The 144,179-nt window shown below is 47.6% G+C and overlaps 3 protein-coding genes and 4 non-coding genes across 8 annotated transcripts in view; 2 read left to right on the top strand and 5 right to left on the bottom strand.

The window, feature by feature from the left end:
* Positions 1–7,647, top strand: part of LOC149361578 (3-alpha-hydroxysteroid sulfotransferase-like) — a 167,380-nt gene extending 159,733 nt beyond the window's left edge. The window contains exon 2 of the transcript XR_016288967.1: positions 6,880–7,647. The gene's annotated coding sequence lies outside the window, so the exon portion shown is untranslated. The remainder of the gene's footprint in view (positions 1–6,879) is intronic.
* Positions 7,648–18,296: 10,649 nt separating this feature from the next.
* TRNAA-CGC (transfer RNA alanine (anticodon CGC)) lies at positions 18,297–18,368 on the bottom strand. Its single transcript has one exon. It is a non-coding gene; the product is annotated as a tRNA-Ala (tRNA).
* A 1,319-nt stretch (positions 18,369–19,687) lies between these two features.
* On the bottom strand, positions 19,688–19,759 carry TRNAA-CGC (transfer RNA alanine (anticodon CGC)). Its single transcript has one exon. It is a non-coding gene; the product is annotated as a tRNA-Ala (tRNA).
* Positions 19,760–28,576: 8,817 nt separating this feature from the next.
* Positions 28,577–28,648, bottom strand: TRNAA-CGC (transfer RNA alanine (anticodon CGC)). The gene has a single exon. It is a non-coding gene; the product is annotated as a tRNA-Ala (tRNA).
* An 8,579-nt stretch (positions 28,649–37,227) lies between these two features.
* On the bottom strand, positions 37,228–37,299 carry TRNAA-CGC (transfer RNA alanine (anticodon CGC)). The gene has a single exon. It is a non-coding gene; the product is annotated as a tRNA-Ala (tRNA).
* Positions 37,300–85,966: 48,667 nt separating this feature from the next.
* On the bottom strand, positions 85,967–103,896 carry LOC149361573 (3-alpha-hydroxysteroid sulfotransferase-like). Its single transcript, XM_089568114.1, has 2 exons — positions 103,737–103,896; positions 85,967–86,959 (listed from the first exon to the last, which is right to left on the bottom strand). The coding sequence occupies exons 1-2, from the start codon at positions 103,857–103,859 to the stop codon at positions 85,967–85,969; spliced, it is 1,116 nt and encodes a 371-aa protein (XP_089424240.1). The 5' UTR covers positions 103,860–103,896.
* A 15,851-nt stretch (positions 103,897–119,747) lies between these two features.
* LOC149361572 (3-alpha-hydroxysteroid sulfotransferase-like) lies at positions 119,748–133,084 on the top strand. Of its 2 annotated transcripts, XM_089569533.1 has the most exons (3): positions 119,748–119,805; positions 127,739–127,804; positions 131,935–133,084. In XM_089569533.1, the coding sequence occupies exon 3, from the start codon at positions 131,996–131,998 to the stop codon at positions 132,944–132,946; it is 951 nt and encodes a 316-aa protein (XP_089425659.1). In that variant the 5' UTR covers positions 119,748–119,805; positions 127,739–127,804; positions 131,935–131,995; the 3' UTR covers positions 132,947–133,084. The 2 variants fall into 2 exon arrangements, with proteins under 2 accessions (XP_089425659.1, XP_089425658.1); XM_089569532.1 differs by lacking the exon at positions 127,739–127,804 and having other exon boundaries at positions 119,753–119,805.
* The last annotated feature ends 11,095 nt before the right edge of the window (positions 133,085–144,179 follow it).

Genomic DNA, 144,179 nt, shown 5'->3' with positions numbered 1-144,179 from the left:
CACATGCAGCGATGATGTATATGTCGAGCGAAAGCATGAAAGATTTCTAAGTGCGCTTTCAGATTGCTTGCAGAGGAAAGCACAAGAGTCTGGCCATGCTCAGCTGCTACCTTTGCTTCTTGCTTGTTGAGTTCTGCAGTGAGTGCTACGTAATGACAGGAGGTGTCTGCATCGACTCATGTTTAACATCTGTCTGTGCGACCTCCATCTTGCACGACATGACAGGCAACTCCAACTCCATAATGCCCTTCATGCACCGAGTGTCAGTGTGTTCTGTCAGCTTCCTGGTCCTGTGTTTTCTATTCTTAAATTAATAACTGCCTTCATTCCCCACTCCATGAAGCCTGAATGTGCTACACTGGGTTGCTCCACATGTCATGCAGTAACCTGGCCATTTGTTTCATACATCGGAGGCACTCACGTCGCAAGCCATGCTTACTATATTCAGCAGATAAGTGTACATTGGTATTTCATGCAAGAATATCTAAGTGCTACTCAATTTCTGCTCAAATTTTCAGATACACACTCTTATTCAGATTAAAAACATAATTTGGCTACTGTGCTCTCGTGAGGCCACGTCTCCAGTTTGCATCAGTAGCTTGGATTAGTGCCTGTGTGACCTCTCGCAATGGAATCCAAAATGTTCAGCAGAAGATTGTACGCATCCTTTGTGATAGATATATTGAGCGCCGTCGTTTCTAAGACTACGACTTTCTTCTAGCAGGACTTGGCATGTCTACTCTTTATGACAGGTGACTCACGCGTGACATGCATTTTCTACATAAACTTGTGCTCGGCTTTATTGAGTGTGAGCAGTTATTGATGTCACTGCAATCTCGTGTGCCTCAGGGAAAAACCACCAAATGCTATGATAGATTTCATCCTGACATGCATGCCATTTCACCAATGACTCATTTCCAAATAATACAATTCAACTTTTTATAACACAAATATTTTCCTAATTTTCTGTTTTCATTGTTCATTTCATTATGCTTGTTTTTCTTTACTATTATCATCATCGTATTTGTGATCATTTTTCTGTATTATGTCTGTTCACATCATGGTGTTTGTATTGACTTAGTGTGCACTCGTTTAGGCCAACTGGCTGTTCAGGCACATTTAAAATATCTACCTATCTATTTAAGCAGAAGCACAGCACCAAGGTACTCTCCAACTGTTTGAAGCACTGTGCGCAAGTTCTCGTGCCGACATGAATACAGGTACTTTGGAATGCACACTGTCCAAGTCTTCATCATGCCATGCCGCTCCAACCCTCTGGTAGCAAAATTTTCCTCTAAAAAACAGAGCAATTTTGTTTATGTTAGACTAGTAATAATAAATTTTACTATATACTAGGTACTTCTCATCATTCTACCCTAGACTAAACCACATCAATGATCATCATGCTTTGAATATTGTTGTATATGATCACAAAATGTGGTGCAATTAACATGTTAGAAATTCTGATCAAAATAAATGTGACAAAGTATTGTTTAAAAAAATCTGGGCACAAGGAAGAAGGAAGCTAGCCAGATAGCCTGGATGAATGTTTTCAGTTTCATGCAAGCATCAGTACCCTTGCACACAAAATGTACAATTTAGTGGGTTTCACCTTTCAGAATGGAATTTCGTGCTGCAAACATCTAGCTATGCGAAAAAAAATTTAACCTTCCATTCCAGACCAAGGAAAGAAAATTCCTTTGGTTTTTTTTTTCACAAGCCTCTACAAGTGAATCTAATCGGCAAGTACGCGAACGTACCAGCACGAGACAATGACAAGAAAGAAGACAAAACAGGCGCTGACTCGCAACTGAAGGTTATTGAAGTGAACAGGGAGTACATAGAAAAGCCAAACAACACCACAAGCCACACAGTTACAGGTAAGCTATACCACAACATGAGTAAAAGATCACCCTTAACTTTCTTCACATCTAGATAGTCCAACTCGTTGCATATTAACGCTATGGACAGCACACTCACAGATTTGTCACCGAGTCAGAAGATGTGTCTAGCCTCGATAATTTTCCGGTTAATCTGCTCCGAATGTATCGCCAAAATGAGTGTTGCCAAAAGGAATGGCTAGCAGCCTTCCCATTCCTTGCGATGTACAGATAAGTTAGAACCCCTACCAATATCCCAATACCTCTTGTGCTCCCGTAGTCTTACATTCACACACCTTCGAGTTTGACAAACATAAACCCAACCCCAAGATAACGGTATCCGATACACCACAAACATTTTACAAGGCACAAATGCTTTTCCCGGACCAAATTCACAAAATTGTTCTTAACTATCTTACAGATTGTAGACAACTTATTGGGGGCCAAGAGCACCGTTTTTGCGTCATACCTTCTGACCACATTTTTCAAATTGTGCGACAATCTACGTATGTACAGTAACACAGTCGATCTTTTGGCATCCCGATGGCTGACCCCGGCCGTATACTGCCAATCCCTGTGAAGGGGTTTTAGCTTTAACATGCTAAAGGGAAGAATGGCGCAGCATCAAGTAATAAGGACAGCAGGACAGCAAGCACACGCACACGTGCCAACCTTGCAGCAGATACAGAATCCAAGAGCGCATGCTTGACAATCATCACTGACAGTCAAGGAACTGAGAAAACACTGATTTGAACATTCAAGATTGAATGAGTCCGATCCTTGACTGCCAACTCTGAATGTCAAGCACACGCTCTTGGATTCTGTATCCGCTTCAAGGTTGGCACTAATGTGTGTGTGCTCTCCTGATGTTCCCATTACATGATTATGTGCCATTCTTACCTTTAGCATGTCTGACCAACTTGATCAATCTTATATGCTCAGCTTTAACAATTTATCACACACTCCTGCAATAGCATGGTTAGGGAATAATGCTTTCGTAAGTCTTAAAATCTGCTCTTAAAGACCACTTGTCATGCTGTGAAAGCATCACTTCATCAATACCGAGCCTAGCCTAGATGACACAATGCTATCTTTCACTTTCACTGGTTCAGCCAATAGTGAAGTAGCTGCTTAACACTCCTGGGTGAATATCGGCAGCATACATGGCATGTGCAGAACATCAAGGTAAAGCCCAGAAACCGCAGCTCTTTTTGATGGGACATTTCCTCCAAGAAAAATCTAAGACAAAGAAAGGCCTTGCTCCTTAAACAGCTTGACAATATGTACAGGTCCCACACTATCGCAACCTTTTGTAAAAGACCAGAAAATCATACGTAGTGAAAGTTTTTTCCCCCAGCCCATGCAAGTTCTTGGAAATCACTCCGTCCACCCTGCTTAAGAGAATATTACTTAGCACAGGGTCATTCAATCGATACATACAGGGTCTGTTCTGAAAGTAGTAGGACTCATTTTTTTTAATACAATTTATTCATTAGAATAGTACAAACGGTTAGAATTTTTCAAAGTAGCACCCTTCCGCACCTACACGCTGCTGCTAATGAGTTTTCCAGTTTTCGTACGCCTCCAGGAACGCCTGGACTGGAATGCTGTTTAGCTCCCTCGTCACGGCCTGTTGAACCGCCTCTACCGATCCGTGATGTTTCCCCTTGAGCGGCGATTTTATTCTAGGGAATACAAAAAATTCTGGCGGGGCCAAGTCGGGGCTGTAGGAGGGCTGAGGCAGCGTTGCCGGCTTGTGCTGGGCAAAAATTCGGGGTCCCCATTCACATGATGAAGAAGATCCTGGCAGACCGCTTTCTAGTTGGCCTTTTGCTCCACTGACAACACTCCCGATACCAACTTCGCGCACACTTTCCTCATGGCTAAGTTTTGCGTCACGATCTAAAAAACTTGGGTTTGAGGAATGCAGAAGTCATCAGCAATCATTCTGATACTCATCCTACGGTCACTGTTCGGTAAATGCTTCACTCGCTGCACATTTTCGTTGGTCTTGCTGATCGAAGGGCGTCCGGAGCGGTCGTCTTCCACTCTTTTTTTTACCTTCTCGGAACAGCTTGTCCCAATCAAAAAACACCTGATCTACCCATGGCAGCGTCACCGTAGCCCTCCTTAATCATGTCGAGAGTCTCTTTGCCAATTTTACCTAGATTTACACAAAATTTGATTGCGTATCGCTGATCCAGTAAGCGCTCCATGATTCTGCGTGAGGAGACGTTCCGACAGGGGTTCACATTACAAGCGACCTGCTCTCTTGAACGGCCGAGAGCCGACTGCCGGTTTTCCAAAGCATTCACAATATCCACCTTCAACGATACTGCATGCGCAGACCGTCTCTCGTAGGCCAGTTCGCCCAGGAAAAATACAGTCCTACTACTTTCAGAACAGACCCTGTATGCTAGACTTTGAACATATGCTGCACTGCCATACTCCACAAACATGCTCTTCAAATAAAAGGAGGTAAGTCTAAAAAGAAAAGACTGTTACACACCTGTTGCTAAACACGAGCTCATCATTGTCCTCCGATATACACATTCACAAGCTTTTCATGAGGTCCTCATACGGGATGGAATAAGATAGTTCTACATCGACACTAACCGCTAGACAATCCGCTGGATTGCCATTCTTCAGATATTCAACCACGCTGCGAATTGAGTACAAGAAACGGACCTTCAAGACGAGAAGTAAACTGATGCTTTTGCAAATAACCTGACAAAAATTTGCAAGAACCCTTTTCTGAAATTTATCTGAAGAGCATGCAAATGAATAGCATTTATTTTAAGAGCATGGTTGCAGAGTATTGTAGTGTGGTATGTGTTCAAAAATTGTGTATATGTAGTGGTTCGAAGATTGGCCTTTTGCTGAGATATTTTAAGCAGGGTGGATAGAATGATCGTCAAAAACTTGCATGGACTGCGGGAAAAAATCTTTTCCTATGTTGATGATTTTCTGGTCTTTTACAAAGGTTCTGATAGTTTGGGACCTGAACATATTTTCAAGTTGTTTAATTAGCAAGGCTTTTGTCTTAGATTTACCTTGGAGCAAATGTCGCCCCAAAAAGATCTGCGGTTTCTAGACCTTACCTTGATCATCTGCACACACCATGTGCGCTGGTGATATTCACCCAGTAGTGTTAAGCTGCTACTTGGATACAGGTTGGCTATTCCAAGCTAGTGAAAGATAGCACTGCACTGTCAAGCCCGGGCTCAGAATTGATGAAGTCATGCTTTCACAACATGACGACTAGTTTCCAAGAGCACATTTTAGGTTAATGAACGCAGGATTTACTAACCATGTTACTGCAAGAGCATATAATAAATTGTTAAAGAAACCGAAAGCTTTTCACGGCGACCGGCGCAATCACGCCGGGGCCAGCCAGCGAGATGCCAAAAGACCGGTTGTGTTACCGTACGTACATAGATTGTTGCACAATTCGAAAAATGCGGCCAGAAAGTATGATAGAAAAGCGATTTTCTTGGCCCCTAATAAGTTGTTTAAGATATGTGAAATTGTTAAGAATAATTCTGTGAATGTGGCTCGAGAAAAGTAAACATGTGGACAGATATGTATATGTACCTTTTAAAATGAACATGATATCAGATACTGTATCTTGTGGTCAGGTCTATATAGGTCAAAGTGTAAGGTGTGTCAATGCAAGATTACAGGGGCACAAGAGGGTAGGGGTTCTAACTTGGCTGTATATTGCGAGGGATGTGAAGGCTGCTACCCTTTCCTTTTGGCAGCATGCATTTTTGCAGTAAATTCAGAGAAGATTAAATGGGAGATTATTGAGGCTAGACACACCTTACGACTCGGTGACGAGTGTGCAAGCGCGTTTCCTATCACGTTAACACACAACGAGTTGGACTATCTCGATCAGGGGAATGTTCAGGGCAATTTTTGACTCATGTTGTCATGTACGCTTATTTGTCATTGTGTGGTTTTAGTGTTGCTTGGCTTCTTCATGTATTCCCTATTGACTTCAATAAACTTTGGTCGGGACTCAGCGACTGTGATGTCTCCATTCTCGTCTTGTCTTTCCCACTGGTAGATTCGCCATGATGGCTCACCTCTGCAGAAATACAAGACGACGTTTTCCTCTCCACACTTGAGGTTCAGTACATAATAAGGCCAACGCTAGTCATCTGAAAAGAAACGTTCATGGCTCCATTAACACCGCCTCCTGCTTACAAGGCACAGAGCGGCACTCATTGTAGATTCCACCTGCAATACAGAAAGCAAAGTTTTAGTTTGAGTGGACTAAACTAGGAAAGAAGCACAAAATACCTACAGCCAAATGGCCGAACTGAAAGAAATAGAGGGTAGTGTAACAGGCCATACTGAGCATGCGCGAGGACGGCGCACAGCTGGTGCGCCGCCGCCGTCGCTGCGCGGGTGACTCGGGCTGTGGTATGCTCCGACGTAACGCGCGCGCGCGGCACTTCCACGTCACGTTGGCCAAAGCGAGACCATCTATACTCCGACGCTGCTTGACCACCGACGTCATCGGCGGCTTCGGCGCGCTGTGACGGTGCTGGCGTCGAAATGGACATGTGCTTATTCTGCGCCGGGCGCGTCGAAGCCGCGACCTGAAAATCCACCGCGCGCGTCGTCTGCTGAGCGCGTAGCCGCTATTTGTATGCAGCAGGCCGGACGAATGGATTTGTGTGCATGCGCGCCGCTTGTCGCCGAGCGCTGTCTCGCGTTGCCGCGGCTGCAGTACAGGGGGCCGAATTTCAGCCCGGAGCAGCCCCGCCAACGTGACGTGTCCAACCACAACCGCCGCGCTTTCGCGCGCCGAGAACGTCGGAGTATCACATAGCCATCACAGAGGTGCCCCCGCCGTGCTCGCCAGTTGCGCATGCGCTGTAACGGCGCATTGCTAGCGTGCCCGGGCCTCTCCATCCCTCTCTCTTCGTTGCTTTCGCAATCCTCCAGGTTAAACCAGAGCTAAACCATTGCCATTTTTTTTATTTTTCAGTTACGATGACCGGTACGTCTGGGACGTGCCCACAAGTGGACGCACAGCCGTGAACGTTTGGGGTGTGGTCAGCCACCAGGGCCTGGGACCCATTCACAGAATTCCAGGCCTTATGACAGCGGACTCCTACGTGGACACATTCGAGCTGTGCTCATGCCCTACGTGCTGGTTGGGCACTTCCCGGAGGGATTCTTCTGGTCTCACCACGATCGCGCCCCATGCACACTGCACGAGTTTCACAGGAGTTCCTAGATCGCCAAGCGATCATGCAGCTTGAGTGGCCCAGCCGTAGCCTCGATCTAAGCATAACTGAAAATGTTTGGGGCATGAAGAAATTGAACCTTTCGAAGCTCTTGGATTCGAGTTGCACAACGGCGGATCAGTTCTGGATCGCCCTAAAAGAACACTGGGAGCTCTTGCGGGCTAGTAGAGGTGCGGTTAATGCGCTTTACAATTCGCTGCCTGAGCGAATGGACGCAGTGAAGAGCACACATGGCGGGAATACGCGCTACTAGATGGTCAGTTAGGCAGAATTATCTTTGTACCATGTTTTATTTTCTTTATTTTTTCCTCTTTTTGCTTCCGACAAGTTCTCCATCCTTTATTTCTCGTTGAAACCAGGACTGGTTTGTTCCTATCTTTTTAGGGAACAGCGCAAGCACAGGACGGGCGCTGTTCCCTGTTAATAATGTTCAACCAACTAGGCTGCAACAGCACCCTCTGGTTCCTATTTTGTGCTTGTGCTCAAACTCGGCTCGTTTTGGTTTTGTTGGCGCTTCTCGCTAATAACCAGAGATTAAAATCTTAGTTTCAATTGCATCGACGTGCCTTTTTTGCTCATGACACGAGCAGCTCGTACGCACCCGCACTAGATCTCCAGTGCAGCGTGGGCGAAACTGGAAGCCGGACACTAACCTGTCAGATCACAGCGATGCACTCTGTCCTAGAATATGAGAAATGAAGAGCGTGCGCAACGATGCCACCGAATTTGAAAATTTATTCTCCAATCCTTACAAACGCCACAAACCCACGTTTGCTCTGCTTTTCCGAATCTTTATTTCTGTCACCGGCTTTGAGGCCGACCTGGAAAAGCGCTCGAGCGGTCTGAAGCCGCCACTTGAACGCTTTTTGAAGATAAGCAAACCGTAACGTGTTTTCCGCGCCCGCGGCCAGAAGGGAAAAGTCGCGATACAGTCAAGTGAGCGCACTCACCGCGCAGGCTCGATACAAGTCAAAGAACAAGGTGAGTAGTCAAATCGAGCTGCGCTCCAGCTATCGTCATCCACGGCAACCATACCGAGATATTATCTCTGCAACAGAGCGCAACACTTCGCGGCGCTGGCGTCAGTCCAAGCCGGTCCCGGCCACGCTTTCCGTTGTTCGTGTTAAGCGTGCTGACGACTGTACATACGACACTGACGTGGTCAGTCATCAGGAGTCTGGCGTCCTCAGATCAAAATTCCTTTTGCATACACATTCGCTCTAGTCTTGAGATTCACTCGGGAGGCTCCGCAGCGGCTTGCTGGATGGCAAGAAACCAGTCCATTCTTTCCCGAAAGTAAATCCGGGCAGGTGGTGCATCTGTACCACAATGATAGCCTGCCTTTCTTGAACTCCATATACAGTGGAGACGCAAGAGCATTATGAGATCAAATGGTACCTCACCGTCATTATCAGTGCCGAAATAACGAATTCCCTGCGCGTCAAGTAGTAGCTCTTTCTTTATGGTCCTTTGTAAAATATCCCAAAAATAAACCCCTTCCCAGCAATGCAAAAGCAGTTAGTTCCGCACGTTAAAAAGAAATCCTTTCCCTCTAAAAACTTTTAACCTGTAGCGCCTCGGTGTGTAAATATAAAATAAAAGGTTTTTACTTCTGGTGGCGCCTGCATTTTCTCCACCCTTTTTAAAACACCTCTGCCTGGGCCTCCCCTGCACACGGCCCTGTACAAGGGCACTTGGAAAACTATGTCGCACAAAGCTCGGTACAGTTTCTTCCGTTTCACAGTTGACACAAAATCATTTGAGAACCGCGTGGAAAGGAATCTTGCACTCGCTGCGATTTCCCGGCACAAACCACTGATCCTATCGTAAACCTCAGCAGGTGCGACTACGTACTCCGGCAGCAGGTGCCGCAACCTAACTTGGCATACGGTGCGCAAGAAAGGTTCTCTTGTGTCGCGAAGAAACAAAAAAACGATTGCTCAGCTGCCGCAAAAACAAATGGCCCAATCCCAGCCCTCCGTCTTGTACCCGTCGGAACAGGTTGGTACGGCTGCGGCGCTCCCATTCGGACGAACAGATAAAGCGGCAAAAATCCTGTGTACCTTTTATATGGTAACCGTGAACAGTGCAACACCTGCTTTACATACCAGAGCCTGCTGATAAAGAACAAGTTGCAAACAGTTGCTCTGGCAAAAAACGACCAGGTTGTTCCTTTCCACTTATCCGCACTCTCCCATAGCTCTTTGACCTGTCCTTTCCAATACTGTTCACTGTCTCGGTAAGCATCGAGCGGAACGCCCAAGTACTTATCTGGTGTCGTTGTCCAAGGAACACCGGCGAACCGCTGAGGCGTAGATGGCCACCTTCAATGCCAAAACCCGAGGCGCTTCGACCAATTATCCCCGCTCCATGTAACTTGGCTGAATTCGCGTACACATTTAACAGCCTCGCTTATGCCTCTCTCTTCAACCACAAACACAACAATGTCATCTGCGTACGCCAGGACCTTTACTTCAGCTGCTTGTAAACTGAATCCATTAATGCTCCTGTTTTTCAGTACTTTCAAACAAAGTTTTTCTACATAAATACAAAATGAAAGGGGGCTAAGGGGGCAGCCCTGGCGCACCGAACATTGCACGCTAATGGGGGCCCCCAAACTCTTGTTAACAATCAATCCTGTCGTGCAGTTCCGGTATGCCAGGGCCCCACCCTCGCGGATAACAGAACCGACATTCACGTGGCCTAATACACCAAACAAAAGTTCATGGGTGACGCAGTCAAATGCCGTTTCTTGATCGATTTGGAGAATAGTGTCACGTTTTAGTGACGGCAGTCCAGCGTTCAGGAAGACAGCAACAAAGACTTTAAACCGAAGCTCTTTATTTGGGCTGACTTGCGCCCTCAAAAGAACTGAATCACTCGGCGGCGGCGTAAGCAACAGGCGTGCTCGGCGGTCGTCGAACTACGAATTTCCGCCGCTCGCGGCATCGCTCAATTTAAAGGCGGCAAGGAAACTTCCAGATAACAGGACAAGATCATCTACAGTAATCTAGAAAAACCTAGATGCAGCCCTTCATGGCTGCGATCAATCGAGATTAGTCTGGTCGCTTCTCGCGCCACGAACAAAAGTGATAACAACCCTTTCCTGCAGCCTTGAGCGTGAACGAACAAACACTACAATGATACGTGGCATTACCCCCCTTCCAAAGAAGCATCGTCTCGATGCTTTAAAATGAAAATAAACACGGAGAATGAAACTTCGAGTCCTTCAGCGTTCATAATATGGCTTCAGGCGTACGACATGTACGACTTCCGGGCGTGGGCGGCGTCGCTGAGATGCTGTCGTGCCGTCGGGGATGACTTCGTAGTCGAGGTCGCCGATGCGACGGAGAACCTTGTACGGGCCAAAGTAGCGTCGCAGCAACTTTTCACTCAATCCACGGCGGCGAACTGGCGTCCATATCCAAACACGATCACCTGGCTTGTAATGCGTGTCTCGTCGGCGCAGATTGTAGCGTCGGGCGTCGGTGTGCTGCTGGTCTTGAATGCGAAGCCGCGCAAGTCTTCGGGCTTCCTCGGCGCGATGAAGGTAGGCGGCGACGTCGAGGTTGTCTTCGTCGGAAACGTGCGGGAGCATTGCGTCGAGTGTTGTCGTGGGCTTCCTGCCGTATACCAGCTGGAATGGGGTAAACCTGGTTGTCTCCTGGACGGCAGTATTATAAGCGAAGATCACGTAGGGCAGAATGGAGTCCCACGTCTTGTGTTCGGCGTCGATGTACATGGAGAGCATGTCTGCGATGGTCTTGTTCAGACGCTCTGTGAGTCCGTTGGTTTGTGGATGATAGGCAGTGGTTCTCCGATGGCTTGTCTGGCTGTAGTTTAAAATGGCTTGCGTCAGCTCCGCTGTAAACGCCGTTCCTCTGTCTGTGATGAGCACTTCCGGGGCGCCGTGTCGCAGGAGAATTTGTTCGACAAAAAATTTTGCGACTTCTGTTGCGGTACCATTAGGCAACGCTTTTGCTTCTGCGTAGCGGGTCATGTAGTCGGTGGCCACGATGATCCACTTGTTTCCTGATGAAGAGGTCGGAAAGGGGCCGAGGAGGTCCATCCCTATTTGCTGAAAGGGCTTAGTTGGCGGTGGTATGGGGTTCAGGAGTCCGGCTGGTCTAGTCGGAGGCGTTTTGCGTCGCTGACACTCACGGCACGTTTTCACGTAATGGGAAACGTCGGTAGCTAGCCGTGGCCAATAGTACTTCTCCTGGATGCGGTGCAACGTGCGAGCAATCCCGAGATGTCCTGCAGTCGGCTCATCATGGCATGCCTGCATAATTTCTTGCCTGAGATTTTTGGGCACGACAAGAAGATGCACTGTCCTGTTCGGCGCGAAGTTCTTCTTCAGGAGGACATTATTGTGAAGGACGAAGGACGACAGTTGCCGCTTGAACCCTCGGGGAGGCGATGCGGTCTTGCCTTTCAGATAATCAACTAGGCTTTGCAAGTCAGGATCCGAGTGCTGCTGCTGCGCGAAACTGCTGGCGCTTACCGGTCCTAAGAATGCGTCGTCGTCTTCCTCTTCGGGTGCTGCGTCGACAGGAGCTCGTGACAAGCAGTCTGCATCGGAATGCTTGCGGCCAGATTTGTAGACTACAGTTATGTCGAATTCTTGAAGACGCAGGCTCCAACGAGCAAGGCGGCCGGAGGGATCTTTCAAATTGGCCAGCCAGCACAGAGCATGGTGATCGCTCACAACCTTGAATGGTCGTCCGTATAGGTAGGGGCGAAATTTGGACGTGGCCCAAATAATGGCGAGACATTCTTTCTCTGTCGTCGAATAGTTGGCTTCGGCTCTCGACAGTGAACGGCTAGCGTACGCGATAACTTTCTCATGTCTGCCATTTTTCTGAACGAGGACCGCTCCTAAGCCCACCCCGCTTGCATCGGTATGAACTTCGGTTTCGGCATTTTCATCAAAGTGCCCGAGCACAGGAGGGGACTGTAAGCGGCGCTTCAGCTCGTTGAAAGCTTCCTCTTGTGGCCTTTCCCATTTAAAAGGCACGTCAGCCTTGGTAAGTTGAGTCAAAGGTTCAGCGATGCGCGCAAAGTTCTTGACGAATCGTCGGTAATAAGCGCACAATCCAAGGAATCTGCGTATAGCCTTCTTGTCATTAGGCTGTGGAAACTCTGCGATCGCAGCCGTCTTCTGGGGGTCTGGGCGAACTCCATCCTTGCTTACGACGTGACCAAGGAACAGCAGTTCCTCGTAGGCGAAGTGGCACTTCTCTGGTTTCAGTGTCAGGCCTGAAGACTTGATCGTTTCCAGCACTATCCGAAGCCTTCTGAGGTGGTCTTCAAAGCTTGAGGAGAAGACAACAACGTCATCTAAGTAGACTAGGCAAATCTGCCACTTCAAGCCTGCGAGCACCGTATCCATTACTCGCTGGAACGTCGCTGGGGCAGAGCAGAGGCCGAATGGCATCACCTTGAACTCGAAGAGTCCGTCTGGCGTGATGAACGCAGTCTTCTCGCGATCTCTTTCGTCGACTTCAATTTGCCAGTAGCCGCTCTTCAGGTCCATCGATGAGAAGTACTTAGCGTGGCACAGCCGGTCCAGTGTATCGTCGATGCGGGGGAGGGGGTAGACATCCTTCTTCGTAATGTTGTTCAGGCGGCGGTAATCGACGCAAAAGCGAAGGTTGCCGTCTTTCTTTTTCACTAGAACGACCGGTGCTGCCCAGGGGCTCCTCGATGGCTGTATGACGTCGTCACGAAGCATTTCCTCAACTTGCTTGCGGATAGCTTGGCGTTCTAGCGGCGATACGCGGTAGGGGCTCTGTCGCAGTGGTCGTGCGTGTTCGTCTGTGACAATGCGGTGCTTGGCAAGCCGGGTTCGTCGCACATTCGATGCTGATGAGAAGCAATCGGTGTACCTTTGAAGAAGACTGCGTATTTGGTCTTGTCTGCTTCGGGGTAATGCCGGGTTGATGTCGAACGTGGGTTGATGGCCTTGGTGAGATGGTTCTGCGGGTTGGTCGGGTAGGGCAAATACGCCTCTGATGTCTGCCAGCTCGTCGAGGAAAGCGATCGTCGTACCTTTGTTTAGATGCCGGTATTCTTCCGTGAAGTTGGTTAGCAACACCTGGGCTTGGCCATTTCGGATTTCGGCGACTCCCCTCGCGACGCCCAATCCTCGATCCAGGAGTAACTGGGTGTTCCCCTCGATAACGCCTTCGGCATTTTCGATGTCTCCAGTACCTATGCCGACGAGAACACTTGATCGGGGCGGCACGCTCAATGCTTCATCGAGGACGTTTAAGGCAACGTGATGAGTCGCGCTCGTCGCAGCAGGTATGGCTTTTTCCGTGGAAAGCTTGATCGACTTAGATCGAAGGTCGATGATCGCTCGATGTTCATTCAGGAAGTCCATTCCCAAAATCACGTCTCGCGAGCATTGCTGTAGGATCAGGAAGGTTGTCGCATAGGTTCTCCCGTTTACACTAACTCTCGCGGTGCAGCGTCCTGACGGCGTAATCAGGTTGCCACCTGCGGTGCGGATCAGCGGGCCATCCCAAGTTGTTGTTACCTTCCTGAGTCGGACAGCGAGTGGGCCACTCATGACAGAGTAGTCAGCTCCAGTGTCGACCAAGGCAGTAACCGCGTGACCGTCGACCGTAACTTCAAGGTCACTTGTTCGCGTTCTCGTATTGTACGTTGTCTTCGGTGTCCGATCTCGGCTTCGTCGAGTAGTAAGGCTGCGGTGGGCGTACTCCGACGTTACTTCACTGGGCAGCGGTAAAAGTTTCAAGTCTGGCCGCGTTGTCGTTGTCGTCGTTGTCGGTGCTGTCGTCGGTGTTGTCGTCGTTGTTGTCGTCGGTGTTGTCGTCGGTGTTGTCGTCGTAGTTGTCGTCGTAGCTGAGGCATGGACTTGGGTTTTCGTCGATGGAGGATCTTTGTGCTTGCGCTCGGAAGCAACCTCACCTCCAGAGGCTGCTTTATTCAGTTTAACCTTCGGGGGCTGGGGGAGCGTCCACGCACTGCGTAGCCAAAGCGCGGAGACGAAGGCGACGGGGAACGTGATAGGCGGCTGGGCGGTGAGCATTCTTCCCGGCGCAAAAACTCCTCGATTTCGGCTGGTCGCTGCCCTGGTCGGGGTCGTGGAGCGTCGTAAGAGAACCCTCGGATGCCCAGTCGTCTGTATGGGCAGTGCCGGAGGACGTGACCGGCTTCGCCACAGTGGAAGCATAGTGGGCGGCGCTGGTCGGGAGTTCTCCACTCGTCGCATTTCCTCGGCTGCGCGCGTCGCTCGTAGGACGGGCGGGTTGGGGCGAGTGGGCGGCGGACCAACGCAGCTGGCTGAGGGCGATAGGGGCTTGAGTCCTGGCGTCGAGGGGCAGGGCGGCGCACAGCTGCGGCGTAAGTCATCGCTGGGGGCTGCAGTGGCTTCGTGGGTGTCGGCGTCACACCCAAGGCCTGTTGAACCTCGTCCCGGATGACGTCAGTGAGCGATGAAAGTTGCGGCTGCGTTCCCGTTGGCAGCAATCGTTGGAGCTCTTCTCGCACAACTTGACGGATAACCTCCCGCAAGTTATCGTTGTTAACGGTGTCCAGGCAGTTTGCTGAGAAGACGCGCTGCTGGCGGTCATATTGGCGGGCTCGGGCGTCAAGGGTTTTTTCCATTGTGGATGCCTCTTCTACGAATTCCGTGACGGTTTTCGGTGGGTTGCGGACGAGGCCGGCAAAGAGTTGTTCTTTAACTCCTCGCATAAGCAACTTCACCTTCTCTTCTTCCTTCATGTTCATGTCGGCACGCCGGAAGAGACGCTTCATCTCCTCAGTATACACTGCAACGGTCTCGTTTGGGTGTTGTATGCGAGACTGTAGCAGCTGCTGGGCTCTCTCCTTTCGCACGACGTTTGTGAAGGTCTTCAGAAGCTGTTCCTTGAAGGTTGCCCAATTCGCGAGGCTGGCTTCCTCATTCTCAAACCAGACTCTTGCTGGTCCCTCCAGGGCAAAGAAGACGTACTTAAATTTCATGGCATCGTCCCAGTTGTTAAAGACAGCCACTCGGTCGAACTGCTCCAGCCATTCTTCGGGGTCGGCGCCAGGCGAGGCGTCGAAGGTTGGTGGCACCCGGGGCTGCTGGAGAATGATTGGCGTCATCGTCTGGGGCAAGCTCATGGTAGATGTTGCTGCTGGTTTTCGCTTCCGAGTAGGGTCCGGCAGAATCCCGAACTCAGGTTCGTCCCCTTGCAGGCGTCGGCTTGCGCGGTGGACTGGACTCAGGTCCTGCGGTAGATGACTCAAAGGGCTGGCGTCACGACTTGTAGGGGGTGTCCGGAACATGGGAGGCTACCCAGCACCTCCACCAGATGTCACGTTTTAGTGACGGCAGTCCAGCGTTCAGGAAGACAGCAACAAAGACTTTAAACCGAAGCTCTTTATTTGGGCTGACTTGCGCCCTCAAAAGAACTGAATCACTCGGCGGCGGCGTAAGCAACAGGCGTGCTCGGCGGTCGTCGAACTACGAATTTCCGCCGCTCGCGGCATCGCTCAATTTAAAGGCGGCAAGGAAACTTCCAGATAACAGGACAAGATCATCTACAGTAATCTAGAAAAACCTAGATGCAGCCCTTCATGGCTGCGATCAATCGAGATTAGTCTGGTCGCTTCTCGCGCCACGAACAAAAGTGATAACAACCCTTTCCTGCAGCCTTGAGCGTGAACGAACAAACACTACAATGATACGTGGCAATAGCTACCTGACCATTAGTGTCATCACAGCATTCTAAGACACTGTGCGTTACGTGAATATTGGAAAAAATGGATCGCCCTTTAATTTCGCACGTGTCACGGGGGCCAACCAAGTAATGAATCACGGTCTGCAACCTTCGCGCCAAAACCTTTATGAAAATTTTGCACTCGACGTTAGTCAGTGCTATTGGTCGGTGTGCTGTAACCAGACGTAATCTATGTCGTCCGTTTTGGGAACCAGCACAGTGGACGATACATAGGACAGTGGCAGTGCTTTTACTTTAAAGGCTTCATTAGAGATTACATTCAAGACCGGGGAAATTACATGTTTAAATTCTTTGTAGAATGCCGCGCTGAACCCGTCCGGTCAAGTCGACTTACCTAGGGTTTAAAGTGTCGATTGCTTCGTCCACTTCGCTTCAGTGATGTCCTGCTCCGATCTCTTTTGTTTCGCCGTCAAGACGCGGTATCACAGCTAGGAACACCTCCTTAATGTGATAATCTACCAGATGCGATGCGAAGAGCACCGGATAATGCTCAAAAAAGGCTGCTTTGATGTGATCGATCTTCGTTGTTAAAACACCTCTCCATTCGATTTCGTTAATGGGGTTTCTTTCGGCGCGGGTTTTTTCTAAACCAAGCGCTCGTGTCGTTGGCACTTCCCCTGCAGCTGTCTCTCCTGCGTTTGCCCTCACCAGCGCTCCCCGATCACATTTTTCTTCGATTAGCTCTAGCTTTTGTTTGGTTTTTCTTATGTCCTCTATCCATTTACGAGGCGCTCGGCATTCTTGTTTTAGCATCTTCTGAAGCAGTGCCTTTAGCTCTGTTTCCTGTTGTTTCGCCTCATGATGTATAGACGTAGTTCTTTCTATTGCTTTTACTTTCAAAGTTTCTTTAGTGAGCTCCCACTGCTGCCATATAATCATGTTTCTACTTGGTTCTATTTTTGATATTTCTTCTTTTAAAGTTTGGTTATAAAATGCGTCTACATTTCCCACGAAAAACTATTCCGCTTCTTAACGATCCTTATACTCCATTGAAACAAACAATGGTCAGAAAATTATACCGCATAACTGATACCGGCATAACCTTACTGGCGCGGCTCGATGAGACGATAAAACAATGCTTGGAACAGCCTATCACGCTGCAAGAAGTGAACAGTGCAAATGAAAACCCAAATCCCGGGAAGTCGCCGGGGCCAGAAGGGATTAGCGCACCCTTTCACAAAACATGTAAGACTGCGGTCGCCAGTTTTCCAAGTGGTCTTTCACGAAGCGTATGAACTCAAAGCGCTGCCTCCATCCTTTGCTTCAACCCACACAGTTTTAATTCCAAAGACAGAGGACATGAATAAGCTACGTAGTGTCAAATCGTACCGACCAATAAGTCTCACCAATGTTGATTACAAGATTTTGACGAAAGTACTACCTAAAAGACTACAAACCGTGATGAAGGAAATTGTGGGAGACCACCAAACATGCACAGAAAAAGCAGTTCCATTTTCACTATTATTCACGTCGCTCGTAGTATCCTAGAATGTTGCGATTCTGCACGAGATGGAGTAGCAAAGCTCCATATTGATTTTTAGATGGCTTTAGATAAAGTGCCCAATGATGTTCTTCTCTGTATACTAGACCATGTTGATGTCAGGTATGTTATTAAAGAGGGAGTGGGAATGGCTTATGATGCCTGCACAACCCGGCTGATAGTAAACAAATCCGTGGGAGAGAGAATTGAAGTACAGCGATCAGTACGCCAGGGCTGCCCCTTCTCTTCCCTCCTAGTTTGTATTCAGAATCATTTTGACTAAGCATCTTGAATCATGGGCAAATACGAGGTTTCAAACTAGAACAAGCAGTAGTGAAAGTGCTGATGATGTCGCGGTTTTTTCTACAGATTACAACACACAAGTTGTAGAAACAGGAAGAAATTTTTGTGTTGGAGGCGGAAGCTCAGTTAACTAGGTAAAATGCTTGGGATTCTGGCATGGCGACTGGCCTGTGAACTCTGGCACTTTCGCCAGTGTTAGCTTTGTCATGACCCCCGTCAGTTACCTCGGAGCTCCACTTGGATTCTATAGAGACAGCGATCCATGCTGGAGAAATCAATCGACGGAACTGCAGGAGGAAGTTGAGAAATGCAAAGGGTGGAACTGGTCAATATTTTCTAGAGCCCCCTGTACACCTCGTGCGCCCATTTTTATTGCAATCATACCTTTTGCACGTACGATCGGCATTTCACGACAAACAAGGCTTCTTCGCATGGCATCACGGCACTGTCACTATCAGAGATTGCTCTGTTGCCCTCAGCAGCGGCGCAACTTTCATTCCCAACAGTCGTAAGCTACCTACAAACGAGAGCGAACATTTCAGCACTAATCGGCGTGGATCCGTTCCGTATATGTTTGAATCAGAGAATAAAAAAAAATGAAAATGCTTCAGAGCATTGGAGGTGCCAAGGTTTGAACCCGGGGCCTCTCAAATGCGAAGCGAGCGCTCTACCACTGAGCTACACCCCCTTTTTTTTTTTTTTTTCTTGCCGGAAAACAATACATGCGCAGGCATAAAAAGTCGCTAGCCAGACTTTGGCTAAGGCGACGGATTAAAACATTTTCATTTCGATCAATTTGTCCATAACTGCCACCCAGTCCGGTGGCTGAGGTTGACTGCGGAGAACATCTCTCAGAGAAACTACACTTTCTATAAAGTTTTCCCTGACTGGTTTCACATTTGCGTCTGCGTGCTTAGCCGCCATCCTAGTTTTCCAGATGCTGTGGAGGCCCAGTAGCATAAACATATCGTATGGCACTTCGCCACTTTCTATAGGCAGGAACCGGATGCCATATGGAGTAACAGGTAGCTCTTTTTTTAAAGTTCTTTGCAAGATATGCCAGTGGAAAACCGGGTCCCAGCAGTCGATAAAGACATGTTCGATGGTCTCGGGTTTTTTGCACAGTGTGCAGTCGACGTTCTATGGTACGAAAATGCCTTTATCGTTTAGCCATGTTTTCACCGGGAGGGTACCCGAGTGTAATTTAAAGAAAAAGGATTTGACGTTCGGTCTTACCGGCATCTTCTTAACTCGATTTAGCACATCTTTGCCTGGGCCTCCGCAGTAAAAGGATCGGTATAAGGGTACAGGTATAAAGATATCTAACAAATCCTTGTACATTTTTTTCCTGGGTACAGCAGCCAGATATTCAGTCGAAAAATGAGAGCTCAAAATGTGAAAGGCAGCCACAACTTCACGTAAAAACCCAGTTACAGCACGATTCGTGGCTGGGAAACTGGACACAACAAATTCCGGTAACACATTTCCTAAGCGCACCTGCAACATTGTGCGCAACAAAGGATCGGTTTGATCACATAGAAACAAAAATCTTGAGACAACTTGTTTCAGAAACAAGTTGGAAAGTCCAAGGCCACCTCTTTTGACCGGTAGGAACAAATTAGCTCGACTAGTTCGCTCCCAAAAAAGGGCGGACGTGGTGTGCAGGGGGTGTAGCTCAAGATAGATCGCAAAGAGCTCTCGCCTCTGCTCTTTGCGATCTATCTTGAGCTACACCCCCTGTACACCACGTCCGCCCTTTTTTCTTCCAATCATACCTTTTGCAGGTACGTGCTGCATTCCCACGACAAACAAGGTTTCTTTGCATCGCATCACGGCACTATCACTGTCTGAGATTTCCCTGTTGCCCTCATCCGCCGCGAAACTTTTATTCCCGACAGCCGTAAGCTACCTACGTACGAGAGCGAACATTTCAGCACTAATCGGCGTGGATTCGTTCCGTATATGTTTGAATCAGAGAATTAAAAAAATGAAAACGCTGCAGAGCATTGGAGGTGCCGGGGTTTGAACCCGGGGTCTCTCACATGCGAAGCGAGCGCTCAACCACTGAGCTACACCCCTTTTTTTTCTTTATTGCCTGTTTTGACAACGATAACAAACAAACACACAAACAAACCGCTAAAACACGTGAACCGGCCTATGGTCAACGTGGTTGTTTAAAACTTCTTGAGGGCTGCAAGTTCATCCAGCACGCCAAGCCATTCGGGTAGCTCCGATTGGGCTCGGTAACATTCCCGCACACGCACAACACTTTCAATGAAATTTTCTCTTACAGGTCGAATGTTTACATCGGCATTTCTCACTGACATCCTGGTTTTCCATATGCTGTGGAGGCCCAGTAGCATGATGAGATCATAAGGAATATCTCGGTCAACTTCTACCGCTAAGAACCGGATTCCATACGGCCTGATTGGCAGGTCTTTCTTTATTGTTCTTTGTAGAATGTCCCAATGGAATACCGGATCCCAACATTCTATAAACACATGCTCGACTGTCTCAGGCTTTTTGCAGAGCATACAGTTAACCGTCCATGGCACAAAAATGCCCTTTTGTTCTAGCCAGGTTTTAACTGGCAGAGTGTTAGTATGGAGTTTGAAGAAAAAACTTTTCACGTTAGGATTTACTGGCATACGTTTCACTCTTTTCAGAACATCTTGCCCTGGGCCTCCGCAACCAAGCTGTCGATACACTGGTGCAGGCAGCATGACATCCAACAAATCTTTATACAGTTTCTTTCTCGACACATAACTTAAATAATCTGAAGAAAAGCGCACTTTCAGCATGTTAAAAGCCGTGACAACTTCGCGCCAAAATCCTCTTACGGCTGTCGTTCTTTTATCAGAACAGGACACCAAAAAATCAGGCAAAGCATTGCGCAGGCGCACTTGCACAAAAGTACACAAAAAGGGATCATTCTGGTCCCGCAGAAAAATAAAACGCGACACAATCTGTCTGATAAACAAATGCACAAGCTCCACTCCCCCTTTTCGAACCGAAAGAAATAGATTTGTCCGACTCGTACGTTCCCATGTGCTTCCCCACACGAAAACAGCAAAGATTCGATGTATTTTTTTATGGTTACGCGCGACATGAGTAATGCCTGCAAGACATACCACACTTTTGCAACCAAGAAAAGGTTGCAAACAGTTGCTCGTGTGAACATAGATAGGTTCCGGCCGTTCCATGCTTGCGTTTTCCTTCTGAGATTCTCTATTTCCCTATTCCAGTATTCCTCATTGTCATTGTATTGGTCAAGTGGTACACGCAAGTACTTTGAGGGCAGCGCTGTCCATCGCACATTGGCAAACACTTCAGGCTTTTGATCGCACTCCCCGTGCCAGAATCCAGATGATTTCTCCCAGTTAACACGGCACCCCGTTTTAGCGCAGAAATCAGCCGCAACTCTAACAGTTTCTTGAACGCTTTCTTTGTCTACAAAAAATAGCGACATCATCTGCGTACGCAAGCATTTTTACCTCCGTTGCTTCCAGCGCGAAACCGCGTATCCTTTCGTTCTGTACCATGCTCAAGCATAACGGCTCTAGGTATAAAGCAAAAAGCAACGGGGATAATGGACAGCCCTGCCTCACAGACGATTTCACTGGCACTCTTTCGGTGAGATTCTTATTTATAATAATTCGCACTGCACAATGAGTGTAGGCCATTTTGACTCCCTCTGTAATAACACTTCCTATGTTCACAAATTCTAGGAGATTAAAAAGCACTTCATGGCACACTCGATCAAAAGCTTTTGCTAGGTCGAGCTGCATCATCGCAACTCGTCCGTCAAAAGTATCGCAACACTCCAAAACATTTCTCGCCACATGTATATTGGTCGTAATACTTCGTCCTTGTATTCCACAAGTTTTGTGGGGTCCCACTAGGTCTTTATTGACGCTCTGTGTCTTTCTCGCTAAAACTTTCATAAGGATTTTGTAATCTACATTGGTGAGGCTTATCGGCCGATAAGACCCCACCAAAAGCAGCCTTGCTGAGTCCTCATACTTTGGAATCAATACAACGTGGGCAGCTTTGAAAGATGGCGGCAATTGTTTTGTTTCATAGGCTTCTTCGATTACTCTATGCAGGACCTGACTTAGTTCATCTTTAAAGGCTTTATAGAAAGCTGCACCCAGGCCGTCGGGCCCTGGGGACTTCCCGGCATTTAACTGGTCAATTGCTTTCTCTATTTCTGTTATACTGATTGGAGCTTCAAGTCGTTCCTTCTCACTCTCATCTAATTTGGGCATTAATCGCAAATAGTCACGTTCAAAGCCGTCCTTCTTCACTTGCTCCTGTCCTAGCAAAGCTTGATATTGCTCAAAAAACGCGCGTTTTATATTCTCTGGATCAGTGGTTTCTTCATTTCTGTACATTATTTTTTGTATTTCTTTTTTCGAGGCATAGCTCTTTTCATCGCTCAGTGACCGCTTAGTGGGCGCCTCACCCATCCATAATCGCTCAGTGCGTGCCCGCACAACGGCCCCTCGGTACTTATCTTCATTGGCCTGCTCTAGCTTTCTTTTAACTTCCTTCATCTGGTTCATGCATAAACCAGGCTGCGCAGATTCTATGTTCAGCAATAGTTTCAACTGGCTGTGCAATTCCTTTTCTCTCTGTTTTTCTTCGCGTTTTAGTATGCTTGCTCTCTCAATAGCTTTCATTTTTACGTCATTTTTGAAACCTTCCCACCTTTCCAACCAGCTTTCAGCTCCAGACACATGCAATGACTTCAGTAAATTATTTACTCGCAAACGAAGCTGTTGTCGTCCAGAAGTTTGGCATTAAATTTCCATAAATCCCAATTAAATCTCACCTCCTTTAATTTTGATCCTAAGGTGAAGGAAACCATGCAGTGGTCAGAGAAGAATACTGAAATGACTTCGTAGTTTTCGCAGAGCGGCGCCAGATGCACCGATATGTATATGCGATCGAGCCTGGCATGGCTTTCACCCTGGAAATGAGTAAACTGTGCCTGACTGCCGGGTGATAACATGCAGCCAACATCAATTAAGTCGTACTCCTCTACGAGCTCATCCAGAACCTGCACACTTTGATCCTTTAGAGTACGGACTTTAGCTCGGTCCTCTGGCCTGCAAACGCAATTGAAGTCTCCCATAAATATAACATGTCGCTCTGTTTTCAAATACTGCTCGAGGTTTTCAAAAAAATTTCTGCGGTCGGTTTCTTTGTTAGGCGCATAAAGACACACAACACGCCACAATAAATCACAGAATGAAAAATCCAGGATAACAAAACGGCCACTTTCGCAAGCAATGACTTGTTCCTCCAAAATCCCAGTACTGCTACGTACAAAGAGCGCGCATCCCGCCGATGTTCCAACCGCATGAGCTATACAAACATTGAAATGAGTTCTAAAGGGCTGCACCATGCGGCCCGTTTGGTCCTCGCTGGTGACCTTCGTTTCTTGGACAGCAACGATGTCCAGCTCGTTTTCGATAAGTAGCCTACTAACCTGGCACTGCCTTCGCCTTCTTGCCAAGCCCCGAACATTCAATGTTGCTACACGGAGGGATTTTTTAAAGTTTGCTGCCATATTTACACTAGGTCACAAGGACCGCACGGAGCTTACCTCGACAATCTGAGGTACGCCGCTGGTGTTGAAAACCGCGGCACTCGACGTTTCCGCCCCCGCAGCAAGATAGTAGTCCTCGTCGTTGTTTTGGCCCTTGATACAGCTCCATGATGCACGCTAATTGCAGTTTCGTGGGCAGGAACAAGACTGGCCCCCGCTGCTACGAGGGCTCCGTGCCGCCCCCTCTGCGGTCGGGCGGAATGTTCGGCTTGGGCTTGAAACTCGGCCGCCGAGTAGCAGACGTCTTGGGAGGCGGTTCCACGTCGGCGCTGTCGCCCGCGACGACTGTTTCCTCGTGCACTCTTTTTCCTGGCAGTGCACTTGTGGTGTCCATGGTTTGCTCACCATCCCACCAGCCCCCCGTCGACACTACTTCCAACTCGTTGCCGGAGTCTTCTTTCGCAGTCCCCGCCCCCGAGGGGGTGGTGTTGCCTTGATCTTGTTGGTCGCCTTTGCTGACGGCGCCTTGAGTGTCCTCGGTGGCTTCAACCTTGTCGCCCGTTGGAGATTGCACGGGCACATTCCCAGCCCCTCTGGAAGCCTCTTCAGCGTCTTCGTCATCCATAACGAGCTCGGTCACATCGTTCTTTTTCGGCTGACCGGTGATGGTTGCGTAGGTTTTAACGCAGTCCGTATCGTTGTGACCAAAGCGCCGGCATCGGGAACAGCGCGAGACTTTGCAATCACGCCGTATATGGCCCTTACTGTTGCAGCGCAAACACAAGGGTGCCCAGTTCGGTACCACAACCAAGGCCAGCTCACTGCCCACACGCACCTGATGGGGCAGGTCTTCCACACTGACACCGGCCTTCAACTTCAGGGCGACGAGGCGCGTCGTCGACGACCTGTCGGTAATGCCGTAGATACGCCACTTCTCCCTGGTCACTTCAGTTACCTTGCCATAATTTGCCAGCCCAGCCCGCACATCATCGTCGCTGACTCTATGAAGGAGCCAGTGAAGCTTGAGCCTGACATCTTGGTTGTTCGGGTTTATAACCAGACACCGCCGCTCCTTCACCAGCATGTCACCTTTAGCGAGCATGCTCTTCACCGCTTCCGCTGTCTTGAATGTTACCACCCATACATGGTTCATTTGGTACGCCCCCAGGGCGATAACATCTGGGAGTGCTCCCAGATTAGCAAGGGTGCTTCTGAAATCTTCGACGCGGAAAGGCCGCGCTCTCACATCGCCGTGCAAAAAGTGGCCAGGAAACGCTTTCGCCTTGCAGCACTTTAGAGAGCCAAAGAGCCCCCTGAATTTTTTTAAGCATGAAATGCTTTTAGCTCCCGTTGTCGGCATTGTGGTGACGTCACGCCGAGACCGAGAGCCATCATCCGGGCACTGAAATCCACTCCGCGATCATCCGGGCACCGTACGAGACTTAACGAGATTCAACGAGACTCTCTAAGCCCTCCTACGGGACCGGCATACAAGCGCCGGTTGCTCTCCAAACGAGTCACAAAAAATAACTGCTGCCAGTGTCTTCTCAATGTTTATCAAGATATCAGTCGAGCTGTGCATTTGATAATGCACGGAATTATAATTTCCGCTTTCTAATAACGCGTGGAAAAAGCACATACATGGCACAATAAACTTCTTTGTCATACGTGATCTTTTAGGGGCTTTGAGAGAAGGCCGCTTAGAGAAAGAGAGGAGCTCCAGGGCGAGAAAAGCTTTCGGCGGAAAACTTTCGCTCCCTCCCCAAGGATGGCGCTGCGGTCCCACACTCACGCATGTAAAAGACCGGCCGCTTGGCCTTCAAGCCCTTTCCTCCTCTGGCAGGCAGATGTATACACGCTCGCGGAGTATTCGAACGCGCTGCATATACATTCTTAGGCCTGCGTCTTGTCGTGTCCGCGAACGCTTCTGCATCGTCCTGGATTTCAATGCCGCCACCGTCACAGCTGCTTAAGCCGAGCAATGGAGCCTGTGTTAGGCCCGTAAACATTTCATGCTTACTCTACTCTCGGTTACGGGAGAGGCGCAATTTTTTTGTGTTTCGCATCCATCGAAATGCGGCTGCCGCGTCGCATGAGAATTAAAATTGTTTTTGTGAACCAAAATGGCGCAGTATCGGTCTCACATCTCGGTGGACACCCGAACCGCGCTGTAAGGGAAGGGTTAAAGGAGGGAGTGAAAGAAGAAAGGACGAAAGAGGTGCCGTAGTGGTGAACTCCGGAATAATTTAGACCACCTGGGGATCTTTAATGTGATCGCACGCCGGGCATTACAGTTTGTTCTGCATAGAACGCAGGTGCACTTTGATGCACGCGCCAAAGCTCCCAGCCGGGCATGGTAACAACGGAACATTGAAACCAGGGTTGTCGGTTATTCACCGGATCTATTGCTTGAAATTCGGTTCAGCAAACAACCACGGCAGGAAAACCTATCTTGCGGAGACAAACTGCATATGGGACCGACAGAAGGAAAGCAGTTTCCTGCCGTTATCACGCGTAACACGAGCAAGGGCTCTCATGTTGCAAGCAGTTATTGCGCATTTAAACGCTGCTCATCTCGGAGAAGATTCGGTTGATGAATGTATACGTAATGACCGCACATTGTACCCAGATTTTTAAGCAATGTTACCTGAGTACATCGCTAGAATGAAATCCCGCAGTAGCCAGCTTAGTTGTGAAGACGAATGCATGGTAATATATGTAAATGCAAACTGTTATAAAGGAAAGTGAACGCCCATTGAGTGTCGCACTTCTAGTGAATATAGTTAGTGTTGAGTATGGAAACAACTTTATTACATGGCACACACAAAAATTCAGGGGGCACTTTGACTGTCTAAAGTGGGTAGAGGCGGAAGCGTTTTCCGCACCACCTTCGCTGTTTCTGTGGCACCGGTGGCGTCACATATAATTGAGTACTAATTACTAAGTGATGACAAATCACTAATTAATGGTTAATTACTGATTAATGCCTGAATACAAATTAACTGCTAATTAATGACGCTTAAGCTTCGCCTTTAGGATTGGAATGCGACAGCGCGTTCGCTGCCAGGGAGTCCACGGAACACCACCCGTTCAGCGCGATGCCTTGCCCTTTGAACGCAACGCTTTTTGAGGAAAGGAAATGGCGCAGTAATTCGCTGTCATCTCGGAGGACACCTGAACCGCACCGTAGAGGAAGGGAGGAAGTGGGAGTGAAAGAAGATAGATAAAGAGGAGCCGTAATGAAGAAAATGAAAATTGTATTTGGAGAAAGGAAATTACGGATTAACTGTCTCCCAAAATTCAGGGGGGCACTTTTTTGACCTAAAGTGTGGTCACTGATGCCCCTAAGAGTGGAACGCGACAGCGTCTTGCAACGCTGCCAGGGAGTCCATAGAACGCCATCGCCCATTCGGTTCTACGCCTCGCTCGTCGGTAAATTGGTTTTTGACGAAAGGAAATGTATCTGTCTCTCATTTGTCGGCGGACACCTAAACCTCGCCGGAAGGGAATGGAGGAGAATGAGAGTGAGTGAAGACACCGTATTCACTAGACGCGCCTTTGTTCATTCCAAACCATCGAGCTGGCATGGCGGAGTGGATAGCATGCTCGTCTCTCACGCCGAAGACCGGGGTTCGATTCCTCAGCTCGACCAATTTCTTAATCGGTTTTATTTATTTATATGGCCTGACTAGTAAAGCTAATTAGGCTAATTGGGCAATTAAGCAATTAACTAAGCTCAGTCCCACTTACTTGGAGCATCACTAATACGATCCCTTCAATTGGTTGCATGGTTACTAGCCAAAGAACAATTGGCCCCGTTTGAAATTCGCGCACTGTGACGTCACGACCGTTTCCACCAATTGAAAAGCGTGACATTTTCTGTCGACAACTGCTGCTTACAACGATGAGACATTAAAGGCTTCCGCCTTAAAAAATGGCTGAGGCTTAGCTAAGGTTAAGCCTAGTCAGATGCGAAGCATATTAAGGCGGAAGCCTTTAATGCCTCATCGTTGTAAGCAGGAGCTGTCGAAAGAACTGTCACGCTTTTCAGTTGGTCGAAACGGTCGTGACGTCACAGTGCGCGAATTTCAAACAGGGCCAATTGTACTTGGGTTACTAACCATCCAACTAATTAAAGGGATCGTATAGTGATGCTCCAAGTAAGTTTGACTGAGTTTAGTTAATTGGTTACTTAACGAATTAGTCCAATTAACCTTTCTAGTCAGACCAGATAAAAAAATATCTGCCTCTCCCGTAACCGAGAGTAGAGTAAGCATGAAATGTTTACGGGCCTAATGTCTTCTCGGTGGACACCCGAACCCCAGAGTACAGGAAGGGAGGAACGCCACCACCCGTTCAGCGCGATGCCTTGCCATTTGAACGGAAGGTTTTTTGAGGAAAGGAAATGGCGCAGTAATTCTCTGCCATCTCGGAGGACACCCGAACCGCACCGTAATGGAAGGGAGGAACGCCACCACCCGTTCGGCGCGATGCCTTGCCCTTTGAACGCAGCGCTTCTCCCCCGGATCACGTATGACAACGAAGTGTAACATGGGATTTATGTGCTTTTTGCACGCGTTACTAGAGATCGGAAATTATAATTCCGTGCATTATCAAACCCACAGCTCCACTGATATCTTGATAAACATTGAGAAGGCACTGGCAGCAGTTATTTTTTGTCTCGTTTCGAGACCAACCGGCGCTTGCATGCCGGTCGCGTAGGAGGGCTTAGAGAGTCTCGTTAAATCTCGTTAAGTCTCGTACGGTGCCCGGATGTTCTCCTTTTAGTGCCCGGATGAGTGGATTTCAGTGCCCGGATGATGGCTTTCGGTCTCGGCGTGACGTCACCACACTGCCGACAACGGCAGCTAAAAGCATTTCATGCTTAAAAATTGTGTTCAAAACAATCTGACCTGATGGCAGTTGCGGCAGTATCACTTGATAATCCTGGTCAGCAGTGTCCAAAATCCTGTTACCGCGGCCCGACTGGGCCGCTGAACCCGCTCCGACGGAGCCCATCGAGACACGTCCGTTCGCTTCTGCGTCCGGAAGTAGAATCCGAGCTACACCCCCTGTGCACCACTTCCGCCCATTCTTCCTCCAATCATACCTTTTGCGGGTACGTGCTGCATTCCCACGACAAACAAGGTTTCTTTGCATCGCATCACGGCACTGTCACTGTCGGAGATTTCTCTGTTGCCCTCATCTGCCGCGCAACTTTTATTCCCGACAGCCGTAAGCTACCTACGTACGAGAGCGAACATTACAGCACTAATCGGCGTGGATCCATTCCGTATATGTTTGAATCAGAGAATAAAAAAAATGAAAATGCTTTAGAGCATTGGAGATGCCGGGGTTTGAAGCCGGGGCCTCTCACATGCGACGCGAGCGCTCTACCACCGAGCCACACCCCCCCCCCCCCCCTTTTTTTTCTTCAACATGGTATTTATTACAGTGATGTAATGTTCTATGTACATGAACTATATACAAGCCATTATGAACACAGTGTTAAACAATACATATTGAAAACACCATGCACTAGAAAAGGGGCAATGCAGAGCACACCACTAATAGTGATTGCCACTCCGGTTCGTACTCAGTCTGGGCATACACGTCTCTTAGATGAACAACCATTCGACTTAAGTGATCCTTTGAAGACACAACAGGTTCATAGTGTCTGTCCATCATGCGGGTTTTCCAGAGGCTGTGCAGTCCAGTCAGAAAGAACATGTCCAGGGGTTCATCAACAAATGGCAGAGCATTGAGATAGCGAACAGAATGTGGAGTCAGATGACTTCTTTTTTTGAATGTGCGTTGCAGGATATCCCAGAAGAGTACTGCATCTTTGGAACTGGTGAAACAATGCTCAATTGTTTCTGGTTCATCAGAAAGGTGGCAATTAACGGTAGACACAAAGATGCCCTTTTTCGCTAACCATGTTCTAACGGGCAACGTATCGGTGTCTAACTTAAAGAAAAAGGTCTTTGTACACGGCGAGACTGGCATCTTACGTACTCGTTTGAGTACGTCATGCCCAGGTAAACCAAAATACAGAGAGCGGTACATGGGCGGAGGGAAGAGCATACTAATAAAATCCTTATACAACTTTTTCCTCGACACTAAAAAAAAGGAACTCAGGAGAAAAACGAACAAGTAGGAAACGGACAGCCAAATACACCTCTTGCATTATGCCCCACAAACACGGACGGTCACAAACATTGGAAGACACAATGAGGTTGGGTAAAATATGAACTAAATTTGTTTGCAGGAATCAACGTATTATTGGGTGTGTAGTGTCACGGAGAAAAAATGGCTGAGGCTTAGCTAAGGTTAAGCCTAGTCAGATGCGAAGCATATTGATGGCTAGGCTTGGTAATACATGGTTTTCCTTGGTTGAATACTTGGTCATTTTAATACAACCACTAGAAGCCTTCGTCGTGGGGGAAGACAACGGCATGGCTACAGCGGAACGCCGACTAACCCCGCGACGCGCGTTGGGTGAGCGCCTGGATTGCCACGGAAGCCGCGTCCGCCTGCCCGGTGGAGCAAGCGTTTCACCTACACCGAGTGTGAACGCGCGTTCGAAATGCGCGGGAGTGTGTCGTCACCATACCACGTGATTTACACGGCGTGCAACCGCAGCGACGGCACAAGTTGGAGCCCCGTCTCTCATCTGTCGTGACGTCATTGTGTCACGTGGTGTGACGTCACCATACCGCGTGGTCTGCACGGCGTGCAACCGCAGCGACAGCACAAGTTGGAGCCCCGTCTCTCATCTGTCGTGACGTCATTGTGTCATGTGGTGTGACGTCACCATACCACGTGGTCTGCACGGCGGGCAACCGCAGCGACGGCACGACTTGAAGCCCCGTCTCTCATCTGTCGTGACGTCATTGTGTCACGTGGTGTGCACGGCGTGTAACCGTCACGAAGGGCTTGGGTTACCTATTGTAATATGCTTCGCATAAAACATGAAACGTGACACTATCTGTCGGACATACAGGTGAACTAGACCAAGGCCACCAGCGCTTACAGGCCGAAAAATGTTATCACGCCTCATGGATTCAAAAGACGAATCCCACACAAAAGTAGCGAAAACCCTGTGAAAACGCTCGATAGGAAGTCTTGCGCAATGAATAATTTGCAGTACATAATATATTTTAGTGGCAAGAAACACATTACAGGCGGTCGCCCTGCCAAAAATTGAGAGGTCATGGGGGACAAACGCTTGAGCATAGCGCTGAAGAGTGGACACGCAGTCTTTCCAATAATGTGCGCTATGTTTACAGGCACTCAAAGGGACGCCAAGGTACTTTGGTGGCCTGCATGTCCATGTTATACCAGCATATTCAGCAGGTGTCGTACCCCAGCTACTAAACCAAAGACCGCAACTCTTAGAGCGATTAATCCGACTTCCTGACACCGAACCAAAGTCCTCCGTTAAACGAATAACCTCATCGATGCTTGCTTTATCAGTACAAAAAAATTACCGACGATTACGTTACTTCCTAATGCGAAATTTGAGCGCAGCAAATAAGCTGTTTCACCTTTTCGATAGATTGAGGCAAAGAAATCGAGCAACACATGTATGCGCTATCACAGAATTTTTTTTTATTTTTCACACGTATTCCTTTAACAAAGACTCCACTAACAGTTCTTGACAGTCATGAAGGAAGCTTTGTGGTCGGAGAAATAGAGTGATATATGTTCGAATTGGTACACCAATGCTTGATTCTCAAAGACGAGATCTATACAAGTGCCTCGCGAGGTTGTCACAGCCGTGGGACGCGTTACGAGCGAGAGGAACGGGATGTTCTCCCGCATAAGTGTTAGGAAATTGCTGTTTGTCTTTATGTCAACATTAAAGTCCCCCACTACTAACATCGGTGTGGATCGATGGACGGTTAATGCGAGTTGCAGGAAGTGCACGACGTCTTTCGTGAGTGCGGTAGGGGCGAAGTAGGCAGCTACTACCAGCAAGCCGTTGGGCAACTTTGCGGCGCACAGTTCGCCAACTTCATGTGACGTGCCAAACATTTCGACTGGTATTGCAGAGAGACCTGTGCGCAAGTAGATAGCGACTCCCGCCGCTCTGTTGTGGTCTCTGCGAGCACCACAGCAGTATAGGAAATCTATGATTTCGAGAGGCTCTTCGGGATCCATCCAGGTTTCAGCAAAGCAAAGTACAGAGGAATGGCGCAGAATGTGATCGTGGTGTACGTCCTTGGCATGTGCGGCAAGGGAGCGTACGTTAAGAATGTGGTTGTGAATGATGAATCAAGTGCTGCCAGCGAATGACGCGTCCATTGCCTGTCTGCGTGTGTTACTGATGTGTGGTTAACATGTTAAGCTTCGCCTGTAAGAGTGGAACGCGACAGCGTCTTGCAACGCTGCCAGGGAGTCCACAGAACGCCATCGCCAATTCGGCTGTACGCCTTGCTGGACGGTAAATTTATTTTTTTTTGAGGAAAGGAAATGTATCTCTCTCGCATATCTGGGTGGACACCTGCACCTCCCCGTAAGGGAAAGGGGAAAGATGGGAGTGAACGAAGACGCCGTATTAGCTAGACGCGCCTTTGTTCATTCCAAACCATTCAGCTGGCATTACGGAGTGGCTAGCGTGCTCGTATCGCACTCCGGAGACCCTGGTTCGATTCCCCAACTCGACCAATTTCGTTCTCGGTTTTATTGATTTATGCGGTCTAACTAGAAAGGTTAATTAGGCTATTTCATATTTATATTATTGTATTTCCATCCATCGTGTTCTGTCATTAACCTGTCAATTGTTGGAACTGTCTAGGATGTTCGACACAACGTATATGAAACGAGCAACGTCTTACTGAGTGGGGAAGTGCGTGGTATGTGGAGGGTATGCGGCTTCGTACTTATCTGTTTTTTTCAGCAGCGTCTCCTTCCGCGGACGCTGTTGTCGCTGCGGCGCGCGTCTTTCTTTTCTTTTCTTCTGACCTCTTCATTCTCCTCCATATTAATTAGGCTAACTGATTAATTAAGCAATTAACTAAACTCAGTCCAACTTAGTTGCAGCATCACTATACGATCCCTTTCATTGGTTGCATGGTTACTAGCCAAAGTACAATTGGCCCCATTTGAAATTCGCGCACTGTGACGTCACGAGCATTTCGACCAATTGAAAAGCGTGACATTGGGGGCGGAGCTGGTTACGAGGCCGACGCCGACGACGACGCGAAACCCAGGAACGGACGCCAAAGAGCTGCGCTCTAAAAAACGCAAGGTCATCTGCATAAGCCAATACCTTCAGTTCATGGCCCATTATTCGGAAACCATTGATAACTCTACTGTTTATAACACTTATGCAAAGTGGCTCCAAGTATAATGCGAACAGGAGCGGAGACAGTGGGCACCCTTGTTTCACCGAAGACTGAATTGGGACTGGTTGCGAGAGACAGCCATTAAAAATCAAGCTAATGGTACAGGATTTGTAACAAAGGCGTATGCCAGTAGAAAGTATTGAACCGAGATTGACGTTATTTAAAAGTGCAAAAATAAATGAATGGCACACTCGATCAAATGCCTTTGCCAGGTCAATTTGCAGCATTGCTAATTGTTCTTGAGCGTCACTGCAATACTGCAACACCGTACGCGCTACATGTACGTTAGAGTGTATTGATCGTCCCCGCAAGCCACATGTTTGATGAGGCCCAATCAAAGTAGACATTGCAAGCTGCAGCCGATTTGACAGTACTTTAGCAAAAATCTTATAATCTACATTAGAAAGCGTGATTGGTCTGTAGCCATCTACAAATCGAAGTTTTTCCTTATCCTCAGTCCTTCGTATAAAGACAATATGACTTTTCGTAAATGACTGAGGCAGAAATTCAACATCAATACTTGTCTCCAAAATTTGGAGCAGGACAGGGGCTAGAACGGATTTAAATGCCTTGTAAAATTCTCCTGAGAGGCCGTAAGGCCCCGGGGTTTTCGAAAGCGGCAATTGATGAATTGCATCTTGCAATTCACCCAAGCTTAAAGAGCCACTTATTGCCTTGCACTCATCCTCATTGAGTGGGTTAATCATGGACACCAATGGCGCTATATGATCATCATCAGCAGTGCTGGACGTGGCAGCAAACAGAGAGCTATAGTGGTTTTCAAACTCGGTAACTATGACATCTGTACTTGTGACCAGGGCACCACCACAGTAGAGCTCAGAAATTCGCTTGGCAGCCACATGACGACGCTCATCTAGCAAGGCCTGTGTAGTAGGCTCCTCAGAGTGCAGAGCACGGTTGCTGCGGGATCGTACACGGGCCGCACGATAGCGTTCTGCATCAAACTTCTGAAGGTTGCACTTAAGAGCACCAATTTCCTCTGTGTACAAGCCAGGAGCCTCACATTCAAGCGCATGCAGATTATAAAGACTCTGAAGTAACCGTTTCTCCTCACCGTGCTTAAGATAAGACTTCACGGAGCCGATCTCAATAGCTATGCTACGAACTTCTAGCTTAAACATCTCCCAAGCTGCAAATAATGGGACATCCATGAACAAGCAAGATTCCAAAGCTGTCATCCCTCGCTGCTGAAAATGCTCATCATTTAGAAGCTCGGAATTAAGCTTCCACAGTTCCTACTGCGGCTGAAATTTGGGACGGGCGCATTCTCCAATCCGCGCAATGACCATAGCATGATCTCAGAAAGAAACAGGCTTGACATCACACGAAATGTGCCGTTTAAGGAGATCTACGGAAACGTAAATGCGATCAAGGCGTGAATGTGAGGCTCCTCTGATGTATGTGAAGGCGGATGACAATCCGGCATCAATTAAACCTGCGTTTTCGGTAATAGACAATAATATACCAGAGCTCTTATCGGCGTTTTGGTTAGGACCTGTGCGATCGCGTGGGTCGCACGCACAGTTGAAGTCACCCATGAAAACGATATAACGATCACATTCTAGGAGAGTTGCAATTGCATGAAAAAAAACTGCTTGTTGCACCGGATTATTTGAAGCATACACATTGATAACCCTCCACGACTCGCCATGCAGTCGAAAGTCACAACATATGAGACGCCCTTCTATGTCAACCTGGTACTTAAAGTCAGAAATAGGTAGACTCTTCTTTAAGAAAAGAAAGCAACCTGCCGAAAGACCCACTGAGTGCGACACACAGACGTTCTAATCTGTTAGGAAAGGTCGCAGGGCTATATCTGTATCCACTTCACTTTCTATCTTAGTTTCTTGAATAGCGACAATGTCTAGCCGATTGCCCCAAACCAATCGGCGTAACTGTACCTGTTTCTGCCTTGAACGGAGTCCACATACAAGGTCTGTTCTGAAAGTAGTAGGACTGGTTTTTTCCTGGGCGAACGGGCGGACGACAGGTGGTCTGCGCGTGCAGGATCGTTGAAGGGGGATATTGGGAATGCTGCGGAAAATCGGCAGTCGGCTCTCGGCCGTTGAAGAGAGGAGGTCGAATGTACTGTGAACCCCTGTCGAAACGTCTCGTCACGCAGAATCATCGAGCGTTTACTGGATCAGCGATACGCGATCAAATTTTGAGTAAATCTTGTAAAACTGGCAAAGAGACTCACAACATGATTAAGAGGCCTACAGCGACGTTTCCATGGGTAGATCGGGTGTTTTTTGAGTGGCACAAACTTTTCCGAGAAGGTAAGCAAAGAGTGGAGGAAAACGGCCTCTCCAGGCGCCCTTCGCCCAGCAGGACCAACGAAAATGTGTAGCGAGTGAGACATTTACTTAACACTGATCGTAGAATAAATATCAGAATGATTGCTGATGACTTGAGCATTCCTCAAACCCAAGTTTTTGAGAGCGTGAGGGAAGGTTATCCATGAGGAAAACGTGCGCGAAGTTGGTGCCGGGAGTGTTGTCAGAGGAGGAAAAGGCCAACTGGTAGGATCTTCTTCATCATGTGAATGAGGACCCCGAATTTTTGCCCAGCACATGGCGGCAACGCTGCCTCAGCCCCCCTACAGCCTCGACTTGGCCCTGCCAGACTTTTTTCTATTCCCGAGAATAAAATCGACGCTCAAGGGGGAACATCACGCATCGGTAGAGGTGGTTCAACAGGCCGTGACGAGGGAGCTAAACAGCATTCCGGTCCAGACGTTCCTGGAGAGGTACGAAAACCGTAAAACTCATTGGCATCAACGTGTAGGTGCGGAAGAGTGCTACCTTAAAAAATTATAATCGTTTGTACTATTCTCTTGAATAAATTTTGTTTAAAAAAATGAGTCCTACTACTTTCAGAACAGACAATGTATGTTCAGTGTTGCGACAGTCAACTGCTGGTTAGACGCCATGATGGCTAACTTGAGCTTCAATCAGGCATCCACGATATCTGGGGGCATCACTCCGGAAGCTGAGACCTCGCTAGAGTTGACGCCCTTTCTCCTTGATCTGGAGCGCCGAGGAGGTTTCTTATTCTTTGACTTTCGACGGCGGGACTTGTGCTTGGCGGGGACACTGTCCTCCTCAGAGGCGGCAGAACTCGGAGACACAGCGCGCTTCGAGGCCACACTTAAAATTTGCTCATCGGCATCACAGCTGCCGTCGGGGAGTGAAGTGCCAGGTTGGCACTCTGTTACCTGTGTGGCACATCCGGCAGGAGCCTCAGAAGATGTAGCAGTGCAGGCACTCGGTGCCGGAGCCACACCGTCGTCCTTGTCTTCCTCTGGCCCACGCACAGCACAGGCACGTGCGCCAAGAGCGCCATCACTGACACTGCATATAGCTGGAGCCTGCTCCGCCAGGCATCGACGCTCATCATCTGCTGACAGCTGCTCCATCTCTGAAGGCTGGGTAGGCTCATGCTGCACAGCAGGAACGGGGCCAGACAGCGGGTCCGTAGTCGCTGAGTCAATGGGTGCAACGGCTGGCGTGCCACCAGCAGCGTCCAAAACTTCTGTTGCGTCCAACAAGTGCTCCTGCAATGCGTCGTCCATGGCGCGGGGGCCACCGCGTAGCTTATTAGCATACGACACTACGCACTCCTCTGTAGTATGGCCGAAACGCCGACAATCATCACACCGAGGAGTGCGGCAATGACGGCGTATATGGCCAACCTTGTGGCAACGGAGAGACAGTGGTGGCCTTCCTGGCACTAAAACCAGACATTGTACACCGCAAAATTGTCAAAATGTGAGGCACGTCATTGACAGTGACGCCATCAGCAAGAGTCAGGGCAACGTCTCGATTCAAGGTGCGCATGCCATCCATTTCTCTAACCCTGCAGTGCTCCACGGTGATGGACGTATTCGTTCCACAAGCGCGAAGGATGTCCCGAATGTAAAAATTTTCAAGATGTTCTGGGAGCCAAAGTATCTTCAGCTTTACTGTCCTCGTTTCCGGGTCAATCACTAGACAACGGCGGTTTTTCACTTGTAACTCCTGAGTGCTCACGAGCTTAGCTTTCGCTAACGCTGTCTTGCATGTTATCATCCATGCGTGAGACATCTGAAACTGTCCGATAGAGCTGATGTCACAGAGGTCAATGACACCCCGTAAGGCATCTCTAAAGTCCTGGGCACGATAGGGACGGACAGCAAGGTCCGCATGCAGAAATACGGAGTTAAGAACCAGCTTACCAGCGGGAAGACGGGGAAGAACAGTACGGTAAGTATTACTGGCAGCAGAAGCCGCAACAGTACCTCGGCCTAGGGCCGATTTATCCATTTCTGCGGAGAGCATCAAAAACGCGACCGTTCGGTGAGCTACACCCCCTGTACACCTCGTGCGCCTATTTTTCCTCCAATCATACCATTTGCTGGTACGTGCTGCATTCCCACGACAAACAAGTTTTCTTTGCATGGCATCACGGCACTGTCACTGTCGGAGATTGCCCTGTTGCCCTCATTCGCCGCGCAACTTTTATTCCCGACAGCCCTAAGCTAGCTACGTACGAGAGCGAACATTTCAGCACTAATCGGCATGGATACGTTCCGTATATGTTTGAATCGGAGAATAAAAAAAAAATGAAAATGTTTAGAGCATCGGAGGTGCCGGAGTTTGAACCCGGGGCCTCTCACATGCGAAGCGAGCGCTCTACCACTGAGCTACACCCCCTGTTCTTTTTCCTTTATTACCGGCTTGGCGAAAAGCAAGATCAATGTACATGGAATGTTAAAATAAGTCCTCCGACATTGGGTGGATCGTTCATTAAAAGTGCTTCAAGTTTGCAAGTTCATCCTTTAAAGCAATCCATTCTGGGGGGTCATTTTGGGACTTGAGTTCATCTCTGACATATAAAATGCTCTCAATAAAGTACTGCCTCGCAGGGCGAGTATCGATGTCTGCATTGCGGACTGCCATACGCTCTTTCCACAGTCTGTGCAGGCCCAGTAGCATGACCATATCTAGGGGTATGCTACCAAGATTTTGGACAGGTAGAAGCCGGATGCCGCGAGGTGACGACGAGAGGTCTTTTTTCAAGGTTCTTTGAAGGATGTCCCACAGGAATATCGCATCCCAACACTCGAGGAAGATATGTTCTGTGGTCTCTGTCTTTCTGCACAATAACAGTTTGTAGACCAAGGAACAAAGATTCCCTTTGCTTTAAGCCATTTTACCAGCAGTGTATTGCTGTGGAGCTTGAAGAAGAATGTTTTGGCTGAAGAACGAATTGGCATCTTTTTAACTCGTTTTAGGACGTCTCCTCCTGGACCTGCACTGTATATGGAATGATATAAAGGCACGGACATCATTACATCACTTATATCATTGTACAATTGCTTCTTAGAGACAGTACGCAAAAATTCTAGAGAAAACTATGATTTCCACATCTGGAAAGCAGCAACAACCTCAATGAGGAAACCGCGGACACACATGCTTCGTACGTCACTCGTGGACACAACGAAATTGGGAAGGAGTTCACGTAGCCTGACTTGTATGACGCTTCTTAAGAAAGGATCACTTTGGTCCCGCAGAAACATAAATCTGGAGACGACCTGTCTCAAAAACAAATGGGTTAGCCCAAACCTCCCTCTATCACCGACCGGAACAAATTGGTCCGACTCGTTCACTCCCATGTAGAGCCCCCCGCAAAAACTGCGAGAACTCTGTGCAATTTCCGAACATTTACACGCTTTATGCATTTAACTTGCAGCATATACCAACATTTCGCCACTATGAACAAGTTGCATACTGTTGCCCGAGCAAACACTGACAGCTCGCAGCTTATATTTTTGTATAGTTGTTAGAGTGAACGAATCCACATAGCTCTTCGGCTTCGTTAAAGCAGAAAAAAACACTGAGATATTGTTTGGGCGCAGGCTGTCCTTTTAACTTTTTTACCACCGGCATAAAACACCCCCTTAAAAATACTTCGGTCCACGCCACTAACAGAAAGGTAAATTTACGTCGGGTTTTGTAGAACCCGTATACTAAGATAAAAAATAGGAAACAAGCAGACTTTTTCTAGTTAAGTAATTTGGTTCATAATATGATAACATGAGAAGAACAATTTCCATCCCCTTGCTACGTCACAAAAAAATAGAACCATTCATTTCGAAACAGCCAGTTTTGTGATTTTTGCTTCAGATTTATTTCATCAGTAATATATATCCAACGGGAACGCTTTTTTATACAGCATGAGAGGTCCCAATGTGAAAAACTGCCAGAGGATTTCTTGATTAGCAACTAAACAGATTACGTAAAGTGATGCATGGCAGGTGACAAAAAGAAATAAATATGAATTAGTAGACTTAAAAGGATTCCTAAAAATAGGCAAACATTACATAATATTACGTTGGTTTGATAACGCATGAAGCAGTCAACGTCAAAAAATCCAGATAGTTTGAAATATCTGGAAAAATTTTACATCGAACGCCACTACAGAGGCTGCCGGGCTATTTAAGTAAACAGCAACAGCTGTATCTTCCACATACCTGTAAAATATCCAGCACTTGGGCCTTGCCGAAACCAAGACCTCTTAGAAGGCGAAGGCTGACTAATCGGTTCTCGGTCCATGCATCGCCATTGAGATTACCTACGCCTAAACAGAAAGACAACTTTGTTAGTGGGATCCAAGCCTAGAAGAAAAATACACGAACAGCCGCACTTCAATCATTGTGAACACTTAATTACAGTTGTACTAATACGACTTGGCGGCATATTTCGCGACAACATTCGGTGCATAAAAGTCTCTTTCAGCAAGATGTCAAGATGTCGCTATTTCGCTCACACTTCAATCAATTTTTATTGATCTAGAATTCTAGTAAGTTTGACTAACTGACCTCTTCACAAAAAAAATAATTAATAATGCAGATGTTAACTAGCGCTTCCCATGGGCAACCATTAAATTGGAGGGACCGGATACTCGCCAAAGCTTGGCTGCACACAAAAAAATAAACATCTATGCGATGACTGGCTAGCAGATATTTCAAAAATAAATGCAAAAAAAGATGCTTGGAACCAGTGATGTCTTCCGAAGTCCCAAGGAGCTATATCAGAAAAAACGATTGTAGTGTTATTGTTGCCTGTGGCCACGTACTGAAGAATGATTGTCCGAGCCCCTGTTTTATGAAAAAAAAAAGTCAGTAAAGCCCTTGCTATTGTTTAGAGACAGAAGGGTTAGTCTCTTCAATGAGCAGAGTTACCAGCAGAAGAATTTGTTTTTCAAGTTGAAGAACCTCGATTGTATTATTGGTTCCAATATATTTTTATTTTTTCACAATGTTTAAACTACACTTTTCTCTTGACATTCAGTCAATGGTTTCAATTTACCTTTTACCTAGCTGCTTTGCTTTCCTTCATTTTCAAAAAATTTCCTCCTGATTATTTTTGTCACTGAGATATTGCCTTTCTGGTAACTGAAGATATTAGAAAAATAAAGAATAGAACTCAATATATAGGAAACGGATTTTAAGAAGAAAAAGAAAAACGCACCCCATTGCATACAACAGCAAGTTTTGACCAGAAATCAATGCTAGAAGATGAAACGGCGAACACTCTAGTCGGCGTTTTGAATGTCAGATATAAACGTGATTAAATTTGTCTACACTGAGGGAGAGGACAGTGAGTTCAACGTAGAAGGAAAAAGAAAACGACAGCATCATGTTCGACTTACTACGCAGCTAGCGTCGCTGCTGTATAGCTAGGAGCCGTACTTTCCGCTCTTTATTTTTGAAAATTTGCCGGTAATTCTTTCATGCTTATTTCAGAACACGGTTTTCGGTTTTTTGCCCAGTCTTATTTTCTACGCCTCAACTACAGTTTTCTTTTTGGTGATATGATGCAGTAAACCTGTGCGGTCAAAAGTTAGAGTTTATCTTCGCTTTTGTGTCAACCTGGGTATTCCATTTACTAGGTATTACCAGAGCAAATTATCGTGAAAACTGGCACATTATCTACACCTGTGCTTGCCGAAGGATTTTCTATCGCCAGTGAAACACGCAGCTGTAGGTAAAATAGAACCGTTGAAAAAACGCAAGTGGAATTGGATTTCTAGGATCTGGTTCGTTATGTTTCTTACGACTTGTTACACTACGTTGAGCAAGAGGACTGGACATCACTGGGCATGCATGTTGAAAACAGCAACGCAACTGCCGCTTCACGGCCGCAGTAGTTAATACATCACAGCGTTTCCTTTCGCTCATACACAGTTTCAAGTGGAGTGTCCTTACATGCAGCAAAAAACATTCCTAGCCGAGAAACTGCCATGCGTGCTTCAAGACGTGGAACAACCTTACATTACCAGACGACGTGTGACGACCATGCGGCGCGAAATTTAGCAGAGAAATATTTCGAAACGCAGAACTGCGCTACTTAATTTAATGGTGCACCATCTCGCGAAGTCCTTGGCTTCAGCACTTCGTTGATTTTCTCTTCTGACTGGGACTAACTCCTACTCGGTAGTTAACTAATCGGGGGGTTTGCATCAAGGATTCTAACATTTTTGGCTAAAACCTAAGCTCGAAAATTTAACCCATCAACCGTTTATCAATTTTTTTCGGTTTAAACCTAAACTTCGACTTGTATATATAGCGCAGTAATTCATGGAGCCGAGAACGAAATGTTAGGTTGGAACAAAAGACCTCGGCAGTTAGACCAATTGCAGTGTGATTTAAAACAAGGTGGTACATTTGAAGGTAACGAATTTACCGTAGTTAAGTGTGGATTAGTCTCCAGTTTTTACAGGGGACTGCTGTCGAAATCATATTTTGCCCCAAAAGCCTCAGACTAACAAGATCACGGGTTCGCTAATCAGATCTTTAAGAAATGAAGATTTTCCAAGTGAAACCTTACCGTTACCGTTACGAAGGTTTCAAGGTAAACATCAAAAATCACTGCTATTTAACATGATCTCTGTAACGACAAGCAGGCTACTTCGAACTTAATATTAAGGGCGTGAAGGCCGCTGTTGTTGCATGTAATGACGCGCCGGACCAAATTACGTACGTTGCATAATTTGCAGATCATGGTTAACCCATATATCGAGCTTCTCGTCAGTACTGAGAATAGAAGTTCCTTGGTAGATGAATAAACGACATTGTGCGAAGGAACTGTACAGGAAATTATTTAAAAACATTTGATAGAAAGGGGCGGGGGGGGGGGGGGGGGGCAAATGAGCGAAGCAGTTCGGTTAAGTATAGCTGCAAGAGAAGAGATGCAGCAGTTAACCGTGTGTCGCATGCGCTGACTGGTCCGGAGTTTTATTGCAGTTGCTGTGCTGTGTTTCATTACTTACTACGTTTTTTTTAATGATATAGGCGGTCCCAGTAGAGTCAGTGACTACCGGACATCCTTCTGTATAAATGTGCCCGCCTTATAATTTGCTTTTATTCAAATAAAGTGGTTCTGATTCTGAAAAGCATGCCTGAACATTTTTTACCTTTTCCTAAATGCATATGTCCATTGCTTCCCTGGTGCAAGAAGAGGAGTAAACACTGCGGTTATTTTTATTCAAGATTCCGCGCCTGAATTATCGACATCACACTGCACATGCTGGGATGATTGAGATCCACACCAGAGATTCGCTTTATCGTCTAAAGATGCTTTCGGGCCAAAAAACGTGCTGCTTTATATCCAAGAACTGAGCTCCATACCATACGTCCATAGATAAGGGGACTCCGTCGCGTGACTGCGCTTCTTCTAGGAGCGAAGGTCACTTAAGCCGCGGGTAGACATAATCTTGTGACATCATTTCCTCACGGCAGGTTTGTAGGAAGAATAAAAAATGGGCCACTACACATTTTTTATACCATAAAAATACGCAGTTAATACGCAGCAAAAGTTCGCAGCCGGCCAACTCTGTCAATACCTGCCATCAGTATTCTAATCAGTCTGTGACCCCAACAAAGAGTCCGCAGTGTTTTCTGTCATTGCCTGTTTTATTTGTTCAGTTTGCCTATTGACACAATAGTAGTTATTTTTCTATGTCAGAATTTCTTTCCTGGAATCCACCATCACTACTAAATTGCATTACAGACTGCTAAGAATCATAGTGCGTTGTGCTTTTTTGGAGCAGCCAATCTGGAATGACGAGACCGAGATTTATACTTCATGCAATGAATCTGCTCTAAGAAGACCCTTCCTAACAGCTACATGCTTATGTTTTACATTGCACAGAGTACTGTTTCTTCAGAAACCCAGCGTGGCACACCATTATTATTCATCAATGTGAGTAGAAAATTCACTACCTGGACATCCTGTCTGCTTGAAGACTGTGTTCCGAAACCGGCACTGAACTCTGCCATTGGTCAGCACTGCCTTGATAGAGTTATAGTCATTCAAGACTACGACGTCTGTCATTGCCACTTTCACTCTGAAAGAAACAAAAAATAAGAAAAGCTCCCAAGAATTAGGCTCACAAGACGGGACGAGAAGAGAGAAGACAGCAATAGCGCTGTTCATGCATCTAAGAAAAGCTCAGATGTCATCCCACTCTGCCATCAACAATCACAACCCCTTTTGAGATTACCTACTTCTTTCCTTCAACTGGAAAACTGCGCATAAATAAATAACACAGAATCAAAGTATCACTCTTACGCGGCATGTAGCGCCCACAGAGGAAGTGCAAAAATAAAGTTTTCCTCCTTCCTCACATTTCTTCTATCCTGTCATCGTCACGTATTACAGGTGCTGCTGGTGGAGCGAAAAAGGTCAGGGGCAGCGGCTGCATTTTCCTGAACCGCAACTCAAGATAGGGATGGTAGCCGAGTTGGCATCGACAGCAGTCTCGGCCGGGGGGGGGGGGGGGGTGACGCAAGTCAATGAAAAACAGAAATCCTGAGCTGGGGGAAGCGCCACAACCTCAATATGCCTCATGTCAATATGCCTCGGGGAGACGAACGTTATCTTCCCCATTTGCCGTGGCCATGCCGGGGAACAAAGGGCCTCGTTTCATGCGGCTCTGTGGCGTGCCAAGCATCGCGACAAGCTGGCGGGCATCATCTCCGACCCGAGCACGAGGAACCACTTTCGGCCTTTTCGTGAGCTCGCGTCCGGCCTCGAGCGGCGGGTGTCTGATTATCAGCAGATGTCGGTGACCCGCAGAAACCTTCGACTGGCCGGAGGCCATCACCTACCGCAGTCAACGCTACCTCGTAACCTTCTTTCCCTCAGACTCCACATGTGACGGGGGCGTGGCCCTAAGTGCAGTGGTGTGTTTGTGCGCACAAGTTTGTGTTGTTTGTGATCTGGGGCCCTCCCACCCCGGCGTGGGCGTCCTCAACCTAGGGAATTTAGGGAAGGCGAACAGTATAAATGTCGAGAACGAATGCGGCAGAGCAGCTCACTTCAAGCCTCTCTTCAAGCCTCCCATAGAGCCTCTTTTGGAGCCTCACTTCAGTCTCTAACCATGTTGTAAAAAGATGTAAATAAACCCCCTTGTAATCTTCCTCCCATCACTTAACTCTTCGACTTGACGGCACTCATGTCCTGGTGGTGGTGGGAACGGTGTCGGTAGCTTGACCACGGTTCCGTCAAGCGAGCAGCAGCAGCAGCAGCGAGCTAGCAACGACGCCGAACCGACCCATCATCGCCAACAACTGGTGGCAGCGTCAGCAACTGTTTGGCAGCGGTGTGATGAACCGGGTGACATGGTGCTGCATCTGCGGGTGAGTGTTTGGTTTTTGCTTTGGATCCTCCAGGCTTCAAATTCTGGGTTAACAATTTGAACTGCTGGTTGATCGGTGTTTGTATGTCTGTAGCACAGAGGTAGTTGCACAGAATCACCATGAGCGAGCAAAACCAATATTTAAAAGCAGCGACCGTGGACCTGACGAGGTTGTCGAGGACAGAACTGTTGTTCTTGTGCGATGAGTTAAGTGTGGATGTGGAGGAAAGAGCGAAAGATTCGGATATTATCCAGGCAATCAAAAGTTTTGAAACGGAAGAAGAAGATTATTTTGAAATTGCTTGGGATAATACGCACAGGTGGGCAAAAGAACAGGAGCGTAAAAGAGCTGAGGAAGCGGAAAGAGAGGAAAGAGAGGCACAGCACCAGGAGCGTATGGAGAAGCTAGCAGCGGAGCTAGAAGAGCTTAAACTCGAGGCTGAGAAAAGGCGGCTCGCAATGCTCAGTGGTCTTAACGGGAACGAAGTAGCAATGAGTGACGCTATCTCCGTCCAGACATGGCCTTCAATGTTCCAGTCCATCGCCGAGTTAGAGAGACATGACGCCATAATACAGGATTGCGAAATGGCGCAAAACCGGCATGGATGGCACGCGACAGAGCACGGCCAAAATAGAGAGGCTACAGAGACCGTCTCCGAGTTAGCTAAGTGTAACTCCGCGAGAGCTCGTTCAGAAAACGAGTGGAGAGGGCATGGATGGCGTCGGACAAAGCCGAGCCAAGAGAGACTTCCCAAGCTAGCTAAACAGACCGTCGCCCAGTCAGGTAGTCGCAAACCTGCGAATAAGGGCCGAGAAACGGAGTCTAACCGGCACCCGCGGTTTAGAATAGAGAGAGCTCCGAAGAGAGGCTGTGCAGTGAGAGTAGAAACCGTGGCCGATTTGGTTAAGCGTGAGGACGCTAGAAAGGGGCCTGTACAGGCGATTAACCGGCACGGGTGTGAAAGGGATAATTTTGCCAAAGGTAGAGGTTTCAAAAGGGAAACAAAGGGGAGCCGTTTAGGAATTGTGAATCGTGGCAACTCCGATTTGAGGCGTCACTGCGGTGCCAGTGACCAAGCCAGGGTTATGTCTACCTCGGCGAAGCTGGCGTATCAAGAGTGTGAAGCTGCTGTCGGGTTAGAACGCAGTATTGAACGCCATGCTGAGACAAAGGACGAGAGCCCGATTATAGATGAGCAGTGCGTTTCAGAGGAAAGCACTCAGAGCGGTAAGCCAGCTGCACAGGACTACCTTCAGGGGAGCGAACTGCTCATTTCCGGGGCAGCTGAAGGTCCGTCTGTCAGCTCTGTGGAGATGACCATCTGTTGCGAAGGCAAAGAGGTCAATTTTGTGACTAAGGAAGGATCACGCGATGCATGTCAAGGACTGGAGGAAACAGTCTTGGCTCATGCGGTGCACGCGGAAAGTCCAAAGCGAAAAAGGAAGAGGGCGAGGACAAAAAGGAAACGGATGAAATGTCAGGCCCTAAATTCACGTGTGCGGACAGGTGCTAGTGTTAGCACAGATGAAAATGCGGCAGAAGGGAAAGAGAAGCCTTCCCGCATTAGAGCTCGCAAGCTTGCGGCTAAAGTTACTGGTCAGGCGACACGCGTGGATTGTTGTAAACCTGACCGCAGTAACAGAAAGGGAAGACCGCATCTTCCAAGCAGAGCAGGAGGGGGGTTTTTCAAAGGGCATCGGCCTGCGGGAAAGCCCAGACAACCCGTACCTGACAAGAAGGCGGAAAGGGAAAAGGCAAAGCGGCCCGAGAGACCGGGAAGCGCAAGGTTGCGCGACCGTCAGCGCATGCGAGCACAGGGATTGAGAAACAGAGACCCAGCACGCAGGCATGTTCACCGCGCGCAGTTGAAAAAAAGGATGCGTCCTTCACTTTCGGCACTGGATTCCCGGAAGCGCGCAGGGCGAAAGGGTAGCCGAGCTTCGTGCTGGGGGCGACAACAAAGAACAGCTTCCCGCGCTGGTCGCTGTGCGTCGCCAAGAGCCGGTTCTCGACTTTGCAGGCGCTACCAAGGCTTTCTGAGCGTGTCGAGGGGGCGCAGAGACGACAGAGGGAGTCGTAGATTGCTTTTTTCAGAGGCCTTTTGTAGCGAAATGACAACAGTGTCATCAGTCAGAGCGCGACCCCAGCGGGCGCGTCTGAAAGACTAATCACTTCAACGCGGCAGAGGTGAGTCAGCTTTCACCCCCGCGTAGCCATTCGAAGTAGCTGGTTTTTTGTTCCTTTTTTTCGTGTGTGCAAAATCAAAAAGGGAAAGGCTACTTACTTTGAGCTAAAGATTTGGAGTTGACGAATGTTACTGTGTTTTCATATAACTTCGGCAAATGTTATTGGGGCCCCTGAGTTAGGAATTGCGAGGGTTAATTTGCCACGCTACGAAGTTATGAGAGCACTCGCAGGAGTTTAGCGAAGATTTGTGAGTAGACTATGTGCTGTCTGCATAGTTAGAACTGTTCAGAGCTTTCAAGTCTTACTGTGTTTGAAGGATGGCACAGGTTTCCTCTGTATCGATATTAGACTCAGACGTGTCAGACTTCGTTGAGGTACCTGGCGGTTGTTGCTACATTAACGGCAGTGTAGCTAATGGCTTGCGAAAGGCAAAGAAAGTGCGTGTAATTCTGCTCATTTGCGTACTTGTGTTTAATGGCGCGTGGTTAGTTATCCGATTGCGGTATTCGGAGATTAACCGAATGAACTGAAAGTGCAGAATTTTGTGGAGAACAGCTGTAGAAGCTTGTGTATAGGTTATGGTGCCTGACACAATGAGTAAAAGGGAAGTATTGCGCCAGTACTTAAATGAGTGCCGATTTTGATGAGCAGTCGCATTTTTGTGAGTTTAACTGGAGCAGTTGATTCTCAGTCTCGAGCGATCAAGGTTCTTTGAGAAGAGCCAGAGGATTAAACTGAACGTGGGCCAAATTTTAAGCAGACTTTCGATATTCGGGTGGTATAGGGGATCAGAGCTTGATTGATAAGGAATCGAGTTTCTATTCAAAATTTTTGGGCTTTGACACACCACCGCTTATCGTACAACGTGGCAGTCTGTCTATGGCCACCTCAGATGTGACGCGGACGCTCGCTTTGACCCTAAATTCGGGCAAAATTGAGGGGTCAGTATTCTGGAGAAGGGTTTTGTTTGGTACTAAAAGGAAGCCTGGTGGGTCTTGAGTGAATTCCAAGCGCTTGCGCGTGGAGCGGTGCTTTGTTGTTTGGAACGTCCCATCTGTGCTTTCCTTTGTTGGTGGTTTGGTGTTTTGGGTTTGCCTTGGGAGTTGATGTTGCAAGCCAAGATATCAACGTGGACGCGAGCCGATCTCTTCCTGCCCAGCGGTGGGGAACGCTGGCCATTCGAGATTTTCCGGGCCGCGGAGGAGCTATTAAGATCGACGTCAACAAGTCTCGCCGGGTGGCCGCCAGCACACCTGTTTCTACTGTGCATAGCTGCGAGCAACTTCAGCGTGATTACTTTCGGGCCTGCCGCCTTGGACCGCACGCACGGAGAGGACCCAGGTGCCAGCTGACTTCAATTACGGAGTTTGCCCGGTTGGAGTGCAGGACCAAAACCAGACCCCCTTCACAAAGTGCCTGCACGTGTAGAACGCCGCCTCCGCCTCGGGGAGACGAACGTTATCTTCCCCATTTGCCGTGGCCATGCCGGGGAACAAAGGGCCTCGTTTCGTGCGGCTCTGTGGCGTGCCAAGCACCGCGACAAGCTGGCGGGCATCATCTCCGACCCAAGCACGAGGAACCACTTTCGGCCTTTTCGTGACCTCGCGTCCGGCCTCGAGCGGCGGGTGTCTGATTATCAGCAGATCTCGGTGACCCGCAGAAACCTTCGACTGGCCGGAGGCCATCACCTACCGCAGTCAACGCTACCTCGACAACCTTCTTTCCCTCAGACTCCACATGTGACGGGGGCGTGGCCCTAAGTGCAGTGGTGTGTTTGTGCGCACAAGTTTGTGTTGTTTGTGATCTGGGCCCCTCCCACCGCGGCGTGGGCGTCCTCAACCTAGGGAATTTAGGGAAGGCGAACAGTATAAATGTCGAGAACGAATGCGGCAGAGCAGCTCACTTCAAGCCTCTCTTCAAGCCTCCCATAGAGCCTCTTTTGGAGCCTCACTTCAGTCTCTAACCATGTTGTAAAAAGATGTAATAAACCCCCTTGTAATCTTCCTCCCATCACTTAACTCTTCGACTTGGCGGCACTCATGTCCTGGTGGTGGTGGGAACGGTGTCGGTATCTTGACCACGGTTCCGTCAAGCGAGCAGCAGCAGCAGCAGCGAGCTAGCAACGACGCCGAACCGACCCATCATCGCCAACAACTGGTGGCAGCGTCAACAGTCCGTTGCATAATTTGCAGATCATGGTTAACCCATATATCGAGCTTCTCGTCAGTACTGAGAATAGAAGTTCCTTGGTAGATGAATAAACGACATTGTGCGAAGGAACTGTACAGGAAATTATTTAAAAACATTTGATAGAAAGGGGGGGGGGGGCAAATGAGCGAAGCAGTTCGGTGCAGTATAGCTGCAAGAGAAGAGATGCAGCAGTTAACCGTGTGTCGCATGCGCTGACTGGTCCGGAGTTTTATTGCAGTTGCTGTGCTGTGTTTCATTACTTCCCAGTTGAAAAATCCACCAGACTGTTCTGGTGTGTTCTGGTGTTAACACCAGGATTTCCTGGTGTGGCTGGTGTGGACACCAGGCCAGCCTGGTGTGCACACCAGACCAGCCTGGTGGTGTCTGGTGTGCACACCAGACCAGCCTGGTGGTGCTGGTGTGCACACCAGACCGGTGTGGTGGTGTCTGGTGTGCACACCAGACCGGTGTGGTGTTGTCTGATGTGCACACCAGACCGGTGTGGTGTTGTCTGATGTGCACACCAGACCGGTGTGGTGTTGTCTGATGTGCACACCAGACTGGTTTCATGTCGTCTGGTGTGCACACTAGACTGGTTTCATGTCGTCTGGTGTGCACGTACACTAGACTGGTTTCGAGTCATCTGGCGTATATGATCCAGCTCAAGCACACCAGACCTGTTGCTGTATTCATGTGCGGGAGCCGAGCGCCACCAAAAAGATCTCTTCGGTTCATGATGTTTGCATGATGTACCAGATACAATCTCAGGCACATGCCAGACATGTGGCCAAGGATTATTTCATGCACTGACCAACATGTAGGTTGGTTTGGTACTTACTGAGATTAATGAAAGATTTCTGTCCTGCTTAATTGCATAGTCCATTGTTGCAACTATGGGTGTTCATGTCTTCACACCACAGTCAAACCGTAAAAAAGTCCAAGGTAAATTGTGAGGTGCATTTGCATATCATACAGCATATAATTTAGTATTTATTACTATTACACTAAGGATGAATGGCAGTCTGTTTATTATGTGGACAAAAAAGGCACACTTTTTTAGCTTCCAGGTATAGTTAAATGCTCATATCAGCCAGGACAACAAAAAATTTGTATCTGGTGTGACTATGAAAACATAAAGGCATGACAGCAGGTTGAACTAAAGCTTGAAAGAAATTAAAACACATTTATTCTCAAAATTCAGCATAGAACTCCTTCGTTTCAGAGTTGCAGTAGTGCCTTCGCGAAATGGGCATTTGGGAAAGTGCGCCTGAAAGCATCACAAAAGAACACCATCAATTCATTCCCCTGAATTGTAGCAATGTGGGGCCTTTCATACAGCCAGGCAGCTTCCACAGTGCTTACCAGTGCCTTTCACAGTGATCAAGGCAATGAAATTACTGGAATCAGAATGGTGATAAGGAGGTGGGCTTTTGTGCAGACACAATACTTGACGGGCAGGTAGGAAAGTACTGAAGTGCTGCCAGCTGCATTAAGCACAACAGCAAATGCCAGCTCAGTTGATAACAAATTTTGCAAGGGCATTTGAAGACAACTTCACACAGCACTGTGCATTTGCTCATCGACGCAATGCCAGAAACCATAAGGAACAGCAAGACAGGAACAGGCATGGCTGAGTTGGCAACAGTAAAAAGTGCTACACGGCAAAACAGCCGAAAACATCCTAAGCTCCCCCTGTGCTATAGATTCTGCCTGTAAGAGCTTAATTTTCTGACTGACATGAGAGCTGTACATTGTTAAGAGATGAATAGAATGTGAACTATTAAGTTTAAATGGCCAACGATTATTTCGTGCACTGACCAAACACCACCAATTGCATAGCTGCTAAAAGGAGCATTTTGCTACTAGTTTACTTGTTTCAACACCCGCTAGGTGAGATGCCCCAGACAACTTTTTCATCAACAGCCAAACAAAGTCTCAAGGTCAGCACATGTAGGTAAAAAAAACAAGCAAAAGACATTTTACATATCATTATATAAAGGGTCTTGGAAAACAATGCCCTTCCAAAGTTACATGCACTGAAAAAATTCCCCGCTGTACATTACCACTGAAGACTATGGAAAGGTGCAAAGGAAGTGCAAATACACTGTAGAGAACATCTTCAGCATAAGTTGCTGTTTTTCATGACAATGCCTACTTCGAAGCATGAAGGACAAGAATAAAAAAACTCGTGCTGAGCAGCAGAGCAGCAAATAATGCACAAGACAGTACACCGCAACTTGACATTACTTAATAAGGCACAATATTATATAAAAAGGGCTCATATCACAGGATACAATGTCAGTCAGGTTATCCAGCTGAAGTAAGCAAAGAATAAAAATAAATGGGTGCAGTTTTCACTGGATATAAACGAATGCATGAGAACTGCTTCAAAGAACTGTTCATGAACTCGGAACAGATTGAAAACACAGAGATAACAGTCCCTGATAAGTGTGTTCATTTAACAGAAATGAACACTTACAAAAAAGCTGGCTCATTCGGGTTGCTAAGTCATATATATAGGGATACATCTTGTAGAGAAATCATCAGCTAAACTGCATATACTGTGGGGCAAAGGCTTCTCCGAATACTAAGTTCCGAACCTCATGTGAAACACGGCACTGCAGGAGCATTCATGCTTTGGTTGGTCTGTCCAGCGGGCTCAATATTTAAGGCTACGTGTTCCCTTGATGGAGACAGTTGGCAAGTACGTATGTGAATTTTGGACTAAGCTGCCATTGAAGCATGTATGTGTTGACGTGTTGGCAAATGCAAAGAAAAACATGCCTATCGAAACATTTTCTTGCTGAACATGCACAAGACAGTGTACTGGATGCCACTGCCATGTGACAGTGAACATGCACAACAAACAAGACAGTGTGTTAATGATAATGCAACACGCTGCAACCTCAAACAACACTAACTAGGTACCTTGCAATGTGCTGCCAAGTTTCATGACATTTTGAATTTTGTAAAACGCAATAGCAAGTTGGCCACAATCATAAATGGAGATCAGTGAAAAAGTGGATGAGTGAAACTGCTATGAGTAAGATGTGCAACAGACTGGGCAAAGGGTATTTTGTCTATGTCGAAAAGATCAGCATCATCATTTTTGCATTTTTCACAAAGCTGTATTCGTGTCTCACATGCTGCATACATATCGTAAAACTGTGCTCAGAATGACATCGCTTTGAACCAGTTTTGACCACTGGTTTTGTAGAAAAAGAGGAACAGAGCTGTAGCAATCACTTCATAAAAAGACCTCAAATATGGTAAATATCCATACCGCAGTCTTTTGGATGTATAAGACGACTAGCTTGTACACTGAAACTTGCTTCAAGAAGTATTATGTTGCAGTTCACCGATGAAAAAAGCTCGAAAGCTGAAGAAGTTTAAATTTTTGTTTCCCTGCAAAAGTGGGCCGTGTCGAACTGTACGCCCGTGCTTGTAAAAACATAACACCAAGGAGGCCTAAAAGTTAAAAATATGCTGAATGGTTTGTTTCATAGCTCGGTAGTATCCAGCATGCAAAAATATGGTGCACAGGGGCGGCATTTTCCCATTTGACAGCATTTGAAGCAAGTGGGATACAAGTGTCTTACTCAAGAATATTTTCATGCTGTTCCCTCATGGTACTGAAAATGACTAATCACTTTCATGAAGATTAGGCATCTTCACTAAGAATGTGCTCTCTTGTTCCACAAGCACACAAGATGAAACAACGCTTTCTTCGCAAAGCATGCAGAGAGCGATGCCAAATGGAGGGTGCTCGATTCTGAACAAAAAGGGAAGCTCAAACACTTCAGTAATCAATTCTTGACACAACAGCAAGATTTTGCTGTCAGCAGCAAACACCTTGAGAATTTTAACAAGTTTGCCGTTACTTGCTTCCAGGTAGCATGAACATGTTCTTTCTGCTTGTTGATAATGGGCGCTGTGTACAGTGAACCCCTTGACACGAGCTCTAAGGTACTCACTTACGCATGCCTCGGAACCAATGTTTTGCCTCAACAGTATTTGGATGGGTTCTTCATAGACACAAGGTGGCAAAGCTGCACCTAAGACACTAGATTTGTGCTGTTTAGAAATTTTACCTGAAATTAGCTCCTGCTGCTTTTTCAAAAATGGAGGAAGAGGTACCAGACGTTTCAAAGAATTTAGAACTCCATTCATAATGAATCTTTCTGATATTTGCCGAGGAACCCCTTTCGCAGCAGACACAAGCTTCAAGATGTCCCCGTTGCCCATTCAAATGGGAAGGTTGACGTGGCCCACAGTGGACCAGTCATCCTAACAGATTTCGCCAGATGTAGAAGTTGATGAACATTGAATGTTTGCGCACTTTCATCATAAAATATTTTCACTTCCTCCACAAACTGTTTCAGCAACCTTTCTGCAATAAAAGTGTCACTGCGTTCAACACTTTCTCTCAGCAGCATAAAAATGCCTTCTACCAGCAATGAAAAATGCCTAATATATCTATCTGGCAGAATGTTTTGAAGGCATGGCACACTGTAGTATAGCAACCAATACTTCCATTCTGTGGCTTTCCAGAATGCCCTCTCTGAAATTGGCCTTGGCAGTCTCGAGAAGCTTATTGGTGGCCGTGCTTTCAATATACGCTGATTTAGCTCGGCAATTCTATTTCCTACATACCAAGGCTTCCCAGTTGCAGACAGCCAAAGCTCTGTCATTTGTGCAGTCACACCCTCCAGGAGACAATGCATATAATCGGGAGGGAAGCCCCAGACCAAGTCCAATGTTCCTAGCTTCGTAACTGGAGATGGCCCCTTCACTCCATCGACAGAGCACTTTCTTGTAACTGCAAGGGACATGGCTGACAGCACAGTGTCGTGGGACCTTTCAACCATGGCACCGCCTTCAAACGTGTACTTTACTGTGCCTACAACAAAAACACAACAAATCATTAAAATCAAAACTCACTTCATGCCGCACAGATCAAAGCAGTAGTAAAGAACAAATGAAAATAATTACAAACATGAATATAACACCGGCAAAGTATAAAACATCCAACTAGCCAAGTAGGCTGTTATTCCTTACTTTTACCGCTGGCAACCAATCTGCCATGTAAAACATATGCTGTATATCTGTGTCCTTCATAAGACTGAATGAAAGCAGGAGTCTCACCGTCAACTAAAGTTCCCTTGTTAAGACACCAAGTGCAGCCGTAGTACCCGTTGTACTGCTTTGCATTGAGCAAAGCAGCTCTGGCCGGTGAGTCGACACAGCAGCACACAATTCTGACTGCAGACTCCACAACTTGATCAGCAAAGGTCCACATCAGGCTGCCAACCTCTTGGAACTTGTCCACAAAGGTTTTCATGAAGAGATGTGCAGGTGGATGCTCCTTGCCGAACCACACTGCTCCAACCAAAATATTCTTCCACCGCAGAGGAACGGGAAGCTCATTGAGGGCAACTTGTATTGGCCACACAGAACCTTTGCTTGACTTAAATACCGGTGCACCATCAGTATTCATCGTCAAAGTTAGGTCACTCCACTTCATTTTGTGGTCGCTGCGAACTTTCTTGTAGAGCAGGCCATCTGTGATATCGGTGAAAGCCTCTGGGCATGATGAAGCAAGCTGAAGCAGGTTGCTTCCAACTATTTTGCCCATGCGTTTCAGGAGCTGTTGCAGTTGTCGCTTCAAGTTAAGAGTGATGAAAAAGCTCCCCTTCTTCAAAACCTCTCCTAGGCTTGCAACTTCTGAACAAATTCGGCAACACCAGTGGCTGGTACCATTGCCATCAATTAAGAACTGGCAAGTCGGGCAGAAGGCATGAATGCTCACCATTTTTGACTGCTGAAGCCTCCACAGTTTTCGAAAACCATATTTGGTTGAAGGAAAAACCTCTTCAGCAAAGAGGGCGTTCAGAAGCTTGAACAAGCTGTCAACTTGTGTCCATGGTAGCTTAGCTGCCACAACAAATGATAATATCAGGAGCATGGCTTGCAGTCGAGTTGTGGACTGGCCAGGAAGAGTCGTCTTTGAGTTGGCTGCGATGAAATCAGAAAGATCATCATCTGGGTCGTCAGCTTCCGCATACACATCAGGGTCTCCCTGCTCAGCATTCTGGTTAAAAGAGGCAGCACTTCCTGCTTGTTCAGAGAGCTGAGGTAGTGGCAGCAGACATTCTTCACTCTCAGTTTGTTCGTCTGTAACCTCAGCGTCCCCTCTTGGAACCTCATTTACTGCAGCTAACTGCAAAGAATAAACAAAAGAGGAATGTATTATCAGACAGTGACGAAAGCCCGAGTGGCATGCTTTGAGAAATCTGGCTGATTAGTGGGTCAGCATCTTATCATGGCATGATGTGAGCCCAATTAATGCTGAATTGCTGCTCCATCCTCACACCGCTTGTTCTTTACCCAGATTGAGCATTTGAGACTATTCCAGCTGACGAAATGGGAATGGATGTGAGAGGGCAGCAGTTGTAATTGCGTCCACTGCACACAACTCTGCCATTGGCTGTGATAAGATGCTGACCAAGTGACCGGCTCCAGCTCTCACAGTGCTATAAAGTGAGCTTCACACACTGACATGAGAAGATTTGTCTGAACCGGTGTTCTGCTGGACAAAGAGAGAGACCTGAGAGATCCGCTATGTTGAGGGCTCAGTGTTTTTACTTTTTGTCATTCTTACTGGTATGCACAGGAATTTTCCATAAAAATTACTACGGGCTTTAAAAAGTATCAGTGCAATCCGTGCTGCTCACAGATGATGTCAGAGCAGAATTGCACGACACGTAAACTCATGTTTGCCACATCTACATATAGTATGCCGATGTAGTCGACACCTCTCACACATTTATAGTGTTCAGTTGGAGTTCGTGTTTGACTGCATTTATGTTGATGAACTCTTCTATACGCAGCATTTTTCATTGGCGCCTGTGCTCAAGTCCCCAAATGATGGCGGCTACATCCAATTTGGCTGCTATTTGGCTGTATTTCAGCCTGGCTATGTTACAAAAGGCCCTCACAACGCAATATTTCGATCCACATTTCACCTCACTAGTCTCCTTCTGCTTCTGTTTCTTGTTTCTCTTAATTCGATGCTGCGGAGTGCTTTTTTTCCTGATCATTGTACACCCGCGCTGCAAGCTTGCTCTTCTGCCACAATCTTTGATGCGACAAACTTTTTTGCCATGGTTTCATTCATCACATTCATCATTTCCGTTTCCTAGCCCTGTTTCTCATTTCTGCATGCTGCGTTCTGCTATCAGCCGTCTGCATCCATCACAGACAATATTTTGGACGTTGATAGGCCATGTAAGCAATGTAAGCTCCGCCTTTTCAGGAACTCTCTTTAGATGCTTACCGCGCAGGTAAGAGCATGACCACTGCCTGCGGTGGGTGTAAGGACGCTAGGTTCTCGCGATTCCGCAAAAGAAAAAAATCTGACTTTAGCTTTCTCCCCCCCCCCTTTCACAAAGAAAAAAAAGTGTGTGTGGTGGGGGGGGGGGGGGGGGCAAGTTGAAATACAGAATAAACGAATAGGTCCAAGTTATTCAAAAGGCAACGCTTCAAATGAGCGCGGCACAGTCTAGCGAAGCAAATCTCCATTACGGTAATGCACGCACAACGCACAGCAGCAGCCGCGCCGTCATGATCCGTGCCGCCGGTGCTCGGCGTTTCGAGCTGTCCAGCTCCAGCACCCGTTTGCCCTTCTTTGCTGTCCCTACTTCACTCAACTTCTGCAGTGCCTTTTATTTCGCAGCGACCCGTACCTCTTTTCCGCATCCACACCCACAAATATGCACTTGCTCGCCCCGCGTTCTGCTTCAAAAATTCACTGAAAAGCGGGCTTCTCCTCACGGCTCGCAAGCCTAATGGCAAAGGTCGCTTTTGCAACATTGCACAGCCCGGAAAAAAAAAAAAAAACACTTGCGGATTCTTTATGAGTTCATGGAATGTAAAACTTTTCGCCGCAGAAAGTGAATGGGCCCTAGCATATGACGTAAACAAGTCGGTGAATTACCTGCGGTGCTTGAGACGTTGCAGCGGATTCCTTTTGCAGCCGGCTCCATGTCGTCTGCCGCGGAATTTTCAGTGATAGCGCATTTGGCTCCAAATAGGCGCGGTAGCGTTTTTTGGGAGGCATGTTGGAGCACCTCCTTTGCACGCTTGTAACAGGCTTGTACAAGTAGATGAGGCGTTGGCTTGTATAAGGTGCAAGAACGACACTGAAGACAGATATGGAACGTACAACCAAGGAGGCGACTACAGACTGCGCGGGAAATTCCGCACGCCCGCCTCTCCTTTCCTTTTTTTTTTATAGCTTCAATGCGTGCCCGCCTCTCCCAGCAAGGCAAACGCTACAATCTAGCCAAAAAGAAAGTGGCGCTTACAAAGTTAACTACTACATTTGCAACATCTACAGATAACTCAATCTGTTTCAGAGCAACGCGCTAAAGCAGTCTCATCAGCATGCAATTTTTTGTTTGACAAGACTGCAGCGCCACACACACCATTACGTTGTCAAAACATCATGTAGATAGTTTGTTCCAACCGTTCCAACATCCTATTGTTCTATACTGCGCGTCATTGGTGGCTTGCTCCCGAGTGTGCATCAGTGCAATGGTGTTTTACATTTACGTGAAGTTTCTGCTTGACAACGTGAAAAAAGTCACTTCATCGGTTCTTGTGAAAGATTTCCACCCAAAGAGCACGGAAGATTTTGCGGCGGGAAATATCTATCAGGTCTATTGGGAGGGGGACGACAAAACAAAGGGCGGATACTACGACGCGGAAATCCTACAGATGACAGGTAAGAACACTTTTATTACTGTCTGAGTACTTTTGTAATTTCTACTTTGCGGCAGCTGTAGCTACCCGTGTATTTCCAGTGCCTTTAATGTACAGGGCGTTGATTGATATTGAAACTTCATTCAGCCTCTATGTATGTACCGCCGTGAGCACGCTTAACACAGACGCTCGAGCGATTGTCTTTCACTGACGTTAGTGCCGCTGGGCGTCGGCCGCTGCGTCAGAGACAAAATTAAAGTGGAAGCAGGGCACGAGCTGTCTCCAACGTCCGCAAACATACCGTGCAGTATGGCCTTGGACTCTGCGCCCAGCGCTCAGAGGCTGTAATATCAGTGCAGGACGCGCAAGCGAACGTTCCTCCAAGCAACCACAGATATCCGTCGGACGTACGAGCTAGATCCGAACGTCCTTTGCCGAGATCGGACGTCCATCGGACGTACGAGCACAATCCGATTTCGGATATCCGTATTCATACATCCGCCGGACGTACAGACAGTATCCGCTTTTGTCTATCCGCATTAGAGACAAGGTGTACGTCCGAGGGATGTACGGTGGAGTATATTCTCCGGATATGAGTATAGAGTTTTTTTATAATTGTTCACACAGAAAAGTCGCGCCGTTCGAGTATGTATACTGTAGAGTTCGCTTTTTTAACCTAGAAAATTTTATTCGCGAAGGAAATTTTGTCAGTTTTATTGGCTAGTGTGCGAGAAATTGCGTTAATATCTGCATATCTGCTTTGGAGAAATTATTTCCATGAGCTACACGGTTTGACTTGAGGACTTTTGTAAATTCGCGCAATTCCCTAGTCATATACTTGCAGTGCAAGGGCCACTGCTGAACTAAATTTATTTAAGGGTAGGAGCGAGTGCTACACAAATTTACAGTAAATCAATTACTAATTTACATCTAGAAAACATATAAAAATCAGTAGCGACATCGTGTCCGCCGTGGTAGCCACCCTAGCCGTGGTAAAACGCGATTGAAACCACTTGTAAATTCAAAACTCCCGTTTAACTCCGCTATCATCATCATAAATGCAGCTTGTAGTCAGCCCAATCCAATCCATCAGCCACAGAGTGCAGCGGCGTAATGGCGGCGTTGCTGGTTTGGTGCGAAGTGTGGTGCCCCTTTTGAGCTCTGTTACTAGAATGTGTGGCTTTTTTTAGTCTGCGGACGAAAGTGGTGTGTAACTTGAACAATTCGAAGGATGCGGCAAGTGCCTGAAGCCCTCCTGGAACGCTGGGATATCGTACTACATCGACTTCGGATGAAAGAAGGCCTAGTGTGATTGCCTACGGCATGTCCTACGGAGGTAAGTGCAGTACACTGCTTGGGAATTACTTTTATGACAGTGGAGCAGGATCTGTAACATTCTCTCGCGGGAGAGTTGGAGTTATGTTATGGCTATACTGGGGTGTGGGCTACGGATGGGTTGAGGCTTGTTGAGAATGGGTTGAGAATACCAATAACAAAGTTGCCAAGCATTTTTGAATTTATCATGGTCTACTGAGATTTGGCGTGGACTTGATTACTAACCTTTTTCTTTTCATTTTTTGCAGAAAGCTGTTCGCTTCTGCTTCATCATGGAAGTAGGAAGATGGATGTGCGCTCGAAGTTTTACGTCTTATTGAGGAGTTACACACTTCACATTAACTCAGTCCTGTGCTGATGTACAGTCACAATAAAATATTCTCGCTGTACTTTCAGTTGCTTTTTCATTTTATTGCCCCGCGGACACGAAGAAAGTATGCATGTGCCATATATGCAAACATCCGAGAAAGATCCGGGAACGGACGTCCGAAATCGATGTCCGTCCGGAACATCCGAAACGGACGGCCAACGGCCGGCCGATGGATAGCTGTGGTTGCTTTGTTAAGCGTGCTGACGGCGGTACAGCACTCGAATTTGCTTGTCAGGGCTATAGGAATGTGTTCTTGAGCTTTTCTGCCTTTCGTAACGCGCACCGCTGTTGTGCAGTTCTCACGTTCAACTTGCAGGTTTGCGAATTCCGTCCTGTTTGCAGCATGTTGCATGTTGATGGATGTAACGAAATTAATCTGGCAGTGTCCGGTAGATGGTAGAGTCGCCCAGCTGAAATTACCCCGGCACCTCCATCAACTGGGCCTCGTGAATACGTTTTTTTTCTCACTGGCGCCCCTCCAGGCATTCTTCAGTTGTAGTAATGAACTGTCTTATGTACAAGTGATGAGTGGCTGGTCTTCCCAGGGTGAACCCGTTGCTTTTTTTTTTTTTTTTTGGGGGGGGGGGTATCACTTGGGACTAGTTCGGAAGCATAAAATGTATACTTCACTGCTCTTGGTTATAGTTCAGTTGATGACCATGTCCTAGCTACGTGTATTGAATATTAAACTGTGAAGACCTCTGTAGCCGAGAAAGCTGCCAAATGTGACAGAGGTTCTCACGCCACACTAGGTAGGAAGTGTCGATTCTGCATTGTTTCTTGAAAACTTGACATGAATGCGAAATTCTAGAGGCCCCCGTGTACTGTGCGGTCAGTGCACATTAAAGAACCCTAGGAGGTCGAAATTTCTGAAGCCGTTCACTGCGGTATCCCTCATAGCCCGAGTTCCTTTGGGACGTTGAACCCCCATAAACAAAAAAGCCTGGGGCTGCAGTTTCATATAGCAATGTTTGTTACTGCTGCTGAACAGTGGCGAAAATGATTCATTCTTAAGAAAAGGACAGACTACTCAATTGAGTAGCCAGTCTCTGATGAGTGTTGGGGGAATTCTGGCTGATGGCCAGATAGGCACTGTCAATTAAATAATTTAGAATAGAAGCTGCTGCAAAAGGCTTGGTGCAGGAAACATTATCTTGCATTTTATCATTACAATCAATGTATGGAAAATTGTGCGAACATACTCCTAAAAGAGATTTCTTCCCAGAATCCAAAGAAGAAATGGACCAACATATTTCTGGTCAACGACATCGTGGCGCAGTCGCGCCCCCCGCAAAACGCCCAAGAGACCTGGCACGTGATAAAGTATGTATGCGCAATTGAAACCCGAACCTTGTAATGAAATGTGATGTTTAATAGGTTTTCAGTAACGTTGTGTCACATGCAAGCATTTCTGCAGTTTGTGTCCAAAGAAATTTAATTTTTTTTATAATGTTAAAGACAATATGGGTGAATATGTGTTTTGACACTGTGTTAACTACTGCAGGTTCGAAACATCAAAAAGTTGCGGATGCTCGCGCAGCAGGCCGCAACGGACGACCTTAGCACGGAGACAGCAGCAGAGAAAGAGGTGCAGAAGCTGAGAAAAGAAAATGAGGAGCTGCGCCAGCTGAACATCAAGCTGCAGCACCAGCTCTTGCGCTTCCTCTCAGCTGATGGTACACTCCTTATAAGGAGTTTTTTTTCCTGTATTTCCTGCTGGTCAAGCTTATTGATTAAATGTTTTCAGGTCACATAACTTGGGAAAATTTTTGGGTGGTTTAAGAAGGAAGTGTGTGTGTGTTGGGGTGGGAGGGGGGGAATAGCTTACGGCGCATATTGAAATCTGCGGACTGAAGAGCAACTTGCTCTCACTTTGAAGGATTTAACCTAGCCATGACTGCCGACAAATCTTTTTGTGTTACTCTTTTACTCTCTTCCCTTGCTTTAAAACACCATACCAATAATTGTTGTACCTGCTTCGGTGGCTGAGTGGTCAGGGCACTTGGCTGCTTAGCCAGGACACCTGTGTTCAATCCTGGCCGTGGTGGCGGCGTTTCGAAGGAGGCAGAACACAAAAAGGGTCCGTGTACTCTGCAACGTCTGCCCATTAAAAACCCCATGTGGTCAAAGTTATTCCGAAGCCCTCCACTGCGGTGTCCCTCATAGCCTGTGTGTCGCTTCGGGACATGGATTAATTGTAAATTGTGGCTAAGCCATAAATCACAATTTTTTATTTGTTCACAAAGTCAACACGCTAGTAGTTCACTCAGTCATGTTGGCTTGTTGAATAAGACCAAGCTTTCCATTAATGTCATATTTAAAATTCATTACTTCAGGTGTTAGAAAAAAAAATAATAAATACCTGACAAAGCCATATCTAAACATGCAGTTTCTTGTGGGACACGAACTGATAGATTTTTTGGCACAGCAGTGAGCCATGCCGCAAAAAATCCCAAGCTATGGGAAGGAATAACGGGGGATAAGGTTGTAGTGGAGCTTATTTTGGAGGCACTTTTCGCACAGATGCATGGCTGATTATGTTGGAATCAGTGTAACATCTACCACAAAACTGCGTCTAAACTTGAGTCGGGCATGAATCTGCAGTCGAATTGTCAACCAGCACATGCATGAGCGTGTATGAGGGCTGTTTGTGGAGTGCGAGGCGTTTACCATGGGAACAGGCACACAATATTATAAATATACGGGACATGTGCCTCGCGGCCCGCTCCTAACAAAGACTCAAGACTCGTCCTCTGTGGCTTCAACATTTCTCTTTGAAGCACTGAGGCGACCAACTTGCAATGCATTCTTGCAAAGAGCAGTAAACACAGGAGAGGACGCTGCAGCCAGGCAAGGGTTGTACTGCTCCACTCCGCACCGCTGAGGAGTGTTCTTTCAGTGTTGTAGTTTAGAGGCCTTGCACTGGATAAAGCGTGAGTGCTCCACATTGTACTCTTGAGGGTAGCTTAAGTATTGTCTGTTTTCTGCCTCAATACATAAAAAAATTAAGCTGTGCTCAAATTTCGCATTACAAAAAACCATGATCGTTGGTGAAGTTATTTTCATTGGCCTACATCTGTGCCACCCTTTGCAGCACTGCCTGCTGCGTCTGCACCTTCCACGGCCGTGGCGGCTGCATCTGCCAGTGCTGCTTTTGCCTCTGCTGCACCTGCCCATGCTGCATTTGCCTCTGCTGCATCTGCACCTGCGGCGTCTGCTTCTGTTCCACCTGCGACATTGGCACCTGCGGCATTGGCACCTGCGGCATTGGCACCTGCGGCACCGGCACCTGCGGCATCAGCAGCTTCGTCACTGATGGCTGCTACATCGGCAGCTGCTACCTGGGCGCCTGCAATAGATGCCCCTTTGGCTGAGGTGTTCCCAGCTCCCTCCTCTCCACCTGCAGCCACCTCTGAGCCCCCACCGAGCCCCATTCCTGGAGCCCTGGTTCATGTGGAGTTCACAGAGGGTGGTTTGGGCAGCCAGGAGGAAGGCCCCACCAGGGAAGGCACACAAGTGTGCACACTAGCAGAGGATGGGAGGGTATGGTTAAAGATACAGCTTAATGATATTTAATATTAGTAGTAACGTTACCACTTAGTTGTTTCACATAATAGCGAAGGCGAGACAATGAAACTCTTGTGTCTTGTGCCACAGGCACTGGCAAGGTGGCAGAAGCAGAGTACATTCACAAGCAACAAACTTGCCGGGCAATTACTATTCAGGCAGCCTCATTCCTTCAGTGACAGCCATAACATTAAAGGTACCCTGACCACGTTCAGAGATTACAAACAAACAAGTACTCTGGATAAATTGGGCCACTAGTGGCAACATCTGTACATCGTTTTTTTGGTGTTTTCTAGCTGATAAAAGCTCACATTTTGAATGAGAGTGGTCTCTGAGAATATAACGGGATGCATGCCAACTCAAATTTATATTGTGTGTTCCTCTAAATGATAATGTAGGAATGCAACAAAAAACATACCTGTACTTCCATCTTTTCATGGCTTGCAGTGTTTGTGTGCGTGCTTTGATAATACGGCACTTTTCAGTTGCTGGAACCAAAACAGAAGGCAGCGAAATTTCTTGATTGTGATAGCTATATCTCCAATATTAATTGGTCAATACAGAAAATTTTTGTGGGAGGGCATTCTTTGAAACAGGCCGGAAACCATTGAAGTCAAACAAAAATCCAACCAGATGGTGGTCAGGTGCACTCGGGTGCGACGAGAGCAGTGTGGAATGAAGCACAACTCTTGGTTTGGAATATTCGAGCTTAACAATAGACTTGCATGGGACCTGGGTATTGATTTAGGCAAGATGTGTGGTATATAGCTGGTTGTCTGCGAGTGTGAAAGCTTCGACAGCTAGTAAGAGGACACATTCTGAAAATATTTGGGGCTGTGAATTCCTCATGTTTGTTATTGGAAATCCGTGGGGGAGGCATTTGTGTTGCAGTGGACGTAACATGGCCAATTTTGATTACTGTAACTTCTTGGAAGTGCCTACCTTTTTCTTGTTTTGTTGTTTTATTACTTGGCCAGGGGCCGCAATATTGTCATGAACTGAGGGCAGATAGGAAAGTGACGTAACCTTTTTTTTGTGCTGCATTAACTGCTATATTCCAGCCTACACTGAACACAGATTGCCTTGAAGCAGCTGTTTTTATGGGCTGTATGGCTGTGTGTGTTTTTTCACATTATGAAGTGGTGTTGAAAGTAGTTTGGTTTGATTTCATGCAGGTTCACCTGGCCAATGGGGTCTATTTGGCCAAAGGGGTGTACGACCAATTGTTGACAGTGCCCAAGGACTCACACTTCGTGAAGCGAGCCGCGACTGCCATTTGGTCGACGGAAGGGCTCGCCAAGCGGAGTGTGACGGGCACACTGTCCAACCGCTTCGTCGCCCAAGGCGGAGAGAAGCCGCCTCAACAGCCCCTCAGCCCCCACAAAGTTGATGCACTGAAAGGTGAATGCGGTCATCTTGCTCTCTGTTCTGTGATTTAACTGCAGTTTAACCCTCAAATTTATTAGTTCTGTGATTTAACTGCAGTTTAACCCTCAAATTTATTAGTTCTGTGATTTAACTGCAGTTTAACTCTCAAATTTATTAGTTCTGTGATTTAACTGCAGTTTAACTCTCAAATTTATTAGTAAGCAGACTAAAGTTTTCACTCAATGTGCTCTGTGTCCGCAAAAATTGATTGCTGTTAGTGTTACACATTCTGTGTGATTGATATTGTGCTTCCACCTTCAGCCATGAAATTAAATATTTAAGTGTTTTTAAAAGAAAATAATGCCTGAAAGGTTTATTGTTCACAGTGGGAAAGCAATTGAGGAATTTTGATAGCAGATAATTTGACAGCTAGTGGAAGAAAGGACCATATGTTGTGGCATCATCACAACATCCCGACTGGATTGTGAGAAAACTGCCCATCATGGCAGGTAGCAGTGAAATTAATGATTGGTTGTGAGAGGTGGCTCTTAAATAAAGAAAACTGTGAGCCGCAGAGCTTAAATGCCCCCCCAAATTTTTTTGTTTGTTTACAGCTGCATTCTAATGTACCGCAGCTAAATTAACTAGTGCGGAGATCCAAATGTGCGGCATTCTAACACTCATGGTGCATTTTCTTTTCTACGCAGTGTTTTTCACGCACTACGCGTCACGAAAAGGCTACGGAGAGGAGGACGTCGCCAAAGCCTCGAAAAACATTCGAATGTGGTTGTCCCAAAAAGCCTGTGAGCTGCGGCGACAGAGACCCCCGAAATAAACATCTTGCGTAAGCATAGAAAATTGCATGTTTCTTTATCCAAGAAGTGGCATGGATTTTTTCCTATGCAACTTTCTCCATATAATGCACCATTACGTCTCACCATACATACCGAATGCAGCAGGGCACATGCCAGGCTCGTGATACGAGCCTGTATGCCTGCATGCATGGAAACGTCGTCTGGTGTCACGGCCTGGTGGATTTTTATGCCCATAAACATCAGCCCGGAAACACCAGCCCGGAGACACCAAACCGTATTTTCTGGTGTTAACACCAGGCACAACCACGTGGGTTTCTCGGCCCCAGAAACACCAGCCCGGAAACACCAGCCCGTAAACACCAGCCCAGAAACACCAGCCCGGAAACACCAGCCCGGAAACACCAGCCCGGGAACACCAGCCCGGAAGCACCAGCCCGGAAACACCAGCCCGGAAACACCAGCCCGGAAACACCAGAACCGTGTCTGAATTTCCACTCTGGTGTTAACACCACATACGGCCTGGTGGAATTTTCGATTGGGTTACTACGTTTTTTTTAATGATATAGGCGGTCCCAGTAGAGTCAGTGACTACCGGACATCCTTCTGTATAAATGTGCCCGCCTTATAATTTGCTTTTATTCAAATAAAGTGGTTCTGATTCTGAAAAGCATGCCTGAACATTTTTTACCTTTTCCTAAATGCATATGTCCATTGCTTCCCTGGTGCAAGAAGAGGAGTAAACACTGCATTTATTTTTATTCAAGATTCCGCGCCTGAATTATCGACATCACACTGCACATGCTGGGATGATTGAGATCCACACCAGAGATTCGCTTTATCGTCTAAAGATGCTTTCGGGCCAAAAAACGTTCTGCTTTATATCCAAGGACTCAGCTCCATACCATACGTCCATAGATAAGGGGACTCCGTTGCGTGACTGCGCTTCTTCTAGGAGCGAAGGTCACTTAAGCCGCGGGTAGACATAATCTTGTGACATCATTTCCTCACGGCAGGTTTGTAGGAAGAATAAAAAATGGGCCACTACACATTTTTATACCATAAAAATACGCAGTTAATACGCAGCAAAAGTTCGCAGCCGGCCAACTCTGTCAATACCTGCCATCAGTATTCTAATCAGTCTGTGACCCCAACAAAGAGTCCGCAGTGTTTTCTGTAATTGCCTGTTTTATTTGTTCAGTTTGCCTATTGACGCAATAGTAGTTATTTTTCTATGTCAGAATTTCTTTCCTGGAATCCACCATCACTACTAAATTGCATTACAGACTGCTAAGAATCATAGTGCGTTGTGCTTTTTTGGAGCAGCCAATCTGGAATGACGAGGCCGAGATTTATACTTCATGCAATGAATCTGCTCTCAGAAGACCCTTCCTAACAGCTACATGCTTATTTTTTACATTGCACAGAGTACTGTTTCTTCAGAAACCCAGCGTGGCACACCATTATTATTCATCAATGTGAGGAGAAAATTCACTACCTGGACATCCTGTCTGCTTGAAGACTGTGTTCCGAAACCGGCACTGAACACTGCCATTGGTCAGCACTGCCTTGATAGATTTATAGTCATTCAAGACTACGACGTCTGTCATTGCCACTTTCACTCTGAAAGAAACAAAAAATAAGAAAAGCTCCCAAGAATTAGGCTCACAAGACGGGACGAGAAGAAAGAAGACAGCAATAGCGCTGTTCATGCATCTAAGAAAAGCCCAGATGTCATCCCACTCTGCCATCAACAATATCAACCCCTTTTGAGATTACCTACTTCTTTCCTTCAACTGGAACACTGCGCAATAAATAACACAGAATCAACGTATCACTCTTACGCGGCATGTAGCGCCCACAGAGGAAGTGCAAAAATAAAGTTTTCCTCCTTCCTCACATTTCTTCTATCCTGTCTTCGTCACGTATTACAGGTGCTGCTGGTGAAGCGAAAAAGTTCAGAGGCAGCGGCTGCATTTTCCTGAACCGCAACTCAAGATAGGGATGGTAGCCGAGTTGGCATCGACAGCAGTCTCGGCCGGGGGGGGGGGGGGGGGGGGGTGACGCAAGTCAATGAAAAACAGAAATCCTGAGCTGGGGGAAGCGCCACAACCTCAATATGCCTCATTTCAATTATCTCTCCCTCTCCTGAAGTTTAAGAACGATCATTTTTTCTGGACGTAGCTGCTTCTGTGATGGACAGTGCCTACAGAGTGTAAAACGCAAGAGAAAATCAACTGCATTGTTTCTGGCCAACGTGAGACGAGTACCGCCGCGTGTCGGACGGCGCGAGTAAAGAACAAGACGCATCAGCACCGTCATGAAAGGAAAAGGCAGTCAACCTTCAAGTGGCAACTTTACCAGACCCAACCAGTAAACAAGGCATGCGTTCTCAGAGGCAAGCCTCCCAAGCAAGGGTCCTTCAAAGATTGGGCAAATGCGAGTGGTGGACGATTCCTAGAACTCCTTTGCTTGCAAAAACTTGCTTATCATCTCATGTTATCTCATGCGACTTCTCCACTGGGCGACACTGGAAAGGAGTATACAAAGGCGAGCATTCGAGCGTTGGGATGCTACCTTGCCGCTACGGCGGCCGATCCTGTCACCAAAAGGAAAACGAAGCGCTCTGAAAGCTATTCTCGGTTCGGCACAGGCGCCGCCTGGCCATCCCCAGCCATTTTGACCCGGAACCCCACGACTTCACCCCGCTATCGCTAACGCTGTCATAGCACTCAACCCGAAGCCAGTGGTGAACCTTCCGATGCTCGAACGATACAGCTGCGGAAATCCAGACTGCGGGGCTCAACTACCTCCTGCTGATTAGTCACACCGCAGTGTTGAGCGCATTGAGACCATACATAGTTCATCCAGGTAATAGGCTTCTTATCATTATTGAATTTCCCCATTCTGCGTGTACCCACTTTTATGTGAAAAGAGTAACGCAACGCAAACGGGGGGACGTCAAATTCGTAAGGCGCCGTAATATAGATTGATAACCATTGGGAATGCACCTTGTCCCTAGTCCACCAAAGCAGTACGGTTGTCAGGCATGAGCTGCGCTCATATGTGCGCGGTAAACTCGAGGCCTCTCTAGAAAGCACCCACGCAAGCCCTATTCTTCCCATCCTCGATTGGGCGGCCAATCATCCCAAATCAATGGCGAAGTGGACGGCTAGTCAAGTTAAAACAGACGCCTGAACAAAAGCCGGAACTCTGTCGCAAGTTACGTCTAAATTGAAGACGAAATTCTCAGAAACATTTTATCCGATTGGCGCCAAAGCACACCGAGCAGGACACGAGACAACACCGTCGAAAATTAAGCAGCTTTCTTTATGCATGGGTCCGACCACTCGGCTATCGCCGAAGCTTCTTCTTTCGATAGCCAAACTGCTCCTACCCTGCAGCGGCCTATACTCGACGTAACTGGGTCGCTTTATGCCACCCCATGATATCCCCGCGAACCACCCTGATCATGCGCGTCATTATTCTGGGAGGCAAAAACACGCATCAAGAAAGAGTGTCTGGTCGGCTACTTTAACACGGCCAAAATGCATCAAGGAATATGTTTTGTCACATGGCAATGGCAGTCGTCATCCTTACGATTAATTATTTCATTCTGCACTTCAAAATGCTCGACAGAGCATTTTCAAGCAATTGCCATGCAATTGTGCAGGAGGTGTCAAGAGATCAGAAGGCACTCCAACTTACCAAGGAAAGCAGGCTGCAAAGCAGTAGAAGGCGTCGCTAAGGCCGAAGAAGAATGAGCGACCGTGACGCCGCATGAAGCAGAGAAAGCAACGAAATGCACTGCGCGCACTGCACCACACGAAAGGGAGTGTGGCTGAGCGCGGCGCTGCGTTAAGCGCGGTGTACCGCTGGGAGTAGAAGCCATGATGGCGGCAGCTCTCAAACTGCAAATGGAGTCAGGGAGACTAAGCAATTAACTTGCACAACAATAAAAGGAAATAGTTTGCAATCAGCCAACCGAGGTTCTGTTTTCTTTTAGTTTCCTGTATAATGTTGCGTCGCTTCGTGTTACGCCGGGTTCTTTTCTAGTACACACCTGACAACTGGGCCATAAACTTTGGAGAGCTCGTAGAACAACTCGTGCTGGTTTGGCTTTAAGAAAGGAAGGTATCCCAAAAGAGGTAAGCCGCGAGGTCCAGGAGGAAGCCTTTTCTTGCGATCGCCCAGATACTTGAGGCACGCGGTGATGACACCGCATGCGAAAGCAAGGACGCTGAAGGTCAGGAAACTGGCATCGAACCGGAACACCTGTGAAACAATAGGCAAAGCAGACATTTTTTAAACGGCAAAACTTGCGGCAAAACGATGGCCATGGCTGTACCAGAGAACGAAATGGCATCATAGTGCTATGTGTCGAAGCGAAGACAAAAAATTCCACAGAGGAACAATAGGTCACGCCCACTTGACAGAAATGCTTTATAGCAAATCTAGCGCATACGATGAAAGTGGAATCTGTATTCTTATTCCAAGTTTACTGCACTAATTACAATGGGGTGGCCGCGCAAAGTATCGGAATTTTGCGGACATTAGTCCGCATCGAGTACATTATCAGCAAGAGCCAATAGCACTAACCAGGCGGAAAAATTGCGTGCACACACTTGTCTCAGAATGCGCATTCGTCAACATGCACATTCCTCAACAATCATACATGAACATTGGCAAAAATATGCAGCGATATCATATTTTGTTATCATAAGCTGTCATGATCTCCACCATCCCGGCTGTTGGATCAATATCTAAAAAAATTTGCGTGAATTGCCATAAGGTTTGTATTCACTCTTTCACTGTGCAGTCGCGAGATTTATTACCATGACCACAGGAACGCATATAGCGTTAACAAGCTGCGCAGCTTTTCGTGCCCTGCAAGTGACATTCCGTTTGCATTCATGCCCTGCAAGTGACATTCCGTTTGCATTCATGCAGCTGCAGCAGCTAAACTAGCGTATGCATTTCCTGCCAGCCCTCGTGTGCTGCCAGCTGCGCGTGTGGTTGACTACGCATGAAAATAACTGATTACTAATGACACTAAACAGAAGCCTGGACACATAGGAATGCGCGTGTCGAGAGCGATAATCTGATGGCGCATTCGAACCGGCAAAGCGGCATGTTCCCCTTTACGAAAAGACTGCCGGGATCTAGGGCTCGCACACAGTAACCGGCAGGAACGAGAAATTAAAAAAGAAAGGCACATGGGTTCATCGACCGCTTTTTGAACCTATTAAAAAATCGAGCAGGGAAGTTTAACAGTTGAGGGGAGAATGAGTTGAGTTTAGTGTTATGGCACATAGGCAACTGAGGCAATCATGCGCCAAGCTCTAGGTATAAGGAAATTGTCCTGTGGAGAGTTTTCTAGGAATATTAAAATTATCGTCGGTGTAGAGCGCATATAAACATTGTTATGTATTACCCTGTGATGACAGAAGAATGAAGTTTTATGAACGGTTAATAATAAGTGCTTTAATGAAGGTCAGGCAGCCTCAGCGGCCATCCTTGGCTGGGCAAGGATGTTCAGCCACCCAGCCAGCCAAACAAAAACTTCAGTCCTCTTCTCAGGAATGAGAAGGTGGCTGAAGTGCATCTAAAAGTAAAGTGAGGCATTGGGTAAAAATTTTTGAAGGGAGAATGTGGTAACTTTATTTTACTATGGCTCAAGGCCACATGGCACCACTGTAAAATTCCTGTTGCTGGACTCGCATGGTAAGAACAGCTTGAGGGTGCGTTTGTTTTTAGCAGTCATCGCCTGGTGTAGAAGACACCGAGCGCAGCAGGTTGCACAGAGAAGTGCGCCACCACACGGCGCGAGGGTGGGGAGTGCGCGCGCTCGCCGAATAGCAGTTGTCGCTCGATTTTCACGCCTGATGTCCCTCAAAGCGCACCCTATGTCCCACTGGCTGTACAGAGTGATGCACGATCCCCTGTCCACGCTGATATATCTCATGACTTTATTTGTACTTTTTCTCTGCCTGTGGCGTGGATCACCCAACAGTACGTCGTGGTGGTCGCTCGTGCTAGCAGGAAGGCTGCGTAAGCAAGAAGCTGTGATGCTCCAATAGCCGGTGTAAAAGCTTGAGTGACGCGGAATAGGTAATACACGTAAGCAAATGTATTATTTTCAGTTTTTTTTTTTATTTTACAGCGCACTTCTGATGTCACCCCCCCCCCCCCCATGAAGAAAGGCCGAGTACATTTATATAAGTGGTTGTGATTGTACCATGCGTAATTTCAAATGTGATATGTATTTAAAGCATCGCCATTAGTGCGCGTGGTATAGTCACCTCATCCGGGGCCACGGGGCGGGAGCTCAAACCATGCAGAGGTACACAATTTCTCTCTGGTTTCTTCTGTGCCCATGCATACAAGCAGGCGTGCGTTGACTGTAGGCAAATGCTTTGGAGAAGAGTGTGAGAAAATATGCGACGTGAGTTCGTAGTCATCGGCTCAAAACGTAGCGATAAGTCTGTGTTTTGAAGCCGGACATGCTCCCAAGAGCCGCTCAATAAACAGTGTGTTACTCCGAATCCCACAAACTTCTTGTGGTCTACGCCATGCAGCCGCGTGCCGTACGTTTCCTGACCAGTGCAGCCGTTGAAACTAGAGAGCCTAGCCAGCTTTATTTTAAAAAATACTTCTCAAGTCTCATGATAATCAAACGAAAGCGATCCGGGCAGTTTAGCAGACGGTGGCGCAGGCTATATCTTCGACCGGTTCCGGTGGCCGCACGCGACCCCTACGGTGGTGAACACAGTTTACCTTGTGGGATATACAAATATCCTTCATCGCCCCCGCACCGCCGGTTGTGGGGAGAGGGGGCACCCGGCCATTCTCCTCACTCCTAGCTCGGACGTGACGTCACGCCTACGCTCTGGCGTCTTAGGAACGGGGTGAACGACCGACCCCTCTTGATTGCAACCGGTTGCTCATGGGGGAGGCAATGTCGTAGGGGTTTAAGGAGAGCTCGGGCGGGAACAAAGGCTCTCGAGTCTCGCCTCTCGCCGCGGTGCTACGGCCGCTCTGCCCCGCCGACCCCGCTCTGCCCGCGCCTGCCCGGACTATCCTACGCCGGTCGACGACGACCTGGCAAGCTGCTGAACCATCTATTATCGGATAGAACATTCTTCCGCAGTGTGCTTTGCCTTGCGCTAGGTAAATAAACGGTTTCCTAGCGTACTCTGTTCGTTGCCTACTTCGTCCGAACCCGCCGTGGCTGTCACTTTGCGCCACGGGTTGGGGACACGAGAACGCCCGCGCATAGCTGGCACGGAAGCGCGCCTTCCCGGCCGGCTGCACGCGAGTGACCCCATATCTTGGCGCCCAACGTGGAGCCAGAGGTGTAACAAACCGAGTGTCTGTGTGAGCGACTGCCGACACACAGACTAGGCATGGCGGCGAGCGGGATTGACATCCAGTCCCTGCTGTGGTTGTCCAATACGGCTTCTCAGCAGCAACATCCTGGTCACGGCACTCACTTGGCTGAGACGCCTAGGCGAGCCGTCCGGACGCCTAGCGCGATGGGCGCTACTCCTCCAGCATTACGACTTCACCGTACGCTACCGCAAAGGGAAGAACAACGCCGTGGCTGACGCACTCTCGCGAGCGCCTGTCCAGAGCGAGGAAGGTCACGCGACCGACCGCCCGACAGAGAGAGAGAGTGAGAGATTGTCGCCAGCCGTAGCCGATGTAAGGCACACGGACCGACCGTTGACCCAGGCCAGAGCGTGAACCACGTGGACTACGCGAGTTCCGTGGGGATCGTGTTCAGCAGAAAGGAGTTGCTCGAAGCTCAGCAGATGGATTCATTTTGTCGAAAAGTGTTCGACGGGCTCCGGGAGCCGGGCGGCCGGCCTGCCGCGCACACGGGGACAACTGGTTGTGCTGTCGGTGCGGAGCGCTTGGAAACAGCTGGTAGTGCTGTGAGCGCGCTGGATTCTTATCTGCTGTATTCCGACGGCGTCCTGCTGAGGTATATCCCCTCCGAGAACGACACAAGTGAGGCGTTCAAGGTGGTGATACCGCGAGTGTTGAGAGTGGCACTGTACGTTACTTTCATGACTCGCGCATCACTGGGCATGCAAGCGGCCCCAAGACTTACATTAAGTTGTGTCGCTTTGCTACCTGGCTTGGCATGAAAAGGGACGTAACACGCTACACCCGCTCGTGCCATGTGTGCCAAAGCGTGAAGCCCCGAGGTGGACGACCGCCCGGCCTCATGCAGCCGATTAACAGCCAGACTCCCTGGCAAATCGCGGCGTGTGACATCATGGGACCGTATCCCACGACACCGAGTAGGAACAAGATCCTGCTGGTGGTCACGGATCACTTCAGCAAGTGGGTTGAACTTTTCCCCCTTAGAAAGCTGACGGCACGAGTGATCATGAAGAAGCTGATGGACGTATTCACCAGGTTCGGTTTCCCAGAGCAGCTGATAACTGACAACGCGTCCTACTTCACTGCGAAGGTGTTCGTAGATTCGTGCGCTGCACTCGGCATTAAGCACAAGAAAACGACCACCTATCATGCTCAGTCGAACCCCACGGAACGAGTCAACCGCAACATCAAGCACATGCTTGTCGCGTACTCTGAGAGGCACAAAGATTAGGACTCTTATCTGCGAGAGATCGCGTTCGCTTTGCGTTCGACCGTTAACCGCTCGACTGGGTATGCGCCGTCTTCTCTCAATCTGGGTAGAGAGCTGCTAAATCCGATGGACCGGGTTCTAACGGACAGCAGGAAGACGCCAGTCGCATCGTCAGCACGAACTGAATACGCGACACAGCTGCGCGCTAAGATGACGGAGGCCTTACGCAAGGCTCGCCGAAACCTCAGCACCGCTAGGGCTCAGCAGAAAGCACAGTACGACCGCTCGCACCGGGATGTTCACTACGAAGTGGGCGATCTGGTGCTTCGGCGCCAACACGTTCTGAGCGATGCTAGCAGACAGTTCGCGGCCTCGTTGGCGCCGAAATGGATCGGGCCGTTTCGCGTGCAAGAGAAGCTTTCCTCGCTCGTTTACAGGCTCAAAGACTTGCGGTCGAAACCGACAGGCGGACCGGTGCACGTATGCGACCTGAAACGTTACGTGCAGCGAGATTAGTGGGTTCAGGACACAGCCCGACCCGCGCCGCAGTCGGAGAACGAGCGCTGCGATCAGCCGGCGAACTCCGCGTCGGCTATAACTTGCGCCGTAGGCAGAAATAAAATCTGCCTGCGCGTACTAGAGCGAGGGCGCAGGCCGACACGCAGTCTCGTTAGATGCATGAACGTACGGGCCTCTCATGCCGATCAATGTTGCGTAAGACTTACTTGCGTTAGCCCTCATGACTCTCGTGAGGGCCGAACAGCTACGTAGCACGCGCTGCGGGAGTTGGTTACATCTGTGTTGACCTTTTTCAGCGCAGATGGAAAAGAAGCAGGGCGCATCAGAACGACATCGTTCGGTGCTACCACCAACAAGAGCCACCATCCAGCTTCGGCAACGCGCCGCGCCCATGGCCCGCCGCTACGCCCAGCCCGCGACCTGAAGCCGCCCCCCCCTGCTGCAGCCAGGCGCCCCTGCCACCTGCCACATCGCGTCGGAGCTGGCCGCCTGCCGACTGTACGCCGCCGCACCCGCCTACTCAAGAGCAAGCTGGCAAAACGAAGATAGAGCAGCCGCGGCCCCCATTACCACCGCAACCCTGGGCCCTCGCCATCTAACCAGGCATGCCAGGGCAGCCCAACCGCGGCCTCTACCATAGAAGCGCCGCGGCCCTCGCCTCTGAAGCCACCTGACCCAATCTCTCAGGGCGGCGCAGCCACGAACCTGGCCTCCAAGCAATCGAAGCCGGTGCCACGGAGGCGGTCAACCACCTTCACCGGAGCGGTGCAAGCGCAGGTAATCAGAAGAGGGCGACCGATAGCAAGCTACCTGTCGACATCGGCATCTCGCGGGTGGTCAAGAATTTGAACCAGCTGATCGGTGCGGGCGTGGCGCGGTCATCAACAAGTGTACCGGCGGGAGCCGAAGGGTAGTGTGGCACTGCTGCTGATTGTTCATCGTCGTACAACTGTAGCCTTGTGGCCAGTGGAGTCTATTACTCCTTAGTTCTGAGAGCCGCCTAGATAGACGCCTAACGGTGTTTCACACGGCCAGTTTCAATGGCACAATTAGTCAATGGCTATCGAAATCAGTGAAATGAGGATCGGCAGTCCCAACCGTCGGCATTCAAAGAGCATTTAACTCAATGGGGGATCAACTCAGTGTAGGTTCATGAACAGCAATTTGAATCGCATTCTCCTTTGAAGGCCGCCTCACACGCCCTGTATGTTGAAAATAAAGAGCAATTAAAATTGTAAAAGACCGAACAAAGTTATTACAAAGAGACTACCACAAATTATTCTGTGGGTGTTCACGCTTAATGAACTTAAACAGCTTTTCCTGAATAAACTTTGAGTAAAAATGCGCCAGCTTAAATTTGCAAATTTTCGTTTATTAACTTCTCCACAGAAAGTGTGTTTACGTGTGTTTACTAAAAATAAACGAATTAGTTTGCTCCGTCTAGCGCACATTGACTTTATAGATGGCCCTCAAAATTAGGAATCGACCAAATGGCAACGGCGCGTCTTCATGGCCCTCCAATGTCTCGGTGGACAGTGAGATTGCCCATCTGACCGGGTTATTACACAAGGGAACCTGCCTAAACTGCCCAGCAGTGTGTCGGGGCTGCCGGGCTCGGCTTCCACCGCACACCGGGTTCTCTGGGCGTTGAACGCTTCACCGGTGCGAGTTCGGCGTGCTGCCGCAGAACAGCGTTCAATGCAGCGCGTTTTATCATGAAAATAAGTATTTGCATACCTTTGTTTTCGTGTTCTCTACTGTTTACCACAAGAACAAAGGTGTTAAAACCCTTATTTCGTAAACCTACTATTCTCACTTTCTAAACGAAGAACACAGCTGAACATGAGCGATGCACGAAGTTCATGTGCGAATAATTTACTACAACGCCAGCCGCAGCGGTGGCCCACTGGTTATGGTGCTCGGCTGCTGACCCTGAAGACGCAGGTTCTATCTCGGCATCTGCAGTCGGATGTTAGGGGCTCATCCAGTGTGCAATGTCAACGCACGTTAAAGAACCTCGGGTGGTCGAAATTTCCGGAGCCCTGCACTACGGCGTCCCTCATAGCCTGAGTCGCTTTGAGACGTTAAACCCCAATAAACCATAAACCCAAACTAGAACGCTAGACCAGCCGGGATGGCTCAGTGGTTAGGGCGCTCGGCTACTGAGCCGGAGTACCCGGGTTCGAACCCGATCGTGGCGGCCGCGTTTCGACGGAGGCGGAGCGCAAAAGGCGCCCGTGTGGTTTGCGATGTCATTGTACTACGTTAAAGATGCCCGGTTGGTCGATATTATTCCGCAGGCCTCCACTACGCCACCTATTTCTTCTTTCGCTCCCTCCTTTATCCTTTCCCTCACAGGCGCAGTTTGGGTGTGCACCGAGGTATGTGAAACAGTTACTGCTTCATTTCCTTTACTTGAAACCAATTTTCATTGTTTAAGAACGCCAGCGAATTAACAGCACACTCTGTATCTCGCGTCGGCCCCGTGGATTTTCTATACGCGAAAGGCCAAATATTTTCACTAATGGTACCTGCGTGCACCACAAAGCGCCTAGCGTGAAACTTACCAAGCGTTTCGACTCTTAACAACTTCCTATAGTCGCCACGCTAAGCTCGAGCAGATCTCGAGGACGCGGCCCAGTTCCCCAGCTTGTGCAAAGCCTTACATCATCTAGGCGAGCAAGAAGCCCAACTTTGATTGGCTGCCTATAAAGACGAGTGGCGAAGGGGGGGGGTGGGGGAGGGAGGTAAGTAACACCTCCTAATGTGGTCCGTAAGGAATCACCACAGCCGTCACAGTGGAGAATCCTATGGCTGTACGAACAGAGGCTCCACTTTGTCGTGATTCACATTTAGCCATAACTTTAAGAACTTCGTTTGGTTTTAGAACGCTAGATCTTGAGGCGAATGTCCTCGCCTATGCGTCTAAACCATCAAGCGCATCCGTAGAGCAGAACTTTCTAACACTGGACCACGGTCCGCGGCTTCCTGTATTACTCCACTAGCCAATCGTAACAGTAAACGAAATCAGCTTTTCAATGCTTGACTTCATTAAACAAGCCAGATATCAAAATTGAAGAGATATATTTTTTCTTATGATTAGCTTCTTGTTTGGATACAATGGAAAGCTTTACAATAGGCTGCGTTTTTGTGCTGGAAGAATAGTCAGATAGAACTTATCCGACTTATATACTATTCAACGGTGCCAGGATGAAAGCAGGAAAGAAGACACTAAAAGAAAAAAGAGAAAAAGAAGCGCCGCAGTGGAGTCCTCCGGACGAGTTTCGACCACCTGGAGTTCTTTAGGTGCACTGCCATTGCAGAGCACACCGGCGTTTTTTCCCGATGCTGCCACCGAATTTTAAAGTTGACGCTAAGAGAAGACAGAGACGTTAGAAAAATACGGAAGTGGCTACTTCACACATACCCCAGTATTGTCTTTTATCAACATCGCCTTGACTTCGTCTCGCCTTTCTAATGCATTTCAACTTCTTTCAGCGTAATATACGTTCGAAAGCAGTAAAACTAAAGTTTCGCCTACATTTTTCGATCTAAAATGTCAGCTCCACGGAGTGGTATTAAATGAATAGTTTCTGTGTTGTGTCCCAAACTTATAGGGAGGAATGGCGCCGGGTGCATAATTTTCTTTCCATTGTTTCGAAGAATCGACTGCATATTCCTAGATGACTAAACACAGTGTCGAGTACAGCCAACATTCTCACCTTGTTCCAAGTGCGTACATACTTCGTCCTGGTTTTCCTAAACTGTTATTTCGCCAGTGATTACGCAACGAAAAGATAGCCCTGCGTTCCCTTTGGTTCAATGCCAAATAACACCACGTTGTCCAAAATGCACTACACCAGCGCGCATTTATATGTAAAAGGCTCAACGCAAGATCTACGCTTGTGGATATGCTAAACTTGATCGACTTCTAACAAATGCTGTTCACTCTCCTTGCAGCCTGCATTATGTGAACGGCGTCGTGACCATTGTACTCACCGAACTAAAGACCACCGAGAGCATCACGAAAACGATTGCTCAATCAATACTTGCGAAATTGCAACCAGCAGTGTTTCACGGCTTGCGGAGCTTATAGGAGCGAGGCAGGAGCGCAGTCGTGTTTGGGGATATATATTTTTGTCCCACCGAACACGTTATCCAGGGCGCGCTGGTGGTTCTGGTGAATCTGTTGAAAACAAGCTGCAGCTTAACAGAAAACTGGATAAGGAAAACTTGGGTAAAGCAGGAGTTCGATGAGGCCAGTGCATTCGATACGGTCGTTGAACTTTTTTTCGCTTTAGAGGAGAGCGAATGTTTCACCATCTGTGACGCTCACCTGCTCCCAGCTACTATCACACCTATTGCAAGGTGTACCGAAACCGCCGGAACAAATATAGGGTGGATCTTCACGTGCTTTCCACACTTCAGTTGTTTACCTTCCGCACCGTTTCGTTAAATTGCCGTGCATTAATTATTAGATCAATTTTATATACACTGAGAACAAAGGTAACCTGCTTGCTGTAAAATAAAATCTCCCCTCTTTACAAAATCCACGTTATTGCGGACGGTGACAGTACCAGAGGAAACATACTTTAGCTCCAGCGGCGTCCGAGTTAAAACATAATGCAGTTTTTGAAAGACTTTTTGAAAGTTTTTGAAAGAATTGAAAGACTAAATGCTACCTTTTTAAATGCTGTCGAAGGTGCATGGAACATAATGAACCAGCGGAATCTAGCTTCGTACTCTAACTAAGGTGCTGTGTTAGTTTGAGGTATATTTAGCGACAGTGTGATAACAACAGAACGCAAGTACCGAATTTCGCAGACCAGAGAACAGCGGTGCAATTATGACGGCACAAGAAAGAGAACAAGACGTTGAGTGGGCATATCAGTTTCAATAATAAGGAAGTGCTCGTAGGTATAGCCGTTCTATGCCGCGTTTCTAAAACTGATCTCGTGATGTGGGCCAAATCGGTTGACTGCTGTCTCCCAGGGTAGGTGGGCAGTCCGATGCAAAGAAAAAATAAAAGCAACAAAAATCTACAAAAAACAAGCAAAACAAAACATGGGCAGTTGCGAACACAAAATATCAAAAGCAGTTAGTCGAAAAAAGTGGTGAAGTGGACCACAGGTGACTTATTTTAGGTACAGATCAGCAAAAAGTAAAAACTTGACGTTTTTTCACCGCACAAAATAAAAGCTCTGGGCCCTATGGGCCGCACGACAAGGCTTCACGGGCCAAATACGACCTTCGTGTTTCACACCGCTGTGAGAGACGGATAACTTGCATGCTTGACTGCGCCCCATCGACTGCTTGCGAGGACCGAATATTCGGGCACATGGACTTCTGAAGTCTACCAATATCCTGCGCTTGATCCGCTCAGTGCATCAGCATAGTGCTGCAACGTAACCAATGATTTGCGACGGAGTACGCTGTGCAGAATAAAGCGTAAGGTTCCATCCTGACATCGGTTACGTCGAATGCCGTGGCTCAAAAGCCTCTAAAAGAAAGTTGGCAGCACCGATGGTTAGTAGTAGTTAGGCCATCAGCAATGCTGATGGGATACTCATCAGTCACAGGATAAACTTCTGTGTTTATTCTTACTGAAGCGATGACCAGATTTTCTTGCGCAAATTTACTGCCTTCCGGCGAGAGTGAAACAAACTGAGCTCCTGCTGAAGGGCGGATGGTGTCAGACTTCTAAATCGTCAAACTGAAGATCAGAATATTATTGCATAAGTACTGGTCGCCAAGAATGAGATTGAAATTAAAAATATCAACCTAGCACAATAGAGTTGGTGCCACTAAACAGCAGTTATATATTCTAAACGCGCTGAAGAAACATGCCAGTGAAATTCTGAAACTGATATCAACTTTGGCAATCTATATATGCTCTGAAAAATAATGTCGGCGGCCAAAGCAATCGAAGCTACCGCGAAAATTTGTATGCGTCTTGGATGAATCAAGGAATGAGATCCACGACAAACTTGAAAGCAATGTCAACAAGAAGTAAAAGAACAGAAGATTATAATTCCTAAATCTAGCGGAAGAATAGAAATGCAATACAGGAATCGATAAAATAAAGGCTTTCAAAGGAGCAAAAAAAATAGGGATCCTTGTTGAATGCAGGGCCTACCGTCCACTTTCTTGTCCCGTCTTTTGCGCAACTTTGTACACCTGTTCGAACATGCACCGGCCGGCCCAAGAAACAATGATTTTTTTTTTATAAATGTCCATTTCTATTTCACAAGCTTAGGATATCTGGACAAACGCTTCAAGCTCGCAACAGCTGCCACCACGTTACGTGTGGCACTCAACACTAAACTATCCGCAGAAATTTCGAGTACTCGGTATTTCACGAAGGTTCTGTCGCCAGCTAGTCGGTGTATGATAAAAATGAACAGAACAAACACAGCACGAAGCAGACAACAACGACACAGGCGCTGGCTAACAACTGAGTTAATTTGAAGTTGTACACAAATGAAGTTGTCTTAAGACGATCTATCAGCTCAGTCATCGTCAGAGGATGTGTAAAGGGCCAAATGAAAGCGTGTGTCGTTCCCCTCTAGTTCTCCCTGTTTTTGTGGTGTTTTTTTTTGTAACGTTCAGTATTTCCCATTGATTTTTCATGCCCATCACGAATAGTTGGTGCGAGTGCATGAAGCGTGTATTGGCTACATTACTGCAACCATAAGGAAGAGACGGTCATAATAATCCCGATGCCCGCGTATGATTTCTCGCGAAACTTCAGTTTTCTGAAAACAACAATTTTAAAATATCCCCACTGAGGTACGCGCTATTGGCTTCGTGCGGCAAACAGAGGATGCTGGTTGCCAAAGTCCAGGAAAGCTGTGGATGAAATTTCTTGAATAGCGGGAAAAAGCTTCCAGTTTTCATCCCTTCCAGAAACTTAGGGGCGCATATATGCCTTCGTTTGAAGACCTCGATAGGCGAGTTAGTGAGCTGTGGTAGGGTATCAACGTAGGTAAACCGAGTAGACGTGCGAAAGCATGTGTTTCACCTGGTTGGCGCATGTTTTGCTTTGCTGGGTTGTCGGCACGTTTGGCGACGATCGAAATTAAGCTGCTCTGATCTGCTTCTCTGCTCTGATGGTAGTGGATGAAGATGACGATGTGGAATTCACAGCGTGATAGCGTGTTCCAGTTCAATACGAGGCGTGATCGTTTGTGGCGATAGCGTAGTACCCTCGTGCAGTGGCTAGCGAAGTTGATCTCTTCACGCTGCCGTAGGTTCGAAACCCAGTCGCGGCAATAATCATTTTATTTCTGCACGGGCTCCTCCTACGCTAGGTTTTTCCAAAATCGGCCTCAAGATCTAGCTTCACACAAACTGGGTGAGCCCATTAGACCTCGTAAAGTAGCGCTTTCCTACTAAAACGTTATACATTGCTTTGGAACTGGACATACTGAAAGTAGAATACGAAAAGAAAGCAGACGACAAGACCACTTATGCGATTCATGTCCGCATACGTTTACAGAGCAGTTTTTACAAGCACAATACACACAAAATAATATGCAGGTACACAACAAAGCGTGGCATTTAAATGACACTAAAAAGCTGTAAGAAACCAAAAGTTCAATTTCAGACCAAAGTCATGTCGAAAAAAAATTGAGTGATAACTTCTTTCTGTTCAGTGTTTTAATTAAGCAAAATGATCTGATGTTAACTGCCTAATTTTGAACTCTCGCGTATATCAACGATAGACTCTGTAATCTAATTCCATTCATCAATAGCCAAAGGCAAGATTGACTTACTGAATGCATTTTTTGTGCCAGTTATGCGCTGCTCACTCTGAGATATGAAATGCCGACGCGATATTCGTACACGTTGAACTAGAAGAGAGGCTGTAAGTTCAGGGCTGGTCAGTATGCAGATTGTGCATATGAGCCCGATTTCGATTTCTTTCTTCGATGACCTGAAGAGTCGACACCAATTAAAATTTTGATGGCATCGCTAAGCCGTGCATCTCATGCTGAGCAAATAAAGCAAAGCGCCCGATTCTGGTGGCTTTCAAGTAAATCAGTTAGGTAGCGCTGATGAGGAATCCATATCCCGCAGCCAAATTCAAGTTTCGGTCTTACGTATACCTCAAAGGCAAGTTTTCAGATGTAACTGGGAGAAAAGGAAGAGAACGTCATAATGAGTCCAAGTGTTTTAGGCGTGTCAGCCGCAAGTATTGTGTTATCTACAGACCAGTTCAGTTTGTCCGTGATAGCAACACCTAAATATGAGTATGATTCATTACGTGAAATAATCATACAGTTTAATGACTCTTGCATTTAGACACATTAAATTTCATCAGCCTGGTGGCATACCTTGATTCTATTATATTCAGGTCTTTCTGGAGGAGTGACTGGCTCTCAGGTACTAGTAATGCGACGATAAAGCGCACAATCGTCCGCGAAGAGGCGCATTGTGGATGAAATGCTTGTATGAAGGTCGTTGATAAAAACTAAACTAAAAGTATATATCACCAGATATCTAACCAAACCAAAGGTTACCATTTCCCCGGTGTAATAACTTATTTAAATATTCTTTATTCCCCAACAACGAAAACTATTTGTAATCTGGTTAGCAAATTGAGCAGAGGCACGTAAGGCTGCTTACTTGCATGAATGCGAAAGTATTACATTACCGCTGGGGAAACGTTTTGGCGAGATGCGCCGCTCGCGATTGCGCCCAAGCCTGAGCCTCCTGTTCGTGCCTCTTTCACATTGCCTTTGCTTAATTTTGTCGCAACTCTGGACAGCATTTTTCTGCTCCCTTGCCTCGGCGTTGGTAGCGTACTTTCCTGGGCGCCCTCGCCTTCCTGTTGCCGTGAACGCGATCCCCTCGCAGGCCGCAGTCGTTGATGCCGACGCCGTTTAATAACACTGCATCGCACACACGCCGTCGTTGAGAGAACCCGAAGAGACAACGGCGCTCATGCGGCCGCGCAACCTTTTTTGGAGAAACTTAAGACTGATACCGCGTGAGCGCTGGCATGACTGACTCATGCGGCAGGTGTTCTGATGCCGCCGCTGCTCCTCCGACGCTCCGCCCCCTTCCGGTGCTTTTCCACTCGGCGTGAGCTGTACGCTAGCTAGAGCGACTCTACAGGATCCACGAGTTGCAATTTGGTCCGCCATATTGCTCTTCCAAGCACCCAAGTCACAAGGAAAAGCTGCAACTCTTGAATGCCGGAGGCAGACTTGGTGCACCGTTTAGAGCGAATGCAGGGTCAATCTCATTGTTTCTGGCTGACGAACTTGTTTTATTCTAACCAGAATATCGATGCAGTGAATCACACGGCTTGCTAATAATGAATAGGCTGGACGGAGACGAATCTCGGTTAGTTACCATAAAATACTTTTCATGCGGATGGGTGGTGTCATCTGCTCTAAACTGCACAAGTCGCATGCGTTTTCCTTTTAACATTTAGCGAGCACTTGTCATAATGTGCATGTTTTTGACAAGAAAGCACCGTTTTCAGTGAACTTGTGCACTCGAATAAAATGAAATGCCTCGAAGCATAAGAGTTTTGTGCACCATTTGACTGCCAGTGGTAGTGCACAGTTAATGATCCGGAGGAGTTCGCTTCCCCGTAGTGCATGGACGCTTTTCCAACCATGCGATCGCGTCTCACCAATAAAGGCCCGAGCGGCGCAGGGAAAACAAACGCGCAACTGTTGGAGCCCATAGAGTAACTCTATCTGCTGTCTTCCAACGCCATCTGCAGTCCTATTTCTCTATACTCCTCCCACGCCCTCTCCACTAAAATGTCCTCTCCGGGTGTGTTGCCTCGGTCCGAAGCTACTGTGGTCGCGTCCCTCTCCAATTCTAGCCATCCGCACGGTTATCCGATTTCTCGTACCACGACGCCGACAACTACAGGTTTTGTCTTTATGGGGCATAGAAGTCTTTCGCCGTAATGACAGTCCTGTATGACAGTATATGGCGCCTACTGTCATAAACCTCCCTGTTCATTAGTAGCCAATATTTTCAAATGTTTGTTTTCATTTTAGTTCTTAGCGGATACAATGGGCTTTTTTCTATCAGCATTCTCGCGCTACGAAACTGCCCTTTCAGGAGTAGAATAACATGTGCAGATATTTATGCCCGTTAAGAAATTATCTATCTTCTTACGAAAAAAACAATTCTCTGAAGCTTCTGCCATCCCGGTGAAATACGTTTTCAAAGTTAGTGTTTTCGAACACATCCTCCTACCTGGCATTGAAGGAGCTGCACTGTAAAACCAGGGTGCGCGCTCTTCTGCGGTAGACCACGATCGAATTTACTCAGCAACGCAGCAAAGCAACTGGGGTCATTTTCACGCTCATCACGAAGCGCTTTGCACGTTCAGACTGCCCTCATTCTGGTGGCATAGTTTAAAAATGCCTCCTAACTGCCTACAGCGAGTTAGGACGTTCAAGTGGCGGGCTGTCTAATGTAAAGAGTAGTTTAACTGACACTTGAATCCACACCTGACTAGAATATTGCAGCCTTCCTTTGTTCATCAGAAAAAAAAACACCATGGGGCCGCTGTATATCACCAAGATGTGCATTTTTCCTCACACATCCTTACTGTTTGATATGACAGAGGGCTTAATTTATAACAGCGGTTTTTGCAAAGCACTTCTTTCAGCGGCTGCAGAGAAAGTACTGGAAAAACGGAACTCGTGTAGGCAGAGAGAGCATAATCTTTCTTTTTATTTATAGCGAAGGCTGTACAAGATCCTTGGTCCGATACATTAGCCACAGTTTGGTCCTCAGTGACTTATAAGCAAAATCTCCCCCATTCGCCCGATTGTCCAAAAAAAACGTTATAGACCGATGACGCAGACTGTACGCTGTTCATGAGGCTTTGATATGAGCTTTAGACTTTGGCGAGCTTTAGCCCAGACCCTTTAATCGAATGGGACGGTGGTAGCTCTATTGTTTTTTTTCTTTCCTGGAAGGAAGCGAAAGTCTCAGGCACTGCTGCAAAAATATACCACATCCCTAAATTGTTTGTCAAACCACATGTTTCTGGAAATACGCTACTAGGTGGCCTCATAAGCGTGCGAGAAACTAATGGAAATCAACGAAGTGTATTTAACAAGAACTTTATTCGCCAAAGCATGCAAGAAATTTTGTTCAAACGCGGCCAAAGTTCGCCTTTGCATGCACAGTAAGATTTTATCCTCGGGTAGAGCACAAAGACTCAACAGAGAACGTAAAGTATGCTATACTTCCGGTGCTGCTGGCGAGTCTATTTTCGTCTGAAGAGTTCTTGTAAGACGTGCCCAGGAGGGCGTGAACGGTGCGTAAGCGTCCTTCTCCGGGAAACCAACTTGTTGTCTGGACCGCCGCACTCACGTCTTTGCACTTCTCTGTCTTACAGGCATTTGTATTAAACTGTACAAATGCTTTGGCATTTTGTTTAGCCGCAGGGCCTAGTTGTTTAACCGCAGGGCCGGTGCACTAAGCGTACCTCATTTGTCACAAATGAACGATTACGAGAGAGACACTTCCATCTCCCTCGCAAAAAAAGGGCACTGTTTTGTTTTCTAATTTCTGACATTGAGTGTGGCGGTCGGTCTACTCCATTTCGTTGGTCTCTCCAAAAGTCAGAGGAGTGTGTGCAGTCGGTGCGGTGTTAAAAATATATGCTTGCTCTTTGTTGCCTTTCAATGAACTGAAGATAGACAGACTTAGCTTGATGGTTCTGTGCTGAATCCGTGCTTTTTCATTGCACTGCAACCTTAGAAGAATTTAATTGGTCCTGTAAAGCGGCTTATTTTGTGGCAGCTAATTTTCAGTCAACTGCACCTAGTATACCCTGCTTAACGCACCGCCGTGCTAATGCTTAAATTCGTTGACAATCTTAATACTCCTCTTGTTAACTGACTCAAAACGTGCGGCTACTCTTTAGTAACACGGTAACATTTTTCTCGCCGCTTGAAATAATGTCCGGTGGAAGCTAACAGCCTACTGCCTTTCTACAATTATTTGAAAGTTCAACAGCTTCTTCTCTCATCTCTTTCCACAGCGACATGAAGGAAGCAGTCTCGCCTTCCTCCTGAATCTTCCTCTCCATACGTACCAGTTGATCAGGGGTGTAGGCTTCTTTCCAACCGCCCACTCTGGCACTATTGACAACGGTGTACTTGCCCCCATCCCCCTGGTAACCCCTCCTGCTAGTCAGGTTGTTAACCTTCGCCTGCGCGTGCCAACCAATGTTATTTCCGTCCGTAATACGCACTACCATAACATTCCTCATCTGTTGCGGAGCGCTCCTTTCCAGTAGTGTGTCGAGCAATCCGTTGCTCTCGTCTTCTAAGTTCCTACTGTATCGTTCTCCCAGAAAGTGCGCCAATCGCAACACAGTGCCGCGAGTGTCCTTCTTCAGCTCTTCGTAGGTGGCGAAAAACACATTCGGCTCGTCCTTCACGGCGTATCCCGAGGCCACGTGTTCAAAGTAGCTGCCAAAGCCAAAGTCTCCCGCTAAAAAGCCGTCCACGAAATCGTCGAAAGTGCCATCCTGAAAGCGGTACACACTCAGATCCCTGACCATGTCGAAGAAGGACAGACACACGTCCCACGGGTTGCGAGCGATGTACACGTACTTCGCCTCCGTGTCCATGGTCTCCCGGCGCAAGGGCTGGTGCGTGATGAATGTTCGCAGAGGCAACTTCGCATGCCACTCTTGGTCGTTCGTGTATTCGACGGACCGCATGTTGCCAAAGTAGTCTTCATAGTTCTGGATCGGCTCACCTTCCCGCAGGATTAGTTGCGTGATGTACTGAACCCACTTCGTCCCACACTTTGGGTACGTCGACTGGAGTACGTCGCCGCTGCAGGCGCGGAACTTGAGGCTTTCCCTGAACACTTGAGGATTTAGGTTGGGTCCTCTGGGAACCCCGTCAATTAGTTCGAAATGCGGTCTTTTGGCGCCCATGTCTTTCTTACTCTCCTGTAAAACAAGAAATGATAATGTGAAAAATACGCGGGAGTTTTGCCGCCAGTTTATTGCAATATTTCAAAAGTCATAGTCAATAACGGCTTCAGTTCTCCTTCCGCGATCTTTGAACACGATACACTGAAGTAGAATATGACCCAGTGAATGTTTTGTCTGCTATGGTGTGAGGCTTGATAGAACAATTTTAGCTAATATTTCGTAGTTTCTTCCCGAAGCAGAAACTAAAAATAAGACTCTACGCTGTTCTCTTCGGATCAATTTTGTCTTCTGGCCAGCACCTCGCGAAAATCTTATTCTAGAATTTTAGCTCTTCAACATAGATCGCTCAGCTTAACGATGTGGGCTGTCCGACTTCCTTAATTTCCTGAAGCTGGCAGAATCAGTTCTGGGTGTAAAAATTATTGGGAGTGAGGAACAACCAAGTAAACAATATCTGAAAATAATTGCTGCCACAAGAGATACGCATAACATTTAGAAACTTGGGTCATGCAGAAACATAGCAATCCTTTTTTTGTACCTGTTAAAACCCTGTAAGTCGTTTATAAGATATAGGAATCATATTCATTTGCCTACGAAGTACAAGACTGCAGACCCTCAGAGTTCAACGCTTAGTACCGAGGTTCGCTCCATCTGATAATCAAGCAGGGCTGCGTGCCTGGTGCTGCCTTTTCTAACAGTGATTTTATCAGACTACCACTGTGTAATGTACCACACTGGTGCAGCTCACTTCCATGAACAAACCTCCTATCGATCAGCGCCTGCAACTACAATGTGGTTGAAATCACCAATGGTATAGAGCTCGTAAACACCTTCTTATAGTCAGTACGTTAAACCGGAAAGCTTAGAACAGCAATGGGATGTCAAGGAATGAAAAAAAAAGGTTCGCCCCAAATGACTGCTGCTTCAAAAAGATGAGTCGAAAACTAAAGATATTGCGAGAAGCTTCTATGTCGGGCAAATTTTCGTTTAAGTAGCCCTCAACTGTGTTGTACTTAATACATGAGCCATCACTGCATAAGATAATGAGACATCTAGGCGTGTAAACCAAATTTTAAAGAATGGCATCACAGTTCTTAAAAACTATTCACCACATTTCAGCGAATAGACAAGCACTCAGCAAGAATAAAAAAAAAACGTACAGCATAGTTACTAAGTGTTGCTTTCTGTTTAAATGGCCACTGAAATGCAGGCCAAAAGGAGCCATGTGTACCTAACGCGCGCACACGAAGTTATATCCAGTTAGAGTAGAAGAATTCTCACTCCAAGCGCCACAAAATATTAGAGAACAGCAGGCACTAAAGTGCTCAGGAAACACGCCGCAGTGGAGTCACAGAAGCCATGAAGAAAGCTAAAAATAAAAATTGTCGACTCAAAATCTCCTGTCGTATTCTGCACTGACGATATCTGCATAACAGTCGGATGTGCGTTTGGTCACAGCTGAAAGTAGTTTCGTCAACGACTTAGCTCTTCGATTCAGTACAGTCATGCAAGCTGTCACGCTGTCTCTGAGGCTGACGTGGACTATCGGCCACCGATCAGGGCGACACCACGTGGCAAGTGGTGGAATCTCTTTTAAGCTGGCAGTTTGGGCTTGTTGGTAACACATGTCAAACAAAAATAGCGCAGAAACTGAGCAAGACAAGCAAGGACACACACGAGCGCTAACTTCTAGCCCAAGTTAGCGCTCGGAGGATGTGCTGATCTCTCTGAAGTTCACAGACGACCAGACGGCATCGTACGGCCAAGTGGTGAGCTCTTACGAAAAACACTTCACTCCGGGAACGAATGTGGTCTACTACCGAGGGATGTTCAACTCGCACAAGCAAGAGCCAGACTGAACTGTACAAGCTTTTGTGACAGACCTTTTTAAAATGGCGGATAAATGCGACTATGGAGCGCTCAAAGACGAACTAATCCGCGAAAGGCTGTTGTTTGTCCACAAGATGTCCCACTAAGCGACAGGCTTCAACTATAGGTCGATCTCGCACCGCCGAAAGGCCTCGCAGCAACACGCAACCCCGAAGTAGTAAAGCAGCAAACATAGATTCGTCGCAAGGAGCATCCGGACGTAACTACTGTAGAAATCAGAAAGCAAGGCCAGGGAAACGGCTTCCATGAAGAAATGAAAGTCGTGTCCAGCGTATCTGGGTAATAAAAATTTTTTATTGTGAATCCTGTGCCTTCTCTCACCTAACGAAATTAAAATTGAAATTGAACTTTATTCCGTCGAGGCGGGAAGGGACTCGAAGAAAAGGAAAATCATATCACTTGACGTGGTTCGAGCCCCCATTTACAAGGCATACAGCAGTTGCACATTTACATATCATCATCATCATCAGCCCGACTAGACCCACTGCAGGGCAAAGGCCTCTCCCATGTCTCTCCAATTAACCCGGTCCTTAGTCCGTTGCGGCCACTGTATCCCTGCAAACTTCTTAATCTCATCCGCCCACTTAACTTTCTGCCGTCCCCTGCTACGTTTGCCTTCTCTTGAAATCCACTCCGTTACCCTTAAGGACCAGCGGTTATCTTGCCTTCGCATTACATGCCCTGCTCAAGCCCATTTCTTCCTCCTCTTGATTTCAACTAAGATGTCATTAACCCGCGTTCGTTCCCTCACCCACTTCGCCCCCTTCCGATCTAGCAGCATAATTAAGACAGCATACACACACAGCAAGTGAATCAAGATTTCCTTGGCTGAAAAGAAAAATTATTTGGCCGCATTCTATATCAAAGTCTTATTTTGCACGACAATAAGATATCTTCTTCATATCAAGATTAGCATAATACACTTGAAAGAAAAAAAGCATCATTATAGAATTCATAGCGGGCATAACACTCTTGTGTAAAAAAAATTCAGCAGAGTTTAGGTGCTAACACTTTCGATATTTATATCGTGTTTATGGAGGTAACTTAACAGGATAGTTAAGCGGGCGAGTTGGTGATACATTGTGCAAAAAAAACAGCGCGAACAAACGGGGACGAGACGAAGAATACACAGGAACAAGCGCTGACTCTCAACTAAAGTTTAATCACAGGAAACACGCTTATAAAAGGAAACATAAAACAAAAAAAAAACACCAAAAACAGAACGCATGTGTTACTATGTGATGTCCAGATATGCAACCTCACAGTCACGCAGGAGCAGGGATGGTTTGCTAACACACAATCTTGGTTTCTTTGCCATGTTGTAGGCCTCGATAATTTCCCTGGTCAACTGGTCGGGGTGTTTGTACAAAATGTCAGTAAAATGTAAGGACGGAAAACATGATTGACACTCTCGGCAATGATCAACTAGATTAGTGGAGCGATTAGATTCTAATGAATTGAGATGTTCTCCGAGTCGTGTGTTGATACAACGTCCCGTTTGCCCAATGTATATCTGACCACAGGATAGGGGGATTTTATAAACTACCCCTTTGGAGCACGGCACAAACCTTTTAGCGTGCTTAACACCACAGGACACTACAGATTTCTTGGGGTTGCGGGACTTATTTTCTACTGCTGAACAAATTTTACTGAGCTTATTCGGGGCCGAAAAAACCACATCAACTTTATACCTATGGGCCACATTTTTAAGACCATGAGAAAGGCGATGCACATAGGGAAGGACTGCGAACTTTTTCCGTTTCTGTTCTTGCTGTGAAGACGGCAGCAATGTCGGCGCTTTAAGCTTTTTAATTATTTTATTGCAACCCAAAGTGATAAGCTCAGCTGGATATCCTGCTTCCTTAAGTCTCTTAGCCTGATTATCAAAGCTTTCTTGCATAGCATGGTGACACGATTTTGACAACGCAGATGACAAGGATGAAACAACAATCCCACATTTCACTACCTTAGAATGATGTGACTTATAGTTCAGCAGCGGTTTGTTGGCCCGTGGCGCGTAATTCCAACACATGTGTCCCTTCCCTTCAGTCAAACATAAATCTAAAAATTGTATCTGGTTATCGACCGGTACCTCAGTGGTGAACGGACTATGCTAAGCACATGTCTACAGTGTTAGAAGTATTCAAAGCTAATGCATGGGGTTTAGAGTTCACCACTGAGGTACCGGTCGATAACCAGATACAATTTTTAGATTTATGTTTGACTGAAGGGAAGGGACACATGTGTTGGAATTACGCGCCACGGGCCAACAAACCGCTGCTGAACTATAAGTCACATCATTCTAAGGTAGTGAAATGTGGGATTGTTGTTTCATCCTTGTCATCTGCGTTGTCAAAATCGTGTCACCATGCTATGCAAGAAAGCTGTGATAATCAGGCTAAGAGACTTAAGGAAGCAGGATATCCAGCTGAGCTTATCACTTTGGGTTGCAATAAAATAATTAAAAAGCTTAAAGCGCCGACATTGCTGCCGTCTTCACAGCAAGAACAGAAACGGAAAAAGTTCGCAGTCCTTCCCTATGTGCATCGCCTTTCTCATGGTCTTAAAAATGTGGCCCATAGGTAAAAAGTTGATGTGGTTTTTTCGGCCCCGAATAAGCTCAGTAAAATTTGTTCAGCAGTAGAAAATAAGTCCCGCAACCCCAAGAAATCTGTAGTGTCCTGTGGTGTTAAGCACGCTAAAAGTTTTGTGCCGTGCTCCAAAGGGGTAGTTTATAAAATCCCCCTATCCTGTGGTCAGATATACATTGGGCAAACGGGACGTTGTATCAACACACGACTCGGAGAACAACTCAATTCATTAGAATCTAATCGCTCCACTAATCTAGTTGATCATTGCCGAGAGTGTCAATCATGTTTTCCGTCCTTACATTTTACTGACATTTTGTACAAACACCCCGACCAGTTGACCAGGGAAATTATCGAGGCCTACAACATGGCAAAGAAACCAAGATTGTGTGTTAGCAAACCATCCCTGCTCCTGCGTGACTGTGAGGTTGCATATCTGGACATCACATAGTAACACATGCGTTCTGTTTTTGGTGTTTTTTTTGTTTTATGTTTCCTTTTATAAGCGTGTTTCCTGTGATTAAACTTTAGTTGAGAGTCAGCGCTTGTTCCTGTGTATTCTTCGTCTCGTCCCCGTTTGTTCGCGCTGTTTTTTTTGCACGAGGTAACTTAACAAGGTTGGAAGTGAATATTCGAGCATTTGACGGCTGATTGTTGTGCGCATGAATGGAATTTCCCAAATTTCAGGTGGCCGCGATGTCGATCTACCTTTTCTTAAACTTAGATTTGATATGGTGTGAATGAGGACCTCATTGTTTTGGACATCCTGTTTATATCTTTTGGCTAAGATATAAGAGTAGAGCCTATGCACAGAAAGTACTTTGAATTGCATAAACAGGCTTCTAGTGTGTACGCAAGGATCTACCCGTGCGATAAGGGGTAATGCTTTTGTTTGTAGCATGTTAATCTGTTGGAAATTCGTAAATGTTGCGCTTCCCCATGCAAAGAAGCAATAGTTTACATGTGACTGAAACAATCATTTGAACAAAAGTAACTTAAATCAGGTAGTGTCCCTGTTTTTGTGGGACGAGGACAGTTACGTAGCGTTCTTACGGCTTTTTTCGAATTACAGCGAGCTGTCCGGTGCCCTGCTTAACAGGGGCAAGAGCCAAGCCTTGCGCTTCGGATGCTTTTTCGTCAGATCTGCTTGGCGATGTAGAGTGGGCCTCGGCGGTTAAGGTCCTAGGAGTAGCGTTCCTCTCCTCAGGGGAGGTAGCCCGCGAAACGAGGACAGTTGAGAGCGACCGCAGAGCAGCGTCTGGTAGTAGCAGCGCGTTTTCGCCTGTCGCTGTCGGAGCGGGCATTTATCATCAGATCTTCCGTGTGTGCGAAGCTCTATTATATCGCTCGCGTCGCGTGCCCGCCCCGCACTTTAACGCGTCGCTTGGCAACATTTTGTGCCAGTTTTTTCTGGGCGGGAAAGACGGAGACCAACGCTCGCGCGCTCCTCCGCCTTCCCACGCGCATGGGCGGGTTTAGCCTGCCCGACCTGCGCACAATGTGCAGCGAGCTCGCTGTCCGAGGCGTCCACGACCTGGTCTACGCCACTGACTACCCAGGGAGAGGTCTTCTCGCCTACCTACCAGGGACGTCGCGGCGCCTATTTTTTGGTCACCTTGTAGGTCCTTCAGCCGAACAGCAGCCGAGGCTCTTCCGGTATGTCTGTCGGACGGCCGAGTCTCTCACCGCTACCCTGCCCGAGGTCGAGGTCTCTCAGACGCAGGCCTCCCGCATTTGCGAGCTCCTTGCCATCCAGGTGGCTACACCTGAACAGCTAGAGCGGAGCGTGCGGGTGCGGTGGCGAGACTTGACGTCTCACACGCTTCCACCAGACGTCCGCGTCTTCGGCTGGCTGCGAGGCTGCACGGTCTTGCATACGAGAGTCCGCGTCGCAGCGTGGGGCATCACACCCTCTTCGCGATGTCCGCAGTGCGCCGAGACCGAGACTCTCGAGCACGCCATGTTTGAGTGTGTAGTGGCAAAAACGTTCTGGCGACTTCTGTCGCGTATGTTTTTTGTTTCTCTCGACGCCCGCACAAGGCCGCGCGATACGCTTGTGCGGCTATTACTGTGTGTAGGCGCCTTTGTTTTGTGGCGCCAGAGAGGCTCCGCTTCCTTACAGGGCCGCCCCAGCGAGCCATGTTCCCGATGTTGCAGCGGTGCGAGCACGCGTGCTTGGACCGGGTGACGCTGCCGGAAAAAGAGTTCCTGCGACGATGGAGCACCCGCTTCATCGTCGCAAGCAGGGGCCGTGTGACAGTGCGGCTCCGGCCATACTAGAGTGAGCGATCGCCGGCCGCGCCTCGAGCGGACGCGCCTCATTTCGGCTCCGGCAATTTTCGTCCGGATTACCGAAAAATTCCCTACGACCGCGAAAATTTTGCTTGTACTCGACGGTTAACATCACCCGGCACCCGAAGACATCGCTATCGACCGGGCGGGCCAACTTTTGGGCCTTTTAGGCCCATTTATGTCTTCATCCAATGGGAGCCCTAGCTAGGCCTAAGGCCAAACAGCCGGTCTCCAGCGTTCTCCGCGGACGCCATGGCGGCCTCCGCTCGCTACGGGTACGATCCCGAGACTATGGCGTGGCCAGAAGTCGTCGCAGAAGCCACGTCTTCTCCTGAAACCTCCACTCCGACGCAGGAGATCGTGGATGAAGGCCTCGTCTCGTTGGTGGCACTTCGCAAACGCCAGCAGCGCCTGAACACCTCGGCAGTGAACGGACCCTCCGTGAGTGCCCCTGCTTCTGTGCATCCAAATACTTCAAGTTCCAACCATCAGCTCTCGCAAACAGCGGGATCGACGATATGGCGGCCTACCGCTATGCCTCGACTCCGCAAAGAAGACTTCACGATCGTCACCAAGCCCAGAATGACGGTCCCCCTGAAGACGGTTCTGAGAACGGTGAGCTTGGTGCTTTGCTCTCCGCCTATGTTAATGCCTCCTCGGTGGACACTCTTAGTATCTGGCCCATCTGGGACCAGAATATCGTTATCGCCACCACTCAAGACGTGAATGCGGCGAACGCGCTCGCTCGTGAATTTACTCTGCAAGCTTCCAAAGGCTTCATCCCGATGGTCGGTCACGCCAAAGTCAACGGTGAAGTCTGCAGGCGGATCATTACCGTCCATGAGCAGGAAACTTCTACAACCCTGAAATCGAAAGTCCAGTGGCGCGGAGCAGCGATAGCCTTCATCAGCAAGCTGGGGAAGTCGACGATTTCCCTGCTCACCTTCGTGGGCCATAAAGTGCCACGTTACGTGCACTATAACAGTGTGGTGACCTTGGTACGCGAGTACAAGCGGACTATTCCCGCGTGTTTCCGATGCGGCACCATCGGCCACCGTGGGGACTTATGCCCGGATCCTCAAAGCAATCGCTGTGGACACTGCGCCCAAACGGTCGCAGTCCTCGAAGACGGCATCTTGGAGACCCACGAATGCACTCCTTCCTGCATCGTCTGCGGTGGCGGAAACCTTACGGGCTCGCAAGACTGCAAAGCAAAATTTCGGCGGCTGCAACGACCAGGAAACCCAACCGGTCAACGAAAGCAACGTCAGTGTGCAGTGCCCCCGGGAACTGACACCACTTCAAAATTTCCCCCGCCTGGCAACAAGCTGGTGCAAGGCACATCCGGACCAGCGCCACCGGTGGGCGCGTTGCCCGGGCGTGCCTCGAAGTCTCCTCAATCAACAAGCCAAAAGTCGTCACGTGATCCAGGCGCACCCGTATTCCAGAACGGGGATTTTCCGCCTCTCGAGGGCCGTCCGCTTGGCACACCAAAGAAGACATCACAGCCAAAGGTAGGCAGCCGAGACGGGCCTCCTCCGCCCCCCCCCCCCCCCGCACTCCCCTACGTTCTTCCCCACCTACCCTTCCTCCTCCTCCCCCCCCCCCCCCTTAACTCTGGGGTTGCGGACCTCCGCCGTGAGCTCGAGACTCTCCGGACTCAAAATGCTCAACTCCAGGCCAAAATTCATGCGCTAGAAACGGTTCGGTCCTCCCCGCCTATTGCCCAGATAGCTCCGGAACGGATGCAACAAGTACCAGTGGACCCGACACCATCTAGCTCTGACGCGCGTTTCACCGCCCTCGAGAACGCCCTTGCCGCATTAGCGACTCAGATGTCAAATTTCGGCCAAATTCAAGAAAACCTGTTCAAGTCAGTCACGGCCACGGCTACGGCCACCGTGGCGGCCAATATTAAGAAGTGGCTGGAGTCAAACCCCAGGCTTCTACGCCGAATGGGGCCCTTGAAAGACGCAAACCGCCCATCAATATTCAACCGCCCCATGGATCTAACCGAACCCTCGGAAGAGCCGGAACCGATCCAGCCGCAGGTGACGGAACCTGTGCCGCCTCTCCAAGGCAGTCTCCCTTCAAATCAACATGGCTGCGTCCCCTCCCAACCAACACCCTAAAGGGCGCCGCCCGTTAAGACAGCAAGCTTTTTCCCTTCTGCAATGGAATTGTCGGGGTTTCAAAAACAGGACCAAACGCGCCCTTTTAAGGGAGTACATTGACAACCTCGAACACCCCGCCGCAGTCCTTGCGTTGCAAGAAACCGGGGATGCGGTTAAGCTCACGGGCTATAATACTTTTCAACGAGACCCGTTCACCTGTATCCTAGTCCATAAGGGTTACACAGCGCAGGAGGTTGACATCGACTTGAATCTGGAATATTCGTACGTGATGGTCTCTGTACCTCCCCCTGCGGCGAACAGATAGCCCCGCACACATACTTAATATCTACTGCCCCCCGAAACTCAAAAACATCACTTTTTCTGACATCTTTAGCGGAGCGCTAAGGATCGCGGGTCGCGACCCCCTCATGATAGTGGGCGATTTTAACGCGCCCTGTCTCATGTGGGGTTATTGCAAGGAAGAGACGCGTGGTCGTAAGTTGGCGGAACTTATATCTACGCTGGGCATCAGTCTTCTAACCGACCCGGTCCACCCAACACGTGTAGGGAACTCCGTCACTCGGGACACCTGCCCCGACCTCACCCTCGTGAAACACATCCAACACGCAGAGTGGATCAACACCCAGGACACCCTCGGTAGCGACCACTGCATACTGAACACTGTCATTTACACTCGGCCCTTACATCACCCCCTTGCGCAAGCCAAACTTCCCGACTGGAACACTTTCCGCCAGGCACTCCCAGTAACTTCTCTCATGGAACAGGACTACTCCACTTGGGCACACGGACTCATGCAAACACTCTGTTCACACGAAAAGCATTTCCAGCTTACGGAGCGTGCACCTGACGTGGATAACCACCTAATGCACCTCTCGGAAGCTCGCCGCAGCCTCACTAAGCAATGGCGGCGGCAGAAACACAACCGTAAACTCCGCGCTCGAATCTCTGACCTCACCCAGCAAGCTGCCGAGTATGCTGCCCAGCTCGCAGACACTAACTGGGTAGATCGATGCAACAGCGCAGAAAGACACATGTCCAGCCGCAACACTTGGCGGCTCTTCAGGAGTCTCATAGACCCCACACAAACACGCTCGGAGACCCAGAAACACATCAATCGCGCGATACACAACTTTCAATGAAACACGAAGCAGCTAGCGAACACCTTGCGCTCACAATACCTCAATCAGGATCAAGACCCGCGCGGGCAGGATTATTTGTATGCAGGCTGCGATAATCCGGAACTGGATCAACTTTTCCAGCTTCACGACCTTCGCGCGGCTCTTGTCAAAATGCGCAGGGAGACGGCGCCCGGAAGGGGTAAGGTCACAGTCAAATTATTGGCGAACCTTCCTGATCGGTCATACGAAACCCTACTCGAATATATTAACGCCATTTGGACCTGGGACACTTCGTTGCCACCGGATTGGAAGACATCATTGGTAACCTTTATCCCAAAGGCGGGGAAACCGGTAAACACCGACAACCTCCGGCCCATCTCCCTCACTTCATGCGTAGTAAAACTGATGGAAACGATGGTCCGTGACCGCCTCTCAGAATATCTCGAGAGCAAGAACTCCTTTCACGACACCATGTTCGGTTTGCTACCCAGTACGTCCGCACAAGACATCCTTTTACAGCTTCATCACGAGGTTCTCGAACCAATAGAACACCCACACAACGACAAAATAGTCCTAGCACTCGATCTCAAGGGTGCGCTTGACAATGTTAAACACGGCGTCATACTAAAGCACTTTAGCGAGACCAACTGTGGTCCTCGTACATTCAATTACATCAAAGATTTCCTAACAGACCGCTTGGCCTATATACGTATACAAGAGACCGAGTGCGCCCCGTTTGAGATGGGAACGCGGGGCACACCACAAGGCGCTGTGTTGTCCCCGCTTCTCTTTAACATTGCTATGATGTATCTCCCGGCACAGCTGGCGGCTGTCGGCGGTGTTCAGCATGTGCTGTACGCCGATGACATCACCATCTGGGCCACTACGGGAAACATGGGACAGATGGAGGAATGCCTGCAAGCAGCGGCGAGCATAGTTGACCACTATGCCACGTACTGCGGCCTCCAGTGCTCCCCGTCCAAGTCTTAATTTGTGCATAATCGATCTTCTCCGAAATGCAAAATCTCCGTTCAGCTTTCTCTCGCAAGCGTCCCCATCCGTGAAGCGAAGGAGCTACGAATACTCGGTCGCTTCATTGATCAACATCGTAAGGCAGACACAACTCTTGCCAAACTCCGCAAAGTCGGCGACCAGGTGGGCCGGATGGTTCGCCGCGTTTCCAACAAGCGAGGAGGGTTGCGAAGTAAGTATGCGATGCGGCTCGCACGTGCCTTCGCAACGAGTCGAGCACTGTACTCGACTCCTTACCTCCGCTTACGGAAACATGACGAAGATCACTTGGAGATTGTACTCCGCAAAATTTTCAAGAGAGCCCTCGACCTCCCGATATCCACTTCCAACGCGCGACTCCTCGCGTTGGGGGTGGTGAACACCTATCGAGAACTCCGCGAGGCGCATCTTGTTAACCAGTACCCAAGTCTCGCCCAGACCGTGTCCGGTCGCCGCCTCTTGGACCGGTTACATATCAGACATGATCACCATACCATGGAACGGGTTCTAGTGCCAGAACTGTGGAGAAGCGCCCTCCACGTTCGACCCCTTCCGACTAAGATGAACAAGGAGGACCATAATGGCCGGCGCCAGGCGCGGGCGAATGCCCTGCACCGCCACTATGGCTCAAAGAAACACGTCTTCTACGTAGACATTGCCGGACCCTACCGCTCCAGGGGGGATGGTACACGGCTGCAGTCATACACGAGGGAAAGCAGGTGGACGGCCTCTCGTTCAGAGCGCCCAACCCAACGCATGCGGAGGAGGTGGCGATCGCCCTCGCAGCCTCCCATCCCGACTCTAAATTCATCCTCACAGACTCTCGCGGAGCCTGTCGTAACTTTGAGTTCGGTTGGATCACTCCACTCGCTCACCAAATTTTACACCGCAGTACTCGCGACGGCGATCCAACTCATCGCTCAATCATATGGGTCCCCGGCCACCAAGGCATGCCAGGTAACGAAGCCGCCCATGAGGCAGCCCGCGCACTCACTCACCGGGCACCAGGCGTCCTCTGGGAGGAGCTTAACCCAGATCACAGCCCTCTCCTTTCTTTAAAAAAAATTACTGAGCACTGTCGTGCCTAACACCGGCGATACCCAGTTCCTATGAAAAGACTGGGTAAAGCTGGCGAACGAATTCTTCTCAGGCTCTTTACAAACACCCTGCTGTGCCCGGCGGTTCTCAAGCACTTAAATCCTTCTTTTGACTGCCGCTGCTCATTCTGTGGGGTGGTGGCTGACACCTTTTTACATTGTTTGGGCATGCAGAGAAAATCCTTCTCTAACCCCAATCACCCCTTCCCCTACCCGAGAGGACTGGGAGGCGGCCCTGCTCAGCTGCCTCGAACTATCGGCCCAACAGGCCCTGGTTCGGCGGACTTGTGTAGCGGTCTCGACCAATGGGATCTCGGAATGAGGAACTCCGCCTAGTATTGTAAGGGGTGACACCTATTAGGGGCCTCTCCCCGAGCACCTCTCTGTAAGTTACTAAATAAATGCTTTTCACCACCATCACCGGCTATACTAAGTGTTGCACGCCAGTGTTGTGCGTGAAGTTTGTGCGCGGAATTGGTGCGCGGTCATCCTCCCGCATGCTTCCCCCGCGCGTTTGGACCCTCCTGAACCTTTTACTTTGGACACTGTGTATCGGACACTTGCGTTGCTTTTGAGTGTATGTATGTGTGTTGCATCGGGAGACATCAATCGCCGTAGTGTTTCTTCTGTTTTGTAGAGGGACGTCTTTCCCTTTTATGCTTCAAGGTCCAAATAAACTTCTGTTCACGGTAGAAAATATTTGAATTTCTCTAGTAAGCCGACGCTTTTGGCAATTAGAGAAACAATGCTGTTAACGTGAGTGTCCCATAACATATGTTTATGAAAATAGACAACCGCCTACGACAGAAATTGTGGCGCTCGGCTGGTGACACGAAATCGCGGGTTCGATTTCGGCCACTGCGATCGCATTTCGATGGAAGTGAAACGCAAGAGGCCCGTGTACTGCGCGATATTAGTGCACGTAAAAAATCCCACGTGGCCGAAATTTTGCGCAGCCCTCCACTATCCTGAGTTGCTATGTGGGACGCTAAGGGGACACATAATCTCAGCCTTAAAAGTTTGACGCCTTAACGATAATTGGTGAAATGCCCATATATGCAGAATTGGTCACTCTCTGAACATTCATAGATCCCTGCAGTACTCATACCACTCTATAAAATCCAAACAAACAGTAAAAGCATGCATGAAAACCGCTCTTAGCTGTGTCTCGTCAGTGCGTCAGCACTTTCCACCAACGTTACTAGAATACTTTTTCAGTGTGCAAACTCCGACGCCGCGTATGTCGCCCTTGCCTGTACTGCCGAGCGGGGGCGCTCTCGTCGCTGTTTGACCGGCTTCTCGATACAGTAGCCGCGCTGACCACATCAGCGAAGACTACAGCGAAGCGCTTTTGTGCCAGGCGTTTCTTTGTTGGGTTAAACTGCGCCGCAAGTTGATCGCTGCTCCTCTGTGTCCTTGCCACATTTAAGTGCGTTTCGAGCGACGCAGCTTGTGCGGAGTTGGCTGCGGCTGCAACTCAACATAGAAGTGCAGCAGCGTTGGTGCACCCGAGCTATGCGTCCGTGAGTCGATGCGGCTGAGCTGTCGACCTGCCCAACCAAGGCAAGATAAGCGTTCTTCGTAATTTGCGACCGTAATTCACACTGACCATCGCCAATGCTGCAAACATTTTCTGGAAAGTGCTGGAAGAGCTAGAGAAGTGCAGCCTTGCTCGCTTGGGTTGTGCTGAGCACGTGTCGGCATTCACTTGTCAGATCTGAATTTTGTTATTGCTACAAGAATGCACTTTTTCTCTAGCACGCATCTTGTCTCTTGTAAAAGCACGTCTCTTGTAACTGTTCGGCCTATTAAAATTGGCTCCCATTGAGATGTACATGTTTTTTTCCCTATATGAATTGAATAAACTGCTTTGAATCTGACCTGCGCTATTACCGTCATTTTTTTCGTGTTTTATGACCTTAATAACGTCGAAGTTTCATGGTGGTAGTCCTGCATCTCCCTTTAAAAAGCATGTATGCATCGTTGACTGTCTTGCTTCAAATCGATGGTATTTGGCCATAGGCTTCGATATTTTCGGCAACATGCGACTCATTTACCGTGTCGTGGCTCGCCGTAAGAAAAGAGACATTTAGTTTGTAGGGAAGTAAATGAAACAAAAAAACTATACCCGACCAAGAACCAGATTTCTCATCCAAATAGCTAATGATTCAGATATACCGACTGTACGTCTGCCGCCCAGGACCGTTCGCGCAGCCTTAAAGCCACTGTCGTTGCCCATTCAGAATAATATCTGTGCACTGTCTTGGAAATATCTTCGTTAAACAGGAATTACTGCGTAAAGTGTCGTGAAACACGGCGTGCTCGTCTCATAGCGATAGTTCGTGTGACGAGAAACCGGCCGGAGCGGGCCAACAGCGTCCAAAGCGCCACCTCACAAAAGGGAGCCGAATGGGACCACGTTTGGCCGGCGAAGTGCAGCGGAGTTTTCAAACTGCCCCGGTAATCTAGTAATGTTGTTCTCCACAGCGGTGCGGCGGCCGTTCACTTCGCCACTGTCAGCGGGCACGCTCTGTTTGCTCGAAACCCCGTTGAGCGCGCTGCAATTTGGTTGCGCACGACCGTAGTCACGTGGTATTTTTCATATTTCGCGGGCTTTCTTTAGATGCCGGAAAAAAGGACCGCGTTCGAGATACGATGCTACAAAAAACTGGATCGGTTGTTTATAAACCTTCTGTACAACCTAACGTAACGGTCCTGGCACTAAAATGAATATTTGAAAATTTGAATAATTCACCTTAGTCACTTAACTAAGTAAGCGCAATTAAAAAATAATCTGAGGAGCACCACATGATGGCGAACAATGTATCGTTGGTTTCCGCGGGCCGCGGTTCACCGCTTTTTTTTTTTAATCCTTGGTTTAAGTTACGTGAAACACCCTGTGTAACGTCCTTAATTAAAACACAGTATTCTTGCTATTGACACTGTTAACGAATATAGGCCCCCAGAAGTGATATTTCCCGCTGATATGACATGTACACAACACATTAATTCATTGCATAAATCATCATCATCAGCCGAGGAGTGTACTTGCCAGGCGCCGCTATTAGTTCCCTGAAAAAAGTGAAAGTTAACATTTACCGCGCATAATTCTAATCGCTTTTAAATTACTGCTGACTTGTTGAGGCGAACACCAAAGATCAGCAATATTACCGCAATTTTCCTTCTACAAAAAAGTCTTCTCGTAATATTGCTAATCTATCGCACTACTATCCCAAAATAATTGTTTCTCGAGTATAAAATAACAAAACCCAAGCATTATATGAATTTTCGCCCTATGTACTTTTTCTTTTTTGAAAACTACGCCTTTCAAACGTTTTTCAAGAGTTCCGCACATTCAAGCAAAAAAAAAAGCGACGCTCGCTGTCTTAGCTGTGATAAGTGGCCTGTATCAAAGACGATGCGATTATCTCTCTCAATCCCTGCAACATCTGCTTCCGTATGTTGTGACTGATTATGAAAAGAAGGAAAAACACTCTGAGACCTTCAATACAAAGGAATTGTTTTGGTTGCCTTGGTTTATAGCGTTTAACGTCCCAAAGCGACTAAGGCTATGAGGGATGCCGTAGTGAAGGGCTCTGGAAATTTCGACCCCCTGGGGTTCTTTAACTTGCACTCACATCGCACAGTACACGGGCCTCTAGAATTTCTCCTCCCAAGAAATTCTAGCCGCTGAGGCCGGGATCGAACCCGCGTCTTTCGGGTCAGGCGCCGAGCACCATAACCACTGATCCACCGCGGCGGCGGAATTGTTTTTTAACCTATTTATTGTGATAAGAGTCAGACATGTACATGAAATCTGCGAACAAACGTACAATGTTTTTCAATATTCATTGTGAACTCTGGCACAACGCTTATTACTTGGAGTTTTCTTGAACTATTGTTTCGTTAATTTATTGTAGTCTAGATTTCTTAAGAATTTTCATTGAGCACGTGAACTCGCACTGTAATTTATACTGTGACGACTGCTACCTTGTATGGGCCCCCGGGCATTTTTTCCCTTATTTGATCCCCTGGGAGGCCTTCAACCCCGAGTTAAAGCAAATGAATTGATATCAATATCGCTCAGGTTCTCTAAACATTCTACTTCCCTCAACACAGGGAATCCTCCTCAAGAGATTGTGCCTCCTTTCTCGATCCCTTTCCTGATTGATGACAAACGCACCTTTTCCGCGGGGTATTTGTTTAAGGTCACTCCCTTTCCTGATTGGTGATAAATACACTTTTCGTGAGGCATATTTGCTCAAGGTTCCTCCAGTCAGCCTTGCAGCAAGTTTGTTCACGCGCTGTATCGCAGCACGTCGCTCTGAGAAGGTAATACGCAAATTTCTAAACATCTTTCTTCGGTCGTCAATGCTCTAGAATGGCATTACCGAATTTTCACATGAACCTCGTACTAGCACCAGGTTTCTATTTCTATTATCATCTGATCTAAGTGGTTGCTGAAGTAACAATCTGCTTCCCACAGCTATTTCTAGCCTTCCGCCCACTAACCGAGTGCGTAAAGGAATTTCTAGGTGCCTCACTTTCTTATCAGTATATTTATTTCCCCAGCTGTCAGCAATTTTTGCACCCTTATCTGCTATGATCCAGCTTGTTTTCAAGGCGAGCCCTCATTTTAAAACAATTCTGAAAGCCCTTACCTCCTGAGCTTCACACGCGCTCTGTCCTCTTGCCTTCCAAGTGCCGGAGCGCGTCTGTTCGACAGGGCGATTGGACGCATCGCTGCGAACATGGCCGGCTTCCGCCGCTGCGCAGTACACCATTTCTGCTGCAGGGGCTTCGCCCGTTGTGAAATGCGGCACTTCCTTTCCAGGCAGGTGGCTTTCGACATGCTCACGCTAGGAGGTACAAGTGATAAACGAAGCCGCGTCCGGTTTAAGAGCATCAAAAGAGACTAGAAGGCATATGTGAAATGGTAAATTTCATAAAAGGCTCCCTGAAAATTCCATACGTTTAAAACATGGCGGCACGTGTGAGCCATCATCTTCTGCCCAGAGAAAGAAAAACCAGTATTATTGCTGGATATGACGTAATGTAGTGCAAAAAACCAGTATTATTGCCGGAAGGGACGTAATGAAGTGCGTTATCAATTACTGAGAATTTTTGCTCAGAATATGCAGTGTTTTTTAAATGTTTCCTATACAATCGGCCAACTTATAACGGTCGTCGTTATAGCAAGTGCTCCGTGATTACAAACGAGGGCGGTGCTACCGCCAAAATATGTATTACTGCAATTGCACGCGTCTTAGATACAACGAACAACTGCGCTTGCACCACTCGGCTATAGCAAACAAGAAGGCACCGTAAAAACTCAGAGACCAGAGATCACCTCACGGGCCCCGTGACACCTTCGACATCCCCCATCCCGGAAAGAACGAGGCTTCCTAACCTCATCCCCCCCCCCCTATGAAACTATAAAAAAGGTGCATTGAAAGTACGTATCCGCTAGCGAAGTGCCCACCGACAGGCTGCAAGGTCGGTCTGTCTCACGATATTCGGAGCATTTTAGAAAAAAAAAAACAAAGAAAGTAGTACATGCGAATATTTTTTTTATTCATCGTCGTATCCACTGTGAATTGATGGCTTCTATACAGGCGGCACTGCGTGCAATTGGGCACCAGAAAAATTGCCGAAGATTACGTTACTTCCTAATGCGAAATTTGAGCGCAGCTCCTCAGCTGTTCCAGCTTTTCGGTAGACTGAGGCAAAGAATTCGTGCAAGGCTTGTATGTGCAATCACAGACAACTTATTAATTTTCACACATATTCTTTTTTCAAGAAACACTCCATAATAGTTCTTGATTGTCATGAAGGAAGCTTTGTGGTCAGAGAAATAGATTGATATATGCTCGACTAGCTGCACCAATGCCTGGTTCTCAAAGAGGAGGTCTGCGCAAGTATTTCGCCAGGTTGTCACAGCTGTGGGAGCCGTAACGAGCGAGAGGAACGGGATGTTCTCCCCCATAAGTGTAAGAAATCCCCGCTTCTCTTTATATCTACATTAAAGTCCCCACCCGCCCTGCCACCTTGGCAGGTGACAGCGTTTCTGGCACAACGTTGTCAATGCCAAAGCATGCAGCGCACATCTTTCACTATTACCACGTAGCTTAAAGTACAATTAAAGTGTCCACTGTTCCAACAGGGCAGTTATGCGCCTTCCTTCTGGTTCAAGTGTCCACCGAGATATGTGAGACACTGCGCATTTCCTTTCCCCAAAAAGCAATTTACAAATTTTACCCTCTGCTTTCCAAGCCCCCGCTCTAATCGTTTCGCCGCTGTGGGAGACAGATACTGCTCATTTCCTTTCCTCAAAAATACCGGAGACAGTTTGGAAATTCTAAAGTGTGCTTGGCGAAAGCCTTATGGTCAACCCACTGCCGCTTCCCTCAATGCTGACGGAGAGGTCCTAACCTTGAGTGTGTTAAGTGATGCCCTGTTCCTCTTCACTCACGCGTCGGCGGCGGCGCCACATCAGAAAGTTCTCGAAACGCCTCGAAGCCAGTCTCAGCGCCTGACCAATGGGGACGCGCGCCCGGCGCGAGAAGGAGAATGCACAGCCGACACTGTGTGTATGTGCGCGCCTGCCTTGGCGCACAGACGCAGAGCTCGCCTATATATGAAGGACGTTGACCACTGTCTGTCAGCTGCAGTTGAAGGGAGTATCTGTTCTCGCTTCGGCGAGAGCGGCTTCGGCCGCTTATCTGTTTTTTGAGCAGCGTCCGCCGTTGTTGCCGCGACGCGCGTCTTTTCTTTCCTTTTTCTCTTTCCTCTGATCTTTTAACTCTCCTCTGTCTGCACGTGGCAGCGGTGGTGGCTCGGATCGAGCCAGTAGGCAGGCCCGTGCGATTTCCTTTTCATCCTTCTCTAAGTCACAACAACAACAACAACAACTGTCTGTCAGCCCGAGCCGTCGTTAAAGCTTCAGAGAAGCGCGCCTGCTCGACTCCAGTGACAACACCACTCGCCCAGTCACGGATGGACGGATGGGAGCGCCCCCTTTGAAACGGGGTGGTAGCAATTGCCATCATGCTTAGCTTCTTTTTCCTTTGTTTTTGTTCAAATGTGTTGCAAATTCTCATTAAAATTCGCCATGTTCTTTCACTACGGTTTCCCACACTTCTAACCTTATGTCACCTCTCTGCTTTTCTTCCAAAAATCTTTCAATCGCTTTTTGTTAACTTACACCGCATTTATTTACATGATCATTGTTATCATTAAAGCCTAGGGCCTCAGGAAGAGTGACTGTGCCTGCATCGACATCCGGATGGATACCATCACATTTGGGTATGAGGAGTTCAATTGTTTCTACAGATCTACCACACACAGCACATGTGTCATCATCTTCGTTAATTTTTTTTTGTAGCTGTGCGTTCTAAGACATATTGACCTAACTTCAAAGAGTAGGGCACTGCCTCTTGAGTTCTGGTTGAAAACTCCTTTCCAGATCTGCCTGTTCCAGTAGCGATATAGTTCTGCGCTCTGCTTCTTCTCCGTTGAGTTAATCCAATTTTTAACTTACGCCTTTTTAACCTGTCGTTTAATGCTCTATCTTTCTCCGTCCTCGTGTCTGGCGTGCTCACTGGTTATTTAGTTGTTTTCCGCCACTGTGATTCAACGCTCTACTGTATAAATATTTGAATACCTCAGCTGCCCACCTGTTATAGTCCAATTTTCTCAGGCGTTCTTCATATAGTATTTTACTCTTAGCTTCCCGTGCTTCGAACGATGCCCAGCCCATATCCCCTCGTGCTGCGTCGTTTGTGGTTTCGCCGTGGGCACCTTGTGATAATCTTCCTACAGCTCTCTGATTTACGTCTAATCTATACTGAACTTCTGCCCTTAAGCCCAGAACCGCATTACCGAAAGTAAGCCCTGGCACCATTATTGCTTTCCAAATACCTCTCAGCACTTCGTATTTGCTTTACTGCCATTATGCCCTATGTTTCATTATCCCGGCGTCTCTTCGGCCTTTTGCCCTAAGAGCCTGTTCATGCTTTTCCGTGTATATCTGCACTTCGTTTAGCCATATCCCGAGGTATTTGTATTCGGCCACTCTGGGTATTTCGTGGCCTTGTATTGTAAGCATGTGCTCAGTTGTTTTGTTGAAAATCACCGCACCTGACTTAGTTGCGCTAACACTGAATCTTAGAGCGTCTCCTCTCCACAAGAATTAACCAGAGTTTGCAAATCTTTCTGGCTATCTGCTAACATTACAATATCGACCGCATACATTAAACCAGGGATCGGCTGCTCAACTACATTTCCGCCTAATCTGTACGAAAGATTATAACCTAGATTACTTTCTTGTAGCCTTCCTTCCATATTTATGGAAACGATGGAGGACATTGTCTAACACCACACGGCCTTGGTGTGAATATGACTGGACCTGATTTCGCCTGAGATGACTTCGTTGACGCGAATCATACTCCTGATCGGAGATACATGCACCGATTTTACATGAAAACCGAGCACTCTGTAACTTACATGAACTTGTTGAAGACTATTGCGGAGAAGGCTGACTTGCCACCGGTTGTCATGAACGCTTTTAGTGCGATTAGTTAAATCACAACCCTGAGGCGGCTCGTCGGCAGCAGGCTCACGGTGAGGCTTGCAGTGATGGGTGAGGAAGGTAATCTTCCTCCCCGAGTAAGGTAAGCAACTCCTCAATTTTCCCCTCTGAAAAAAAGATTATGTTCCTCTCCAATTTTATCTGATTTCACCTTGGGCTTAGGCACCTTCACATGCTTTTTCACATTTTTAGCTGAGTTAATTGTTGGCGGGAATACATACGATTCAAGCAGAGGGCTGAGTCGGGCTTGTTAGTTCATGTTGAATGGTACGGCAAAACAGCGCTGACGGACTGGACGGAAGAAGAAGAGCCTTATCCCGGCGCATGTATCTGTCTCATCTTCTTCCGTTCCGTCCGTCAGCGCTGTTTTGCCGTATTATTCATACATACGATTGTTTACTCCTTTCATGTTTTCTAAAACTACGCCCTCATATTGCTTTCAGGCATATTTACATTTTTTTTCTCATATTTTAGCCGGGTTAATTCCGTCCTTCACTCGGTTCATGCTTTAGATCTTCGCTTTCATTGTTGTTTTGCCATTTTTATTTCTGTTTTCCTGGTTTATCTGGTGGCATTCAACAAGAGTTGTAGTAGCGTGAATCCTTGCTTCATCCGCCGTAGGGTGTTTTATGTTTCTGTTTTGTTATTTCATTGGTGGTTGTCTGAAAAAGGACGTGATGTGGCTTAGTCATCTCCTATGCTTGATATTTTTGCGCGTTTTTCCCGACAGGTGCATTGTTTTGTTTTTTTTTTTTTACTTTTTTTCTAGCAGCCGTCGGCTCGAGGCTGGCCGCAGCCCTCTCAAATAAAGTTGTTAGTACAGCGCTACTTCCTATCCGCCTCATCTTTCCTTGAATTTTTGGCTTATTGTTTATGGGGGCTTGGTTTCGAGTTGCGACAGCTTCCCCGAACTTCCGTTCTTCTACTGTTCTTCCAAAGCGACTCAGGCTATGAGGGACACCGTAGTGAAGGGCTCCAGAAATTTCGAGCACCTGGGTTTCCTTAACGTGCACCGACATATGGCACGGCACACGGACCTCTAGAATTTCTCCTTCACTGAATGAACTCGCGCAGCCGAAAATATAAAGCGCGAGAAATTACTGTTCTTCAGCCTGCTATATGCGACCCATGTATGCAGATATTTGTTCACGCCAATGGCGATGATATAAGCCTGCTAACAAACCATCATCTGTTGTTTAGAATAAATCTGTTTTGAATATGTAATTCCGGTATCACTCATATAACCTGCTGAGTTTGATTTATGCAAGCGGTTTAACCTCCCAAAGCCGTTCAGCCTATGAGGGACACCGTTGTATAGCCCTTTGTGCACTTTCGACCACTAGAGTTTCATTAACGCGCGCTGATATCGTACAGCGCACCAGCCTATAGTATTTCGCCTCAATGGAAGTGATACCGCCGTGGCCGGAATCAAACTCGTGTCTTTCGAGTCACCAGCCGAGCAATATAGTCACTAAGCCACCGCGGCGTCCACCTCCTAAGGAGGCAAGTGTGAACTTCGTGTCGGAATTCAACGTATGAGCTGATAGACATCCTCTCTGGCGTGCGTTTTGGACTGCGGCTCACTGAGATGGGTTGCCAGTTAGGTGAACAGTTTATGGAGAAAAACCACTACAGTGTGTACCGATACAAACTGTTTATTTTATGTTTGCTCAAAACAAGGTGAGGTGAAAGTAAAAGCTGCTTATGAGCAGCTTCACAAGATCACAGCCCACCGGTTTGAATACGCAACATCAGGGAATACATGATACATATATATATATATATATATATATATATATATATATATATATATATATACAGGGTGTTTCATCTAAGACTTTCTGCAATTTTTAAAAATAAGCTATTTGAATTAGATGGGCGCTTTTTCTGGCATAGCATTGTCAGTGGTGTAGTACATCATAATGCAGCAAGACGTGCTAGCTAGCAGGCTTGTGAACCAATATTTAATATTTAAATTTTAAACTATTACCGTTGGGCTCCTTAATTATTGAGAGGCATGTAGCCCACCGTAAGTAATGTCCATATCAGTTTTCAGAATTTCGAAAACGCGGTTACCCTTGGCGCTGTGGCCCAACAAATTTCGCCTACATCGCGCCAAAATACATGCGGTTGGAAAAGCTTGCAGGTAAAGCAACCTCTCCAGTGAACCTAACTCGTCGAGATAGCCAAAATTTGTTGGGCTACAGCGCCGAGGATAATCGCGTTCTCGAAATTCTAAAAACGGATATGGACATTACTTACGGTGGGCTACATGTCTCTCAATAATTAAGGAGCCCAACGGTAATAGTTTAAAAGTTAACTATTAAATATTGGTTAACAAGCCTGCTAGTTAGCACGTCTTAGCTGCATTATGATGTACTACACCACTGACAATGCTATGCCAGAAAAAGCTCGCATCTAATTCAAATAGCTTATTTTTAAAAATTGCAGAAAGTCTTAGGTGAAACACCCTGTATATATATATATATATATATATATATATATATATATATATATATATATATATATATATATATATATATATATATATATATAGCACAGTAAGGTAAACGTACTTGGTTGCTAGTTTAAAATAAGATGCGGAATTGAGAAACGCTTCGTTTATTGGGAGTCGACGTTTCGGACAGAGCCTGAAAGGACAGGCTCTGTCCGAAACGTCGACTCCCAATAAACGAAGCGTTTCTCAATTCCGCATCTTATATATATATATATATATATATATATATATATATATATATATATATATACCCACAAAAATATAGAAAACCCTTTAGTGACTGTTTTATACGATACTTAAGTAACGAATCTGAAGAACAACCTTCAAGTAATGTACAACCGAAACAGGCAGTATATTCAGTCATTTTGAACATGCGTTCCAATGTTTCAAATGTAGAACAGCAGTGATAAAAATGCGACATAGAGTTTATGAGATTAAATGTGCAAATCATACTAGAAAAAGATATTACACAGAAGGCGGTACATATACAGTACCTTGTAATATTGCGTTGGCTGTTTTGAGCCTGTGGACTTACTATTTGACCTCGACGCTACACAACGTTCATCTGCTCGAGAAGTTGATGCGTTGACCCCTACTAATGCGGCTTCCGACACGCTTCAGCGTGATCTTCTCGCCTGTTCTGTTGATACTGCCCTCGAGCCACGCCGCCGTGCGCAGCTTCTTGAGCTGTTGCCCCATTTTTGGTCCTCATTCGACACGCCGCAAGCCTCTTTTGGCCGGACGACTGCTGTCGCCGACCACATCGACACAGGGGCTCACCCGCCTCTGCAACATACCGTGTGTCACCTACAGAGCGTCGTGTCATAGCCCAATAAGTCGACGACATGCTCCACCGCGGAGTTGCGTCGGGATGTGCATCTGCTACCACGCATGGACGATGCATTGGACTGTTTGCAAGGCGCAGTATTCTTTTCTTCGCATGATTTACGCTCCGGATATTGGCAAGTTCCCATGGCTCTAGCTTATCGCGCAAAGACCGCTTTCATCAGTCCGGATGGGCTTTACGAATTCAACGTTATGCCATTCGGTCTCTGTTACGCCCCAGCAACATTTGAACGAATGATGGACAACGTGCTGCGTGGCCTCAAATGGAAGATCTGTCTTTGTTATCTGGACGACATCGGGGTCTTCTCCTCTGATTTTCCTACCCATCTGTATCGTCTCCGCCAGGTGCTCACCTGCCTTGCTCGTGACGGCCTTCAACTGAACCTTTAAAAAATGTCACTTCGGCGCCCGCCAACTCACCTTCCACGGCCACGTCGCGTGTAAAGATGGCGTCCTCCCCGATCCTGAGAAGCTGCGAGCCGTTGCTGACTTCCCGAAACCAGCCTCTCTCAAATAGCTGCGCAGCTTCGTGGGGCTATGCTCCTACTTTCGCCGTTTTGTGCGTAATTTTGCTACAATCATAGCCCCACTAACAAAGCTCTAGAATGGCCCCGCTAACTTGTCCTCTTGGACACCGGCCTGCGACGAGGCTTTCGCGAAGCTCTGCAAATTTTTGACATCATCGCCCATACTTCGTCATTACGATCCCGATGCTCCAACGGAACTCTACACTGATGCCAGTGGTGTCGGCCTCGATGCGGTCCTCGGCCAGCGCAAGCATGGTTTTTCTCAATACCTCGTCGCTTATGCCAGCCGTGCCCTCACGGCAGCAGAGTTCATCTACTCCGTTACGGAAAACAATTGCTTGGCGATCATCTGGGTGATCACCAAGTTCCGTCCTTACCTCTACGAACGCACGTTCGACGTTGTTACACACCACCACGCCCTCTGTTGGCTCACTTCGCTCCAAGATCCGTCGGGCCGTCTCGGCCGCTGTGTCTTACGCCTTCAGGAATATGACATCCGTGCTGTGTACCGCTCGGGCCGCAAGCATTCTGACGCCGACGCTCTCTCTCGGTCGTCGGAGCCCCTGCCTGCCGTTCCCACACCAGAACCTCGCCTTACCGCTCTCACAATCTCAGATATGCCTTCCGAGCAGCGCCGAGATCCTTGCATTTCTGCCCTGTTCAATGTCATCAATGCCGCTACCATGGCTGCATATCCTCAAGCTCTACGCCGCCAAGCTTCCCATTTCTTCGTCCGGGACGGTCTCCTTTACTGCCTAAACTATAACCCTGAAGGCAGAAAATGGTTACTGGTTATCCCACGCCATCTCCGCTCCGACGTTTGTGCCCATCATCACACTGATCCGCAAAGTGCTCACGCTGGTGTCCGCAAAACATATCACCGGCTTCGTCAGCGCTACTACTCGCGTGGAATGTACAATTTTGACCGCCGCTACATTGGATCCTGCGATGCCTGTCAGCAACGAAAGGATTCACCCTGTCGCTTGGGCAGTGCCCTGCAACCTTTACCATGCCCTGCTCGCCCCTTTGACCGCATCGACATCTACCTTTATGGCCCACTTCCCTGCACTCCGGCCGGTAAACGATGGGTAATAGTCGCCGTCGATCGCCTGACCCTTTATGCAGAAACAGCCGCCCTTCCCACAGGGACGGCTAGTGACGTCGCTTAATTTATTCTACACCACTTCGTCCTCCGTCACGGCGCACGTCGGGAGCTCCTCAGTGACAGCGGCCGTGCATTTTTGTCAGAGGTAGTTCAAGAGCTCCTCTCAGCTTGTAAAACCATACACCGTGCGACTACTGCCTACCACCCGCAAACGAACGGCCTCACGGAGCGATTCAATCGCACTCTGGGCGACATGCTCTGGGCGACATGGGCGACATGCAAAATTGTCGCCGCTGTATTGCAAAATTCCTGCGAACCACCGGCGCCGTGGCCAGCCGTGGCCCCCTCGGTCGCAAAACAAAAAAGAAAGACAAGGCATGCACACACTGCACACAAGGCATGCACACAAGGCTTGACACCCTTATCGCGTTATTCAACGCACGTCTCCTGTCAACTACTTCATTGAGCCAGTTACACCTTCCTCAGAGCACCGCCGTCGCTGTCGCGAGGTTGTCCACGCTAGACGCCTCAAACCGTATTACAACCCTCCTGTCGTCTCTTCGCCGTAAGTCGCCAGGATGGCTATTCCTTCTCTCCGGGGCCATTGTAAGAAGAAGAAGAGGACGACTCCGCAATGCCGCACTCCGTCGTCATCGCTGGTGGTTCGGGCGCGATTCTCGTGCTGGAGCTGCTTCCTTCGGCTGGTTCTGCCGTCCTGCTACGACCTGACCGCTACCTGCGTTGGTCGCCGTGACCCATTACTAAATCTACTTTTCAGCGGCTTTATTTTTAATTCGACTATATTCAGGCAATGCTGATATTTTGTTGTATTGTGTAGGGTATAGTGGCGCATAAGCTCCTAAGGCTACCATGCGCCAAACAAAAAGCTGATATTCTGTTAGAGACGTCCTTACATTCCACAGCTCTCCAAAACCCTACTCAAGCGCTGCTGAAGATTCTATTTCGGTCGCACGAGACAATCAGCGGACAGAGCGCGGCTTACTGGCACAGTCGTTGCAGTACTTCGCTTGTCCACATTTTTCATATAGAATTGTTGGTCAAGAGCTGACGCAGTTTCGACGTTCCAGACCACAATGGCGTAGCCAGTAAAACTACTACCTCGGCACCTTTCTACGCAAACAACCTGTCACTCAGAGACCGAAATTAAAAGGAAAGAAATTATATCATTGCGCAGCAACACTTTACGGTCATTCAGTACTCATTGTTTACTGAGCAGTTCTCTGAGCGGTACTTTCTCACAATCCTGCCCAAAAACCGTTCATAGAACGGGCACCGGGGGCGGAGTCGATGGTTCATACTCTTTTGTGCTCCAAGTCGCAGTGTACGGCCCTTCACAGCACAAGGGCCTAAAGCTAGATAATACAGATGGCTCTGTCTAGCCTGTTGCTATCATTGCTTTATCAAACATTATCACAGTAGTTGCAGCGAAAGGAAAAGAGGACGATGACGCAAATGTAAACAAACAAGATTGGAATTCTATGAAATCGGGCTTATAACTACAAAGGCGTAGAGGAGGCTTTGGCTGATAAGAAATCGTCTCAGGCATGCACATTTAAAATGAACTTAGTAGCTTACACTGCATTAATAAGCCCACTGCTGGAATACCCTGACATCGTTTAGAACCCGCACTGAAAAGGACATATAAATCGCATTGAAGAAGTTAAAAAGAAAACCCTTAGATCAATCTGCGACGCACATGGAAGACACATATCATCACAAATCTACTGGGGCGATCTTAACTTCAGACCCTTGAATTCTGCCGCAGGTTGCATCGCCTAAAAATGTCGCATAGATTATCATTATTATAGATTATGTCGTATAGATTATCAGTAATGAAAACAAAATTCACTTTGATGACTACATGCAATACAAAGCACCACGTCCAACACTCATCAAGCACAACTTGACAATCGCGGTGCCATAGTCCCGAACGAAAGCTTACCAGTTTTCTTTTTTCCAAAGACGATATCTGAATGGAACGGGCTTCCGCGCGATGTTGTCTGCTTGAGAGGTCATGAGCCTTTCGTACCTCTTGTCATGCATTTTTTACAAGCGCAGTGCGCATTCATCATTTTACGCCTGTTCTTTTTTTCTTTTTTTTTGGGGGGGGGGGGGGAACGCAGGGTGTTCGGTTATGCTCATTCTGTGCTCGCTTCTTTCTTCGCTTTGTTGCATTGCAATGTATAACGACGAATCCCTTACCACTCCTGCATTGGCCTCCAGAGGGCGGCTGGCTGATTTTAATAAATAAATACTATGAATCAGCGATACCGTTTCCACAGAAGGTGCAGCGCGAAAACACCGCTAGCAAACAACGGGCGAGATTGACAGCGCACTGACTAAGTGAGACAATTTTGCTGCTCTTTTCGAATACTGTCTTGGTTGGCCCTTTCGCTTCTTTTTTTCTTTGTATACTTAATGCTGCTTTTCTTTATTGGAGTAACTTGGTTTGAAAAGCAGTCCTTCGTTAACGTGTCTTGTGTTCCTCTATTCATAATTTAGAAATAACCTGCCTACTAGTCCAATGCCACACTTTATACTTACCGAATGCGAATAATAGAAGCCCAAAAGAAGGGTGGAGTACCGCTTTTTACTGCACCGCTCCTCAGGATCCTATAATACCTTATAAAAACAAATACAAGGCAGGCACAAAACAGCAATACTACTGGGAGCCTTGCTCTATGCGGGTAGTATTCAAAAATTTGGCACCGACAAATTAAGTGTGCCCAAAAAGCGGAACCCTAGGGTGTGAACTTCGTTCTCGAGAATCTCTTTCAGTGAATACATTTTTTAGAAGATATCATTACTGGCAGCCTTACATATTTTTTCTTGCTTGCAGTTTACTTGATGGTTCCGGTAAAGCGTTGATCAGAAGAAAAAACGGTTTTTTCTCCTGACTTAGTCATTACTTGCTCACAGAAAAGGCAGCAGGCAAAGTAATTTCGGACAGAACATTTCATGGATAATTTCACCACCGGCATCGCAGCGCTTTTCAAAGGTGTTCAAGCCACTATTGAGAACTCAAGCTGAAGTTTGCCGTGTCGATTGCAGCGCCGTAGCACACAGCATAGCGACAGGAGCAAGCAGTTTTGGGGGCGCTCGTGGTGCTATTCCACGCCACCTTCCCCAGCTTATTGCATGAGCTTCTGCGCTCTGCCGAAGCCACACGTGGTGCCTGTCAGCTATCTGGGTTATGTCTACAGAAGCGAGGCAAATAGTGCTATCAATCAAGCGTGGGCTTCTAATCGTTCCGAATGTGCTCTCGCGTCTGTAGCGGCCCAAGCGACTGACGGCAGCAGTTTTTAGGCACCTAGTAGAATAACTGCAGTGCCACCTGAGCAGCGCAAGTTCTCTATGCTGAAATTTGGTTCTCACAAACTAGAACTTTACGCTTACGGCGCAATAGAGCTTGTAAATCTTAAAGATGCAAGGTAACAACACGTGGCGCGCTCTGGTGGAAGTAGCTCGAAGCGGCAGCAGTGTGCGAAGGTCGCCCATTCCTGGCACAACCCCATTTCCTCGCTCTCAGCGCATAGAGTAACATAAAAGTAAAGAGCGGCCACTCGGGCTCTTTCGCGGCCGAGTTCGGCGCTTCCCCGTTTCCGCCAGATGGCACTTAACGTGCAAATAAAAAAAAAGAAAAAGAGTATGGTCTTGGCTTCCAGGGTTGCCGTTGGTGGCTACTTTGCGCCAAATTTGCTACTTTTGAAACCTGTCTGGCGATGAAAATTTCAGATTGGCTCCCTGGCTACTTCCTGGCTACTTTGAACTTTTATTTGGCGCATTTATTAGCCATTTTTTAACTGGCAGCATCCTCGCCGGCAGGGTCGGTTCGCATCGAGGTACCCCTACGCACGGCTAGAGTGGCTATGTAGCTTACATGCGCACGCAGAGCGACGGTAAAGAAAGTGACACCTCCAGCGAAAAGATTTCACGAGGCCAACGAGCTTAGATAGAGTGTTGCTTCCAGTTCTTGAGGCAAATGGCGATACAACTCCTGCAGCGGCTTCCAAATGCGCTGCAGTGCGGAGGCTGCATGCCATCAATCCTGATGACAAAGAAAGCGCGATGAGCATTGAAGGTATACTGAAGATGCCGCTGCATATATTATAGATGTTCTTCCAATGACCTAGAGTCAGAAATCGAGCAAATGCAAACAATAAGCGTGAATTTGATCACCCATCATGTTTGAATTTATGGCACGCAGTGGCCGGATCGTACAAAGACGCAGCGAATGGCCTTTTCCACTCCAGGTACAATAAGCCACAAAATTTTGTGACTTGGAGTTTCTAACTCTGAAGCTGAGTGCGATTTCTTCTTTGATAACTTGGTAAAAAATGGGCACAACAAATGCAGCTCCACAGGCTTACCTTGATACACCAATCAAATTCGATCTAAATCTTCAAGGCTAAAACAGCTTCAGTGTTCTACTTGGTTGTTTGCTACATCGTGACAAAATTACTCTCGCAAGATCACAATATCTACACGCTCATCATTTAATAATTCATCTATTTGCAACATACCTGTGCTTTAAAAACCAAGAAAAAGGGAAAAAACTTTTTGCTCTTTATTCTGTTTCTTGCGTTGATTTAAAATGTTAACAGTGTGGGCGATTCCTCTGCGCGGGGACGCACAGGCAGTGACTCGAGGCAGGTTTTTGTATGAAAAGGTTTAATCTCACATCAGGGGTGCCGGTCGTCGTTGGGGCAGCGGGGTCAGGTGGTCCTCTGGCAGGGCTGGTCCAAGAGAGAGCCAGCCTTCGCGGTCGCGGCTTAAGAAGGCTTCCTCCTATCCTCGCTCCCCCCGCCCCACCACTCGGGAAGAAGGGGTCGAGGCTACCCGCGGTGAGCGGCGCGGGATTCAAACTGCCCGCGAGCAGACCCTACAACAGTTACTGTTTTTTGAGAACAATCATATTTCTAACATCGCTTCGATTCTATTTGGCTACAAATTTGGCGCTAAGATTGAATGGCATGGCTACTTTTGGCTACTTTCAGCTCACATTTTGGCTCCTTTTAAAATATTCCCAACGGCAACCCTGTTGGCTTCCTTCTGCGGAGTGACTGATGCGCTCATTGTCACCCTGACAGAATGCACGTAGTAGGTTCACTGCCGCTTGCCAAGCACACGCGATGCGTGGCATAACGCCTTTGCGGCTTGTGGGTGACGTGTTCGCCGCGGCGTCCAGGCAAGCGATCAAAGCCAAACGCTTTTGACGAGCGTTGCGCGTCGAAACCTGGATAATCGTTGCGTTCTCCGTAATCGTCACGCTGGTGGCCGGCTGCTCAGCTGGGCAATGTGACACCGCCTCCTCCGCGAGAGTGGAGAACGCACAAGACGCAATGAAAGTAGAGCCTCCAAGATTCCTGTTTACGCCTATCATCTCTGAGGCCAGTGCGTTTCCCCGGGTCCGCTAGGTGCGCTGTGCACAAAAGTCGGCCGCTGGGGCCTACGGGAGTGTCCGCTCTTTAATTCTATGTTACTCTATGCTCAGCGTATCTATTGTTCCGCGATAGCTACGCCCTCTCGCCGTAGCTTTGCAGTCGCAGAAGCGGCACCACTCTCGTGCCTGCGGCAGTCGCGTTTTGTAGTTTTCCCTTGGTGCGCGTGCGTGGCGAATTTTGCACATCAACGTTCTGCGTCGTGCGGAAGGGCGTGAAGTTTCGCTCCTTCGTGCCGATCGGGCTGGCGTATCCCACCCGAGTGGGGAATTCGGTAACCCGCGACACGTGTCCAGACCTTTCTCTCGTCAAAAATGCTAGAGCGGCTGCTTGGGAGAACTTGGGAGATTCTCTAGGCAGCGATCACCTCCTTCTCCGGATTACACTCATGGCGAAGGCAGCGCGCAAAAAATGGGGTCAGGCCAAGCTGACCGATTGGCACAAATTCCGAAATCACACTATCCCTCCCGTACTATTTTCCGGCGGCTACGCGGAGTGGGCTAACCACATATACAACATTCAGAAACAACACGTCACAACACTACAAACCGCCGAAGAGATCCCCGCAGTGGACACCCACCTCCTGCATTTGTGGCAGGCGCGCCGGAGCTTAACTAAACGGTGGAAAAAGCAGAAAACTAATCGCAAATTACGCGACCCAGTACTGTGGCGCCATATGCTCTGGGTCTCCCCGCTCCCCCGTAACATGGACACCGACATGCACGTAAACAGGCGACAAGCGCGGGCTCGGGCTCTTGAGAGACAACACGGCTCCCGACCCGGTGTATATTATGTAGACGTAGCAGGCCCATCGCCCACGGGATTTTACACGGCCGCTGTCGTTCACCAGGAAATGCACGTTGATGGACTCTCTTTTCGAGCCCCGAATTCAATGCGAGCCGAGGAAGTAGCGATAGCGCTTGCTGCCGCCCACGCCAATTCGAGAATCATCATTACGGACTCCCAAAAAGCATGTGATCATTACTTGGCAGGGGAGATCTCCCCCTTAGCTGCTTGCATTCTAAGACGGACTGCCACTGATACAACACCCAAAAGAATCATTTGGGCTCCTGGCCACCAGGGCTTACGAAGTAATGAGGCCGCTGACGCGGCTGCCCGAGCGCTTACTCACCGGGCTCCTCATCCCAGCTCTTCTGGCTCGGAGACTAACCAGCCGCTGCTGCGATTCAAGGAAATTATAACGCATTATAGCGACATCCACCGCCTTTTCCCGGCCCCTGCAAAGGGGCTGAGTAAGACGGAGGAGCGAACTTTAAGGCGCCTGCAGACAGGTACTCTACTCTGTCCTGCAATCTTAAAGCATTACGATCCTAACACGGATGGGCGATGCCCACACTGTGGGGAGACCTGTGATATCTTCCACATGGTGTGGGCATGTACTCAAAATCCCCACCTCCCCCCTTCCCCTACCCCTTCCAGAGAGGCATGGGAGACTGCCCTTCTCAACTGCTCCTCGCTTGAGTCCCAAAGGGCTCTGGTGAAACGGGCTAGAGACGGGGCATTGTCATGCGGTGTCCCGGACTAGGGACGCCGACCATGTAGCGTGGCCACTCTGTGGCTCCCAAACTCTATTTCAGAAATTAAAAGTTTTCACCACCACCTCGCGGATTCCTGTTGTCCGGGACGACGTCGCGGGCTGTGCATGCGCTGCTCGTGAAGCGGTAAGTACGCGTGTGTACGCTGTGAGAGAGGACAACCCCTCGGGGAAGCCCTCATTTCTCATTCAGTGCCTCATTTTCTATCTCCACGCAGCTTTCGCGCCAGCGTACTTCGCGCGGAATGTATGTGAGCTGCTGAGTAGGCGTTTCTAGCATGAGTCATACTTGAACTCTAGACGTCGAAATGCGCTCAGATACTATGCGTACAGTCGTCAGCACGCTTAACACGAATGACGGCAAGCGTGGCCGGGAGCGGCTTTGACTGACGCCAGCGCCGCGAAGTGCAGCGCGCTGTTGCCGAGATAATATGTAAGTATGTTTGCGGTGGCTGACGATACCTGGAGAGCAGCTCGATTTGACTGCTCACCTTGCTCTGTCGCTTGTGTCTAGCCGGCGGGGTGGGTTCGCTCAATTGACTGTCTCGCGACTTTTCTCTACTGGCCGCGGCTCACGCGGGTGCAGAAAACACGTTGTCGTTAGCTTATCTCCAAAAAGCGTGAAAGTGGCGCGGCTTCAGACCGCTCGAGCGCTTTTCCAGGTCGGCCTCAAAGCCGGTGATCGAAAGAAATGAAGATTCGGAAAAGCAGAACAAGCATGAGCTTGTGGCGTTTGTAAAGATTAGACAATAAATTTTCAAACACGGTGGCATTTGAAAATTTCGCATCAAGATTGCTCAGAACTCAGATTGCTCAGAACAAGATTGCTCAGATTCCATCAAGAACTGCTGAGAGCAGTTCACTTGGTTCACAGAATATCCGAAAGAGTAATCTATTATAAGCCAACCGGTATCCTTCATCGGTTTATACCATTGGGCTCGTTGCGTCTCTGGCCAGAGGCTTCAGAGGCTTCCTAGTTTGCGTAATAATGCCGCTGCGGCATCCAATGGCTTTTGTGCTCAGCTGCTGGCCCGGGAGACCCGGGTTCGATCCCGTGGCCGCGGCGGTCGTATTTTGGTGGATGCGAAATGCTATACGTACTGTCAGCAGCAAAATATTGCGGGACGTCCAGCGCGTGGCGGAGCGACACAACACTGCCTTGCAGCGCCATCTGCCGCCTCCAAGCATGTTGTCGAGGCTCAGGGAAATTGCGTTCGAAGGACGCTTTGCGCATGCCTATCCCTTCTTCGCTATCAAGCATGCCTTGACGCTTGCTTCCCCGTGACGCAATTATCAGTAACGGAGCCGCTGCGGCACTGTGTTACGTTCGCAGCCAGTCCTTCTTGGGCTCGCGCGAGCGATCGCAGCACTGTTCACCATCGCAGCAGCCGAAACAGACGCGCAACGATGGCGACACAGCGATTCATTGCCAGCGGCGAGTGGCAATAGCGGATTCCGGTGAAGAACGCGATGAGACTTGCCTGATAGCAAAGAAAGGACAGGCATGCACAAATAATGGTTAACGCGGAAGTGCTGTGAGCCTGGACATCAGGCGTAGTCACGGCAGATGGCGCTGCAAGGCAGTTTTGCGTCGCTCCGCCACGCGCTGGACGTCCCGCAATATTTTGCTGCTGACATTACATGTTCTGTGAGATGCCAGTGCACGTCAAAAACTACAGGTGTGAGAAATCATCCGCTACGCTCCACTGCGGTATCCACAACATGAGTCACTTTGGTGCTGCATTCATAGCCTGAGTCGCTTTAGGACATTAAATATCATCAAACCGAACCAAGTTTTCCTAAAGAGTCAGTTTTTATCCCTAGACATGCTATACATTGCGCTTCTCGCTAATTACCACGCACTAAAATCTTAGTTTGAATTGCATCGACGTGTCTTTCTTGCTCACGACACGAGCAGCTCTTGCGCGCCTGCACTGGATCTCCAGTGCAGCGTGGGCGAAACATGAAGCCAACCTGCGAGAGCACAGCGACGCACGCTGTCCTAGAATATGAGGAATGAAGAACGTGCGCAACGATGACACCGTATTTCAAAATTTATTGTCCAATTTTTACAAACGCCACCAGCCCATGTTTGTTCTGCTTTTCCGAATCTTCGTTTCTTTCGATCACCGGCTTTGAGGCCGACCTGTAAAAGCACTCGAGCGGTCTGAAGCCACGCCACTTTCACGCTTTTTGGAAATAAGCAAACGGCAACGTGTTTTCCGCGCCCGCATGAGCCGCGGCCAGTAGAAAAAAGTCGCGAAACAGTCAAGTGAGCGCACCCATTCCGCCGGCTAGACACAAGCGACAGAACAAGGTCAGTAGACAAATCAAGCTGAGCTCCAGCTATCGTCAGCCACCGCAAACATACATATTGTCTCGGCAACAGCGCGCAGCACTTCGCGGCGCTGGCGTCAGTCCAAGCCGCTTCCGGCCACGCTTTCAGTCATTCGTGTTAAGCGTGGTGACGAGCGTTCAACCGCATGTAAGATGAGCCGCCGCGGTGGCTCAGTGATTACGGTGCTCGGCTGCCGACCCTAAAGACGTGGGTTCGATACCGGCCGCACAGTGGCGTTTCATGGAGGCGTAATGTTAAAGGACCGCGTATACTGTGCGACGTCAGCACGTAAAAGAACTCCAAGTGGTCGAAATTATCAGAAGCCTTCTACTACGGAGTCCCTCATAGCCTAAGTCACTTTGGGACGTCAAAACTCATAAACAAGAAACAAGTATGTAAAGTGAATATAATTGCGCGGCTAATGAAGTCCACCGTTGTGGCACAAAATAAGGCACGCTTAGATGACCAACGTGACAAAGTAGCTGTTGGCGCTGAATTTTCTTCCAGGTAGTGAAGTGTTGCTTGTGTTTCCATCCACTAAAATGTTTCTTTATTCGCAGCCCACAAAGTGGTATGCTTTCCGTACGTCAGGTGGCAGGACAGTGCTGCACTTCGTAAATTACTGGGCGAAACTACCCACTGGCCACGTCGAACGCTATCAGAACTTAGCAGTCGAGCAACTGCAGGGCATTCATTTTTTTGCGTACCCTAAAAGGCACCGTCAGTGATTTTTTTTTTTTGTCCGTGAGGTGAAGAAACTCTTATCAAATGTTTATTTATTACCAGTGCGTACGGGCCGAGGCATGTTGTTTACTGCAGGAAAGTGCACGAGCTGAGAAATCGAATGGTAGACCTTTTTACATATCTGCTGCATGATTACGCGATAGGCGAGCCATTAGTTGGCATCCTTTTTAAACCAGTTTGTGAACGTAGTCAACCTGCTGAGCCAAGACCTGTCTAGTATCGCTCCACCCGCACGGCGGCGCACGATCATGTTTTCTAAAATAAATTTTGTTCTCTGCCGCCGCGGTGGCTCAGTGGTTATGGTGCTCGGCTGCTGACCCGAAAGACGCGGGTTCGATCCGGCCGCGGCGGTTGAATTTCTTTGGAGGAGAAATTCTAGAGGCCCGTGTACTGTGCGATGTCAGTGCACGTTAAAGAACCCCAGGTGGTCGAAATCTCCGGAGCCCTCCACTACGGCGTCTCTCATAGCCTTAGTCGCTTTGGGACGTTAAACCCCATAAACCAAACCAAACCAAATTTTGTTCTCTCTCTAACATCTCTTATACCTGGTCAAATGCTATAGGGGAGTACCTAAAGGTGGAGCAGATCTTTAATAAGGGAGTAATATCTCATTGGCGTCCACCCGAGCGCTGCCATACGGCTACAAAGGAAAGCTAAACAGCTTTCTCTGAAACTTCGTAGTTAAAGAAAAATTCCTCCTGGTCCAGGACCGCGGACCAGGACGAATTTTTCTTTAACTGCGAAGTTTCTGAGAAAGCTGTATAGCTTTCCTTTGTAGCCGTATGGCTGCGCTCGGGTGGATGCCAATGAGTAATTACTCTCTTATTACGAGTGTTATACCTATGTCACCCCCACACGAGCAATAGAGGCGAATGGTCAATGCTTTAAGTTTGTTGTCATTAATTTCGGAGCTGTTGCTACACGACTGGATTGGTTGTCATTATATGCTTTACGGTGAAGATAACGTCTGCGAGGCAGTAAAAATTTTGGCATTGTTATAAAGAGTGCTCATTAGCACAAAATCTTGTCAGTGTACCCCAAATCAAATATCACAAACCTTTTGCAGAAGTAGCCGTAAACCCAGGCGTCAGCACACAAGTCGAGACTGCTTGCTGGAAGGGCCGGTAAAAATGGCGCCATTGGCAGCATAAATGTCGAAAAAGTCCCCCATGTGACTGAAAACTATGGCCGCCGCGGTGGCTCAGTGGCTATGGTGCTCGGCTGCTGGCCCGAAAGACGCGGGTTCGATCCCGGCCGCGGCGGTTGAATTTCTTTGGAGGAGAAATTCGAGGCCCGTGTACTGTGCGATGTCAGTGCACGTTAAAGAACCCCAGGTGGTCGATATTTCCGGAGCCCTCCACTACGGCGTCTCTCATAGCCTCAGTCGCTTTGGGACGTTAAACCCCATAAACCATAAACCATAAACCATGAAAACTATGAATGAAGCAATTTCTACTTCGGTATGAGGTTGTTTGTAATGAAGTTGCAACGCTTTCAGCGTGAGAATTCGGGATCAGAGTGCGCTTTTCTCGGGCGAATGAGTTGTGTCGAACTCAGTCCTGTGCGAACGGCAATGTAATTAATGCCTTTAGGTCTGCTCGTGCGGGACTGTGCCCACACCGATTGTACTTAAAGCATTAAGCATTTAATGCCATTAAAATTGTTAGTGTGGCACGGATATTACTGGAAAGTGCACGAACCGCAGAAGAAAAGAGGAGAGGCTTCCTATCGATGCACTCAGATTAGACAATGTTCTGGTGGATTTAAAAATCGCCACAGCGATCCATCCAACCTGCGACAGGTCAGGGCAATGGCCACTGCACCGCATTATGATGGGGGTAAGAGAAGGTTATAAGCGGAAAAGGGCCTATGTGTGCCTACGCATTGCTGAAGAAGTACCGTACACCACTCGACGACGTGATAATCCTCAGTGATCATTGCATCATTACTGGTCACTGTTGTTTTAGAAAAATAGGCCTGAAGACCTCGTTCCCGTATGGCTTATGCAAATGGGGTTTACCTCAACCAGCCAGTAATAGCATCTTATCGTGAGTATATCCTTGATGAAGAAAATATTTAAGAAAAAGCTGTCCTGCAAAAATTTATTTGGTAGCAACCAAGAACAGTCGCCCATAATACGAATGGCACAACAAATAATGTAAAGATATTATTTCCTGCATAAACTGAAGGTGTCATAGACAAGGCGCTTAAAGAAGACGACGTAATTTTCAAGAATGGGTTTTTTGCAGTAAAAATATGGTTTTTGGAGCATAGTATTACCTGTGTTTGCGGATAGAGGAAAGTCGGTGAATTATCCTTAGTAGCAAACTGGTTAACTAATTTCTGATCATTAGCTGTATAACCATCACAGCTAGGCAACTGGTTGCGATTAGAGATTTGTAGCCTGTTGTTAGTAATAGCCATATTAGTATTTAGAATTTTGAAAGAGGGATTATCCTCGGCCCAGTGGCGTGCCAAACTACAGAAGCTTCCAAAAATCATGCAGGCAAAGCAACGTTTCCAGTCCACGTAAATAGATTAAAAGCGCAAAATTGTGTTGAGCCACAGTGCCAAGGTTCATCATCATCATCAGCCTAACTACGCCCACTGCAGGGCAAATGCCTCTCCCGTGTCTTTCCAATTAACCCTGTCCTTCTCCAGTTGTGGCAACCGTATCCCCGCAAACTTCTTAATCTCATCCGCCCACCTAACTTTCTGCTGCCCCCTGCAACGTTTGCCTTCTCCTGGAGTCCACTCTGTTGCCCTTAACGACCAGCACTTGTCTTGCCTTCGCATTACATGCCCTGCCGGAGCGCACTTCTTCCTCTTGATTTCGGCTAGGATGTCATTAACCCGCGTATTCCGTCACCCACTCCGCCCGCTTCCGATATCTTAACGTTACATCTAACACTTTTGCGTTTTCTAGGTTCTAGAAATTGATGTGGCTATTACTAATGACCTGCTATAAATTTCTAACTGCGACTAGGCGCCCAACTCTTATACTTAAAAGGTTAATAAAGTTTAGCTAACCAGCTAACTACTTAAAACCATTCATCAGTTTTCTGGCGTCCGCCAGCACTGGTAATACTATGAGGAAAAGGCAAAATCTTTACATCAAAAAACCTAATTTTATGAATTGCTTAGTCTTCCCTGAGGCACCTAAAATGCCACGCTGTTAAATGGAAGCCTAAGGTTTTTACAAGAATAGGTTTTTTGGGCTACTCTTGACTCACTGTACATAATAAAATATTAACCAGATTTACAGCGCCTATACTCTATACGCAGAGTAATATTACATACTTCATGCGTGATTTTAGGCGGCTTCGTATTTTAAGAAAAAGGATGGAAAGCTGGGCGAGTTTGTACTAATGCATACAGCGCGAAGAAGACGATGGGTACAGCGCGAAGAAGACGATGGGTACAGCGCGAAGAAGACGAAGGGCGAAGCAAGAAGGCTACACAGACGAGCGCTGACTCGAAACTAACTTTTTTATTGAGAGGGGCAAACATATATACACAAAAATCACGTGATAAAGCAGAGCAAAGAGCATTGGTCCAGCAAAATCAAGATCAAAAAAATCTCAACTCACCCGACACGTGGCGACGCCCGCTCAAAGGCCCCTGAAAACCCAAGTGAAAAAGTCAAGAATTGTCTAAAAATGAAACCTCTTTATCAACTAATGCCAATGAAGGCTGGTTCACACACTGTGACTGTTTTTAGAGCGCAGCTCTTTGGCGTTCGTTCCTGGGTTTCGCGTCGTCGTCGTCGTCGGCGTTGTCGTCGGCGTCGGCCTCGTAACCAGCTCCGCCCCCCTTTCATCCGCAGCTGGGGTTGACTCACTATCGGCGTCAGCGGCATCAGTCAGTCGCTGCTATCTCTTCCCTCCTCCCTTTATCGTGTTGTCCGCGTCAGCGGCATCAGTCAGTCGCTGCTATCTCTTCCCTCCTCCCTTTATCGTGTTGTCCGCTTGCTGCGCGCGCTTCTGCCCCCATTGTTTGCCGCTGGGTGTACACACCGCCCCCCTCCCCCCTCTTCCTGCGAGTCTCCGGTTGTGAAAGCGCCGTCTCGAACTTAATTCCTTTCTTCGCTCCTCCTCCAATGCAACCCCTGTGCGGTGGCAATCGAGAGCCAGATCGGTGGCGGCGGATCTGTATATGTGCACCGCCCGAGCCGAAATTCCCGCTGCCGTTCGCCCTGTGCGGTGGCAATCAGAGAGCCAGATCGGTGGCGGCGGATCATTATATGTGCACCGCCCGAGCCGAAATTGCCGCTGCCGTTCGCCACTGCGAAATTATCTGCCAGTTCTTTCTGAGCCATGAGCGAGACGACCGATGGAATTCCTCCGTCTGCTAAAAAAAAACTTCTCTGATAGCGCATACATGTGTTGCTCGATTTCTTTGCCTCAATCTATCGAAAAGGTGAAACAGCTTATTTGCTGCGCTCAAATTTCGCATTAGGAAGTAACGTAATCGTCGGTAATTTTTTTTCTGACGAAATAAGCTTCCATTATTTCCCTGGTCATTTTATCCCGGTGGCGAAACAAAATTTTAGTTTTTGTGACCAAGGGGCGGCACTGTTTCTGTTTCTTTTTATCGTTTTCTTTCCCACAATCGCGGCAGTGAACTTTAAGATGTGAATATCTGGAGTCTGAAACTGAGTCAAGGTGTTCCCGCAGGTGACCATTAATACAGCGACCGGTTTGACCAATGTAGACTTTTTTGCATGATAGTGGGAGTTCGTAAACTACAGAACATGCGCAATCCACCAACGTTGATCTGTGTGTAACCCGGCATTTGAACGGACTAACTCCTAAAACCTTTTCACTGCGGTTCCTGATGGCACGGAAAAGTCCACTAAACTAATATGGTGCCGAAAAAATATCAACTTCAAATCTTCCCGCTACATTTTTCAGATTATATGCTACTTTGTGTATGTAGGGAATGACCGCCATTTTCTTACATGCCTTGCCCCTCTTAGGTTTGACGAAACCTGTCGTCACCAGCCGCATTAGCTTTTCACACGCTGCCGAAATAACCGAATCAGGTAACCCTGCGGTTTTCAGCCTGCTGACCTGTACCAGTACACTCTCTTCGATACAGTGGAAACAAGAATTCTGTAAGCTCGAGCAAAGGGCAGACACAGCATTTCCATTTTTTACATTGTTTTACATTTTTTTTTACATTTTCGAGTGACCGGAAGAAAACTGTAATAGAAAAGTGGGTTCATTGGCGTTAGTTGAGGTTGCATTTTTAGATCATTCTTGACTTTTTCACTTCGGTTTTCAGGGGGCCTTTGAGCGGACGTCGTCACGTGTCGGATGAGTTGCGATTTTTTTATTTTGTTTTTCTGGACCAACGCTCTTTGCTCTGTTTTTCCACGTGATTCTTGTGTATATAGGTTTGCTCCTTTCAATAAAAAACTTAGTTTCGAATCAGCGCTCGTCTGGGTAGTCCTTTGTTCTTCGTCTTCTTCGCACTGTACTACCATGATGAATTATTGTAAAACATCATTCTAAACCACTGGTTGCGAAGCAGAAGGGGTAATAATGCATGGCGGCTGTACAAGCAGGATTGAACTTTTTTTGTTCTGCAACCACTTGGAGGACCTATAAGGGCCGGATATTACATCTCCTCAAGAGCACTTCCATTTGGTTCTCAATATGTTAAACCATTTTGTTACCAGTGTTTATTCCCCAGAAAGGGTACGTAGGCTATTACGGACGCCGTAGTGAAGGGCTCAAGATTAATTTTCTCATCTGGAGTTCATTAACGAAGGTACAGCACACCACACGGGTGTCTTTGAACTTCCCTTCCGTCGAAATGCGGCAGCCATAATTTGTATTTCATCTTGCAAACTTGCGCCCGGCAGTCAAACAAACTCAACCTTTCTTCTATTTATTCAGTAGTGCATTCGTGCATTACTTCTATTCATTACTTCTTCTTCTACTCAGTGCATTCCCCTTAATCCAGAGTTTCTGTTCTGCGTCGACTTTTATTACGCTGCATCAATTTTTTTGGCTTCTAAATTCGACCACTCACGTCGGATTAATCAGAAACCTCACATTGACTGTTCTGTTGTCGCACGGTCGATGGCACCATCCTTCGCACAGAAAAAAAAACTAGAGGCGTGATAAATTAGTTGCCAGTCACCGCATTTGCCCAGATAAGGTCGTTTTCTTTCTTGCATCGCAGACGCAGCAATGAATCCGTCTGTCAGTTCTTCCACCTTCAACTGGTGACTTTCGTTGATAGATGACCTCATCCATTATGTTTATCGAGCGTTTATGCAGTGAAAAGCATTTCATAAAAGGTATCACTTTCAGCACCACACGTGACTGCACAAATTTGAATCTGTCACTCACTAAACTGCAACGAAAAGTATAATGACCCTCTTGATTTTCCTTCTCATTGAAACAGTGCTACACAAGCAAGAAAGGACGAGGAGGCAGCACTTCTTTTTAGTTACTTTTTATTCATCAGAACACGCGGAATTTATGCTCAGCTTGATGCGCAGGCGTTCGAATCTCTGAACTAGAACAAAAAGTAGCAACTTCCTCTACTAAGTGCGCTTACTAAGAACAAGTAACAGAAATTCCTTCCCTGGCTAGCTAAAAGAGAGTTTAATACCGCAATCCAGGTCGCCTCTTTTAATGGAATGAATTTGCAATTTGTAAACGCTCCCCGGTTTCTACATCTATGGTGCTCTTTTAACCTCATATCCACACGTATGTCTGCCGTGTATAGGCCTTTTCACACGATAGCTGGAGTCCGTAAACGACCTGCTTATCGCAAGTGACCGCGATAGCAGTGTGGCTGATAAGTGCACTGTGCCCCGACCACCTGAGCATCGAACAGTGAGGCCACATTCTATAACCGGTCGGACATCTCATCAACGAATGTAAAATGGAAATCCACTTACGCCGATCAAAAGACTCTCCTGGTCATGGTACGTCTCTGCGTATTTAGAACACTCAGCCGCTTGTCACGCTCGTATGAAATGAGGGCCACTGTGGTAGCCACCCACTTCAGCCGCTCCACGCGGTCTTAGCACTTAAATTTCCCATATCGAAAGGTCTCAGCTTCATCGTTTCTACAAAAAAAAGTGATGCCTATAGAAAGTTTTACGCATGAAATGCTTTTAGCTTGTGGGCGCGCCGCGGTGGACCGTGGTGCCGGAGCGGAGAACACGGAGGCGGCCATGAGCGAACGTTAGCGAAGCGCTGCGCTGCGCTGCCGCCGGAGCAGCGCATGCGACAAGAGCGTCTTCGTGGTCCCGCTGTGGGTGAATCTTTTGGACGGCGCGAAGAAGCCTAAGTTGTGCCCTGCAGCCCTATAGGGCAAGCGCAGTCCCGGTGGCACTTGATGAGCTAGTCATTCAGCAAAACGTGTTAGCGCAAACACAGACAACCACAGGAAGCCGTCTCCCTGCAGTTGTCTGTGTTTGCACTATAACCTTTTACGGAATCACTATACACCAATTCGCTCAAAAAGTTCTATTTACAAGATAGTCGCCAGCGCCGCGTGAGTTGCCGTCATTACGTAATGCACGCGAACCCTAACACAGGTCCCGTGACTGTATTTGTCGGCATGACAGTAACCAGTTCTCATTTTTCTTTTCGACATTGTGGTCAGCGGAGGCGGTGATGGCGGCTTCCAGCCGCGGCTAATGTCCCAGTGTTTTGTTGGAACCATCCCCTATTCTTCGGCACGAGGCGAGCGGTGGTCGCGTGGGCCGCCGTGCACAAAAAACGGCAAAGAACGCCGGGAACCTTTCGTTCATGAAGAAAAGTTAGAGGAACGAAAAATGGGTGATGAGCGACGCTCCCTGATACTCGTGTTCGGCTGTCAGTATCAATGAGCCGTCCTGGATTAGGGTACGTCCTTCCTGACTGCATTTCGTGGTGATATGTATTCTCGACGACGAGATCGCCCTAGAGTACGGTACGCCTCTCATGCAATGCATTTTGTGCGAAAATCTACTCTCGGAGTTGATGTAGTCTGAATTTTGGAGGAACTGCTGCGGATGTTTACTTGAACTGGACAAGACTGTAATCGTAGGACGCGGGTCATGAGTGCGTGAGCGAAACCACTTGGTGAATGCACGAAAAAGACGCGCTGTTAATGTGTAAGTAAGGTTTCGCCTTTCTGGCACGCTCTTTCTTGTCATATCAAGTGGGGCACAGGTGTGGCGTCATTTCTTTGGTTGTAATAAGAGAGCAATTACACACTGGCACCTATTCACAGCTATACGGCTACGAAGGAAAGCTATACAGCTTGCGCAGAAACTTGCAGTTAAAGAAAAATTCGTCCTGGTCCTTGTTTCAAACCCGGGACCACCGCTACACCGGAGCAGTTGCGTTACCAACTGAGCTAAACGGCACAGCTAGCTTATGGTAGGGCGAGAGAGAATTGATAAATAACCCGAAGTGGGAACAGTGTTGTTCAAATGTTTAGGGGAATCATTTAACTATTTTTTCCATTGTACGTTCTCGATTTTTTGTTTGTGTTCGAGGTTTCTCAGACGCCTTCGCACCTGACGGAGTATAGATTTTGTCTTCCGTTAAATAAAAATTAGTTTCAAGCAAGCGCAGTCGCAGAGTTCTTACTTTTGTTTCTCTCCCTGTTTTTCGAAAATGCGTCACCACCAACTCGTCCTGAAGTTTTCCACCCCATTGGAAACACTGATGGCCTAAGTGGGAGGTGAACGCATTGCACACCGCGAATTTGTTGTTGCTGCGTTCGTAATCCGACACTTATCTACACATGTCCTTTTCCGACTGCTGCTTGAGACGACGAAACGGAGGCTGGCGACTAAAGCATGCTCAGTGAATTCTTCTAAGGCACAACTCTGGGGGAGCGGAGTTGCCAATTAACAAATGGCCGCATTAAGGTATCATGAAGATGTAAAATCTGGTCGGCTATTCTACGAACAAGCTCGTGGATCCCGGATCAGACGTGGGCGACAGGATTTGATTTGTTCCAAGGGGCATGAAACAGTTCAGTGCTGCTATGCCAGTCAGCGTGAACAGAATGCAGCCGGAGGTTGCAAGAAGGTATGAGTAGGGCGGGGACGGCAAATGTTGACAGTATTCTTACCCTGTCAGCGTTATGTTAGTAACGTTGTCAGCGAATCTTTCTGAATAAATTCCTCTTGCCTTCTTTTTTTCCTTCCAGGCAGGTGAAATCAAGGCATAAGCTGGTGGATTCAGCTGCTTTTCTCTGGTCAGCTAAAATCATGGCACCAAAGAAGCCGTACTGTCAGATTATTGACGGCGTCCCTCGATGCCCAGGCTTGGATCCGGACGTCTTCAGGGAGAGTCTGAAATTACGGGCACAAAATAATGACTTGGTGCAGTGTACTTACCCGAAAGCGGGCACACACTGGGTTATGTATATCATGGAATTGATCCTCAAAAAGGGAGAGCCTGTGCCTAATCATGAAGACTTCGTGCGCTACGTTCGCTTCATCGGCCGCATGGATACCGAGGGCTGGCAGTCCCCTCTACCCATTAGGCTCTTCACAACTCACGAGCCGTTAACCAGAGACACAATGAACCCCGAAGCCAAGTATGTATACGTGGCTCGGAACCCGTGGGACTCGTGCGTCTCCTTCTACCACATGGCGACAACGTTGAGTATGTTCAATTTCCGCGACGGTTCTTTCGAGGACTTCTTCGACGCATTTATGCGCGGAGACTTCGGGTACGGTGACTACTTCGACCACGTTGCCTCCGGTTATGCACTGAGGAACGAGCCGAATCTGCTGTTCTTGACGTACGAACAACTTAAGAAGGAAACTAGAAAGGCGGTCGTCAAGATTGCGTACTTCCTCGGAGATTACTACGGCAGATGCCTCGAAGAAGACAACGACTTACTTAACACGCTGCTTAAATGGTCAACCGCAGAATACATGAAGAATGTCCTGGTGTTGGATCTTCAATCAATAGATCCAGCTTGGAAGACTCGCAGAACAGAGACCACAGTGCCAAGCAAATCTGCATACGAAGGAGACCAACGTCGATACTCTCTGGTGCGGAGCGGCAAGCCGGGCGACTGGAAGTCTTATTTCTCGCCTGAGCAACTGCGCCTATTGGAGGCGAAGATTCGGGACAGGGGTGCAGATGCCTCGTTTATGGAACTATGGAAGGATATTCGAGAAGAAGCACTCGCAGCGTCGCAAGGATGACGACTGACAGTCGGTCTTCCATTACATACCCGGGATCTTAAGGCAAAACCTGAAATTACAGGAACATATTTATGAAGTGAGCATACACTGCTCAGACCACTTGGGCCGGAAGCAGGGAATAAAGTTGTTGGAAACTCGCGTTGTCTCGTTATCTCACCCTTACTGAGCGTCTCGCGCTACTTGCGTCCATTCCTCTTGGTGTTGTGCAAGATGCCCTTTCCCGGCAGTCTCAGTACAGGCTTCTAGACAAAAATTTCTCTTTTAAATTCAAGTAGACCCGCACCCCTCTCCCGAAAAAAATTAATATATTAGAGTGTATTTCACATTCGTACTTCGCTGACTAATCTCAATAACCACGCGGGGTAGCACCATAAAAATATCGTCAGCGAGAGGCAATAACAAAATTACGAGAGAAAATTCTTCTCCCTGCAGCCCAACCTGTGCCAAAAATAAATCGAAAATCTATTTCACCCGAGAGTGCACCTGGGACTGAAAGTTTTGTAGTCGCTACAGGGACCACTTCTTTCTCCGCAACCAGAGAGCAGGAACTATTACAAGTCTTGCTAAGGCAGGCAATTTTCTGAATGCTGGATTTTTTTCACGCAAAGCCTAGGAAAATTTGTATTTAGTGCAAAAAAAAACAAACTTATTTGCTGTTTTCAATTGGTCATGCACCGCCAGTTGCCGTGCGGCATTGTGCGCTTCAACACTCAATGCCAAGCGACATCAACCAGGTTTATTGCTAGGCCCCTTGCCTTTTTTGCGCTTGATGGTATGTATTTGAATTTGCAAGTACGGCCACTGTTAACCTGCGTTGAACAAGGCGACAAAATGGGGAGCACCGAACTTAAAGCTCTTAAGTAGGAGTTTTACTTGCGTTCAAATAGATTTTCTTCTTTTCGGGCCTAACGGGGCATCAGGGTTTGACATTAGCCTAAGCATCAAGGGACTTATACAGAGCGTGTTGCTTTTAAAAGTGCAGCAATATAAGGCATGTCTGCTTCAGTACTTTCAAACCACATCCAAAGCCATATTTATAGATCGTAAAACGATTTTCTCCAATTACAGATGGCCGTCGCGGTGGCTGAGTTATGGCGCTCGGCGTCTGACCCGAAAGACGCGGGTTCGATCCACGGCCGCGGGCGTGAAATTTCGATGGAGGCGAAATTCTAAAAGCCCGTGTGCTGTGCGATGTCAGTGCACGTTAAGAAACCCCAGGTGGTCGAAATTTGCGGAGCCCTTCACTACGGCGTCTCTCTTAGCCTGAGTCACTTTGGGACGTTAAACCCCAATAAACCAAACCAATTCCAGATGTTAAAAGTACTGCACTTCTGACACCTTGTCAGGCCCTTATTGAAAACCTTTTGCGAGTATGCGCTGCCAACCCACGACAAACAAGGCTTTTTGCATCGCATCACGGCACTGTCACTACAGGACACTGTTGCCCTCATCAGCGGCGCAACTTTTATTCTCTCCAATCGTATGCTTCCTAAACACAAGAGCGAGCCTTTCAGCACTAATCGGCGTGGATCAGTTCCGTGTACCTTTGAAACAAAGAGTAAAAAAAATGAACATGATTTACAGCCACGAAGGCGCCGGGTTTTGAACCCGGGGCCTGTCAGATACGACGCGAGCGCTGAGCTAGACTTTTTATTTATTTATGCCCTGGCTTTGGCTCATAACATTTAACCAAGAAACGCTCAACAAACAACGCTACGTACAGTTGTCAGCACGCTTAACACAACGAAAGGAAAGCGTAGCCGGGAGCGGCTTGGACTGACGCCAGCGCCGTGAAGTGTTACGCGCTGTTACCGAGATATGTCGGTATGTTTGCGGTCGCTGACAACAGATGGAGCGCAGCTCGATTTGACTACTCATCTTGTTCTCTGACTTGTATCTAGCCGGCGGGGTGAGTTCGCTCACTTGACTGTTTCGCGACTTTTCTGTACTGGCCGCGGCTTACGCGGGCGCGGAAAACACGTTGCGGTTTGCTTATCTCCAAAAAGCGCTAAAGTGGGGTGGCTTCACACCACTCGAGCGCTTTTCAGACCGGCCTCAAAGCCGGTGATCGAAAGCAATTAAGATTCGGAAAAACAGAGCAAACGTGGGTTTGTGGTATCTCTAATAATTGGATAATAAATTTTCAAATCCGGTGGCATCGTTGCGCAGGCTCTTCATTCTTTATATTCTAGGACAGAGTGCGTCGCTGTGCTCTGTCAGGTTAATGTCTGGCTTCTAGTTTCGCCCACGCTGCACTGGAGACCAGTGCAGGTGCGTACGAGCTGCTCGTGTCATGAGCAAGAAAGACACGTCGTTGCAGTTCAAACTAAAATTTTAATGACTGGTTATTAGCGAGAAGCGCTATGTATAGCATCCCTTGGAATAAAAATGACTCATTAGGAAAAGTTGGTTTGGTTTTACGATATTTAATGTCCGAAAGCGACTCAGGCTATAGATGCCGCACCAAAGCGACTCAGGCTGTGGCCGCCGCATTGGAAGGCAGCGGATAATTTCTCATACCTGCAGTTCTTTGACGTGCGCTGGCAACGCACAGGAGACGGGCGTATAGCATTTCGCATCCACCAAAATAGGAGCGCCACGACCTGGATATAACCCGGGGCTCCTGAGCCAGCAGCTGAGCACAAAAACCATTGATTGCCACAGCGGCACTATTATGCAAACTAGGAAGCCTTTGACCAGAGATGCAGCAAGTCCAATGGTATAAGCCGATGAAGGATACCGGTTGGCTTAAAATATATTGCTATCTGAAATAGTCTGTGAACCAAGTGAACTGTTGCCGCGTGTCTCCTATCCGGGCACTCTTGATGCGATCTTTACGAAGTGACTATGATATGGCATACATGGCGCTTGATTTTGCGCGAAGATTGATATCATGAAGATATACTGTAAAATGGCGTTGCTCGTGTAGGAATATCATCAAAGGGACAAACCACGGGTTACGGTTCGGGTAATTTCATGCCAAGCAGCCTAGTGATTGATTATAGGACACCATGAAGCGATAAGGAAGCCTGAAGTGGACCGTTTTCAGGCAGCTAGCCAGATGAGACAGCATGAACGCGCTAACGCCAATATAGGCGCGGCGACAGCCAATGAAATTTACGATAGTTTGGGATGACGCTAGACCAGGGTTATATAAAGCCATGCATCTAAGCAGTGCGCGCTAAAGATGCCGCGAAGAGTGTCGAGGGAAGAGCTGCTCGCTATAGTTTGCATGTCCCGCACAATGTCGCTGCGACAAATAGCTGCTACAGTTGGGCGGCCAGTTTCCACGGTGAACCTGGTTGTCCGGGAATTCAGAGACGAACAACGGATAGATGATGCTGCACGCCCTATTCCGTAGCAGGCAACAACCCCAGAAGATCTCCGCATTGCAGCTGCTTCAGTCAACGACCCCTTCCTGACAGCGCGCCAAAAACGCGATGAGCTTGGGCTACATGTTAGCACGGACACTCTGCGCGGAACACTGCGTGAAGCGGGCATCCAAAGCCGGGTCGCAGCAGGGAAGCCAGTGTTGGAAGCGTCGCATCGACACCAGCGACTCCAGTTCGCTCAAGAACACGAAGACTGGGCGGCGGACGACTAGGAATACGTCGTTTTTACAGACGGAGCAACACTGTAAAAAAAAATGCTCCACAGTACAGAGAAACCCGCTGGTAATGCGTTGCCGGAGGGTTTTCCGCAACATGAATAGAGCGACTCCGTCTGACGGTTGTCACATTCTTGGTAACGGAAAGTTACGCTATAGTATGCACGAGAATGAAATCGTTTTTTTTTTTGCAACGAATGCTTCTGTTATGTTCTTATAAAAGGTCCCGTAATGTGTATGCATACTTTCTCCGTTCACTTGGAAGTCATCTGATCTAGAACGGAAATAATCTGCATTGTAATTATGTACTATCGAGAGCAAAAATAACTGACCCCTGCCAGCGCGTGCCGATCCGCGCCAAACTGCATGCGAGCGCCGCCTGATGAAGCGCTCCTAGTGCCGAGACCAGCGCAGTGGCGTGCACCCATCTCGAGGAGCGCTGCGCATTGCGTGCCACTGTGCTCGTCTCAGCATCTGGAGTGCTTCGTCAAGCGGCGCTCGCATGCAGTTTGGCACGGATCGGAATGCGCTGGCAGATGTCTGTTATTTTTGCTTTCGATAGTACTTTCAGTAGTACATGCACATTCATTTGTGTATAGCTTCTGCGCAAAATGTTCACTGCATATATAGCAGTCCAGAGGCCGAGGAAATAAGTATTATGTACAAGACTCATGCATATTATGTATTGCACACGTACAAAGAATGCAGCTTAGAATGAAAGAGTGGTTAGTGTTTGGGTGAGTACAAGTAAATACGTTTTATTTTCTTGACAAATTGCACACTCTGTACCTCTAAACATTGCTGTCGGATTCATCTGAAAAGATAAAAAAATGCTCGTTTAGTAGCCACACAACACCAATTAAAAATTTCACAAATATATTTGAACCATCCGCTATTGAACAATTGACTTTCGTAGATGCTTGTAAAAGCACTGAGAACCAAACCAATATGAATCATTGCCTAGAATTCATTTCTCATAACAGTAAACAGTAAAAACCATAGGGCCAGGAAAAAGCAGACAAAATGCGCTTACGCGGACACCACTGTGTGCATGAAAGTCTTTACTGTTGTCTACCATTTTGTGCAAATAGAAAGTAGCTGAAGATGGGTGCCAAATACAATTCGATGCAGGTGCCTTTCATTACATAGTACTCAATGCACAACTTAGCGAGCAAGGAACATTGGTAACATCTGAAAAAGGCCGGACAATTGCCCACAAGCATGATGATGATTGTGATTTTTTATGGCGCGAGGGCATCTGAGGCCAAAGAGCACCATGGTACAAGGTATTTTCTTCATCTCAAGGTGGGGCAACGAACCATTTGGCAGACATTTCACCCTAAAGAAGACGAGCACCACGTGAGGAGAAAGCTTGTACCCATTGGATTGGTGGTTACCCAGCACTTGCCCACAACCAATCAGGAAGCATACTTCCCCGAAGTCTTATGCTTTCCGTCATAGTTTCCATTATCTCAGCATCTGCAAGAAAATGTACACTCTCTGATGTCAGAGAAAATGCAGCCACAAGTGCTGGTTGCAGCTCACTAAGGTATTCAAATATCTCTGCAGTGCGCCTCACGAGGAACAGATGGTTAAGTTTCCACAAAGGGCTCTTTGCAGAAATTTAACCGAAGGCCGCTGCCATGTTAACCTTTTCAAAAAGATGGCCCAGAAAGACGAAGTGTCGTCATGTGTCTGATGTAGAAAAAGGATGAAGGCATGAATCTTTCAGCTTCTTCAACAGCTGTGATGTGTTTGATACTGGTATTGCTTGGTTTGGTTTGGTTATTGGGGTTTAACGTACCAAAGCAACTCAGGCTATGAGGGACACCGTAGTGAAGGGCTCCGGAAATTTCGGCCACCTGGGGTTCTTTAACGTGCATTGACATAGCACAGCACACGGGCCTCTAGAATTTCGCCGCCATCGAAATTCGCCCGTCGCGGCCGACCCGCGTCTTTTGGGTCAGCAGCCGAGCGCCGTAACCACTGAGCCACCGCGGGGGGGCTGTTGCTGGTATTGCTTCGCACAGCTTCAGTCTTCTCTTTGACATTTCGTGAAATCATTCCATAGCTTTGAAAGATCTCGCTTGCAAACATTTTGGTTCTAATGGAGGAGCAAAAAAGACCCATGTCCTAGGCCTTTTAGAGCGCAGCTCTTTGGCGTCCGTTCCTGGGTTTCGCGTCGTCGTCGGCGTCGGCGTCGGCCTCGTAACCAGCTCCGCCCCCAATGTCACGCTTTTCAATTGGTCGAAATGCTCGTGACGTCACAGTGCGCGAATTTCAAATGGGGCCAATTGTACTTTGGCTAGTAACCATGCAACCAATCAAAGGGATCGTATAGTGATGCTGCAACTAAGTTGGACTGAGTTTAGTTAATTGCTTAATTAATCAATTAGCCTAATTAATATAGAGGAGAATGAAGAGGTCAGAAGAAAAGAAAAGAAAGACACGCGCCGCAGCGACAACAGCGTCCGCGGAAGGAGACGCTGCTGAAAAAAAACAGATAAGTACGAAGCCGCGTTCCCTCCACATACCACGCACTTCCCCACTCAGTAAGACGTTGCTCGTTTCATATACGTTGTGTCGAACATCCTAGACAGTTCCAACAATTGACAGGTTAATGACAGAGCACGATGGATAGAAATACAATAATATAAATATGAAATAGCCTAATTAACCTTTCTAGTTAGACCGCATAAATCAATAAAACCGAGAACGAAATTGGTCGAGTTGGGGAATCGAACCAGGGTCTCCGGAGTGCGATACGAGCACGCTAGCCACTCCGTAATGCCAGCTGAATGGTTTGGAATGAACAAAGGCGCGTCTAGCTAATACGGCGTCTTCGTTCACTCCCATCTTTCCCCTTTCCCTTACGGGGAGGTGCAGGTGTCCACCCAGATATGCGAGAGAGGTACATTTCCTTTCCTCAAAAAAAAATAAATTTACCGTCCAGCAAGGCGTACAGCCGAATTGGCGATGGCGTTCTGTGGACTCCCTGGCAGCGTTGCAAGACGCTGTCGCGTTCCACTCTTACAGGCGAAGCTTAACATGTTAACCACACATCAGTAACACACGCAGACAGCCAATGGACGCGTCATTCGCTGGCAGCACTTGATTCATCATTCACAACCACATTCTTAACGTACGCTCCCTTGCCGCACATGCCAAGGACGTACACCACGATCACATTCTGCGCCATTCCTCTGTACTTTGCTTTGCTGAAACCTGGATGGATCCCGAAGAGCCTCTCGAAATCGTAGATTTCCTATACTGCTGTGGTGCTCGCAGAGACCACAACAGAGCGGCGGGAGTCGCTATCTACTTGCGCACAGGTCTCTCTGCAATACCAGTCGAAATGTTTGGCACGTCACATGAAGTTGGCGAACTGTGCGCCGCAAAGTTGCCCAACGGCTTGCTGGTAGTAGCTGCCTACTTCGCCCCTACCGCACTCACGAAAGACGTCGTGCACTTCCTGCAACTCGCATTAACCGTCCATCGATCCACACCGATGTTAGTAGTGGGGGACTTTAATGTTGACATAAAGACAAACAGCAATTTCCTAACACTTATGCGGGAGAACATCCCGTTCCTCTCGCTCGTAACGCGTCCCACGGCTGTGACAACCTCGCGAGGCACTTGTATAGATCTCGTCTTTGAGAATCAAGCATTGGTGTACCAATTCGAACATATATCACTCTATTTCTCCGACCACAAAGCTTCCTTCATGACTGTCAAGAACTGTTAGTGGAGTCTTTGTTAAAGGAATACGTGTGAAAAATAAAAAAAAAATTCTGTGATAGCGCATACATGTGTTGCTCGATTTCTTTGCCTCAATCTATCGAAAAGGTGAAACAGCTTATTTGCTGCGCTCAAATTTCGCATTAGGAAGTAACGTAATCGTCTGTAATTTTTTTGTGACACTAAAGGAAGACTCCCCTTTTAGGGTCATTATTACGAAGAGGTCCATGTGGCAACAAACTTTGAAACAATTTCTGCAAGGGCTGAGCGTTCTGAAGCCTAAGAATTTCTCATGAGGCACCCTGTAGATTGAGTGCTCTGAAGCCAAGAATCTCCCATGAGGTGCCCTGTAGATGTATCCGAACACCTCAGTGAGCTGTAACTGGGCCCTGTGAGCGCTCTGTCACTTGACATCAAGGGTATGTACTTTTCCTCGACACATGCAGCGATGATGTATATGTCGAGCGAAAGCATGAAAGATTTCTAAGTGCGCTTCCAGATTGCTTGCAGAGGAAAGCACAAGAGTCTGGCCATGCTCAGCTGCTACCTTTGCTTCTTGCTTGTTGAGTTCTGCAGTGAGTGCTACGTAATGACAGGAGGTGTCTGCATCGACTCATGTTTAACATCTGTCTGTGCGACCTCCATCTTGCACGACATGACAGGCAACTCCAACTCCATAATGCCCTTCATGCACCGAGTATCAGTGTGTTCTGTCAGCTTCCTGGTCCTGTGTTTTCTATTCTTAAAGTAATAACTGCCTTCATTCCCCACTCCATGAAGCCTGAATGTGCTACACTGGGTTGCTCCACATGTCATGCAGTAACCTGGCCATTTTTTTCATACATCGGAGGCACTCAGGTCGCAAGCCATGCTTACTATATTCAGCAGATAAGTGTACATTGGTATTTCATGCAAGAATATCTAAGTGCTACTCAATTTTTGCTCAAATTTTCAGATACACACTCTTATTCAGATTAAAAACATAATTTGGCTACTGTGCTCTCGTGAGGCCACGTCTCCAGTTTGCATCAGTAGCTTGGATTAGTGCCTGTGTTACCTCTCGCAATGGAATCGAAAATGTTCAGCAGAAGATTGTACGCATCCTTTGTGATAGATATATTGAGCGCCGTCGTTTCTAAGACTACGACTTTCTTCTAGCAGGACTTGGCATGTCTACTCTTTATGACAGGTGACTCACGCGTGACATGCATTTTCTACATAAACTTGTGCTCGGCTTTATTGAGTGTGAGCAGTTATTGATGTCACTGCGATCTCGTGTGCCTCAGGGAAAAACCACCAAATGCTATGATAGATTTCATCCTGACATGCATGCCATTTCACCAATGACTTATTTCCAAATAATACAATTCAACTTTTTATAACACAAATATTTTCCTAATTTTCTGTTTTCATTGTTCATTTCATTATGCTTGTTTTTCTTTACTATTATCATCATCGTATTTGTAATCATTTTTCTGTATTATGTCGGTTCACATCATGGTGTTTGTATTGACTTAGTGTGCACTCGTTTAGGCCAACTGGCTGTTCAGGCACATTTAAAATATCTACCTATCTATTTAAGCAGAAGCACAGCACCAAGGTACTCACCAACTGTTTGAAGCACTGTGCGCAAGTTCTCGTGCCGACATGAATACAGGTACTTTGGAATGCACACTGTCCAAGTCTTCATCATGCCATGCCGCTCCAACCCTCTGGTAGCAAAATTTTCCTCTAAAAAACAGAGCAATTTTGTTTATGTTAGACTAGTAATATTAAATTTTACTATATACTAGGTACTTCTCATCATTCTACCCTAGACTAAACCACATCAATGATCATCATGCTTTGAATTTTGTTGTATATGATCACAAAATGTGGTGCAATTAACATGTTAGAAATTCTGATCAAAATAAATGTGACAAAGTATTGTTTAAAAAAATCTGGGCACAAGGAAGAAGGAAGCTAGCCAGATAGCCTGGATGAATGTTTTCAGTTTCATGCAAGCATCAGTACCCTTGCACACAAAATGTACAATTTAGTGGGTTTCATCTTTCAGAATGGAATTTCGTGCTGCAAACATCTAGCTATGCGAAAAAAATTTTAAACTTCCATTCCAGACCAAGGAAAGAAAATTCCTTTGTTTTTTTTTTCACAAGCCTCTACAAGTATACAATTCAGTGAATCTACTCGGCAAGTACGTGAACCCACCAGCACGAGACAATGACAAGAAAGAAGACAAAACAGGCGCTGACTCGCAACTGAAGGTTATTGAAGTGAACAGGGAGTACATAGAAAAGCCAAACAACACCACAAGCCACACAGTTACAGGTAAGCTATACCACAACATGAGTAAAAGATCACCCTTAACTTTCCTCACATCTAGATAGTCCAAATCGTTGCATATTAACGCTATGGACAGCACACTCACAGATTTGTCACCGAGTCAGAAGATGTGTCTAGCCTCGATAATTTTCCGGTTAATCTGCTCCGAATGTATCGCCAAAACGAGTGTTGCCAAAAGGAATGGCTAGCAGCCTTCCCATTCCTTGCGATGTACAGATAAGTTAGAACCCCTACCAATATCCAAATACCTCTTGTGCTCCCGTAGTCTTATATTCACACACCTTCGAGTTTGACCAACATAAACCCAACCCCAAGATAACGGTATCCGATACACCACAAACATTTTACAAGGCACATATGCTTTTCCCGGACCAAATTCACAAAATTGTTCTTAACTATCTTACAGATTGTAGACAACTTATTGGGGGCCAAGAGCACCGTTTCTGCGTCATACCTTCTGACCACATTTTTCAAATTGTGCGACAATCTACGTATGTACAGTAACACAGTCGATCTTTTGGCATCCCGATGGCTGACCCCGGCCGTATACTGCCAATCCCTGTGAAGGGGTTTAAGCTTTAACATGCTAAAGGGAAGAATGGCGCAGCATCAAGTAATAAGGACAACAAGCACACGCACACGTGCCAACCTTGCAGCAGATACAGAATCCAAGAGCGCATGCTTGACAATCAGCACTGACAGTCAAGGAACTGAGAAAACACTGATTTGAACATTCAAGATTGAATGAGTCCGATCCTTGACTGCCAACTCTGAATGTCAAGCACACGCTCTTGGATTCTGTATCCGCTTCAAGGTTGGCACTAATGTGTGTGTGCTCTCCTGATGTTCCCATTACATGATGATGTGCCATTCTTACCTTTAGCATGTCTGACCAACTTGATCAATCTTATATGCTCAGCTTTAACAATTTATCACACTCTTGCAATAGCATGGTTAGGTAATAATGCTTTCGTAAGTCTTAAAATCTGCTCTTAAAGACCACTTGTCATGCTGTGAAAGCATCACTTCATAAATACCGAGCCTAGCCTAGATGACGCAATGCTATCTTTCACTTTCACTGGTTCAGCCAATAGTGAAGTAGCTGCTTAACACTCCTGGGTGAATATCGGCAGCATACATGGCATGTGCAGAACATCAAGGTAAAGCCCAGAAACCGCAGCTCTTTTTGATGGGACATTTCCTCCAAGAAAAACCTAAGACAAAGAAAGGCCTTCCTCCTTAAACAGCTTGACAATATGTACAGGTCCCACACTATCGCAACCTTTTGTAAAAGACCAGAAAATCATACGTAGTGAAAGTTTTTTCCCTCAGCCCATGCAAGTTCTTGGAAATCACTCCGTCCACCCTGCTTAAGAGAATATTACTTAGCACAGGGTCATTCAATCGATACATACAGGGTCTGTTCTGAAAGTAGTAGGACTCATTTTTTTTAATACAATTTATTCATTAGAATAGTACAAACGGTTAGAATTTTTCAAAGTAGCACCCTTCCGCACCTACACGCTGCTGCTAATGAGTTTTCCA

The sequence above is a fragment of the Amblyomma mixtum genome, chromosome 2, assembly GCF_055824585.1.
Source record: "Amblyomma mixtum isolate Tamu chromosome 2, ASM5582458v1, whole genome shotgun sequence".
Lineage (NCBI taxonomy): Eukaryota > Metazoa > Arthropoda > Arachnida > Ixodida > Ixodidae > Amblyomma > Amblyomma mixtum.
The sequence above is the reverse complement of the archived record's forward strand: the minus strand, read 5'-3'. Positions and strand labels throughout refer to the sequence as shown.

Excerpts from the sequence above, each read along its gene's own strand:
- LOC149361572 (XM_089569533.1), top strand. The coding sequence starts at position 131,996 with ATGGCACCAAAGAAGCCGTACTGTCAGATTATTGACGGCGTCCCTCGA.
- LOC149361573 (XM_089568114.1), bottom strand. The coding sequence starts at position 103,859 with ATGGTGTACTGCGCAGCGGCGGAAGCCGGCCATGTTCGCAGCGATGCG. Across the intron at positions 86,960-103,736 it reads GCGCGTGTGAAGCTCAGGAG|GAGAGTAAGAAAGACATGGG; the intron begins GTAAGGGCTTTC and ends CTTGTTTTACAG.